The 120,944-nt window shown below is 46.9% G+C and overlaps 1 protein-coding gene across 4 annotated transcripts; it reads left to right on the forward strand.

Annotated features, from left to right (window-relative positions):
• The first annotated feature begins 2,304 nt into the window (after positions 1-2,304).
• LOC119971748 (cytosolic 5'-nucleotidase 1A) lies at positions 2,305-74,606 on the forward strand. Of its 4 annotated transcripts, XM_038807787.1 has the most exons (8): positions 2,361-2,448; positions 8,843-8,895; positions 25,967-26,030; positions 55,081-55,251; positions 56,109-56,238; positions 58,571-58,693; positions 59,304-59,482; positions 69,176-74,606. In XM_038807787.1, the coding sequence occupies exons 3-8, from the start codon at positions 25,986-25,988 to the stop codon at positions 69,479-69,481; spliced, it is 954 nt and encodes a 317-aa protein (XP_038663715.1). In that variant the 5' UTR covers positions 2,361-2,448; positions 8,843-8,895; positions 25,967-25,985; the 3' UTR covers positions 69,482-74,606. The 4 variants fall into 4 exon arrangements, with proteins under 4 accessions (XP_038663714.1, XP_038663715.1, XP_038663716.1 ...); XM_038807786.1 differs by lacking the exon at positions 8,843-8,895 and having other exon boundaries at positions 2,305-2,448; XM_038807788.1 differs by lacking the exons at positions 2,361-2,448; positions 8,843-8,895 and adding an exon at positions 7,499-7,529.
• Positions 74,607-120,944: the final 46,338 nt, after the last annotated feature.

The raw sequence follows: 120,944 nt of genomic DNA on the forward strand, positions 1-120,944 counted from the left end.
AAATCTTACCAATGATTGAAATCAGGCTAACCGGTCTATAATAGCCCATCTTCTGCCTCTCTCCCTTTTTAACCAGCGGTGCTACATTCGCCACTTTCCAGACCTCTGGGACCATTCCTGGCTCCAGTGATTCTTGAAAGATCACCACCAATGCCTCCACAATCTCCTCAGCTATCTTTTAGGACGCTGGGGTGTCGTCCATCCAGTCCATCTGGTCCAGGCGCTTTATCCACCTTCAGACCTTTCAGTTTCCCCAGAATAATTCTCCTTCATGATGGTCACTGCACTCACCTCTGTCCCTGATTCTCCTGGAGCTCTGGCATCCCACTGGTGTCTTCCACCATGAAGATTGATGTAAATAACTATTCTGTTCCTCTGCCATTTCTTTGTTTCCTATTATTACTTCTCCAGACACATTTTCTAGTGGTCCAGTGTCCATTTTTGCCTCTCTCTTACCTTTTATATATTGAATAAAACTCTTCCTATCTTCTGTTATATTACTAGCGAGCTTGCACTAGCTTCTCCCTCCTTATGAAAATGAAAATCGCTTGTCACGAGTAGGCTTCAATGAAGTTACTGTGAAAAGCCCCAAGTCGCCACATTCCGGCGCCTGTTCGGGGAGGCTGGTACGGGAATCGAACCATGCTACTGGCCTGCTTGGTCTGCTTTAAAAGACAGCGATTTAGCTGAGTGAGCTAAACCAGCCCCTTTTGCTTTTTTTAAGTTGTCCTCTACTTGTTTTATAGGCTTCCAAATCCTCTGGCTTCCCAGTAATCCTCGCCTTTTTGTATGCTTTTTCTTTTGCTTTTATGCTGTCCTTGACATCCCTCGTCAGCCATGGATGCCTCATCCTCTCCTTAGCATGTTTCCTCCTCCTTGGGATGAATTTCTGTTGTGCCTCCCGAATAACCCCCAAAACTCCTGTCATTGTTGTTCCACTGTCTTCCCTGATAGGCTCCCCTCCGAATCCTCTCTGGCCAGCTTCTCCCTCGTGCCTTATTTAATTGTAATACCTCCTCTCTGCCCCTCCCCCTCTATGCCCCTGCCCCTACCCGCCCCCTCCCTTTCCCTCCCCCTCTCTGCCACACCCCCTCTTTTCCCCGCCCCTATCCTCCCCTGTCACCGAGCCCCTCCCCCTGCCGCCGTGCCCCGCCCCCTCCCCTGCTGCGGTGCCCCTCCCCTCACCCTGCCGCCGTGCCCTCCCCCTGCTGCGGTGCCCCTCCCCCTCCCCTGCTGCGGTGCCCCTCTCCTCACCGCCGTGCCCCGCCCCCTCCCACGGCCGCCGTGCCCCTCCCACGGCCGCCGTGCCCCTCCCACGGCCGCCGTGCCCCTCCCACGGCCGCCGTGCCCCTCCCCCTGCCGCCGTGCCCCTCCTCCTGTCGCCGTGCCCCTCCCCGCCTCCTGTTGCCGTGCATCTCCCCCGCCTCCTGTCGCCGTGCCCCTCCCCCTCCTCCTGTCACCGTGCCCCTCCCCCTCCTCCTGTCGCCGTGCCCCTCCCCCTCCTCCTGTCGCCGTGCCCCTCCCCCTCCTCCTGTCGCCGTGCCCCTCCCCCTCCTCCTGTCGCCGTGCCCCTCCCCCTCCTCCTGTCGCCGTGCCCCTCCCATCCTCCTGTCACCGTGCCCCTCCCCCTCCTCCTGTCGCCGTGCCCCTCCCCCTCCTCCTGTCGCCATGCCCCTCCCCCTCCTCGTGTCGCCGTGCCCCTCCTCCTCCTTGTGTCGCCGTGCCCCTCCCCTCCTCCTGTTGCCGTGCCCCTCCCCCCCCCCCCCGGTCGCCGTGCCCCTCCCCCCCCCCCCCCCCGGTCGCCGTGCCCCTCCCCCCGGTCGCCGTGCCCCTCCCCCTCCCCCCGGTCGCCGTGCCCCTCCCCCTCCCCCCGGTCGCCGTGCCCCTCCCCCCGGTCGCCGTGCCCCTCCCCCTCCCCCCGGTCGCCGTGCCCCTCCCCCCGTGCCCCTCCCCCTCCCCCCGGTCGCCGTGCCCCTCCCCCCGGTCGCCGTGCCCCTCCCCCTCCCCCCCGGTCGCCGTGCCCCTCCCCCTCCCCCCGGTCGCCGTGCCCCTCCCCCTCCCCCCGGTCGCCGTGCCCCTCCCCCCCCCCCCGGTCGCCGTGCCCCTCCCCCTCCCCCCGGTCGCCGTGCCCCTCCCCCTCCCCCCGGCCGCCGTGCCCCTCCCCCTCCCCCCGGCCGCCGTGCCCCTCCCCCCGGCCGCCGTGCCCCTCCCCCCGGCCGCCGTGCCCCTCCCCCCCCGGCCGCCGTGCCCCTCCCCCCCCGGCCGCCGTGCCCCTCCCCCCCCGGCCGCCGTGCCCCTCCCCCCCCGGCCGCCGTGCCCCTCTTTCCCCTTTCGCGGTGCCTGCCGGATGTTGTAGTTTGTTTTGGTCCGCCGTTCTGTGATTGGGGACATTGGTGTTCCGGCCTGTTGCTGAGGTGATGAGATGGAGCTGCGGGAGTCGGGCACTGAGTGAGTGTGAGGCACTGGTGGTAACAGTGACGGGATGGTTCACTCAGGGTGGCCTCTCTGTGGCAGGCTGTCTGGGGCAACTGCAGCATCTCAGGGTTCACTTACGCAAGTTGGTTAAAAAAAGAAACACTTCTTTGCCGTCCTGTGGACTTCTTTTCTGTGTTGAAAATCACTTCAAATCTGAATTAAAAGGCCGTGAACTCCCTAGTGTTGGACTGGAGCGATACCCTAAAGAGGTTCCCGGCAGTGCAAATCTCCGCGAGATAGTTGTCCTGCACTGGGAAGCATTCGTAAATCCAAACTTGTGATGCTTAAACCAATATTTACTGGAAACATTTGAATAATTAAATCCACTTTTAACTTTTGGGTAACTATTGCAAAGATACAGATAGTATACCCACATGAGCCCCCCCCCCCCCCTTCTGCCTCTTGACCACCCCCCCCCCCCGTTTCCAAATCTACACCCCCTCCCGTCCCAGGTTTACACCCACCCCCCAGATCTACGTCAAACCCCCCCTCCGCCGCTCTACTCCAATCTCCTCTCCCTCCCCCCATTTCTACAACCCCCCCCCATCCCCATACCTAACACAACCCCCCCCCCATCCCCATCCCTAACACCAACCCCCCCCATCCCCATCCCTAACACCAACCCCCCCCCATCCCCATCCCTAACACCAACCCCATCCCCAACACCAAACCCCCCCATCCCCAACACCAACCCCCCCATCCCCATCCCTAACACCAACCCCCCCATCCCCATCCCTAACACCAACCCCCCCCCACATCCCCATTCTCCCCCCCCCCACATCCCCATTCTCCCCCCCCCCACATCCCCATTCTCCCCCCCCACATCCCCATTCTCCCACATCCCCATTCTCCCCCCCCCACATCCCCATTCTCTCCCCCCCCCCACATCCCCATTCCCCCCCCCCACACATCCCCATTCTCCCCCCCCGCCACATCCCCATTCTCCCCCCCCACATCCCCATTCCTCCCCCCCACACATCCCCGTCCCCAGGTCTAACACCAACCCCCCCCCCCCATCCCCAGGTCGAACACCAACCCCCCCCCCCCCCATCCCCAGGTCGAACACCAACCCCCCCCCCCCCATCCCCAGGTCTAACACCAACCCCCCCCCCCCCCCATCCCCAGGTCGAACACCAACCCCCCCCCCCCCCAATCCCCAGGTCTAACACAACCCCCCCTTCCCTTTTTTTTGGCCCCAGGTCCAAGAGCAACCCCCCTCCTCCCCAGGTCTAACCCCAAATTCCTCCCCCCCCCCCCCCCCCCCCCCAGGTCTACTTCAACCCCCTCTCCGCCGTTCTACTCCAATCTTCTCTCCCTCGCTCCAGGTCTACACCAACCCCCCCCCCCCCCCTCCACCTGCTTCCCAGGTCTACCCCACCCCAGATCTAACAACAAACCCCCCCATCCCCAGGTCTAACACAACCCCCCCTTCCGCCCCAGGTCCAAGAGCAACCCCCCCCCCTCCCCCTGGTCTAACACCAATTTGTTCTGTGTGAGGTGTTATTGCCTGAATTTAAACAAAATCCTGGTAGAATCCTAGTACATAGATAGAACAGTACAGGCCCTTCGGCCCTCGATGTTGTGTCGAGCAATGATCACCCTACTCAAACCCACGTATCCACCCTATACCCGTAACCCAACAACCCCCCCCCCCCTTAACCTTACTTTTAAGGACACTACAGGCAATTTAGCATGGCCAATCCACCTAACCCTCACATCTGTGGACTGTGGGAGGAAACCGGAGCACCCGGAGGAAACCCACGCACACACGGGGAGGACGTGCAGACTCCACACAGACAGTGACCCAGCCGGGAATCGAACCTGGGACCCTGGAGCTGTGAAGCATTTATGCTAACCACCATGCTACCGTGCTACCAAGCTATCCAAGGGATGCCCCCCCCCCCCCCCCCCCCCCCCCCCCCCGGGCCCAGTTGCCCACCCAGTAATCCTCTCTCTCCATGATCCTTGTGGTCTATTGCTACGTCTAGGTTTGTCCCCAGGATCAGAAGTGGAGACAGCCTGCTGCTTTCTACGCCCTGTGGCCTTTGATACCCTTCGGCTGACATCCTCTGGAGGGCCAAAAACTGGGCTCAGTGTCACTGGCATTGCTGTGCCACCCTGTTCTGTCCACTGCTCTTGAGATGCACCGGTGTGAGGTTCCTGTAGGACCCTGGGGATCTCTATGGATGGAGGGGCAGCTGTAGTCAGCTCCAGAGGCCTCTGCATCATCTGGCTCTCCCAGCCCTGGCAGCTCCCCATTGTCTATGTCACTGTGTTGATGCACTTAGCGGTTGTGCTCAGTGACTGGGCCATGTTTTGCAGTGCCTCCGCAAAGTCCAGCTGTGTTTGGGGCCTGTCCCTCATCGACTGGGACATGATGTCGATACTCTCAGTCATGGTCATCACGGACTGAGCCATGCCTTGGGCACCACCGCACAAAATGCTGATGTTGTGCGCAAGGCTTTCTACTGTGGTCACCACCCTAACAGTGCTGGTCTCAGTGTGCCATTTTGTCAGCATAATCTCCTGTGCCCTCAGCCTTTGGGACCCCTCCAATTGGCTTTGCATTTGCTGGACCATGACTGTTGTCCCCTCAAAAATCTCACGGCTGCGTCCTCCCCTCAAGAATCTCACGGCTGTACCTTCCCCTCATGAATGTCACGGCTGAGTCCTGTCATCTACATAAGCTCTGTGAGAACCTTATCCAGAGGATCAGTATCTAACTGGGACTCAACTGAGTCCTGGGATCCAGCTGACCTCCGACTGCTGACTCCCTTGGATGTTCCTGTCTCCACCTGATGTCCATCAGCAACTGTGTGGTGCTCACCAGATTGTGTCCCAGAAGCCTGTCCACTAATATCGGCCACTGAGGCGTGTGTCTCTGCACTGGTGGAGGATGGGAGTGATAGCTGTGACGCGTCAAGGGTGGTCTCCTTGGAGCTCTCCTCCGAGTTGTTCACTTGGGTGGTGGGGGAAAACGACTCCAGATGGCCCAGCCCCATTAATTATAATAATAATAATCTCCTCCCCAGGTCTAACCCCAAATTCCTCCTCCCCCCCCCCCCCCCCCCGGTCTACTTCAACCCCCTCTCCGCCGTTCTACTCCAATCTTCTCTCCCTCGCTCCAAGTCTACACCAACCCCCTCCTCCTACCTGCTTCCCAGGTCTACCCCCCCCCCCCCAGATCTAACAACAAACAACATCCCCAGGTCTAACACAACCCCCCCTTCCGCCCCAGGTCCAAGAGCACCCCCCCCCCCCCTCCCCCTGGTCTAACACCAATTTGTTCTGTGTGAGGTGTTATTGCCTGAATTTAAACAAAATCCTGGTAGAATCCTAGTACATAGATAGAACAGTACAGGCCCTTCGGCCCTCGATGTTGTGTCGAGCAATGATCACCCTACTCAAACCCACGTATCCACCCTATACCCGTAACCCAACAACTCCCCCTCCCCCTCCCCCTCCCCCTCCCCCCCCTCCCCTCCCCCCTCCCCCCCCTCCCCTCCCCCTCCCCCCCCCCCTCCCCCCCCCTCCCCCTCCCTCCCCCCCTCCCCCCCCCTCCCCCTCCCCCCCCCTCCCCCTCCCCCCCCCCCCCCCCCCCCCTCCCCCCCCCCCCCCCCCCCCCCCCCTTCCTGGGACCCCGGAGCTGTGAAGCATTTATGCTAACCACCATGCTACCGTGCTCCTGTTCTGTGGTGCACTCTCCATGGCAATCTCTGCACCAGTCAAAGTCCATCTGGCAACCAAGCAGCACCCTAATGCAGAATAAATTGTTACCTTTCAGATTTGACATTCTTGTCAATGTGTCCTGGTGAGTGCAAGGGCAAAGATTTCAACAGCTGGTCTTAATGTTTTGGCAATAATCACGCAAAGTATCTGTCGTAATAATATCTGGTGTTAATATTCTTGTTTTCCTCCCCCTGTCCCCCCCCCCCCATAAAATATAATGCCCTGATATGAATTGCATGATAGTTTTATCTGATTGTGATGCCGTTCCAAACTCTATTCCACCTTCAGTCTAAATCAATTTCTTCCAAACATTTTTTTCTCGGGACCCACTTTTGTAGGCTGAGCAACCTCCGCGACCCACGCCACGTTCGATTATCTTTAATGCAAAAGGGGAGCTTGCTTTATCCTCACTATCTCACTTGAATCAGGTTCAAAAGTGGAGATGAAATGCACAGGTGGAGACTTCAGCCAGTTCCTTTGTGCTGTCTTCATTTTTATGAAAACAGAAAATTCCAATCTTGTACATGTATGTTGTAAAGGGCAATAGCTTGTTTTACTCAGCACCGATACCCCTGCGATATGTTAGTCCAGAATGCTAACAGCCTCATGGGCTTTTGCCATGTTTTTAACCTGGTATCAGGTCAGGTAGAGAGCTCAACTTTTAATTTGGAGTCAGCCGTGTAGTTGACTTTGAGGTTTCAACCTCAAGAGGAATTTTTCACCCACTACTTCACTCTACAAAATCTGAAACTTCTCTCATTTGCCAGTACTTCCCTGTATATAACACACATAGGGTTGCAACCTTATTTGCATTGGCGCCATTGACAAAAACCTCCCTCAAGAAATCATCTTCATACTGTTTTGTTCCCGAATTAAGCTTCTTCTTTGTAGGCTGTTAATCAGAGGCCCTGGAGCTCTTTACAGAGCTAACACTGTTCTGTCCTGGCCTGGACTCTCCTGCGCAGCTCTCCAGATTCAGTTGTGGGAACCTGGCCATTAGCTACACTGCCTATTTGAGTCTCTGGCCGTCTTACTTTTATGAAAACGATCCATCATCACAGTCCTCTTGCCTTGCTTGCCAGCGTCCAGAAAATGGAAGTAGCTCTGCTCCATGATTTGGCACCAAAAGCACGTACATGGAGGGTGCTTGACGTCAAGTGTATGTGCAGGGCACATGATTTGCTCACTGCTGCTGCTTCTGGCCGGAAGACTGCACACAGCTTCATTTCTTTTTCATTTTAAAGGTGTCAGCGGCCAACAGCGGCTCTCAATTTAAAAGCTGGTAGCAGCCATTGGACGCTTCTCCTGCGATTGGGACCACTGCGGTAATGGCGCGACCAATTGCTCAGCAACCCTCCCGACAACCACCACGGATCATGACCCACACTTTGAAAAACCCTGGTCTACAATAAAACATATTTTTGTATTTTACCTTTTGCGGAACCCCTCGTCCAGCCATGATAATATATATAAGCAGTAGGCATGGGTGGGGTGAATAAAGAAAAAGCTATAATTTAGTATTGGAGCCGAGACGACAAACTGAGTTTATTTCTTGTGGTTCATCATGTTCTGTGCCCTATCGCTCCTAGTCATTTGACACACTATATTTATTTTAATTTACCTTCAGATTCTGGCTCGATGAATGATTGGAATTTCTTTTGCAAATAGAAGGATTCAGGAATTGTATATTTTTATCCCATCCCATAGAACATTTCCTGTCAAACTAAACTTGTGTTTATTAGGACTTAAAATAAAGTAAAAATAAACTTCAAACTTTGATTCGTCCAAGCCAGAGTTTAGTCTGAGACTGCCAAATGGGCCAGGAGGCTGTTGCAAAATAGCATTTTTCACTTTCACTATATTTTTAAAATGCTATTTTTTTAAACCTCTTGAGTACTTTATTTTCATGTGTTCGCCTTTACCCAGTTTTCTTTTCTTATAAAGATACTTGCTGACTTCTGGTTTGAGGTACTGACATCAGATGTCTTCTCGAATCTCACCCAATGTATCGTCCTTTACATGCAAGACTAGATTGTCAGCAGCTCAACAACACAACTCAATTGTAATGCCCCAGAAACCTGGCTGGGATTATTTGACTCAACACCGACTGGCAATTGAACATGGAGTCTTTCTGGTCCGTGCACTACTTGCAGTGCCAGTATCTTTACATACTGGAAAGCTGGTGTAGGGGAGGTAGCTGGCAGGGTATGGGGTGGGTTGCACAGTGGCAGACGAGAGAGAGCATTTTGATATGAAAGGGTGAGCAGTGAAAAGTCTGGAATCTCTGAATATGAACTATTCAAGAAAAATACGAACCAGCCACTTATAACTATTTGATCTCTTGCTAATTTAAAGCTTATTTTTTAAAGTTCCTGTTGAGCATTTATTTTAAGTTCACATGCCTGGAAGCTGTTAGCAATTTTGTTGGTTTGAGTTTAAATACTTCTATTTTAAACTAAGCAAGCAGTGAACCTGTGTGTTTATGTGGTTTCAGTCTTGTAATTTAGAATAGTGAAGAGTCTTGTTCTTAATGTTGGTTGTTCCAGTTCCTTTGGAGCAAGTATTATATATAAACCTCACTTGTTGCATTAATCGGGCGATCCTGCAGTTTCTGAACATTAGATTGATTTGGTTACAGATTGAAAAGCTGCACTGTGGAACTCTCCAGCTCTATACCCTGTTTGAGACTCTGTAAGTAGCTTTAGGATAGATTTGGCATTTTTATTCTGTTGTCCATCAATTCCTTTGAGGGCAAGATTTGATTGTGGAGTGCATCATTGTCTAATGTCGTTTATGTACATCACATTATTAATTAAGTACTTGTTTCAGGCAAATTTTTTTGGTCCCCTTATGACATCGACTGAGGGCTGAGTTTGAATCAATAAGCAACTGAGTTTCACTTTGAGTTTGAATTAGTGAGTGCATTGTCAGGGCTGGAATCCTTTGGGGCTTGAACTAAGGAGTGTATTATCAGAGTCAGATGCTCTCCAAAATTTGATGAAATAAATGTTCAGTACCCTAAGTTTTGAAATAGCAGGGGCAGCACGGTGGCCTAGTGGTTAGCACAACCGCCTCATGGCGCTGAGGTCCCAGGTTCGATCCCGGCTCTGGGCCACTGTCCGTGTGGAGTTTGCATATTCTCCCCGTGTCTGCGTGGGTTTCGCCCCCACAACCCAAAAATGTGCAGAGTAGGTGGATTGGCCACGCTAAATTGCCCCTTAATTGGAAAAAATAATTGGGTAATCTAAATTTTCAAAAAAAAAAAAAAAAAGTTTTGAAATAGCTTAGTTTTTAGTTCTGGGACCCAATGGAATTTGAATTGGCAAGTAGATTGTTGGCTCCAGAATGCAATAAAGTTTTGCATTAGTGAGTACACAGTTGGGTCTGGAACCCTTGTCACTTAAGTGTATTATTGGAAACTGGCACACTCTAGGAATGCGTATAAGAATGTGTTGCTGAAGTCCAAGATCTGGTGGAACGTGAATCGAGGATTGTGTTGTTTGGCGTGAGATTTGAACTGATAAGAGTACATGTGACTTATGGATGTCTTGACCTTGAAGTACTGTATCTTTTATTGTAATCTATGACTACCTGGATTTCATCTGGTAAGTATGTTCTGGGAGTCAGACACTCCACGGAATCTGATCAAATGAGTGTTCTTGTTTGTTTTGCAACCCTTACAACCTATCTACCAGAACAAGAAGGGCAAGAATAGCAATCTTATTCCCTTCCAAATCACGCACCATCCTGATTTGGACACACATCACCTTTCCTTCAATATCACTAGATTCCCGACACTATTTTGGGACTACCACATATCACTAAAATTAAATGGAAATATGGTTAAAGTGAATTGGAACTTGGTATTTTGGTGCAATGAGGTAAATCGGTGCAGAGTGGGAGAAGGTACTTTTTCCCGACCGTTTTGTTCTCTTTCTTCTGGCCTGTAACTTTTAATCTGCAGGGAGAGAACCAGAGAGCATCCTGGGAAGGTTAGTGATTTTTATTTTCATTTTTATTACCTTTTCAAAATTGTGGGTGGGGGGGGAACTGAAGTGACATCACAGTAAAGCTGTGACCCGATAGGCTGGTTGGGAATCTACACTAAATTTAAAACTGAAACATTGTTAAACTAATTAAACATAATTACTTAATTATAATTTAGAAAGGTATCTAAGCCAGAGATCGGAAAGTACTGTATTTAGCTTTCACATTTATAGTGGAAATCTAGTGCTAGGAAACATATAGTTAACAGTAAAGTTTAAAAAATGTTTTTAAAAATTTAATTGACTAAATAATTAGCGCAATGTCAATTAGAGGGGTGCAGTGCTCTGTCTGTGAGATGCGGCAGGTCCGGGAGGCTTCCAGCGTCCCGGATGGTTTCATCTACAGAATGTGCACCCAACTAGAGCTCCTCACATACCGCATGGTTCAATTGGAACAGCAGTTGGATGCACTTAGGAGCATGCAGGTGGCGGAAAGCGCCATAGATAGCAGTTATATAAATGTGGTCATACCCAAGGTGCAGGCAGAGAAATGGGTGACCACCAGAAGGGGAAGGCAGTCAGTGCTGGAATCCCCTGTGGTTGTCCCCCTCTCGAACAGGGTATACCCCTTTGCATACTGTTGGGGGTGATAGCCTATCAGGGGAAAACAGCAGCAGCCAGAGCAGTGGCACCACGGCTGGCTCTGATGTTCAGCAGGGAGGGGCAAAGCGCAGAAGAGCAATAGTCATAGAGGACTCTGTAGTCAGGGGCACAGATAGGCGCTTCTGTGGATGTGAAAGAGACTCCAGGATGATATGTTGCCTCCCTGGTGCCAGGGCCCAGGATGTCTCAGAACGGGTAGCGGGCATCCTGAAGGGGGAGGGCAAAGAGGCAGAGGTTGTTGTACATATTGATACTAACGACATTGACAGGAAGGGGCATGAGGTCCTGCAGCAGGAGTTCAGGGAGCTAGGCAAAAAGTTAAAAGACAGGACCTCTAGGGTTGTAATCTCAGGATTACTCCCTGTGCCACGTGCCAGTGAGGCTAGAAATAGGAAGATAGAGCAGCTAAACATGTGGCTAAACAGCTGGTGTAGGAGGGAAGGTTTCCATTATCTGGGCCACTGGGAGCTCTTCCGGGGCAGGTGTGACCTGTATAAGAAGGACGGATTGCATCTAAACTGGAGAGGCATAAATATCCTGGCCGCGAGGTTTGCTAGTGTCGCACGGGAGGGTTTAAACTAGTATGGCAGGGGGATGGGTACCGGAGCAATAGGTCAGAAGGTGAAAGCATTGATGGAGAACTAGGGAATAGGGCCAGTATGGCTCTGAGGAAGAGCAGACAGGGAGTTGCTGAAAACAGCGGGTGTAGTGGATTGATGTTTTAATGCAAGAAATATTACGGGGAAGGCAGATGAACTTAGAGCTGGGATTAGTACTTGGAACTATGATGTTGTTGCCATTACAGAGATCTGGTTGAGGGAAGGACAGGATTGGCAGCTAAACGTTCCAGGATTTGGATGTTTCAGGTGGGATAGAGGAGGACGTAAAAGGGGTGGCGGGGTTACGCTACTGGTTAGGGAAAATATCACAGCTGTACTACGGGAGGACACCTCAGAGGGCAGCGAGGCTATATGGGTAGAGATCAGGAATAAGAAGGGTACAGTCACAATGTTGGAGGTTTACTACAGCTAGTGGGAGATAGAGGAGCAGATAGGTAGACAGATTTTGGAAATGAGTAAAAACAACAGGGTTGTTGTGATGGGAGACTTCAACTTCCCCAATATTGACTGGGACTCACTTAGTGCTAGGGGCTTAGACGGGGCAGAGTTTGTAAGGAGCATCCAGGAGGACTTCTTAAAACAATATGTAGATAGTCCAACTAGGGAAGGGGCTGTACTGGACCTGGTATTGGGGAATGAGCCTGGCCAGGTGGTAGACGTTTCAGTAGGAGAGCATTTCGGGAACAGTGACCACAATTCAGTAAGTTTTAAAGTGCTGGTGGACAAGGATAAGAGTGGTCCTAGGGTGAATGTGCAAAATTGGTGGAAGCTAATTATAAGAATATTAGGCTGGAAATGAAGAACCTAGATTGGGGGCGGATATTTGAGGGTAAATCAACATCTGACATGTGGGAGGCTTTCAAATGTCAGTTGAAAGGAATTCAGGACCGGCATGTTACTGTGCGGAAGAAGGATAAATACGGCACATTTTGGGAACCATGGATAATGATATTGTAGGCCTCGTCAAAAAGAAAAAGGAGGCATTTGTCAGAGCTAGAAGGCTGGGAACAGACCAAGCCTGTGTGGAATATAAGGAAAGTAGGAAGGAACTTAAGCAAGGAGTCAGGAGGACTAGAGGGGGCCAAGAAAAGTCATTGGCAAATAGGGTTAAGAAAAATCCCAAGGCTTTCTACACATACATAAAAAGCAAGAGGGTAGCCAGTGAAAGGGTTGGCCCACTGAAGGATAGGCAAGGGAATCTATGTGTGGAGCCAGAGGAAATGCATCAGTATTCACCAAAGAGAAGGAATTGATGGATGTTGAGTCTGGAGAAGGGTGTGCAGATAGCCTGGGTCACATTGAGATCCAAAAAGATGAGGTGTTGGGCGTCTTGAAAAATATTAAGGTAGATAAGTCCCCAGGGCCTGATGGGATCTACCCAGAATACTGAAGGAGACCAGAGAGGAAATTACTGTGGCCATGACAGAAATCATGACAGAAATCTTTGGATCCTCACTGTCCTCAGGTGATGTCCCGGAAGACTGGAGAATAGCCAATGTTCCTTTGTTTAAGAAGGGTAGCAAGGATAATCCAGGGAACTACAGACCAGTGAGCCTTACATCAGTGGTAGGGAAATTACTGGAGAGAATATTTCGAGACAGGATCTACGGCCATTTGGAAGCAAATGGACGTATTAGCGAGAGTCAGCATGGTTTTGTGAAGGGGAGGTTGTGACTCATTAACTTGATAGAGTTTTTCAAAGAGATCACAAAGATGATTGCAGGTAGGGCAGTGGATGTTGTCTATATGGACTTCAGTAAGGCCTTTGACAAGGTCCCTCATGGTAGACTGGTACAAAAGGTGAAATCACACGTATCAGGGGTGAGCTGGCAAGATGGATATAGAGCTGGCTAGGTCATAGAAGGCAGAGAGTACCAATGGAAGGGTGCTTTTCTAATTGTAGGGCTGTGACTAGTGGTGTTCCACAGGGATCAGTGCTGGGACCTTTGCTATTCGTAGTATATATAAATGATTTGGAGGAAAATGTAACTGGTCTGATTAGTAAGTTTGCAGATGACACACAGGTTGGTGGAATTGCAGATAGCGATGAGACTGTCAGAGGATACAGCAGGATTTAGATCGTTTGGAGACTTGGACGGAGGGATGGCAGATGGAGTTTAATCTGGACAAATGTGAGGCAATGCATTTTGGAAGGTCTAATGCAGGTAGTGAATATACAGTGAATGGTGGAACCCTCAAGAGTATTGACAGTCAGAGAGATCTAGGTGTACAGGTCCACAGGTCACTGAAAGGCGTGACACAGGTGGAGAAGGTAGTCAAGAAGGCATACGGCATGCTTGCCTTCATTGGCCGGGGCACTGAGTATAAGAATTGGCAAGTCATGTTGCAGCTGTACAGAACCTTAATTAGGCCACACTTGGAGTATATTGTTCAATTCTGGTCGCCACACTACCAGAAGGATGTGGAGGCATTGGCGAGGGCGCAGAAGAGATTTACCAGGATGTTGGCTGGTATGGAGGGCTTTAGCTATGAGGAGCCGTTGAATAAACTCGGTGTGTTCTCATTGGAACGACTGAGGTTGAGGGGTGACCTGATAAGAGGTCTACAAAATTATGAGGGGCATAGACAGAGTGGATAGTCAGAGGCTTTTTCCCAGGGTAGAGGGGTCAATTACTACGGGGCATAGGTTTAAGGTGCGAGGGGCAAGTTTTAGAGGAGATGTACGAGGCAAGTTTTTTACACAAAGGGTAGTTAGTGCCTGGAACTCGCTGCCGGAGGAGGTGGTGGAAGCAGGGACGATAGTGACATTTAAGGGGCATCTTGACAAATATGTGAATAGGATGGGAATAGAGGGATACGGACCCAGGAAGTGTAGAACATTTTAGTTTAGATGGGCAGCATGGTTGGCACAGGCTTGGAGGGCCGAAGGGCCTGTTCCTGTGCTGTACTTTTCTTTGTTCTTTGGAAGATAAGGTGAAATTCTGTACTAATTGTGCCTGATCCAAAATACAATCCTCACCTAGCTCTTTTTAATCAACAAGTAACACATTTTTAAAGAATTGTATCTTCAATGCTTATGAAGTGTGAACTATTGCTTTAAAGGCCCAGATGGTTTTTCATCTGTGAACACTTATTAATTACTCGTATCAGGGTTACAACACAGAGGAGGCCATTTGGCTTATCAATTCTCACTAACTCTGTACAAGAACAATCTAACCAGTACCCTCTCCCCACCCTTGCTCTGTAACCATGCAATGTTGTAATCTTCAGCTGTTTATCCAATTCCATTTTGAAAGCCAGAATTGAATCTGCCATCACCATATTCTCAATCCTAACCACTCAGTGCATAGAAAAAACGATCCTTGTCATCTTTAGTTCTTTTGTCAATAAATCATCTTAAATCGGTGTACTCTGGTTCTCGACACCTCCACAAAAGGATCAGTTTCCATCTCAACCTCTCTTGATTTTGAACACCTCGATTAGATTACCTCTCAACCTTCTTTAAGAGCCCCAGCTTCTCCAATCTAACCTTTTATCTGAATTTCCTTCATCCCTGGAACCATTCTTGTAAATCTTTTCTGCACCTACACTAAAGCCCTGACATAATCCCTTAAATACAATGCCCAGAAGTGGGCACAATACTCCAGTTACAAATAGCATGGGTTCTAAGTGACCACAATGTGTCTGTTTTCACAGTAGTAACACTCCATATGTTAATATTTAATGAGCTAAAGGCTTCTGGCCAATTGCTCTGAACTTGATGAGGAATTTGTTTATGTAGACAATCACTTTAAAACCAAACCCAGGCAGCATGCTCAGCCCTGCCCAGACCCTCGTGTCAAGATGGACAGAAAACCACGGTAGCATCCATTTTAAGCATCCCAGTGCCCAGACCGAGCTACCATTCTCCTGATCATTAACTGAGGCTCTGAATGCAAAATGGATGCCTCTCAACAGGTTGGGTGCAAGAGTCATCTATGTGGGTCTTGATAAGCCTCAATAGCAGTTTTAGAAAAATATTGGGATCTGCCCATCCTTGATTCCTTTTTTAAAATTAATTGTCAAGAGTGAAAAGAACAAGGGGCCATGGTGCAGGGCATCACCCAAGAGTGAAAAATTGTAGAAGTTGCAATCAGTTGAGAACCACTGAAAGCATGGCGGGAATCTTGGATTTCAGAATGCAAGAAAATTCTTGGATTTCCAAGGAATTCTTGAATTTCAGAAATTAAAGGAACACTGGGAATATTATTTTTTTTACAGTTTAAAGTTCTGGAATATATGAGCCAAAATGGTAAATTATCCTGAGTCTTGGGGCAGCATTGTCAGGACCCGGCTGTCAAATAGGAATCAGAAACCTTCACTGCAAGCAAAACAGTCATTCAATTTTGATTTTTCCTAAATTGGCCTAACTGTAGATAGAGTACAGGATTCATAGAATTCATGGAATTTACAATGCAGAAGGAGGCCATTTGGCCCATTGAGTCTGCACCGGCTCTTGGAAAGAGCACCCCACTTAAGCCCACTCCTCTACCCTATCCCTGTAACCCACTAACCCCACCTAAGCTTTTTGGACACTAAGGGCAATTTGTCATGGCCAATCCACCTAACCTGCACATCTTTGGACTGTGGGAGGAAACCGGAGCACCCGGCGGGAACCCATGCAGACATGGGGAGCAAGTGCAGACTCTGCACAGACAGTCACCCAAGCCGCATATCGAACCTGGGACCCTGGAGCTGTGAAGCAACTGTGCTAACCACTGTGCTACCGTGCTTGTCCATCTTACCTCCATCTTTTAAAGGTTGGTGGATGGCCTCTCAACACTGGTAGCCTTCCAGTCTGAAAACAGCATCAGGATGCCATGTTATTTAAGTGAAAACGTGTCCCAAAATGGAGGCACCCTTTCGACAACTGTTTCAAATCTGAAGTAAAAAAAATAGATTTAGCAGTGGGCCTTCTGTTGTGGAGAGGTGGGTTGTTCCACAGCACAGCCTGCAGTTTCTGCTTAGCCTCCAGCAGCTAAACTGTCCCACACTGCCTGCAGGAACCTGAAGATCAACCCCCTTAAATTAAATTAAATTAAATTAAAGAACCTTAAATTAATGATCTGAAAATGATCCTGGACAGAATGAAACTGGGGAAGCAGCAGACAAGTCCGTGGTGTGGAATTCTGTGCCTACTTGCCTTCATCTGTGCCCTTGGTGGGGGCTAAAAATTCAATTCCAACTATGTTAAATAACTCAAAATGACTGATGCTAATCAAGCTTACCGTTGTTTACGGGGAAATGTTACAGGAACCTCAGGCAACGGACAAAAATGCGACTAAATGAAATGAAAATCGCTTATTGTCACAATTGGGCTTCAAATGAAGTTACTGTGAAAAGCCCCTAGTCGCCACATTCCGGCGCCTGTTCGGGGCGGCTGATACGGGAATGTGGATGTCCAAATGTTGGTGTCCAAGTTGCATGGCTCTTCCATTAGCTTTGTGAGATTGGCATCTCACTATCTGCCTCACCATTGAAATGTATTGAATGGAATGAAGTTGCTGTACTTGTACAGTAGGTATGACCAAACCTTAACATGGAAAGTTGTTCATTCCATTCTAACTACACTTTTAATGACCCAATAAGTGTTAATTACTAGTGGTGATTCTGAAAATTAGCTGTTGCAAGTAGCAATTCACATTCATTCAACTTTTAACTGTTGTAAAGTGTAAACCTTTTTTGTTTTTCCTTCATTTCTCTTTCTCATAATTTAATCTTTCTTTTCTTCTCTGTATTTCTCTTTCTGGATCTAATTTATCACGAGTTCACCCATTCAAGTTTACATTTCTTTTTCAGTCCTTGTGCTGTTAATTTCAAAAATTTTTCAATTTGATTAGTTGGGGACATGCATAGTTACTTGCCTTGTTCACTTAGGTCCTCAAAATGCCTTATTGTCATCTCACGCTTTCAACGATTTAAATCAAAATATTAAATATGCGGGGCAAGTCTAACTAATGGCAGGTGCCATTCAGTGAAATGTTAGTGCAAATTATAGTAAATATATGTTAAAATCTCAAAAATGAATTGGGCACTAAACACTTCATTTCTCAAATTTAAATAATGAGCCACTTTATAGTACAGCTAAGAAAACACAGTGACAAAACAGGTAGTGCCATTGAACTGTTGGCCCTCAAAAGGGACAGACACACCATTAGCAGTATATGCTATGAGTCCATAGTGCATGCAGCCACACATCAACAGAACTTTGTAGAAGTATCACAAATCCATATATATGCATATAAAAATATTTTGGTATGTACACACCCAATCCCCTGTGACATATGTTCTTAGTAAATGTGCAGTGGTTTACTTTGAGAATACTTGGCTGGAAAAGCAAATCTCAAAGCAATTCAGACGTCAATTTGAATTCTGCATTTTCTCATGAGGGACTGCAACATAGGAGCAGGGTAATATATTTCAGAATTCAAATTTAATCATCTACCATGGTGAGATTCAAACCTGGGACCCCAGAACATTGCTCCTAGATGTGTTTACTAGTTCAGTGACCTATACCATTAGGCCACAAGAGGAAATCAGTGTCTAATATAATGCACAGACACATTAGGAATAGGAGTAGGTCATTCAACCTCTCATAGTTTGCTCCTCCTTTCAGTTAGATCAGGGGTGGGCAAACTACGGCCCGCGGGCCGCATACGGCCCGCCAAAGGTATTTCTGCGGCCCACCAAGTCATTAAAAAAAAAAATTTTAAAAATTTTTTTTTTTTTTTTAAATTAAAAATTTTTTTTTTTTTAAGGTTAATTGGGGGGGGGGGGCTGTTGGGTTACTTACTGGTATAGGGTGGATACGTTGACTTGAGTAGGGTGATCATTGCTCGGCACAACGTCGAGGGCCGAAGGGCCTGTTGTGTGCTGTACTGTTCTATGTTCTATATGAGGCGCCCAGAATCATAACCGGGTGAAGTAATTATTTTACTTAATATACTATGCGGCCCTTTGTGAATTGTGAATTTCTGAATGTGGCCCTTGCACGGAAAAGTTTGCCCACCCCTGAGTTAGATCATGGTTGATTTGAACCTTAACCCCATTTAGCTGCCTTTGCTCTCTATCCTTTGACACCCTTGCCTATCAAGAAGTAATTAATCATCTCAGCTTGAAAACTCCAGTTGTCTCAGCAACCAGGCTTTTTTTTGGGGGGCGGGCAGGGAGGAGAGGAATGGGAAGTTCAGCATTTCTAATACCCTATGTGTTTTTTAAAAAGTGCTCCCTGATTCCACTCCTGAATGGCCTAGCTATAGTTTAAATATTCTGTTCATTGTTCTTGATCTTCCCAGCAGTAGAAATAGTTTCTCTGCATCTGCACCATCCAATCCTTTTAACATGTTAAACACTTTGATCAAATCATCTCTCAGCCTTCTGTATCATTTTCATTACTACAGTATGCAGATTAAACAAAAAGAACAACCGGTACATGGCCTTTATCATGGGAAAATGTCCCAAGATGCTTCACAGAAGCTTGGTCAAAGAAATAGGCGTTGAGGAGGGTTCAAAGCATGACAAGGCTGCAGACCATGGTGGAGCCCAGTGAAATTCCCAAAAGAATTCCCAAAATGGCTAAATTTGCAGCCATCAATGCTGGAACAAAGAGAGGAAGCAGAGTACACAGGGCAGTGGAACAGAGAATTCTAGGGAGTTCTTTGACTGCAAGAGGTTTCAGAGCTTTGGTGCAGACAAGTAATTAGGGGATTCAGAAAGAGGATAGTCATTTCAAATTTGAGATATTGTGGGCGTTTGTGCCATTGTAGAACAATAAAGAAAGAGCTGATGGGTGGACATTGGTACAGGATCAAACAGGGGCCGCAGAGATTTGATCTGTCCGAAATTCCATAAAGTGGCGATTGGGAAGCTGACCACGTGGACATTAGAGTAGTCCTCAGTGTTACCATGACAGCTCTGTGAAATGTGGGGTTAATGTTACCAAAGCCGAAACTGGGTCAGGGAAGGATGAAGTGAGAGATTGTGGCTTGCACTCTGACATTTGTTTTGCTGCAATGAACATTCTTTGAAAATTTACTAACTCATATCTCCATGATACTGTATATGGTATCACAAGTAAAGAGGAAAATTTAATATTTGAGAGAATTACTCTGCTATTTATCAGGAAATCATGGAGAACATGAATGACTTTGCATCAGGTTATAATCAGGAATGTTTACCCTTGTTACTCAGTTTAAATATCCACCCTAAACATGATGTACATTATGCCTACATAGGATTATATTAATTGAAAGGTAATTTTTTTTTTTTTTTTAAATAATTTTTATTGAGAAATTTTGATTTTATACAACAATAACGCACCTTAGTAAAATACCGAAAATAACAATAATATTAACAATCATATACATTCGCCCCATCCCCATGAACAACCCAGCATTTTAACAACAACGCAAATTAACACACTATAAAGTTACAGAATAAACACTACAATAATGCACCCCCCCCCCGGGTTGCTGCTGCTATTGACCCAGTTACCTATCTCTGAGCCAGGAAGTCCAGAAAAGGCTGCCACCGTTTATAGAACCCTTGTGTTGATCCTCTCAGGGCAAATTTGACCTTTTCCAATTTTATAAATCCCGCCATGTCAATGATCCAGGTCTCCACGCTTGGGGGCCTCGCATCCTTCCACTGTAGACTGTAGCAGAATCCTTCGACGGGCTACTAGGGACGCAAAGGCCAGGACCCCGGCCTCTTTCGCCTCCTGCACTCCCGGCTCCACCCCAACCCCAAAAATCGCGAGTCCCCACCCTGGCTTGACCCTGGATCCAACCACCCTCGACACCGTCCCCGCCACCCCCTTCCAGAATTCTTCCAGTGCTGGGCATGCCCAGAACATATGGGCGTGGTTCGCAGGACTCCCCGAACATCTGGTGCACCTGTCCTCACCCCCGAAGAACCTACTCATCCTAGTCCCGGACATGTGGGCCCGGTGCAGCACCTTAAATTGGATGAGACTAAGCCTCGCACATGAGGAGGAAGAGTGGACTCTCTCCAAGGCCTCCGCCCAAGTCCCGTCCTCTATCTGCTCCCCGAGTTCCTCCTCCCATTTAGCCTTCAGCTCCTCCACTGATGACTCCTCCACCTCCTGCATTACCTTATAGATGTCAGACACCTTCCCCTCTCCTACCCACACCCCCAAAAGCACTCTGTCCATCGTCCCCTGCGAGGGCAGCAAAGGGAATCCCTCTACCTGTCGCCTAGCAAACGCCTTTACCTGCAGGTATCTGAACATGTTCCCCTGGGGAAGGCCAAATTTATCTTCCAGTTCCCCCAGGCCCGCAAACCTCCCGCCAATAAACAGGTCCCTCAATTTGCTGATGCCCGCCCTTTGCCATCCCCTGAATCCCCCATCCGTGTTCCCCGGGATGAACCGATGGTTGCCACCCAGTGGAGCCTCCATCGAGCCCCCTGTTTCCCCCCGATGCCGTCTCCACTGTCCCCAGATTCTTAGGGTCGCCGCCACCACCGGGCTCGTGGTAACCCTCTTGGGGGAGAGCGGCAACGGTGCCGTTACCATGGCACCCAGGCTTGTACCTCTACATGACGCCATCTCCATTCTTTTCCACGCCGCCCCTCCCCCCTCCATCACCATTTACGCACCATTGACACATTGGCTGCCCAATAGTACCCCAGAAGGTTGGGCAGCGCCAGCCCGCCTCTATCCCTTCCTCGCTCCAGGAACACCCTCCTCACTCTCTGAGTCCCATGTGCCCACACAAAGCTCAGAATACTGCCGGTCACTCTCCTAAAGAAGGCCCTGGGGATAAATATGGGCAGGCACTGAAAAAGGAACAAGAACCTCGGAAGCACTGTCATTTTGACGGACTGCACCCTCCCCGCCAACGACAATGGCAGCATGTCCCACCTCCTGAACTCCTCCTCCATCTGATCTACCAGTCTGGTAAAGTTATGCTTGTGGAGAGTCCCCCAGTCCCTGGCCACTTGCACCCCCAGGTACCTAAAGCTCTCCCCTGCCCTCCTAAGCGGGAGCCTACCAATTCCTTCCTCCTGGTCTCCAGGGTGCACCACAAACACCTCGCTCTTGCCTAAGTTTAATTTATAACCTGAGAAGGTCCCAAACTCGGCTAGTAACTCCATCACTCCCGGCATCCCTCCCACCGGGTCCGCCACATACAGGTCGTCGGCATACAACGACACCCTATGTTCCTCTCCACCTCGCACCAAGCCTCTCCACCTCTCTTAATCTCTCAATGCCATCGCCAGCGGCTCGATTGCCAGTACAAACAACAAGGGGGACAAGGGGCAACCCTGCCTGGTCCCTCGGTAAAGCCGGAAGTACTCCGACCTCCTCCTATTTGTGGCCACGCACGCCATCGGGGCCTCATATAGCAGCCTTACCCATCTAATGAACCCTTCACCAAATCCAAACCTCCCCAACACCTCCCATAGGTACCCCCACTCCACTCTATCGAAGGCCTTCTCCACATCCAGTGCCACCACTATCTCTGCCTCCCCCTCAATCGCCGGCATCATAATGACATTCAGCAATCTCCGCACATTCGTGTTCAGCTGCCTTCCCTTCACAAAACCTGTCTGGTCCTCATGCACAACCCCTGGCACACAGTCCTCTATCCTGGCCAGGATTTTTGCCAGCACCTTAGCATCCACGTTGAGGAGAGATATGGGCCTGTATGAACCACACTGCTGGGTGTCCTTGTCCTTCTTTAAAATTAACGAGATCAGTGCCCGTGACATCGTCGGGGGCAAAGTCCACCCTTCCCACGCTTCGTTGAGTGTCCGCACCAGCAAGGGGCCCACTAGGTCCACGAACTTTTTATAAAATTCCACCGGGAACCCATCCGGCCCCGGTGCCTTCCCTGACTGCATCTGCCCGATCCCCTTCACTAGCTCCTCCAGCTCAATCGGCGCACCCAGCCCCTCCACCTTCTCCTCCTGCACCTTCGGGAAAGAAAGCCCGTCGAGGAACCTCTTCATTCCCCTCCTCTCCCCCGTTGGCTCCGACCGGTACAGTTCCCCGTAAAAGTCCTTGAAGACCTCATTCACCTCTACCCCCTTCCGCACCACATTCCCACTCTTGTCTCTCACTCCAGCAATCTCCTTAGCCGCATCCCGCTTACGGAGCTGATGAGCCAGCATCCTACTCGCCTTTTCACCATGTTCGTACACTGCCCCTTGTGCCTTCCTCCACTGTGCCTCCGCCTTTCTAGTGGTCAGCAAATCAAATTTAGCCTGCAGGCTGCGCCTCTCCCCCAACAGTCCCTCCTCTGGTGCCTCTGCATACCTCCTGTCCACCTCCAGCATCTTTCCCACCAGTCTATCCCTCTCACTCCTCTCGCTCCTCTCCCTGTGTGCCCGAATGGATATCAGCTCCCCACGAATCACTGCCTTCAGGGCTTCCCAGACCACCCCCACCTGAACCTCCCCCGTATCATTCACCTCAAGGTACCCCTCAATACTTGCCCAGACCCTCCTACACACCTCCTCCTCGGCCAACAACCCCACATCCAACCGCCACAATGGACGTTGGTCTCGCACCTCCCCCATCTCCAAATATATCCAATGCGGAGCGTGGTCGGAGATTGCAATGGCCGAATACTCGGCCTCCTCCACTCTCGGAATCAGTCCCCTACTCACCACGAAGAAATCTATCCGAGAGTAGACCCTATGTACGTGGGAGAAGAAAGAGTACTCACGTGCCCTCGGCCTCACAAACCTCCATGGATCCACTCCACCCATCTGATCCATAAACCCTCTCAGTACCTTGGCCGCCGCCGGCCTCCTACCCGTCCTAGAGCTGGACCGATCCAGTGAAGGATCCAACACCGTATTAAAGTCCCCCCCTATGATCAGACCTCCCGCCTCCAGATCCGGGATCCGTCCCAACATACGCCTCATAAAGCCCGCATCGTCCCAATTTGGGGCATACACACTAGCCAGTACCACCTTCTCTCCTTGCAGCCTGCCCCTAACCATCACATACCTACCCCCCTTATCCGCCACCACCTCCGATGCCTCAAACAACACATTTCTCCCCACCAGAATTGCCACTCCCCGGTTCCTCACATCCAACCCCGAGTGGAAAACCTGCCCCACCCGTCCCTTCCTCAGGCGGACCTGGTCCGCCACCCTCAGGTGGGTCTCCTGCAGCATTGCCACATCCGCCTTTAGCCCCTTCAGGTGAGCCAGTACCCTTGACCGCTTCACCGGCCCATTCAACCCTCTCACATTCCAGGTGACCAACCGGATCAGAGGGCGTCCCGCCCCCCCTCCCCCGTCGGCTAGCCATAGCCCGTCGACTGCCCGCCCCAGGCCAGCATCCCCTGCTCGACCCCGTCCCCATAGCGACAACCCCTCACCTCTGTCCCCCCAACCCCCACCAGCTCCTTCTTGCCCCTACCAGCAGCAACCCGGTATTCCCCTTTCCCCCCCTCCCTTCCCCCCCAGGCTAGGAACCCTCCCAGCCGCGAACCGTCCTCCATTGTACTTCCGTGGGTCAGCTAACTTCTGCTGACCCCGGAAACTCCCACCAATAGCCCGACCCCTCCCGAAGTGGGATCATCCCCCATCCTATCCCTCCTGGCACCGCTCCAGCGCGGGGAAGAACCAGTTAAGGCCCCACCTCCCCCGTCACCGTCTCCGCCCCCCAGCCCCGCAGTGCGGGAAACCAGAGGAAAGCCCGCGCTTTCGCCCTGCCCCACCACACCCTTCTGACGCAGCTCCCAAATATCAGCCCCCCTCCATACCCCCACTCCGACATAGAATACAACATACTCCCCCGACCCTCCCCGCAAGATACACAGCCCAAACAATGCCCCAAGCACAAAAACAAAAACATAGCAGAACAACCCCTCCGTAAATAACCATATCAAAATTGCAAAAGTACTAAAACAAGACGAAAAAAACCGAAGAAAAAGAGAACACAGCAACAGCCGAATCCAGCACTAATATCTTACAGCCGACCTCGCAACCCCCAACCCCCAACCCCTAGTTCAAGTCCAGTTTCTCCGTCCGCACGAAGGCCCACGCCTCCTCCGGGGAATCGAAATAATGGTGCCGGTCCGAATAAGTTACCCACAAGCGCGCGGGCTGCAACATTCCGAACTTTATCTTTTTTCTATAAAGCACCTCTTTCGTCTGATTAAATCCGGACCGCCGCTTAGCCACCTCCGCACTCCAGTCCTGGTAGATCCGTACTACCCTATTCTCCCAATTGCTGCTCTTCACCTTCTTGGCCCAGCGCAGCACGCAGTCCCGATCACTGCACCGGTGGAACCTCACCAGCACCGCACGCGGGGGTTCATTCTCCTTAGGCCTCCTGGCCAGTACTCTGTGTGCTCCCTCCAGCTCCAGGGGCAGATGGAGAGACCCGGCCCCCACTAGCGAATTCAGCATTACAGCCACATAGGCTGTCAGGTCCAATCCCTCTAGCCCCTCCGCAAGGCCCAAGATCCGCAGGTTTTTCCGCCTCATGCGGTGATCCAGCTCCTCGAAGCGTTCCTGCCACTTCTTGTGGAGTGCTTCGTGCCCCTCCACCTTACTCACGAGGACCACGGCCTCCTCCTCTCGTTCAATGGCCTGCGTCTGCAACTTCTTGATGGCAGCACCCTGGGTGGACTGAATCTCTGACAGCCTTCTGTTCGTTTCCTGCAGAGAGCTCAGTACTTCATCCTTGAATTCTTTAAAGCAGCGCAGGACATCAGTTTGTTGTTTCTGGGCCCAGAGTCTCCACTCCTCTGGAGCTTTGTCGGTGGCCATCTTGGATCCCTTCCCCCGTTTTTTCTGAGGAGCTGCTGCTGTTTTTTCCACCTTTCCACTCCGAGTTCGAGTCATGGACTGCAGGGAAAGTCGTTCAGCACACCTTCCCCCACCGGGAGACGTCGAAAAATTTCCGTTTTGGGCTCTCAAAAGAGCCGAAAAATCTCTTTAAAACGGGAGCGCCCACATGTGTGGCTTACTGCTGCATAACTGCCACTGGAAGTCAATTGAAAGGTAAATTAAAGTGACTGTTAGCATTATCTGAGTAACCCAAGCTTTTTGTGATAAAAGACTTGTTGGCTAGGACACTCATTAATTTACAGTTGTTTCAACTATTATTTTTCTTTGCCAGTTTTTGATTCTGTTGAAGGCATTAATTCCATGGTGCTGCATCTTCACTCATGGCTGTGAACAAAAATCACAGCTTTGTGTGATCATGACCTGATTAATACTAGAGGAAGTCACTGGAAGGCATCGGGACTGAGATTCTTGTCTAATATTTGTTTTTCCTAACCAGGGATGCTGAGGTCAGTTGTAACATGCTACTCTGGCCGAGATCAACTAACAGTACATATCATCAATCAATGCTGCAACCTCCCTCCCTGGCTTGTATAACTCACCCATTCACAAGTGTATTGTTGAACTCTTATTACAGCATAGTTTGTCTGGTGTGATGGTTGTGATGCAGAAAATGGAATAATAGAGCCTCACATTCTAATGGTGGGAATCTTGTTTCAGGTTTGCATGTGGACTGAAGATGGAGGGCAAGGTTGAAGTTATCCTAAACACTCAATTGAAACAGGTAAATATATACAAACATTAGCCTCTGAGCATAACACCGGATGGGCAGCACGGGAGCATTGTGGATAGCACAGTTGCTTCACAGCTCCAGGGTCCCAGGTTCGATTCTGGCTTGGGTCACTGTCTGTGCGGAGTCTGCACATCCTCCCCGTGTGTGCGTGGGTTTCCTCCGGGTGCTCCGGTTTCCTCCCACAGTCCAAAGATGTGCAGGTTAGGTCGATTGACCATGCTAAATTGCCCTGAGTGTCCAAAATTGCCCTTAGTGTTGGGTGGGGTTATGGGGATAGGGTGGAGGTGTGGACCTTGGGTAGGGTGCTCTTTCCAAGAGCCGGTGCAGTCTCGATGGGCTGAATGGCCTCCTTCTGCACTGTAAATTCTATGATCTATGGGACAGTGCTCATGTGCTACATGTATCATGTGGGATGAAGTCATGCTCAGTTACGTGTTTAAATAATACTGTAGCTTAATGTAGATATTTTGCAATTATGAGGTTTATACGATTCTATGTTGGGATTGTACCTTTAAATTTAGGGTAACAAAGGAAGCCATTTGACCTATTCTACTATCTACCTGATGATAAGCCTTGGTGATTTGTTTCATAGAGATCAAAGGAAGGCTTAGATTGTTTTCCTGAGAAGAAGGAGGAATGTATTTGGGTTTGGAGACAATGGCAGCAGTCTGAGGTTTCCATAACAGGACTCTTGAGTCTCTCAAAGTCTCAAAGATGTTATGGCATTGGGTTGTAAACTATTGTGCTGTGAAGTGTTCATTTACTTTTAAGATGAATGAGAGTTGGAGTCAAGAATGGCGAATTAGCATTTCTACCTGAATGTAAGTTTAATGTATTTTTCATTGCCAAGGGGAAGAGAGCTAGGGAAGCTATTTTGGTGGTCGGGTTACAGACTTATCTACAAATAACTAAATATTACAGATAGCAGTTCTGCTGTCATCAGTGTAAAGAGGCTGCTTGACTTTCTAAGTTACCACAGCTGAGTGCAGGAGGGACTCCGGTATAAGACATCCTGCAGCTGTCAAATAATTCCAGGAGATTTGTTCTGACATGGCCAGGGTGAAAAGGTGCATTGAACAAGCATGAAAGCTGGTATTGGACTTGAGAAACTCTATAAACTGAGGAAAGTGCCGGAAACTGGTCATTTGAAGGTAATACTGGGCAAAATGGAGATACAAGAACACATTGGAAATGGGGAGTAATTTTGAACTGCTTGAGAAAAGGACATGAATGTGCGATTTGTAGAAAGTATAAAAACAGGAATGAATACTCTTGTGTAGTTTAAAGTATAAGTTGCCTACCATGGTTGGTCAGTGGTGCTTTTACAGTAAAAGTTTTAAAATGTAAAAATGTAATGTGTCAGTCCTTCAGCCATTAACTGGAAAATCTAAATTATTTTTAAATGTTATTGGTCTCTTCAGACGTTGTAACACGATGCTTTGTCGCCGAGATCAGATATCTCTACCTATATGTGTCTATGCTAAAGAATGTACAATTGCAAGTCGATATAGCTGCAGCACTTAACCATGCTCCTCAGGATAAGTGATAATGGTTTATCACTGCACTTCCGAGTAGAAAATGGAAGAAAGCAGTCATTCCAAAAATGAATACTACAATATTGCCTACTCTTAAATATCTATTCAGCTGTCCTTTGCATTTTTCCACATTTTCTGCCTTCCTGAGCAATCTGATCCATGCATTCAGCACTCTCTACATACAGTAGTAAATTCAAAACTGTCAGTGCAACATTCCTCTTCGAAGCTTAGAACAGTAGAACACAGTACAGGCCCTTCTGCCCACGATGTTGCGCCGACCATTTATCCTAATCTAAGATCAACCTAACCTACGCCCCTTCAATTTACTGCTATCCATGTTCCTGTCTAAGAGTCGCTTAAATATCCCTGATGATTCTGACTCCACCACCTTCACTGGCAGTGCATTCCATGCACCCACCACTCTCTGTGTAAAGAACCGACCTCTGACATCTCCCCTATGCCTTCTTCCAATCACCTTAAAATTATGTCCGCTCGTGACAGCCATTTCCGCCCTGGGGAAATGTCTCTGGCTATCCACCCTATCCATGCGTCTCATCACCTTGTATACCTCTATCAAGTCAACTCTCGTACTTCTTCGCTCCAATGAGAAAAACCCTAGCTCCCTCAACCTTTCTTCATAAGACATGCCCTCCAGTCCAGGCAGCATCCTGGTAAATCTCCACTGCACCCTCTCCAAAGTATCCACATACTTCCTATAATGAGGCGACCAGAACTGGACACAATATTCCAAGTGTGGTCTAACCGGAGTTTTATAAAGCTGCAGCAAAAACCTCGCGGCTCTTAAACTCAATCCCCCTGTTAATGAAAGCCAACACACCATACGCCTTCTTAACAACAATATCAACCTGGGTGGCAACTTTAAGGGATCTATGTACGTGGACCCCTTTGTTCCTCCACACTTCCAAGAATCCTGCCTTCAACCCTGTATTCAGCATTCAAATTCGACCTTCCAAAATGAATCACTTCACGTTTATCTAGGTTGAACTCCATCTGCCACTTCTCAGCCCAGCTCTGCATCCTGTCAATGTCCTATTGTAACCTGCAACAGCCCTCAACACTATTTACAACTCCACCAACCTTTGTGTCATTGGCAAATTTGCTAATCCACCCTTTCACTTCCTCATCCAAGTCATTTATAAAAAATACAAAGAGCAGAGGTCCCAGAGCAGAACTGCAGGACTCCATTGGTCACCGCCCTCCAGGGGGAATACTTTCCATCCACTACCATTCGCTGTCTTCTTTCGGCCAGCCAATTCTGTATCCAGACAACTAAATTTCCCTGTATACCATGCCCCCTAACTTTCTGAATGAGTCTACCATGGGGAACCTTATAAAATGCCTTACTGAAATCCATATACACCACATCCACTGCCCGACCTTCATCAATGTGTCTTGTCACATTCTCAAAGAATTCAATGAGGCTTGTGAGGCATGACCTGCCCCTCACAAAGCCATGCTGATTATCTTTAATCAAACTATGTTTTTCTAAATAACCATAAATCCTATCTCTCAGAATCCTTTCCAATATTTTGCTCACCACAGACATAAGACTCACTGGTCTGTAATTCCCAGGGATTTCCCTATTCCCTTTCCTGAACAGGGGAATAACATTCACCTTTCTCCAATTATCCGGTACTACTCCAGTGGAGAGTGAGGACCCAAAGATCATCGCCAACGGCGCAGCAATCTCCTCCCTCGCTTCCCGTAGTAACCTTTGGGATACCCCGTCAAGCCCAGGGGACTTACCTATCCTGATGTTTTTCTAAATTCCCAGCACATCCTCCTTCTTAATATCAACCTGTTTGAGTCTATTAACCTGGTTCATGATGTTCTCATGAGCAACAAGGTCCCTCACTGGTGAATACTGAAGCAATATATTCTTTTAGGGCCTCCCCATTTCCTCAGACTCTAGGCACAATTTCCCTCCACTATCCCTGATCTTAATCTTACTCTGATCATCCTCTTATTTATCACATAATTGTAGAACGACTTGGGGTTTACCCTAATCCTTCCCGCCAAGGCTTTTTCATGCCCCCTTCTAGCTCTCCTAAGTCCATTTTTGAGTTCCTTCCTGGCTACCTTGTAACCCTCTAGAGCCATGCCAGATGCTTCCTTCCTCAACCGTACGTAAGCTTCCTTCTTCCTCTTGACTAGAAGCTCCACTTCTCTTCTCATCCAAGACTCCTTCACTTTACCATTCTTTCCTCAACTCCATGGGACAAAACTATCCAGCACTCACAGCAAGTGCTCCTTAAACAACCTCCACATTACTGCTGTGCATTTCCCCAAGAACAACTGTTCCCACTTTATTCTCTTCAGCTCCTGTCTAAAAGCAGTATAATATCCCCTCCCCCAATTAAAAACCTTCCCTTACTGTATGTTCCTGTCCCTCTCCATGACTATGGTAAAGGTCAAGGCGTTGTGGTCACTGTCACCGAAATGGTCTCCCACCAAGACATCTGACACCTGGCCCCTGGTTCATTGCCAAACACCAAATCCAACATTGCCCCCCCCCCCCCCCCAAGTCTGCCTATCTACATATTGAGTTAGGAAGCCTTCCTGCACACATGTGACAAAATATGCTCCATCCAAACCATTTGCAGTAAGGAGGTTCCAGTCAATATTAGGGAAGTTGAAGGCACCCATGACAATAACTCTGTTACTTTTGCACCTTTCCAAGATCTGCCGCCCAATCTGTTCCTCCATCTCTCTGCTGCTATTGGGGGGGTCTATAGAAAACACGCAATAAAGTGACTGCTCCTTTCTTGTTTCTGACTTCCACCCATGCTGACTCAGTAGACAAACCCACCTCTACTACCTCCTTTCCTGCAGCTGTGATGCACTCCTGAATTAACAGTGCCACTCCCCCTCCTCTTTTACCTCCCTCCCTATTCTTCTTAAAACACCCAAATCCCAGAACATCTAACAACCATTCCTGCCCCTGTGAAATCTATGTTTCCGTAATGGCCACAACATCGTAGTTTCAAGTACTCATCCATGCTCTAAGTTCATCTCCCTTATTTCTGACACCTTGCATTGGAGCAGACACACTTTAGCCCGTTCCACTGAGTGCAACTTTGCCCTATCTACTGTCTATCCTTCTTCACAGACTTGCAGTATACTATTTCTGCCTGTTCAACAGCTACCCTATCCTCTGATCCATAGCTCTGGTTCCCATCCCCCTGCCAAACTAGTTTAAACCCTCCCGAAGAGCTCTAGCAAACCTCCCACCCTGGATATTGGTGCCCCTCCAGTTTAGGTGCAATCCGTTCTTCATGTACAGGTCCCACCTTCCCCATAAGGTATCCCAATGATCAACAACTTTTCTATTCTCCCCCTTCCATTCTGAGCCACAAAGCCAGGCTCAGTGCCAGAGACATTACCGCTAGGACCTTCCCCCGGTAGGTCACACCAACCCCCCCCAACAGCATCCAAAACGGTATACTTGTTTTGAAGTGGAACAGCCACGAGGGATCCCTGCACTGCCTGCCCATTTCTTTTCATTCCCCTGACTGTAACCCAGCTACTCTTGTCTTGCACCTTGGGTGTGACCACCTCTCTGTAACTCCTCTCTATCACCCCCTCTGCCTCCCGGATGATCCGATGTTCATCCAGCTCCAGTTCCCTAACACGGTCTCTGAGGGGTTGGGTGCACTTCCTGCAGGTATAGTCAGTGGGAACACCAGCGGTGTCCCTCACCACCCACATCCTACAGGAGGAGCATGCAATTGCCCTAGCCTTCATCCTCTTCGATCTGAATTCCCAAAGAGATTTAAAAGGGAAAAAAAAGATTAAACGCCCATTAGGCCCTTAAAAAAATATATCTATACATACTGTTGCTACTTAGTGAACCCTCTAAAATTGGTGATTCTGCTAAATGATACAAAGATAGCTTACTGCCCCCAAAAAACAAAAACAAAATACAAACGACTCTTACTGTACAGAATGTAGCTGCCCTGTGAACCAACTGGAACTCCGCCCTCCAACTCTGCTCCCAGTCAGTTGCACTCTGTAAACTCCCGGCTCCCTTCACGCTCTAGAGGAAATGTCAGAAATGAAATGAAAGGAGCATCTTGCTCCCTCCTCACCAAACTCCCTCAGTCACCAAACTCTCACTATAGCACTCTAATGCACACAAATTCAGCACTCCGTGCAAAAAAAGCATTTGAGCCTAAGTAATAATAATAATCGCTATTGTCACGAGTAGGCTTCAATGAATTTACTGAAAAGCCCCTAGTCTCCACATTCCGGTGCCTGTACGTACATCTATTTATAACAATCACAAACATAATAGTTAATTTTATGCTTTTGTTTAATGATCGTAAACTCAGTACTTGAATAATATTTCCCCAATCCTTCTCTTTTCCACAGTGAGGAGTCTCAGGTTCTACAGATGCTTTTAATATACCTGTGTAATGTCTGACGTTAGCTGCATCTGCGAACCTGCAGCTTTGAAATGTGACAATTTCTCTCATTTGAGCCTTGAGAGCCAAGTGTTTGCACATTGTTGCAAGATGCACATTGTATTAAAATGCAGTCTATCTTTGGAAAGTTAGGAGACAGAGTTCAGCATACAGTTAAGTAACTGCAGCATCACTGAAAAGGGAAGCGGCGCTTTGCTCAGAAGAAAAGTTAAATCTACCAGTTAGCAGGGCACACTGGTAAATCTGCTACTATCTTCTTGAATGTACCCGGTGAAAGAAGAAGACTTACTTACGTTAACTTACCTAGAATGCCACTGGCTGGCCTCCTTTTGAGAATATGTACACGGAAAGTGTGTGTTAATGTAGATTTTAACCAAGGTAGATTTTAACCAAAGGCCTAAATATGTAACATTTCCCTGCATTAAAGCCATTGTACTTCAAAAATAATTTAGAAAGTGAGATGTTTTGTGACATTTCAGCATGTGTTGACACTGGAGAGTGGTACAGAGAAAGGAATCTGCTCCATAGGGAAGTGAGGAAAGTTTTAAGGGTGTCTTGACAGCAGCTCAGTACTGACTGCCTCCTACTGGTCAATGTCCATTGTTGTGATCGGTCCCCAGGCGAGATCCCTCAAATTTGTTATCCCAGATTAGATCCCCCCTTTATAACTGCCTCAGTGCAGCAGGGGTGACTGCCGCTGTCTTTTTGCTCGACCATCCCAGCACTAGTCCACACTGACCAAGCTTTTTGCAGCTGCCTTTTATCCCAGTCTTGTATATTTCTAGAAGGCAAAAATCCAAGCATTGGTCTGGGGAGTTCTTTACAGGATATAATTTTTGCTGAGAAGATAATTGGCTTCTATTATCTCCACATGGGGTGGCAGTTGGTTTTAGTATGGCTTTTGTGCCTTTGATCTGGAACAGGATGTGACTTCCATTGCATTATCACCCAGCAGAGTAATTCAGACGGTGGCTAAATTTATATTCCCAGAATTTACATTCTCAGGCATCTTATACATTTTTAAAAACGTGGCTTATTTAAAAGTTCAATATGTCCATATGTAGTTCGGGTTTTATTCTCCAGCATCGTGACACCATTGAGGCCTGAACGTAGGATGTCTGTTAAGTATTTCAGCTACACTGCCCATTATCACTGGTGGAATATGGGACGAGGGGAGAGGGTGAGGAGGAGGAAGTACACAAATATAATTCCCTCTGACATTTTAACTCTTTCTGCTTTCCTCTTCTTAAGATACAGGCACTTGCTGGACTACCTTTCCAGTGTGACTGGTTTCTCTCCAATGTTATCTCCACATTTGTATTTGTCGAAGTGCTAAAATTCTCCTGCAGTGCGCGGTTGAGGATTTGCACCGTGGACATGGGGATAGTGGAGTAAGGGATTGAAGTCTTTAAGCTGATTTTTGCTTGCCCTGGCTTTCTGACGGACAAACAATGGGTGATGAAGAAAACTTGCACTGCTCCATGGCTTAAGGCTCGTAGCTGCTTTCAGTTTTGATATGTAGGAAGTATGTTTTTACCACCCTGGGAATTACAATACATTATGTCCTTGGTAGCAGGTTGCATTGTGTAACTTTAAAAGTTGGAGAAAAGTACCTTCCTATGTGAACAAGAAAAATCTTTAAACCTGTCCGAACTGACCTTTCATTTGGTCAGTGTTTTTAGGGGGCATTGCACATTTCTTGTTTCTTTCTTTCGCTTATTTATTTTCATTTATTTGGTTTCAACTTTAAAGCTGGATGCTGGCATTAAAAACATGTTCTCGAGCATAGGCTGCTAAATACAAAATATAGTGGGAAATGCCTGTTTCAAAATTTGCTATAATATGAATGTCATTGCCACTTAAAGAAGTATCGATAAGTTTTTGCTACTGTTCAAGGAATCTGGACCTCCATGTTTCTGGTGCAATACCAAACTAAGAACATACCAGATGCACAGAAACAACGAAACAGTGAAAAAACTAGGAAAAATCCCCCTGTGCAGGCAACACAAAATAAGTAACCTGACTAAATGCTTGGCACTGTCGGTGCCTCAGAGGTAAAGTATCTGACCTATTGTGGACCTGGTGATGTTAGTAGTAAATTTAATCATAGCCCAGTCTGATCCTGTCTTCAGCCAGTATACACAAATGTATCCTTTTCGGCAAGAGCCATTTGTAAGAGTTTAGAAACTAAAATTCTGATTACCCTTTCTGTTCTAACCCACAGATGGTGAGGTAAATTGTTATCTCCTGGCTGCTCTGTCAGTTAATAGAAGCTAACTCAGTACAGAGAGAGTAGTGATCTGAACTGAAACTTTTTCTTCTTAGTTACACACTGTAGTTTTCAACTGAGCCATCAAGGGGTGCTCTCTGTTAAGGAAGCTTAACAGTGTATGTTAGTTGTCATATAGAAGTATCTTCCCTGCATTGATGAACATATAATCATTGAATGGTTACAGCGCAGAAGAAGGCCATTTGATCTATTATGTCTGTGCCAGCTCTCTCCAAATGCAACGTAGTTCATTGCACTCCTGCACTCTCTTCCTATAGCCCTGAAAACTTAATCTCCTCAGATAAGTATTCGATTCCTTTTCAAAGCCATGATTTAGTCTGCCTGGGTGCACCACAGTCTGAGTCAGTGCATTCCAGAATCTAACCTAACCACACTGCATAAAACCGTCTTTTCTCGGGTCACCCTTGTGTTTTTTTGCCAAACACCTTAAATCAATGTTTTTTTTAAAATTCATTCATGGGATGTGGGATTTGTTGTCCATCCCTGATATCCTTGTTCAGTCATTTCAGAGGGCATTTTAAGAGTCAACCACATTGCTGTGGGTCTGGAGTCACATGTAGGCCAGATAACAGATTTTCTCCCCAAAAGGACGTTAGTCCAAGATGGGTTTTCGCTTCAATCGACAATGGTTTGGTTTCATGGTCACCGTTGGACTTTTAATTCCAGATTAGGGGCCTCACGGTAGCATGGTGGTTAGCATCAATGCTTCACAGCTCCAGGGTCCCAGGTTCGACTCCCGGCTGGGTCACTGTCTGTGTGGAGTCTGCACGTCCTCCCTGTGTGTGCGTGGGTTTCCTCCGGGTGCTCCGGTTTCCTCCCACAGTCCAAAGATGTGCGGGTTAGGTGGATTGGCCATGCTAAATTGCCCGTAGTGTAAGGTTAATGGGGGGATTGTTGGGTTACGGGTATACGGGTTACGTGGGTTTAAAGTAGGGTGATCATTGTTCGGCACAACATTGAGGGCCGAAGGGCCTGTTCTGTGCTGTACTGTTCTATGTTCTATGTACTGTTCTATGTTCTATTAGTGTTGAAATCAAATTTCACCATCTGCTGTGGTGCGATTCGAACCCGGGTCTTGATTACTAGTCCTGTCACCTAGGACTAGTCCTAGAACAATGCCAGTATGGCACTGCCTCCCTTCTGACTCTTCCAACCTTCTGCCAATAGGAACAATTTTTTCCTGCCTTCTTTGCCTGTATCCTTCATGATTTTGAACACCTCTGTCAAATCTCCTTTCAACCCCTTCTCTATGGGGATCAACCACAGATTCCCCAGTCTAACCACATAACTGAAGTGCCTGGAACCATTCTTGTAAATCTTTTCTGCAACCTCTCTTATGCCTTCATATTCTTCCTAATGTGTGGTGCTTAGAACTGAACACCTTACCCCAATTATTCGATTCTTCTTTTTTTGTCTACTATGTACATACTGTGTACGTTCCCTTGGCCACAGAAAAATACTTTTCACTACTTTGGTACATGTGACAATAAATCAAATCAAATCAATTGAGACTGAGTCAGTGTTTTATAAAAGTTCAGCAAAATGTACTATGTGTCTATTTATAAAGCCCAAGATTTCATCTGCATTATTATCCACTTCTCAACCTGCCCTGTTCAATGATTTGTGTATGTACCCTCCAGGCCCCTATGCTTCTGCGCCATCTTTAGATTTGTATCCTTCATCCTATGTTGTTTTTCCTCGTTCTTATGACCAAAATGCACAATTTTATCAGTCTTGTGTCCACCAATTCTACCAGCCTGTCTATGTTCTCTTGAAGTTATTGACATTAAATGTAAATAGTTGAAACCCAAGCGCTCCCCTGCTGCCATCCCAAAAATATTGAAAAAGCACTTATTTTCTTCAAAAAAATAATTGTCCAAGTTTTAATTCAGCCTTGCTGTACTCCTTTCTGCTGATCTATTTGTTTGCTGTACACTTAATACTTGTGCATTTGTTCATCTGTTACTGACTGTTCTGGGGTAAAATAGCCTCTAATTGTGCAAGTTAACTTCCTCTGTACAGGCAGCCAGGACAAATTGAACTTCACTTCCACCTATCCTAGGGATCTATGTGTAAGATTTAAAATGTCCTTTTCAGCTGGAGGACATGCACCTGTAGGTAGGTATATGCTGCCATCGCTTGATAAAAATGCTGCCATTACACCTTGATATCGTTCATCGTTTGATTCAGTGCTTCATTTGTTTTAAATGGCTATATAAAGTTAAGTTGCAGGCAAAGCTAGATGAGGGTGAGCGCAGGATAAAACCAGCAAGAGAGATGTTGAATGGTACAGATGAGCCATGTACATCGCTTGGGATTGGGCTGCAAGAAAGTAAAAGCTCCCCAATTGCAAGACCAAGAGATTGAAAACAAAAGGCCCATGTGTCGAGATGTGTTAGCGTTTTGACTTTTCTGTCGTTAGGACCATAAGACAGGAGAAAGGCCATTAAGCGCAATGAGCTTTATCTGTTATTACTAGCTAATAATGGATAGGAAATTCAAATTATTTCCTGCTAAAAAGTGCCTAGTTCACTGATGCTACTGAAGTGAATGAAATGAAATGGAAATCACTTATTGTCACACGTAGGCTTCAAATGAAGTTACTGTGAAAAGCCTCTAGTCGCCACATTCCGGCGCCTGTTCGTGGAGGCTGGTACGGGAAGTGAACAACCAGTTGAAAAAGTCAGGTTTTTTTTTGTATTATCTGGTTAGTTGGTTCACTGTTTCTACTGTGGCAAAACAAACAAATATTATAAAAATTACTTTTTAAAAATAGTTGAAAAGTAGCCAATGTTGAACCAGTTAACTCATGCATGAGGCTACTAACAACTAAGAAATTAAGAAAAGTCACCAGAGCCATCGCCAAATCTTTATATTTTAATCACTTTGAGAAATCCAATAATATCTCTGGAACAGTTCCTACAGATTAGAGAGTACTAATGTAACCCTATTATTTAAAAAGGGAGGTAGAAAGAAAACGGAATTACAGGCCAGCCAGCCTGATGTCGATAATAGGGAAAATTCTAGAGTTAGTTATAAAAGATGTAATAACAGAGCACTTGGAAAACAGTAGCAGAATCGGACAGAGGCAGCATGGATTTGTGAAAGGGAAATCACACTCGACAAATCTACAGGAATTCTTCAAGGATGCAAATAGTAATTGTGGGGGAGGGGTTTATTTTTACTTTGAAGGCTTTTGCCAAACTCTGGCAAGAGAGATTAGAGTGTAAAATTAAAGCACATGGGATTGGGAGTAGTGCATTGAGATGGATAGAAAACTGATTGGTGGACAGGAAACAAAGATTAGGAATAATGGCGGGAAGTGACTAGTGGGGCACCGCAGGGTTCAGTGCTGGGACCCCAGCATTTCACTATATATATTAATTATTTAGATCAGGGAATTAAATGTAATATCTCCAAATTTCCAAATTACACACAGCTGGGTGGGAGGGTGAGCTGTGAGGAGGATGCAGAGATGCTTCAACGTGAGTTGGACAAGCTGAGTAAATGGACAACTGCATGGCAAATGGAGTATAATGTGGATAAATGTGAGGTTATCCACTTTGGTAGCAAAAACAGGAAGGCAGATTATTATAAATTGAGAGAGGAAATATGCAATGAGACCTAGGTGTCATACACCATTCACTGAAGGTAAGCACTCAGGTGGTAAAGGAGGCGGATGTTTAGGTTACTTTCATAATGAGAGGATTCAAATACAGGAGCAGGAATGTCCTGGTGCAATTATACAGGGCCTTGGTGAGATCACAGCTGGAGTATTGTTTGTATGTCTGAGTGCTCCTGCTGGCTTGGCAGTGCCATCCAACACATTGACTATGCCAAGGTGCCAGCTGGACAGTTTCAAGGTGCCTGCGTTCCAGGAGGAGGACCAGGGAGCCATGCTACACTTACCCTGACCACCCAGGGGCCTCCGATGGCCCAGGAGACGTTCCACCTGGTCCACGTTTGTGTGGACCAGCACTGATTGGTGCCTGGCTGGAGCCTCCCTGGGGAGGCTGAAGAATCGAGGGAGGGCGTTGGATCCCGGGCAGGTAGGTTTATCCAAGTTTACAACCTACCTTCCCACACATTTGGGGTGGAGTTCCGACTCTGATATCTCGCAGGACTTTGGTGAGGCACAGAGGCTCTCGGGAGGCTTGCGGCAGGCATCTCTTGAGATTCTCTGGCCACGTTGTGCTCTCGCTTGTGCGCAACACGGTGGAGAATCGCACCCTATGTTTCTAAAATAAATTTTATTAAGTTACATTTCTTGATTTAGTTTCTGGAGATTTTAAGTGACATAACATGGGCTCCCCTCCCCCCACCCCTCAGCAATTTGATTCAAGAGTGTTGAAAGTTCAACTGCAGTCATTATTGAACATTAGTTCTATCTGAATCTTATAAAAACAAGCATGATGTGTGCCAACCATGTGGCTGCTCATCCTCATTGTTATTTGTGTTTGTTATTGGACTGGTCTGGCAATTCTGGGTATAAGAGGGAAGAGGAAGGCTTTGTGATATCATCCCAAAAATCATCTTTAACAAGATGTTACAAATAAATGCACACTCTGAAATTCAGAGTGCTGGCTGGAAATCTGCAGAATGTGGAGCAAGCCAGCAATCTTTGCCGAATCTGGTGGCTGAAATACAGCAATATTTGAAGGAAGTTATGGAGAAGGCCACTGCCCTTGCTGTGTTCTTCCCTCTTCTCACCTCGCACGCTAATTTTGTCCCTCTTTCCACACTCTTAGTTTCTTGCTCTTACTTTCTTTTGTGTGCTTTATTTTTTCTTTCTATTTTCTCTCTTGCTTCTCTTTCTCTCCTATTTCTCACTCCCACATTTCCTGCTCCGGTGGACTGTCTAACTGAAATCTTCACAGTTTGAACCAAATCTTTCACATCCTTTTTTTAAGATCACGTGTCTCTGATTTGCCCCAATTGTTCTTGAGCATGTGAGTGCTGTCAGCTGTATGGCGTGACAATAATAATCACAGTCAGCATTTTGTCAGTCATCTGAAAACTAACATTGTCGTAAGACCATTAGTGATTTGCAAACAGTATGGGGAAACTGCTGCTCATCTGTTGATCAAGTCTGTATCATGGGGCTGTTGACAAATGCATGTTCACACCAGCAGCTCCTCTTGTGTCTAAACCCAGAAGTGTATTGAGAGCATTCTAGAACTGTTTCCTCATTCACATGGAATGTGGCTTTGACTACTAAGGTTGTCTATCAATTTTGTTGGCTCCAAGAGTAAAGTTTCCAATTTTGTGCATTCTTGCAAGAATCTTCTTGCTATTACAGTATAACCTCCTTGGTTTACACTGAATTAGCAATATTTTAAAGAATCCAGCTAAGATCTTAATTTTTTTCAATACCACAACAGAGCGTGAATGAATCAACTTGAAGTCCAGTTGATTATAGGAAGTCATTGTTTACAGAACTTTGGCCACAGGAGCTCTCTTTAGCATTGCATTCTGTTTTGCTTCATCCTCCATCTTTATGGTTGGTGCTGTCTGAGCCAACACAAGCTATGACTAACCCAGCCCCCACCCGCACATATACGCAGCTACTTCTGACAGGACAAAGAACTTGTATCACTCACAGATGTGCATGTGAGGAAATTCGGTCCCTTTTTTCGCAGTCACCCTAAATGTGATCCAAACACGTGTGACATAGAACATACAGTGCAGAAGGAGGCCATTCGCCCCTTTTCTTCAGCTCAGCTTCCTACCTCTCTCGGGTCACACAAGCAAATCAATTCAAAGGCTGCCTGCCAAGGTGACAGGCCCCAATAACTGCTGCCGAATCTCTTACCTTAATAGCCACCATCACCCACAAGCACTCAGCCCCCCCTAACTAAGAATGGCCATGATCATTCACAGAACATCTACTGTAAAGTGATGCAATCTATGTTACAGCATGTACATATAAGAATCCATGCCCTGAGAGTGTATGTAAACTTTTTAGAAATTACAAAATTAAACTCCACCCCACCCCCAAAAAGAATGCCTCTTCAGAAATTCAACAACCTACAAAAATCTAAATATCCACCTTCTTTCTATCCCTTCCCTACGTCTTCAGTGAGCTTTGCACACTCACAGTGAGACAGAACAAACATCCGGCGTGAGACCTATCGAAGAGTGAATCTGGGAGCCGGGCATTTGAAACTTGGTGGGAATTCAGGCTGGGTGGGAAGAGGTGCTTTTTATCCCTAGATTTGTTACACTCAAATGTCCAGTGAGTAGCCTTGCCTTGCTGCAGGTGACTACAAGGGAGAGAGCTGATTGGTAAGTAGCAGGTAAAGCAGGTAAATTCTACACATCGGGAGTGAGGAGAAGTCTGGAGTGCAGTCTGGGAAGGTAAGTGGCATTCGTGTCTGTGCCTCTGTTTTCAAATTCTGGGCGGGAGGGAAACAGTAAAGCTGTGAGCTGATTGGCTGGTAGGAAATCTGTTAAATTTGAGGGGAAAAAATTAATTAATTTTTTTAATTAATTAATTAACTAGGTAGAAAAGTAACTAAACCTGAGGGCAGAGATTAGCATTTAGCATTTAATTTTACAGTAGAAATCTAGCACCAGGGGCCATATAGTTAATTGTAACTTAATCTAAAACAATTTAATAAGCATTTATTTTAAATTAATTAACTAGTGCTTAAATATCACTCGGCGGGGTGCAGTGCTCTAATTGTGAGATGTGGGACATCCGTGTTGCCTCCAGGGTTCCGGTTGACTACGTCTGCAGGAAGTGTAACCAATGGCAGCTCCTCACAGACCACGTGGTTCGATTGAAGCAGCAGTTGGATGCATTTAGGAGCATGCAGGTAAACATCATAGATCGGAGTTATAGAGACATGGTCACGCCCAAGGTGCAGGTAGACAGATGGGTGACTGCTAGAAAGGGCAGGCAGTCAATGCAGGAATGCCATGTGGCTGTCCCCCTCTGTTACAAGTATACGGTTTTGGATACAGTTGGGAGTGGATATCCTATTAGGGGAAGACAACAGCAGTCAGAACAGTGGCACCACAACTGGCTCTGTTGCTCAGCAGTTGAGGGAAAAGTGCAGGAGAACGATAATTATAGGGAACTTTGTAGTAAACGGCACAGATAGGCGCTTCTGTGGATGTGAGGACTCCAGGATGGTATGTTGCCTACCTGGCGCCAGGGTCAAGGATGTCTCTGAATGAACACAGGACATCCTGAAGGGAGAGGGTGAACAGCCAGAGGTCGTAGTACACATAGGTTCTAATGACATAGGTAGGAAGAGCGATGAGGTCTTGCAGAACGAGTTCAGGGAGTTATGCTGTAACCAAAAAAGCAGGGTCTCTAGTGTTGTAATCTCAGGATTACTCCCTATGCCACTTACCAGTGAGGCTAGAAATAGGAGCATAGTGCAGCCAAATATGTGGCTAAACTAGTGGTGTAGGAGGGAGGGTTTCCGATTTCTGGACCACTGGTATCTCTTCCGGGGCAGGTGGGACCTGTACCCGAAGGACAGGATGCATCTAAACTGGAAGGCCACCAATATCCTGGCTAAGAAGTTTGCTCAAGTCACTCGGGAGGATTTAAGCTAGTATGGCAAGGGGGTGAGAATCAGAGCGTTAGCTTAGAAGGTGCCATAACTGAAGTGGAAATAGAGAACAAACATAAGAGAACAACAATATCACCCTGTTTTCTCAAATGCAGTGGTCTGAAGTGTATTTGTTTCAACGCCAGAAGTATAGTAGGTAAGGCAGATGAACTTAAAACACATATTAGTACTTGATGTTGTGGCTATCACAGAAACGTGGTTAAAGGAAGGGCAGGATTGGCAACTGAACTTTGGAAGATATAGATGCTTCAGGAGAGATAGAGGGGTGTGTAAAAGGGATGGTGCATACTGGTTAAGGAGAATATTATAGCCATACTTTGGGAGGACAGATAGTCAACTAGGGATGGGGCAGTACTGGACCTGGTATTGCAGAATGATCCTAGTCAGGTGGTTGAGGTTTCACTGAGGGAACATTTTGGAGTGACCACAATTCTGTATGTTTTAGGGTACTTTTTGATAGGGATAAGGGTAACCCTCGCGTTATGGTGCTAAACTTGCGAAAGGCAAATTACGATAAAGTTAGACAGGAATTGAAGAATTTGGATTGGGTGCGGCTGGTGGAGGGTAAATCAACATCTGACATATGAGAGTCTTTCAAGCGACAGTTGATTAGGATTCAGGAAAGTCACGTTCATGAGAGAACGAAGGATGAAAAAAATGAAATGAAAATCGCTTATTGTCACGAGTAGGCTTCAATGAAGTTACTGTGAAAAGCTCCTAGTCGCCACATTCCGGCGCCTGTCCGGGGAGGCTGGTACGGGAATCGAACCGTGCTGCTGGCCTGCTTGGTCTGCTTTAAAAGCCAGCGATTTAGCCTTGTGAGCTAAACCAGAAAGGATGAGTATGGGAAGTTAAGGGAACCTTGGATAATGAGGGATATTGTGAATCTCATCAAAAAGAAAAAGGAGGATTTTGTACGGTCTAGAAGGTTGGGGACAGTCGAAACCCTTCAGGAGTATAAAGAAGGTAGGAGGTACTAAACCAGGAAATTAAGAGGGGTCATGAAAAGTCATTGGCACGTAGGAATAAAGTGAATCCCAAATCTTTTTATTCATATGTAAAAAGTAAGAGGGTGACCAGGGAAAGGATTGGACCACTTAAGGACAGTGGGAGGAATCTATATGTTGAGCCAGAGGAAATGGGCAAGATACCAAATGAGTACTTTGCATTAATGTTCACCAAAGAAAAGGACTTTGTGGGAGATGATTCTTGGGAAGGGTGTGTGGATAGTCTAGGTCATGTTGATATCAAAAAGGAGGAGGTATTGGGTGTTTTAAAAGACGTTAAGGTAGATAAGTCTCCTGGGCCGGATGGGATTTACCCCAGAATACTGAGGGAAGCAAGGGAGGAAATTGCTGGAGCCTTGACTGACATCTTTGTAACCTCATTGGCTACAGGTGAGATCCCGGAGTACTGGGGAATAGCTAATGTGGAACCTCTGTTTCAGAAAGGTAGCAGGGATAATCTTGGAAACTATAGGTAGGTGGGCCTCACATCGATAGTAGGTAAATTATTGGAGAGAATTCTCAACGACAGAATTTATACCCATTTGGAAACAAATGGACACATTAGCGATAGACAGCATTGTTTTGTGAATGGCTCATGCCTCACTAATTTGATTGAGTTTTTTGAGGAGGTGACATAGATGATTGATGACGGGAGGGTGGTGGATATTGTTTACATAGACTTCAGTAAAGCCTTTGTCAAGATGCCTCATGGCAGACTGGTACAAAAGGTGAGGTCACACAGGATCAGAGGTGAGATGGCAAGATGGATATAGAACTGGCTCGGTCACAGAAGGCAGAGGGTAGCAGTGGAAAGTTGTGACTAGTGGTGTTCCACAGGGATCTGTGCTGGGGCCACTGTTGTTTGTAGCATACATAAACGATTTGGAGGAAAATGTAGCTGGTCTGATTAGTAAGTTCGCAGATGACACCAAGGTTGGTGGAGTGGCAGATAGTGTTGAGGATTGTCAGAGGATACAGCAGGAAATTAATAGGTTGGAGACTTGGGCGGAGAAATGGCAAATGGAGTTTAGTCTGGACAAATGTGACGTAATGCATTTTGATAGGTCTAACATAGAGGGGAAATATACTGTAAATGGCAAAACTCTTGGGAATATAGAAAGTCTGAGATCCGAGTTTACAGGTCCACAGATCTTTGAAAGTGGCAACGTAAGTGGACATGGTAGTCAAGAAAGCATTCGGAATGCTTGCCTTCATTGGACGGGGCATCGAGTATAGAAACTGGCATATCATGCTTCAGTTGTATAGAATCTTGGTCAGGCCGCACTTGGAATATTGCACACAATTCTGGTCGCCACACTACCAGAAAGATGTGGAGGTTTTGGAGAGGGTGCAGAGGAGGCTTACCAGGATGTTGCCTGGTCTGGAGGGTGTTAGCTAAGCGGAGAGGCTGAATAGACTCAGACTGTTTTCATTAGAAAGCCGAGGTTGAGGGGTGAACCTATAGAGATCAAAAAGATTATGAGGGACATGGATAGTGTGGGTGGGCAGGCACTCTTCCAGTGTGGAGGGGTCAGTCACTAGGGGGCATAGGTTTAAGGTACTTGGAGCAAAGTTTAGAGGAGATGTGCGAGGCAGGTTTTTTTACACAGGGGGTGGTGAGTGTCTGGAACGTGATACCAGGGGAGGTTCTGAAGCAGATATATTAACGGCGTTCAAAAGACATCTCGACAAATACATGGATAGGGTGGGTATAGAGCGATACAGTACTAGGGAGTGCTGAGGGTTTGGGCCCAAGGTATCGCGACCGGTACAGGCTTGGAGGGCCGAAGGGCCTGTTCCTGTGCTGTATTGTTCTTTATATGATGTAATTGGTGAATTCGCTACTTCATTGCTTCACTAAAGTCTGTATTGTTCACTTAAAGACATTTAACATTTATTTATCTTTGATGACATTATAACCACATCTGATTATGCCCTGGCCTGCTATTCACACGTGGGCACTTGCCAGTGAGATTCAGATTTGGGAATATACACTGATCTTTTTTGCACTTTTAAGTCCCTCCAAGCATGCAAAGGAACAATTGTAGAGCTTTGGGGAAAGAGCAGAGGATGGGACTAATTGAGTGGATCTTTCAGCAGTGAGGCTTTTATCCTGTGTGTTTCCATTGTTCTATACACCAGTGATCCCTTGCTGAATATAACAATTAAAATGTAGCAGGCCTAGTGCATTTAGATTCTGAAGTTATGCACTTGTAAAAGATCAATAGTCTGGCTGATAATTGTCAATAGTTTTACTGGGCTGTTAACAAACACAAACAGAACCTTCCCGCTCCTACCACCAAGGGGGATCCAGGACAGGGTAGTTTCCAGAGGGTGGGTGGGAGAAGGGAGTGTCTCTGACATTTACAAGGAATTTATGGGGTTAGAGGAGACGCAGACCGAGGAGCTGAAGTGCAAGTGGGAGCAGGAGCTGGGAGGAGAGATAGAGGATGGTCTATGGGCAGACAAGTTGAGTAGAGTCAACGCGTCCACAACATGTGCCAGGCTCAGCCTGATACAGTTTAAGGTCGTTCATCGGGCTCACATGACAGTGGCCCGGATGAGCAGATTCTTTGGGGTGGTAGACAGGTATGCAAAGTGTGCAGTAGGGCCAGCGAACCACGTCCACATGTTCTGGACATGTCCGAAGCTTAGGGGATTTTGGCAGGGGTTTGCAGATGTCATGTCCATGGTGATAAAAACAAGGGTGGCACCGAATACAGAGGTGGCAATTTTCGGGGTGTCGGAAGATCCGGAAATCCAGGAGGAGAAAGAGGCAGACGTTCTGGCCTTTACTTCCCTGGTGGCGCGGAGATGGATACTATTGGCTTGGAGGGACTCAAAGCCCCCGAAGTCGGAGACCTGGATATTGGACATGGCTAGCTTTCTCTGTTTGGAGAAAATCAAGTTCGCTTTGAGAGGGTCAATGTTAGGATTTGCCCGGAGGTGGCAACCGTTCGTCGACTTCTTTGCAGGAAATTAATCGTCAGCAGAAGGGGGCGGAAGGGGTTAGTTTAGTTTAGTGTAGGGTGTAAATAAAGGTGGGACCTGTAAGGGAGGGAGATGGCTTTTGCACTATGTTTATAGTTTCATGTACATTGTTTATTTTGTTGTTGTAATACCAAAAATACCTCAATAAAATGTTTATTTAAAAAAAAACAAACACAAACAGAAATGCCAGATATAAAGCTGTGGGATGTGCAGTTCTGTCAACTGATACGTTTTGTAGCTAGCTGCTCGTGCTGCAACCACTGTTCCGTCAGTTTGATAAGTAAAACCACAATCCTATCTCTGTTCATTGTCATGGACTTGCAATCTATGGCACATTTTCACCAAAAAAGTCACTGTATCTGATATTTATATTTGAAAATCCTGACCAAGATGATGCAATTAATAGGCACAAGTTCTTTAATCTTGCATACAAGGCTTCAACTTAGAGTAAAACATTAGAATTCATATGCTAAAGACTTGGCTCCTTAAAGATATAATGGAAAATGCATTTCACTCATGCTTACATTGGGTCTAATATGACACATCTGATCTGTTCTTTCAAACTCAGAAACTGAAATTTCCTCTTATCGATTGCCGTTAGTCATCATTGCAGCATATGTGAAACCTATATGAAAGGTTGTTTCCTCTCCATTCCCTGCATATTCATACAAAAGTATTAGTGTTATCTGTAAATCAACAACAATTTCCATTTATATAGCACCTTTAATATCATGAAATGACCCAAAGCACTTTACAGGAGTATTCTGAAACTAAGTATGATACCAAGCCATATCTTAGATCAGATAGCTAAAATGTTGATCAAAGAGGTAAGTTTTAAAGAGTGTCTTAAAGGAGGAAAGTGAGGTAGAGAACCTGTGTAGCGAGGGTATTCCAGAGGTTGGGACCTAGGTGATGGACATCAGTGCTGGAGCAATTCAAATTGAGGGTGCACAAGAATGAGACATAGAGGAGCACAGATATCTCAGAGTTAGAACATAGAACGATACAGCGCAGTACAGGCCCTTCGGCCCTCAATGTTGCACCGACATGGAAAAAACTAAAGGCCATCTAACCTACACTATGCCCTTATCATCCATATGCTTATCCAATAAACTTTTAAATGCCCTCAATGTTGGCGAGTTCACTACTGTTGCAGGTAGGGCATTCCACGGCCTCACCACTCTTTGCGTAAAAAACCCACCTCTGACCTCTGTCCTATATCTATTACCCCTCAATTTAAGGCTATGTCCCCTCGTGCTAGCCACCTCCATCCGCGGGAGAAGGCTCTCGCTGTCCACCCTATCTAACCCTCTGATCATTTTGTATGCCTCTATTAGGTCACCTCTTAACCTTCTTCTCTCTAACGAAAACAACCTCAAGTCCATCAGCCTTTCCTCATAAGATTTTCCCTCCATACCAGGCAACATCCTGGTAAATCTCCTCTGCACCCGTTCCAAAGCTTCCACGTCCTTCCTATAATGAGGCGACCAGAACTGTACGCAATACTCCAAATGCGGCCGTACTAGAGTTTTGTACAACTGCAACATGACCTCATGGCTCCGGAACTCAATCCCTCTACCAATAAAGGCCATCACACCATAGGCCTTCTTCACAACCCTATCAACCTGGGTGGCAACTTTCAGGGATCTATGTACATGGACACCGAGATCCCTCTGCTCATCCACACTACCAAGAATTTTACCATTAGCCAAATATTCCTTATTCCTGTTATTCTTTCCAAAGTGAATCACCTCACACTTCTCCACATTAAACTCCATTTGCCATCTCTCAGCCCAGCTCTGCAGCTTATCTATGTCCCTCTGTAACCTGCAACATCCTTCCGCACTGTCTACAACTCCACCGACTTTAGTGTCGTCTGCAAATTTACTTACCCATCCTTCTGCGCCCTCCTCTAGGTCATTTATAAAAATGACAAACAGCAACGGCCCCAGAACAGATCCTTGTGGTACGCCACTCGTAACTGAACTCCATTCTGAACATTTCCCATCAACCACCACTCTCTGTCTTCTTTCAACTAGCCAATTTCTGATCCACATCTCTAAATCACCCTCAATCCCCAGCCTCCGTATTTTCTGCAATAGCCGACCGTGGGGAACCTTATCAAACGCTTTACTGAAATCCATATACACCACATCAACTGCTTTACCCTCGTCCACCTGTTCAGTTGTGGGACTGGAGGAAATTACAGAGATAGGGAGGTTCGGCCATGGAGGAATTTGATGACAACGATGATAATTTTGAAATGAAGTTGCTTGACTGGGAGCCAATGTAGATGAGTGACTAAGGCGGTTATTGAGGAATGATCCTAAGAGTTGGCAGGATAAGCAATAATTGGGAGAGTTGGAGAACGGGAGCAGCAGCTCCAAACTGTCTCCAGCCAGGTCATGTGGCACTGTGTATAGAGGTATACTATTTAACAACAGTATATCTTTATATAGTGCCTTTAACAGAATAAAAAAATCCACACTTCACAGGAGCGTTTTAAAACAAAATTTGACGTTGAACCATATAAAGGAGTTGAGGGAAGATAACCAAAAGAGTTTTATCAAAGAAGGAGTTTTTAAGGAGCAGTTTGAAAGAGGAAAATGAGATGGAGAGGCAGGCACATTTAGGTGGGGAATGCCTGAGATTTGGGCTTTCACAGCTAAAAGCATGGCAAGCATGCTGGAGTGATTACAATTGGGGTTGGTCAAAAGAAGCCAGAGTTAGAGGAGCACTGTTAACCTTGTAGAAGTGGAAATATAAATCATTAATGGAATATTCTGATAGAGAAAAATGGAATCAGGTGGAGGCAGTCCCTCCCAGCTCAACAGTTGTGGAGGGGCATTTGAGGATGGTGTGATTAACCATGTCGAAGGCTGCAGACAGGTCAAGAAGGACAAGGAGGGATAGTTTACCTGAGGATGGCATTTGTGACTTTGCTGAAAGCAATTTCGCTCCCATTGTTAGATCAAGTAATATTCAGAATACAATCTTGTAACCACTTTCAGCCCTTCCTTCCTCTTTTCATGAATCTCATGCTGTAATCTATTCCCCAGAGCCTACTAATCTATGGTTCACACAGCTGTGGGGTGGGATTAGAACTGGGATTCAGTGGTATTCCCTTTCATCTCTTTTGTCCATTGAGGTAAAGCAAGGAACTGCCATTAGGAATAAGGCTGTCTTAGAATCCATGGGGTCATGTAGGGTTGTATACAGCAATGCTATTGTATATCACAATCAAAATCTATTGTATAAGAGTATCCCAATTCCATGTACCAAACATCCCAATCTCTGTGTAGTATTCCTTGCTACGGAATTAGGATTTCATAGTTTTCAATCTGAATCTTTTCCAGTGCAGTCAACTCCTGCCATTCACAGTTTTTTGGGGGAAATATGTTTGTACTTTGTACACCTGATCGAGGTACAGTAACTCCTGACAAGTACCGCACTTCACTAAAAATGAAAGTCACAACCAGCAGAAAATATCTCAGAAAATTGATGACATTTGAAAAAGTTACAATCTTCGACTGAAAGATTGTGCAAGTGCTTTGTTGGCCAGGGAATACTATGTGAATGAAACTGCAATCAGCTATATTACAAAGTCTAAAGCAGTGATTTTCAAACATTTCTTTGCGGGACCCACTTTTACCAGTTGGCTGGCCTCTGCCAATGCCGGCCTCCGCCACACACCATTTTCACTTGCCTTTAATGTGACCGGTGAGCCTGCTTGGTCCTCACAATCTAACTTGCTTTTCATTCAGTGCTACATTTCTGCTAAGGACCTCAGCTGACGATGATTTAAATTCTCGATGATTTAAATTCTCGCTGCATCCTTCTGTTAAAAGGATCAAGAGGTTTGTCCTTGAACTCGCCATGCTTAGTCTTCAAATGCCTTTGAAATTTTGATGGTTGTAAACTCTGATTTGCCAGTAGTTCCCTGCATATGACCCACATCGGCTTTGCATCCTGAATTGCATTGGCATAATTAACAAAGCCATAGCTCAAGAAATCATCTTTATATTGCTTTGTTCCCGATTTCAGTTTTTTCTTTGTCTAAAACAATCTATCTTCAGTTCTTCACCGTCCTGTTGTCTTGCTTGCTCAGAACTAATCACTCCACCATGATTTTGTGGCAACGCACAGACGTACAGGGCACGTGATCTGCTCTCTGCCGCCGCTTCTGACAAGATGACTGCATTGCTTCATTTTAAAGCTGGTCGTGGCCGGCATTCTCAGTTTAAAAGCCGTTGCGGCCATCGGGCACTTCTCCCGCGATTGGGACCGCTGCAACCGATCGCTCCACGACCCTCCTGACACCCGCCTGCGGCCCACCCATGGGTCGCGAGCTGCAGTTTGAAAAACCTTGGTTTAAAGAAAAAATAAGAGTCAGTGTTAAGTGTTTCTGGGAGTTGTACTGCCAAGTTTACTATTGTGAGCAGGAGCGGTACACTTCAGAGGAAATTAAGCAGTTATTCAACGTGTGGGACGAACACCAACATTAAAGGAGGATCCCAGTTAATGGTTCAATCATTCAAAATCAGGCACTTGAATTGTGTGAGCTCATCGGGTAGGTATTGTGCTGGTGTCACCGGTGACGATGAAGGTGGAGCAGAAGGTGCTCTCCTTCAACTTCGAAAGGATTGTCGGCTAGCACAGGATGTTTTTTTGGTTTAAAAAGCATTATGGGCTGCATAATGAGAAGTTTTTGGTAGTGGGGGGGGGATGAGACGCTGCTTTGGCTAACCATGCAGCTGCAGAAATGTTTCCCAAGGTGCTGCAGGAATGCATTGAGGAGAAAAAACTACCAGGCAGAGCAAATCTTCAGCGCAGACAAAACTGACCTACATAGAACATACAGTGCAGAAGGAGGCTATTCGGCCTCGAGTCTGCACTGACCCACTTTAAGCCCTCACTTCCACCCTACCCCCGTAACCTAATAACCCCTCCTATCCTTTTTTGGACACAAAGGGCAATTTAGCATGTCCAATCCACCTAACCTGCATGTCTTTGGACTGTGGGAAGAAACTGGAGCATCTGGAGGAAACCCATGCAGACGGGGAGAACGTGTAGACTCCGCACAGACAGTTGCCCAGCGGGGAATCAAACCTAGGATCCTGGCCCTATGAAACCACTGTGCTAACCAATGTGCTACCGTGCTGCCCATACCTGTTCTGGACGAGGATGCCAAATAGGACCTACATATGAACAGAAGAAAAGATAGCTCATGGTTTTAATGTAGCAACAGATTGGCTGAAACATCTGCTATGTGACAACTTAGCTGGCTGTAAATGTAAACCAATACTGGTTTATGGTTCAGAAAAGACTTGAGCCTTCAAAAGGAAAAATAAATATCATCTGCCAGTCTTTTGGAAGGCTAACAGCAATGCCTGGTTTACAGCAATTATATTTAAAGGCAGGTTTACCGATTGCCATCTGGTAGGGAACTCGGCTGGGCTAAACAGGGCGTTCAGGAACTTTTACGCAGACTCTATCGCTCGGAACCCCCCATGGGGCCCGAGGGGATGAGGTACTTTTTGGATGGACTGACCTTCCCAAGATGGGCTGGGGACCCCGATCAGGGCCGAAGAAATAACTCCGGGCTTGAAGGCAATGCAGTCGGGTAAGGCCCCGGGGCCGGACGGGTATCCGGCGGAATTCTACAAGAAATTCTCGGGGATATTAGGGTCGTTGTTGGTCAAGATTTTCAATGAGGCGAGGGATAGAGGGGTGCTGCCCACGACTATGTCAAAGGCCACTATTTCGTTAATATTGAAGCAGGACTAGAACCCGGAGCTATGTGAGTCTTACAGGCCGATCTCGCTGCTTAATGTGGACGCCAAGCTGCTGGCCAAAGTTTTGGCCTCCAGGATTGAAGATTGTGCGCCGGATGTGATTATGGAGGATCAAACTGGGTTTGTCAAGGGCAGGCAGTTGGTGGCCAATATAAGGAGGCTGCTCAACGTGATTATGATGCCCCCGGAGAGTAGGGAGGTTGAGGTTGTGGTGGCCATGGATGCGGAGAAGGCGTTCGACTGGGTGGAGTGGGACTATCTGTGGGAGGTGTTGGGACGATTTGGATTCGGTAGGGGCTTTATCGACTGGGTTAGGGTGTTGTACCAGGCCCCGGAGGCTAGTGTTAGGATGACCACGGACTATTTTAGACCGCACCGGGGGACAAGACAGGGATGCCCCCTCTCCCCACTGCTGTTTATGTTAGCTATAGAGCCGCTGGCAATTGCTCTGAGAGCTTCAAGGGGTTGGAAGGGGCTGGTTCGGGGGGGTGGAACATCGGGTCTCGCTGTACGTGGACGACCTGCTCTAATATGCAGCATATCCAGGGGCAGGGATGGGCGAGATCATGGCGACTTTGGGGAAATTTGGCCGGTTTTCGAGATATAAACTGAACATGACAAAGGGCAGGATGTTTGTAGTCCAGGCGAGGGGGCAAGAGGGTCGGCTGGGGGAGCTACCGTTTAGATTAGTGGGGGACAGTTTTAGGTACCTAGGGATACAAGTGGCACGCGACTGGGGCCGGTTAGACAAGTTGAACTTGCCCCGGTTGGTCGAGCAGATGAGGGGTGAGTTTCGGAGATGGGATGCGCTACCGCTGTCGCTGGCAGGGAGGGTGCAGATGGTTAAGATGACGGTGTTACCGAGATTTTTATTTGTACTCCAATGCCTCCCAATTTTCATTCCGCGGTCCTTTTTTAAGGGGATTAACAAAATCATTTTGGGCTTTGTCTGGGTGGGTAAGTCTCCGCGGGTGAAGAAGGTGATGTTCGAGAGGAATCGGGGGGAGAGGGGCTTGCCCTGCCAAACCTCAGTAATTACGACTGGGCGGCCAATATTGCTATGATAAGGAAGTGGGTGGTGTCGGTTTGGGAGCGGATGGAGGCAGCTTCATGTAGGCGCATAAACTTTGGGGCGCTGATAACGGCACCTCTGCCATTCCTGCCGGTGAGATATTTCACCAGCCCCATGGTGGTGGCGGCCTTGAGGATCTGGGGTCAGTGCAGGAGGTACGTTGGAGCAGGGGGAGCATCGGTTTGATTCCTAATATGCGACAACCACCAGTTTGCCCCAGGGAGCCTGGATGGGGGGTTTCGAGTATGGCGAAGGGCAGGAATTGAGAGGATGGGGGACCTGTTCCTGGAAGGAAGCTTCCCTAGCTTGAGGGCGCTGGATGAGAAGTTTGGGTTGGCAAGAGGGAACGACTTCAGATATTTACAGGTGCCGGACTTCCTGCGCAGGCAGGTATCATCCTTCCCACTCCTGCCACTAAGGGGGATCTAGGATAGGGTAGTGTCTAGGGGATGGTTGGGGGAGGGGAGTGTCTCGGACATCTACAAAGAACTAATTGGGGCGGAGGAGACGCAGACCGAGGAGCTGAAGCGTAATTGGGAGAAGGAGCTTGGGTGAGAGATGGAGGACGGCTTGTGGGGGGACGCGTTGAGCAGAGTCAGACCCAATTCAAGGTGGTACACTGGGCCTATATGACAGAGGCCCAGATGAGTAGATTCTTTGTGGTGGCGTACAGGTGTGTAAAATGTGCGGGAGGACCAGCGAACCATGTCCACATGTTCTGGGCATGTCCAAAACTTTGGGGATATTGGCAGGTGTTTGCAGACGTCATGTCCAGAGTATTGAAAACAAGGGTGGCAATGAGTCCAGAAGTGGTGATTTTTGGGGTGAATTTACGGAAGATCCGGGAGTCCAGGAGGAGAAAGAGGCAGATGTTCTGGCCTTTGCCTCCCTGATAGCCCGGAGACGGATATAATTAGCTTGGAGGGACTCAAATCCCCTGAAGTCGGAGACCTGGTTAACCGACATGGCCAGCTTTCTCGGCCTGTAGAAGATTAAGTTCACCTACAGAGGGTCAGTGTCAGGGTTCGCCCGGAGGTGGCAACCATTCATCGACTTCTTTGCGGAGAATTAATCGTCGGGGGGGGGGGGGGGGGGGGGGGGGGGCTCGGGTAGCGTAGAATAGGGGATTAAATAGGCGCGTCTTGGAGGGATGGGTGTCGGTGTTTGGTATATTTAACATAGAATTTACGGTGCAGAAGGAGGCCATTCGGCCCATCGAGTCTGCACCAGCTCTTGGAAAGAGCACCCGACCCAGGTTCCACATCTCCACCCTATCCCCATAACCCAGTAACCCCACCCAACACTAAGGGCAATTTAGCATGGCCAATCCACCTAACGTGCACATCTTTGGACTGTGGGAGGAAACCGGAGCACCCGGAGGAAACCCACGCACACACAGGGAGGATGTGCAGACTCCGCACAGACAGTGACCCAAGCCGGAATCGAACCTGGGACCCTGGAGCTGTGAAGCAATTGTGCTATCCACAATGCTATCGTGCTGCCCCTATGGTTACTGTTCTTTGTACACTGGTTTTATACTGTTGTTTGTAATGCCACAAAATACCTCATTAAAATTGTTTGTTTAAAAAAAATGGTTTACTGATTGCCTCCTGCTAGAGGGTGGGACTAATCCTTGATAATGCACCTGGGTATCCACACACTCTTGCAGAGACCCAGCCAGATATTGACTGTTTATTTTTACCCTACCTCCACTCAAAAAAGTACAGTAAATCTTTTCTGTACTGTAATGTACTGCAATTTGTACTATTCTATATTGCAAGTTTTACATTGTTGTTATCTTCTTGCATTGCAAAACAATTTCTGCAGTAAAATCATCTTGAATTTACTCAAAAACACAGTTTTATGGTCTCTTTTCCTTTAAAAATGTCAAATTTTGGAATGGTTGGAACCTAATACACTCGCCCGGTTCAGGATTTCACCCTTCTCAAAACATCATGGAAACAGGCCCCCACGAACAGCTCAGGGGCCAATTTAGCTCAGCTGGCTGGATAGCTGGTTTGTGATGCAGAGCAAGGTCAACAGCATGGGTTCAATTCCCATACTAGCTGAGATTATTCATGAAGGCCCTGCCTTCTCAACCTTGCCCCTTGGTTGGGGTGTGGTGATCCTCGGGTTAAATCACCACCGGTCAGCTTTCTCCGTCAAAGAGGAAAACAGCCTATGGTCATCTGGGACTCTGGCAACTTTACTTTTACTTCTTACTCTGTTATGGAGTATGCCTAAGGTAGAGTGAGCTGTGCATTTTTGTGTTATGCTGTGTTTTAACAGCCATTTTCTCTTCCTCCCAACCTTTTTGCAGCAGAAAGACCCAAAAGAGGCCATAACAATTGCCATCTCGGCCCGCGCTCTCTTTGATATGGAAGAAGAACATGAGTTGTTCTTGTCAGAAGGACTGGAGACGTTTGAAAACTTCCAGCTCACCAATGAAGACGTACCTTTGAAGGAAGGCATTGTTTACCCATTCATCAAGGTAAGTTCCCATATATGTCTTGGGCTAAACTCCAGCCATTCTAAGAACGTTCTGCCCATCACAGTAATTCAAAATGGAATGTTGGCAACATTTAACTACTAAGTTTAAGATGTGAAATTCCTTTAAAGTTCTTTGCAATCCTTGATATATGTCATTGTCTATCTCAGAACAAGGCAGCAGCACGGTTCAATTCCCGTGCCGGCCTCTCCAACAGGCGCCGGAATGTGGCGACTAGGGGCTTTTCACAGTAACTTCATTGAAGCCTACTTGTGACAATAAGTGATTATTATAGGGGCTGTTTAGTACAGGGCTAAATTGCTGACTTTGAAAGCAGACCAATGCAGGCCAGCAGCACGGTTCAATTCCCGTAACAGCCTCCCCGAACAGCCGCCGGAATGTGGCGACTAGGGGCTTTTCACAGTAACTTCATTTGAAGCCTACTTGTGACAATAAGCGATTTTCATTTCATTTCATCTCATAGAATTTACAGTGCAGAAGGAGGCCATTCGGCCCATCGAGTCTGCCCCGGCTCTTGGAAAGAGCACCCTACCCAAGGTCAACATACCCACCCTATCCCCATAACCTAGTAACCCAATTTCATTTCATTTCAATTCAGCAAATACATCTCTTGCCGATTATTCAGATTTTTATTTTGTGAAATAATTTGATGTGATGAGCCATTTATAGATACCCATAATAGCTTTTGTTTTTATTTTCATGCCTAAAAACTGAGTATTTGGTAAATGGCAACAGCAATTTATAGATGAATGATCACTTCCACCCCCCATCCCCTCTTTGCCTCTCCACCCAGCCCTCCGATTGTAGCCCTATTTCCTTTCCTATATTGTCTCTTTCAGGCTATTCAGATGGTAAATGCTAGGTTACTGGCTAGAAATCCTGAAGAAAAGCAACTCTTTGAAATTATCCTTCTGTCAACTCACAGCGCTGAAGGTGGGGTGCGGATCATTAATAGTGTAAATTATTATGGTGAGTTGGCACACAATAATGAGTGGTTCACAACAGCTCATATCTGCAATCGTTCTTGCATACTTTAAAAGAGTTATCCTACACTCCCCTCTACTGTTGCACATTGTAAAGAAAGTAAGTCATATTTATGAGAATAATAACAATCTTTATTATTGTCACAAGTAGGCTTACATTAACATTGCAATGAAGTTACTGTGAAAATCCCCCAGTCACCACATTCCGGCGCTTATTCGGGTACACTGATGGAGAATTCAGAATGTTCAATTTACCTAATAAGCACGTCTTTTGGGAGGAAACCAGAGCACCCAGAGGAAACCCACGCAGACATGGGGAGAACATGCACACTCTGCACAGACAGTTAACCAAGCCAGGATCGAACCTGGGACCCTAGCGCTGTGAAACATCAGTGCCAACCACTGTGCTACCGTGCCATATTCTCATTAATTATTAATTCACCATGCAATTTCTTTTAAGTATTTTTACTTACTGGACTCCCCTTTTATCAATTTTGTTTTCAAAAGCCTGGAGCAGATTATCTTGTCAAGGCATTCCCCCCACCCCACTTGCCATTTTCAATATCTACTCTCTTCAGAGGCAATAATCATGCATGGGGACCTTCCAATATCATTCTGCGTGTGCAAGCATAGACAGTTAGGGTTGAAAAATATTCAAACCTGGAGTGTATCCTATTCAAGCTTGAATCTTTTCAAAAGTGTGTAGTTTCCAGCCAGGATCATTGTACCAGGATCGAGAGCAAAAAGGCTGCCAATCCTTTTCCCCTTTCGAGCCCAGGGATGCTGAAGTCAATAGCAGTTGCCCAACTACATGCAGCCTTGCCTGAAATCAATGATATCACTGGTGGTGTTATAATATCACCATCTTGCAAAATACTTCTCATTGTATGAATCCAGAGACATTGTACATTCCACATCAACATTGAGAGGTATCTTGCCAGGTGAGGGTGACAGTCATACATTAAAAAAATTCTTATTTTGTTTCAATCACTTTGGGGCATTGGGTTTCCCCGATCAGCTCTACAAATGTTCTCTTCTACAAATGCAGCACAGAATCATATAATCCCCACAGTGTAGAAGGAGGCCATTCGGCCCATTGAGTCTGCACCAACCATTCGAAAGACCACCCTACACAGACCCAATCCCTGCCCTATCCCTGCCCTATCCCTCTAACCCGACCCAACCTTTGGATACTTAGGGTAAATTTAGCATGACCAATTGCCTAACCTGCACATAATTGGAGTGTGGGAGGAAACCGGAGCACCCGGGGGAAACCCACGCAGACACTGGGAGAACGTGCAAACTCCACACAGACAGTCACCCGAGATCGGAATTGAACCTGGGTGCCTGGTGCTGTGAGGCAACAATGCTAACTACTGTCCCACCATGCCACCCAAGTGGTAAATGCAAATGTTTGAAATAATGTCATGCAAGAAGCATCACTGCAATATGTAAATACTGCAGCTGCGGAATCTCCCATATTAATGCCCTGAAATGTTATGCTGATGAGTTAGTCGTAAACATTTGCAGTTATTACAGTAATTATTTGAATGCTCTGAATATTTGTAATCCTTGGCAATAGGATGGCTTCGTCATGGCATGAAACAGCCTGATGCATGAAACCTTGGAGCTAGCATGGATTTTCTTTCACCATCTATATGTAGCCTAGTGAAGCCCTGAACCAGAGAAACGAGATTTCAACAACTAATCTCGACTGATATTGGAGTACAGGCATCTGTGCAAGCTGCGTTTCCATATTTCCTGGCTGTGTCACTAAGTTGAATGGCGTGATTAATAAGAGTTTCTATCTTTTTTTGGAGGTTAAGGAAACAGCATTTACAGCCAACAAAGTACTTTTGAAGTGTAGTCACTGTTGTGATGTGGGAAATGCGCAGCCAGGTTGCACACAGCACGATTCCACAGCAGCAATGAAATAAATGGCCTGGTTTATTAATGCGTGTCGAAGGATAAATGTTGACCAGGACAGTGGGAAGGGTTTCCAGCTCTTCAAATCTTTTACTTCAACCTGATGGCGAAGACAGGGCCTTAGTTTAACGTCTCACTTGGAACAGCACCTCTAACAGTGCAAAACCCCGTCAGTGCAGTGGAAGATGCCAGCCTAAATTTTGTGCTCAAGACTCAGTAGTGGGACTTAAACCCACAGTCTCCTGATGTAGGCGATAGCACTACTGACTGAGCCACGGCTGACGCCAATTTAGGAACGGGTAGAAAAGTTAACATGGCAACAGGGTCCGATCTGGAAGTGCACCTGCTGTTGATCCAAATTGCTGATAAGAGTCTGCATCTTTTATTCCTAGGTTTGGAGATTAGCAAATTTTGTTTTCTAAATGGAAGCGATCCTTCAAAGTATTTACATTCAAACAATGTGAAGCTGTTCCTTTCAGCATGTGAATCTGCAGTTTGCAATGCACTGAAAAAAGGTAAGTGTCTGGATTTGTGAAGTTTGTGCGTTACACAGAGAAAGAAGGGCTCCTTGAGGTCTTTGCACCAGAAATTCCACCAAATAGCTGGTGGGGTGAATGGGAGTAGGATGAGATTTTTTGAATAAGAGATATCTGGAGGAGGAAAATTGTGATTGAAAGACACCCAGAGAAGGGAATGAGACTCTTTACAAGGAATTGAGAGATACTCTCAGATAATTGTGCAAGGTACAATGTGCACCCAGAATAGCTGTTGCAGCAGGAACGAAGTGTACCTTGTGGAAACGTGAGTACCCTCATTCCTCACATTCCTGGGATACATGTTATCCCCCTGAGCAACCCTTTCTGAGGAATAAGGAATGCCTGGCTAATTTTTATTTCTTCATCCAAGTTCTGGAGCATGGAGCTCAACTGTGATCTTGAAGCTGAGATTTGCTAGCCTCATAAATATAGTCATAAAGACTTACATTTATTTTCATGATCACTGGACATTTAAAGCTTTTATAGTCTATTAAGTACTTTTGAAGTGTAGTCATATTTGGAATGTAGAAAACAAATGCATAAATCCCATTCATATATGAATTAAAATGTTAGTTTTTTTTTCCTAAAGACATTCCTGCAGCTCTAATGCTGCATCAACAGCATCATACAACACAGGAACATCTGAAGGTGGCATTTGATGGGGACTCAGTGTTGTTCTCAGATGAGACTGATGTTGTATTCAAAGAGAAGGGTCTGGATGAGGTCATCAAGTATGAGAAGGACAGGGAGCATGTTCCTATTGGAGAGGTGAGGTTTATATTGTTCGATCAGAAATTGTTGCATGATATTCAAAATTTTGCTTCATTGCTTGACCATGTTCTCTGGACTCCGCATTTATGCCTCACAGATGACCCTGAAGCACCTTAGCTGCATCCCAGCACCTGTTAACACATTGACCTAGCAATGGCAATTCTTCAGGCAGGGTAATGGAGATGTGCAATTGGTAGATGTGCCTATTAGATCTGTAGTAGCTGGCACCGATCATAACCTTTTCACATGTGATTTATCTTGGAGATCTTTAATGTTAGGGTGGCATGGTTGCACAGTGGTTAGCTTGGTTGCTTCACAGCGCTAGGGACCCAGGTTCATTTGCTGGCTTGGGTCATTGTCAGTGCGGAGTCTGCACGCTCTCCCCGTGTCTGCGTGGGTTTCCTCTGGGTGTTCAGGTCTCCTCCCACAAGTCCCAAAAGATGTGCTGGATAAGTGAATTGGACATTCTGAATTCTCCCTCAGTGTACCGGACAGGCGCCGGAGTGTGGTGACTCGGGGATTTTCACAGTAACTTCATTGCAGTGTTAATGTAAGCCTACTTGTGACACTAATAAAAATTATTATTATGATTGTGCTGGTGTCTAATTTCGGACACGTGCCATCTGGGTAGTTTTTGAGTAGAGGGCGTACACTTGCCATTTGAAGGAGGGTAAAATAGGGCAGATCATTCTATTTAAAATTACAAATCGACTCTTTTCACATGCTCTATGCCCTTTAGGAATAGACCCATGTCCAAAAAGGAATTTTGTTTCACTAATGAGGAGGAGAACAAGCAGTGATCTAAACCAAATTTTATCAATATCCCACAGTCAAGTAGGCAATGAATAGAGCAGCAAATCCGCCAAAGGTCACATGAAGGTAAACTGTTTCCTGTATAAGGACAGTTGTACTACTTCAGTGTGTACTCCATGAGAGTCTTTATTGAACTTATTAGAAATGGCACCCAAGAGCCAGCCCGCCTCATTGCAGAGTCACATGATTATATGGACTACATGTCCATATTTTTGCTGGACCCAGCCTACCTCACTCAAGAAAGTGCAGGTTGAGCATTAGTAGCAGGAAAGAATGTCTAGTGAAATTGGGGGAGAAATTAGGCTCTGTGGTGTGTTGTTCCTCGTGTCTTAATAAAGCTCGCAGTCTCAAGTGTGGAGAAGATGCTTTATTGTGGGTTCGTTCAGTTTCCAGAGCTCGACCTAGAACTACCTTCCAGTGCTAACTACCAGCTTTGCTTGCTGTGTGTGTCCTGCTTACTAGCCCCCCTGCTGTGAAGAGTGTGTCCTCACTTCCTGTCCTGATCTATTTATCTGGCTCTCCCATGCTCCCTCTAGTGGTCGCTCAGTTGTGTTGCATCTGGTTAACTTGTGATCACCACATCCCCCTTTTTCTCTTAACATATTTTCTGAACATCGTTAAAGAAAATTGTACATCCTGTCCCAGTGTATTTATAGCTCTCCCGCTCGTGTTTGCTCTGTTGTTTTTTTTTTGATCTGGTCAATCTACGATCACCACATCCCCCTTTTTCTCATTACATAGTTTCTGTACATCATTAAAGAAATTTTATACAAAACAGTAACTTATGATATGCGTATCTATACAAGTGATGATGCTATTGCCTTAGTTAACAAAGCCAATGTATTTATATGTCCAATCTTAATAAAAACATTTATGAGTCCAAACTTGATGAATTTGTTCAGAGCTTTTTTTTTCTTTTTGTTGTTGATGACGTGGTGATATTGATATTGCAAGTCCGCTGTGAATGTTGTTGGTGTTCCTTGTTATCTTAAGTACCCAATGCGTCATCCCGAGGTGTCTGCATGGTCACATCACTGATGTTGACTGGCATGGACTTTTTTCTGTGCTTGTGGTGTTGATTTATTGTCTCATCCGCCTTGGATGCTGGTGTGCTTTGCCATTGTGTACAAGTCGTTGTTTCATTGCTGTTGTTTCTGTCGTTCCTGTTTTTTGTTGTTTCCGTTGCCGTACTTGTCGCTGTTTTTGTCGTTTCCGTCTTTGTTGTTGTCGCTATCTTTGCTCCTGACTTTGTTGTGTTTGTTGCCATTCTTGTTGTTTCTGTCTCTGTCGTTGTCGCTATCTTTGTTCCTGACTTTGTTGTGTTTGTTGCCATTCTTGTTGTTTCTGCCTCTGTCGTTGTCGCTATCTTTGTGCCTGACGTTGTTGTTTGTCTTGTTGCGCTTCATGTTGCTTTTATTCTTGCTGTTGTCGTTCTCGTTTCTGCTGTGCTTCTTGCTATTGTTGTTTGTCTTGTCGCGCTTCATGTTGCTTTTCTTCTTGCTGTTGTCGTTCTCGTTTCTGCTGTGCTTCTTGCTATTGTTGTTGGTCTTGTCGCGCTTCATGTTGTTTTTGTTCTTGCTGTGTTTCTTTTGACTTTTGTTTTTTCTTGTTATACTCTATGAGTGTCCCGAGTGGATAATTTGAGTCATTGAGCATTCCGTCTCGCGAGTGGTGCGAATGATCTGATGTTGCATCGGTGCAGGTGACATCAATCAGTTGTGGAGAATTGGATTCCGCATCTTTGCTTTCTTGGTGCTCGTCTTCCAGAGTCAAAGTCTTCTCGATTACATTGGACGCGGTGTCTGTGGACTCTCGGCGCTCCTCTTCTGGAGTCCAAATCTGCATGATTTCAGTTGACGTGGTCTCTCTAGACTCTTGGTGCTCCGCTTCTGGAGTTAAAATCTTCATGATTTCTGTTGATGTTATCTCACTGGACTCCAGGTGCTCCTGTTCTGGGGTCAAAATCTGCATGGTTTCTTTTTGTTTGATGTCTCTGGACTCCAGGTGCTCCTCTTCTGGAGTCAGAATCTGCATGGTTTCTTTTTGTTTGATGTCTCTGGACTCCAGGTGCTCCTCTTCTGGAGTCAGAATCTGCATGGTTTCTTTCGGCATTGTCTCTGTGGACTCCAGGTGCTCCTCTTCTGGAGTCAAAATCTTCATGTTTTCTTTCGGCATCGTCTCTCTGGACTGTTGGGTGGCCCGACTCTGTGCTTCTGTACAGACAAGCTGAGAACTGTCAGTCTCACTGTGATCCTGTACGTCAAGTGCGAGCACCTTGTCACTGTTTTCGCTCTGTGCTTCGGTACAGACAAGCTGAGAACTGTCAGTCTCACTGTGATCCTGTACGTTGAGTGTGATCACCTTGTCACTGTCTTCGCATGCAGTGGGCAGAGGTGCATTGTCTTCTTCTTGTTCCTGTGAGCGTGTTGGACTTTCATAGTCCGCTCTTTCTTCTTGTTCCTGTGAGCGTGTTGGACTTTCATAGTCTGCTCTTTCTTCTTGTTCCTGTGAGCGTGTTGGACTTTCATAGTCTGCTTTTTCTTCTTGTTCCTGTGAGCGTGTTGGACTTTCATAGTCCGCTCTTTCTTCTTGTTCCTGTGAGCTTGGTAGACTTTCATAGTCTGCTTGCGGTTGCTCAGGTACAGCGGGTTTACCTTCATGGTCTTGTTCATGCTTGGTGTCCGCCCGGGAGTGTTTGCTTGCATCCCTGTTGGCGTCTTTTATCACACGCACTGTGGAGCCTGTCATCGCTTGCTCCGTGGAGTCTTCCTGTGCTCTCTGTGTGGCGTCGTCTTCGTCTTGGGTATTGCTGTCATCCAATGTATCGACGAGCTGCCATGGCACCATGGTGTTGGATTCATCCACCATGAGTAGAGTCGTGTTGAGCTTTGCAACGGTGTCGCTGATGCTGTGATCAGCATGTCCAAATAACTCCTCCATGTCTGAGTAGTATTCTTTGAAACCCATTTCATCTTCGTTGGCTTCTTCTACCACGAGTTGATTCGTGTTGAACTTTGCGACCGTGTCGCTGATGCTGTGATAAGCATATCCGACTGACTCAGCTATGTCTGAGTAGTATTCTTCGAAAACCAAAGCATTTTGGTTGGATTCATCTACCACGAGTTGGTTCGTGTTGTACTTTGCGACCGTGTCGCTGATGCTGTGATAAGCATATCCGACTGACCCAGTCAGGTCTGAGAGGTAATCGTCGAAAAACAAATCATCTTTTGTTGTTTCGGAATTCTTTTTGTTCGCTTCACTGTGTGTGGTGAAGGCAGCTTTTTCCAAGGTTTTGTGCAAGTTGTTTTTCACTGTTGGTTTAAGTTCAGGCGTTTTTCTGTGTTCTGAGGCAAGAAATTTTGGTTTTACCACTTTAAGTGTCTTGTTTTCAATTTTCGGGCATTTCCCTTTTAAGTGGGCGTGGTCAGGATTCTCAGACGTCATGACGTCACGCGTAGGAACGACTTGCACATGCGCAAATCGGCTTTCTTTCCTTGTGCGGTTCGGTGTCCATTGCGCATGCGCGGCTTGCGCATGCGCATGACGGTCCGCGACGAAGACTTTTTTTGACTGCGCATGCGCGGCTTGCGCATGCGCATAACGATCGGCGCCGCGATCTTTTGTAAACTGCGCATGCGCGACTTCCGGTTCCGGCGCATGCGCGACTTCCGGTTCCGGCGCATGCGCAACTTCCGGTTCCGGCGCATGCGCAGACGCGATTTGTAGTTCTTTGCTTACCAGAGACTGCAAAATGTGCTCCGACGCCATTTTATCGCGGATTTCAGCGTTTTTTCTTTCTAAAAGTTGTAAGTTACCTTTTCTTTCCGATCTGGACTGGATTTCAGCGTTTTGGCTTTGTGAAAAATTCATGTTATTTCTTCTTTTTGATCTGTACTGTGCATTCGCGATTTCCTGATCTTTTTGTGATTTTTTAAGTCTTGCATCACTCAGTCTCTGTGCAGGTTGGACTGTGAGCATGCCTTGCTGTTCAAATTTCTCACAGTACTCTTCAAATTTGTTTAGTAACGTTTGTAAGCTGTTCCTGTCTTCACCTTTTGAGTGTTTAAATCCATTATACACTTTCTTATTGACAGGCCCTTCGATGAGAATTGCTATTTTAATTTTGTCTGAGGCGTCTGCAACATCATTAGCTATGAGATAAAAATCGAACATTTGTTTAAACCTTTTCCAGACATTTCTTACATTACCAGTCGTGTCCAGCTGAGGTGGGTATCCATGCCACATCCTCGAATTAGCGATGTCTTCCCCAGTCGAATGTCCAGCAGGAGATCTCCATGCCATTCTTGGTTGAGATTTCCATGCCATTTTGTGCTTTCTGTATCTGCAGCTGAGTTGTCCTGTCGTAAGCGTCTGAAATCACTCCTAGGTACCATGTGTTGTTCCTCGTGTCTTAATAAAGCTCGCAGTCTCAAGTGTGGAGAAGATGCTTTATTGTGGGTTCGTTCAGTTTCCAGAGCTCGACCTAGAACTACCTTCCAGTGCTAACTACCAGCTTTGCTTGCTGTGTGTGTCCTGCTTACTAGCCCCCCTGCTGTGAAGAGTGTGTCCTCACTTCCTGTCCTGATCTATTTATCTGGCTCTCCCATGCTCCCTCTAGTGGTCGCTCAGTTGTGTTGCATCTGGTTAACTTGTGATCACCACATGTGGCACATGTTTTTTTGGGTGTTATTAGGCCTCCTTCAGCTCAAAAATGGCTTCCATGATGATGGTCTCAATTTTGAGGGGAAGTGCACCAATGCGCCACACTTGTAAAGAAGGTGACCGACCTTCCTGGATTATTTGGAATTGTCCCGGATTCCTCTGGATAGCAACTAGGGAGAATGCTCAAAGCCTCTTCTTGCTGCTGCCCAACTACTTTGGAGTCTGCACCTGCACACTGTGTTGCTGAGCATGCGCAGCCCACTTCATTCAGCCACGAGGAACAGGAGGACCAACCAGCACTCTGCACTCTTGAGAGTTGGTTGGCTAAGGCACAATCAACAGCTTTGTTGGGGCAGCACGGCAGCATAGTGGTAATGACTGTGGCTTCACAGTGCCAAGGTCCCAGGTTCGATTTCCTGCTGGAACACTGTCTATGCAGAGTCTGCACGTTCTCCCCGTGTCTGCGTGGGTTTCTTCCGGGTGCTCCGGTTTCCTCCCACAGTCCAAAGACGTGCAGGTTAGGTGGACTGGCCATGCTAAATTGCCCTTGGTGTCCAAAAAAAGATTAGATGGGGTTATTGAGTTAAGTGGGTCGGCGCAGACTCGATGGGCCGAATGGCCTCCTTCTTCACTGTATATTCTATGTCTATGTTGGTTGGGCTGGGACAGAATCTGGGTGCAGATCTGACAGGCGAAGATCTGACAGGTGAGTCAGCAAGGGGGTGAGTTTGTCAGTGGCATCACCCTCGGCTGGGGGGAATCAGGTCCAAGCGCAAGTTAAAAGGGCAGAAGATATGGGTAGGTTCAAAGGGGGTGGTCTGATAGACCTGACAGGTCTGGGGAGAAGAGAGAGAGTCAGCAGAGTGCATGTGGGGAAAAAGGAGGTTGCCAAGAGGGGCTTCAAGTGAGTGAGGAAAAAGGGGAGGTGTGGTGTTGGGAGAGGGAATTTGGAATATGTTTGTCCTGGGAGGGGAGTTGAGCAGAAGTATGAGTGTTTTTATATTGTGGAGTAATGTGAAGCAGCGCAGAGATTTGAGTGAATAGTGAGAAGAGCGCCAACAGGCCTGAAGAGATCGACTTCACGTGATCTAACCTTTATGTTGAATTTGGTTAAGATGAGCACAGAGCCTTCCCTTCAGGTGTGATTCAACATTCTCCCTAGACACTTTATTCAAAACAAGCTTTATTCTAAGAATTTAGTTAACATTTATGTAAACACACAGCAAGAATTTTTATCAATTACAAACATGAAGACATCACCCAGCTACAGTAATAAATGCATAACACTAATGAATTCCCCCTTAACTGTTCCAATTCAAAAACAAAATCCCCAAACCCCTTTTCAAGGGCATGGCCCAGCACTCTGCATTCTTACTTGAATAAGACTGGCTTTCCCTGAGATTCTGACCCCGTCTCACCAGCAGGTTTAAACCCTTCTGGAAAGCAAACTACACATTTTAAGTTACCAAAACAGGTAGCTGTAATCAATGTTTTTCTTTACTGGAACAGCTCTTTAAAATGAAAATAGATAGAGAGATAGGCCAAAACATCTGTAGTCCACAGCAGTCAAAAGGAAAGTGAAGTTAAAACAAACCTCAGGGCCACAGCTCCACCCACAAAATGACATCACTGAAGCCATGTGAAAAGACAAAAACCTTTTTTAAAGCGACACTCCCATGACACATCCCCATACTGTTTGGTTACATGTATCCAAATACATTCTTCATACATTCACCCACACTAACATTGCGCACTTGCTCAGCATCCTAGCCACACATACGTTTCCCCAACAAGGGAGTCAGCTATGAGGAGGACAACCAACGAACACATGAGATCATTAAAGAATGCAAATAACCTTTAGTTTGGGGATGAGTACAAGGTTCCAAATACTAGGCGGCATGGTGGCATAGTGGTTAGCACTGCTGCCTCATGGCACTGAGGATCCGGGTTCAATCCCAGCCCTGGGTCACTGTCCATGTGGTGGTTGCATATTCTCCTTGTATCGGCGTGGGTCTCACCCCAAGAACTGAAAGATGCGCTGGGTAGGTGGATTGGCCAAGCTAAATTGCCCCTGAATTGAAAAAGAATAATTGGTACTCTAAATTTATAAAAAGAAAATTCCAAATAGTCCAAACAGTGCCTTCCTGCGAGTTTTAGCAAGGGAAAGGGAAGACATAAACAATATGGCCTGTTCAAAAAGCAGTATCAAGGCAGTTAATTTGTGCACACAAACGTCCCATATTCATCAATGCAATAATGGTGGCTGTTACCAATTCTATTTCACTTGATGCTGGTTGAGGGATAGATATTTAGCAGGACATCAGGAAGGACATCCACATATGAGGACAGAGAAGGGGGGCGATTCTCCAAAATGAAGCCCAAGTGTTCGCGCCATCGTGAACACCGTTGCGTTTCACAACGGCGCGAAACGGGCATGGGCACGACCGATTCTGTCCCCCACAGGGGGCCAGCACGGCATTGGAGCGGTTCACGCCGCTCCAGCCTTCCCAGCGCTAAATGGGCGCTGCGCCAAACCACGCATGCGCAGTTGGGCCGTGCCAACCTGCGCATTCGCGGGGTTCTTCTTCAGCGCACAGGCCCCGACTCAACATGGCATCGATGTTCAGGGGCCGGCCGAGCAGTAAAGTAGGCCCAGAGGGGTGGAGAGGCCGGCCCGGCGATTGGTGAGCCCCAATCGTGGGCCAGACCCCATCGGAGCCCCCCCCCCCCCCCCCCCCCCCCCGGGACAGGGCCACCCTCCCCCCACAGGTCCCAACCGTTCACGCTGAGTTCCTGCCGGCAGCGGCCAGGGGTGAATGGTGCCAGCGGGACTCTGTCGTATCCGCGCGGCCGCTCAGCCCACCCGGGCCGGAGAATCGGCGGTCCCGCCGATTCCAGCGTCCGGCGCCGCGCCAATCGCGCCGGCGCAAATGACACCGATTCTCCACTCCTCGGAGAATCGCACGCCGACACGGGGCTCGGAGAATCACCCCCAAGTTCTTTGACTTAATGTCTAATATCATATCTCCAACACTGTGTAGTGCAACAGCAGGGATATAAATCATCTGACTTAGTTCTGTATGCTGGGTTCACTTCCGTTGTTCTCTTCCTCTATTGATGTCGTAATGTGAACTTGCTGATGGACTTGCACAAGTCCATCTTTTTTTACCCGTGCTAAAATAATTCATCATTCTTTCAAGAAAGGAAGGAGAAATTGCGGAAAAAGCATGAGGTCACAGTCTGCACCATTTTAAAAAAAAGTTTTAGAGTATCCAATTATTTTTTTGCCAATTAAGGGGCAATTTAGCGTGGCCAATCCATCTAACCTGCACACCTTTGGGTTGCGGGGGTGAAACCCATGCAGACACTGCGAGAATGTGCAAATTCCACACGGACAGTGACCCAGGGCCGGGATTCGAACCCGGGTCCTCAGTGGCGCAGTCCCAGTGCTAACCACTGCGCCACATGCCGCTCCACAATCTACACCATTTTGCTGATTAACAATGGTTTATGCTTCTTTTAATATATTACATGGAATTTACTGGAAATCTGTGCAAGCAGAAGAACAATAACTTCTGCTTAATCAATTAACACCCCTGATGGTGTTCATCAATCAGCATGCTGTGGCAGTGACATAGCTGATCTCACCTGTGTTGGTAATAAAAGTACCACAATTGCCTCAATACCCCTATGTTCGGGAGTCGGGGGAGCATCAATCCAAATTTCTGCTCCTGATCGCTATCCACTCTTCCTGGAAAATAATTATATGTTGACTTTGATTCATGAGATTATCAGAGTTGACTGTGACGTGTCCACTCATTTCATCATTGCACTGTGGGTGCAGCAGCTCAAGGAGGTGGCTCACCACCATCTTCTCCAGGGCAATTCTCGACGGCAATTGTCAGGAATACCTATATCCCTGGAACAAAAACATATGAAATTCTGATGACATTCGCTGTAGAATCTCTGAATTATTGTCCAAGCTATCAGCATGAGTCCGTGAGCTGTTTCCAAGGGTGAGTAAGCAGCTTCAAAGTAGGAACGAAACAAAATAAATAAAATAGCCATTTAAGTGTGGGCTTGTCACTTACCATATGCAGTTGGTGTAATTCATTAAATTTTACATTAAACCCGCAACACATTTCTTTAATATATTTGTTAACTTCTTGAAAGCTCATTGTTATCCTATTAATAATTTAACTGTTCTGTTGATAGGGCCCTTTGAAGGAGTTTGCCATGATTCTTGGAGAGATGAAAAAGAAGTTTAGCCCAGAGAATGACCCGATCAGCACATACCTGGTGACTGCAAGAAGTGGCAATGACATGGGTATACGAGCGATTAAAACACTGCGTAACTGGGGACTCAGGATAGATGAAGCTTTCTTTATGGCAGGGTCTCCAAAAGGCCCACTTTTGTCCCACATCCAACCTCACATTTTTTTTGACGATAATGCACGTAATATCAAAGGGGCACGTGAATATGGAATTCCATCTGCGTTTGTGCCAAGTGGCTGCGAATAGTTTTGAAGTGGCACTTTCCCCCACATGGGCAGTGCCAGTGATATGGGCTAGCAGTGTTAATTTTCTAATTGTTCACTCTTGGAGCAGAGATTCGCTAACTGGTTTCACACACAGGCTGAGTTTCTATCCATTGAAACCATGGGCTACCTACATATGCACAGTTTGCTAAAACATACTTCCAAATTTGTGAGGTTCCACAGAAGAAGTGCACATATTGAAATGTTCCCCTTGTATATTGAAGTCTTCCATCCCAATATAGACCATATAAATTAATTTCATTTGCTGAAGACTGCTTGTAAAAATATGATGGGCTTTTCTTTACTCTTAGTGCCATTCCAGGACTTGCATCTTTTACCATGTGATCACAAAATTCGCAGAAATATTTATATTTTAAAAGATCAAAACACTGCCATCAATCAGAAAGTCAGTTCTAAAATTAAAAGCAGAAGTTTTAACAAGCTAAAGGTACTAATTTCAACATGTTTTATGAACTTTAAAAAAAAAAAATTGTCAGTGGTAGAGGGTTTCTTGGCTTTGATTCCCACCTTTTATGGCTCCTGAAATTTTATTAATTTGTCTCCATCTCTCCTGAATTTAGGCAGCACTGGAGAGTTGTACCAATGTCAACAGAAAAAGGCTTTAACTCTCTTGACTGGAGCTTGGTATCAAATTCTTGATTGCCTGGCTAAAACTAAAGTGATTTGTTTGTAAACTTGAAAATTTTGGGAAAATGTTAAATGGCAAGTCATTAAAGAAAATTCACTAATTGAAGGCATTTTAACTCCCTCCGCCCAGGCAGAACAGAATTAGAATTGAGCAGCTATGTTTCCTGCTTTGATTCCACCTCTCAAGCTGTTGAAATGTTGGGTGGTTGAGGCAGCTGCCTGATTCAGGAAAATGCTTCATTATAATGTGTGAATCAGGGTCCAATCACTAAGATTGGACTATGAGGTGATTTTAGTAACTTCCTGGCCAGAGCAAACATCATGGTCACACTGATCAGTGGGATCTTTATGACACCCAATGAAGGCCCCAGTAGGTAAGTGAAGTATTTTTCTTTATGGCACCAAGGCAACCCACCCAGACCCATATGACTTATCTGTCCAGTTGCCTCTGTAAACTAGCCAATGTTAAAGTAATCCGGGCCTCCTACAGATACACCTGAACAAAATGTTTAGCAGCCACACAGTAGCACTGGTTAGCACTGCTGCTTCACAACGCCTGGGGCCCAAATATGATTCCGGCCTTGAATGACTGTGTGGAGTTTGCACGTTTTCGTTGTGTCTGCATGAGTTTCTGAGTGCTCTGGTTTCCTCCTACATCCAAAGATTTGCAGATTAAATGGATTGGGCATGATCAGTACGCAGGTTTACGGGGGTGGGGCAGGGGAGTAGGCCTAGATAGAGTGCTCTTTCAGAGGGTTGGTGCTGACTCAATGAGCTGAATGGCCTCCTTCTGCACTGGAGATTCTATGGAGAGACACACTTTGCTCTTCAATTCTGGTTTTCTACTGGGGAGTCCAAAGCTATTCAGCGATATCAGTAAGCCAGCGCAAAAGGAAGATATTCCATGCTGGAAGTGTGCTCCTCTGTGGATTAAAAAAAAAATACAATGATCGTTTCTTATACATAGAATAGTTCCTCTGTGGATCCCTGTATATTCTCCAATTTGCCAATAAACATTAAAGCTGGAGAATCTGGTGAGCAATACTACATGTGGAAATCTATCATTTTGCAGCTACGCCATTACAAACATTAGTAGGTGGACAGGTTCCAGGAAGGAATTCGGGCTTTGTTTTACATTATTCTATAGTGTGTGACTCACTGCTGGAATAGAAAGTGTACAGAGGTCCCGCAACAGGAAATCCTTTCAAAGGTTAACTTTGGAAAATCAAGAACTGTGCTTGGTCCCTCCATACCTGCTTTAATTATTAAAGAAAGAATAAAGAATACATGGACCAGCTACTATTGCTGCTTTAGGTGCTTTTGTTGGCCTCTGTTATAATGTGTTAGTATAGTTCAGTATGTTATCGTTTTGGAGCTCTGAGGAGTTATTTTGGTTGTGAGCTTTAAATATTGCGTATTTTCTTTTAGCTGTATTCCCTTTAAATTTGTGATACTGATAAACTATATATATGGAATTCAGTGAGGGGAATTGGAGGTATTTGACAATAATATAGACGTCTTCGGGGTCTTTAAGGTTTGTGGTGCAACGTGCATTAAGTTGGCAATGGAACCTATAGCTTAAACTATTACATCTAGTAAATTAGTCAAGAGACCAAGCACATCAGTGTGCTCAACCCGCAGGCTACCTGCATTCCACTGAGTGACGAGCAGCATAGAGGGACCACATGGCTTATTTTTCCTATTTTTTATGTTCTATACTGGCTTCATAAAAGTCTGTATCTGAATATAAAATGAGCCTTGTTCCTTAGCTTAGATTTGTTTTTCTCGATAGATGATGTCCTTTTAAAGATATTTTTACTGATTATTGCCCCCCACTTAGTGGTTCATGAGCTTGTGCACTGCATGGGTGAGACGTAGAGACAAGAAAAACCTACGTTTCATCTCTGGGAAGGAGTTGGGGTTGCTGCAGCTTGCAATAACACACCTGGATAAGGGAGAGGGTTTTGTCTTGAGTTTCCTCCAACACTATCAGGTGACTCTTCCAATGAGTGCTTATGTATGGATGCCAAGCGAAGATAGCCTGAGTCCTGGTTATTATTGCTCTCCCAATGGGCAAACAACTTGGCATTTACTGCCTAGGTTTGCACATGGAGAATGGTTTGGTTGAGGCATCAGAGGGCTAATGATACCTATGGAACCATACTCCAGAAAGAAAGCAACACATTCAGACCAGAGAATGGAGCAATGATTACCAATTGACTATCACAAATGACAACGTTTCACTATTGCAGAAATCGTGTGATTAGTGTGAAACTGAACTATCCAAGCTCATCCAAAAGCACAGTTGAGCATTCCAAATTTCAAAGTCACATTCTTCCAGCTTGAGAGCAAATTCCTAACAATGTAGTTGCTGACATTGTCCCTGCTGAATGATCACAATCATTTTGTTTAAAGAGAAAGCTATTGATAAATTATAAAACCAAAGAGATTTTGTTTTTGTTTTTTAGCTGCCACGGTTCTTAATTGTCTATGGAGAATTTAAAGCTCCTCACAGTCGACTCCTGTTTGCATGTTACCTTAACAAGCTTTTGGCATGCGAGACTTTGTTCTTGCCTATGCAATGACCATCGCTAATGGTATTAGAATCCCCTACTCTTGTGGGAGAAAGGAGTAGAAACCAACTAATCCGCCACTTCAGAAAAGCAACTTCTGTTCAAGAATTGAGAAAGGTTATATCCACAGGCCACACCGTACCATCCCATCTTTGAAATTAAAGGTGGTGATGATTGTAAAAAGTAAAATACAAAAATGCCTTTTTAAAATGTTGATACATTTCCAACTTTCTCTCTGCAGGCAAGGCATTGACCTTGGGAGTTCTGTTCCCTATAGCTAGTTATCACACTGCAATTTTAAAACTATAGCTTGCTTAAACATGTCACTAATGGCATTTTTAGGTTGTGATCAAAATGGTATAAAAGTGCAGTCTGTAATACAGCTTGAATTAGGTGAATTAAAGGTTTTATGAACCTTACAGTATCTGAAACAATGTGATATGGAAATACCATATTAGATCAATTGTACGATCTAAGCCAAAGTGCCAACTAATTTAGATAATCTATATTTGGACTCACATTAGCAGAAGAAAATTGAGCACTTGGTTCCACAGTCTCAAGGGCTGAATATGTAATAAGGCTGTGGTTATACTGTAACTATCAATCTTCATAAGTATACATCTTGTAGGAAAATAACATTAACTGTGGGGAATGGAGATCTTTTAGGATAATAACATGCCCTGTTTCTATGGTAAAAAGAGATCTTGTAGGAAAATAACACACTCTAGTATCTAACAGAGGAATAGCACATCCTCTATACATACAAATTGATAATATTTCACAGTGCAGAAATTCCACTAGTTCATGGGATGGAATAGGATGCTTAGCTGGAAAATGGTGTGCACCTTGTGTTTCTGCCCCATTACAGCTGTGATTCTGAACTCCACTTAAGGAACTGGGCAGTTCTCTATGAACTCAATGCTGGTGTTATCTTGGATAGGTACTTTTTCTGAGCCCCAGTGATCCTGCCAGATAACTCCAATGCCTCTGCCTGCAAGAAACTGCATTCTCGCTAAACAAATTTGAGAACAATTGATTCTAGAAGGATGGTTATAGTTTGAATCCAGTGCCTAATGTAAAGGATGTACTAAGAAAGTATTTCTAATCCTTGTATTTGTTGGCCAGAGCAGTCTGTTGTCACTTTCAAAGGAAAGTGATAGGCTGCACCACGTGCTAATAGAGGCATGAACAACTAAACTAATGAATCTACCTGCAGTATTTGGAATAGGGTAGTGGGGTAAAGCAGCGGATTATGTTCTGCCCAATCCAATGATGCACCAGCGGAATTTGTACTGCTGTGTATTTATAATAGTGGAAGAGTAGCACATTTTTAATGCACATTATAGGAACACAATGCAGCCTATATTTTATTTCACAGAAAAAAGATGAGTGAGGTGGGAATTATTTGTTCAGTATCCAAATGGGTGTTCTTAGTTTTAAATATTGTCACCCGAGTCATGTTTTCCTTGCCAATGTTACTGGGAATTAGGTTTCAATTGTTGCCAATTAAACTGCTCGAGGATGGAGGATTGAGTTCCATGTAAAATGTAATTTAGATTAAGCTGTATTCAATCAAATTATGCAACTATTTAATACTGAGATGTCATGAATTATGTAAGCAGTATAATTCCTAATTCAGAAAATATTGTTCTTACACTTATACAAAGGCAAGAAAAGACCAAATTATTTCATCAAGTTGCTTCTCCTAGATTTGGGAACAATTCTGTTGTATTCCAATTTATAATACATTAGTTTTTTTGATGGTATTATGTATAATAGTTGGGAAATGCCTAAGATCCTGGGTTACTATTTACTCTGTACTATACAAAAAAGAATGAGTTGATTCATGCTGTCAATATCCACAATAAACCTACAGGTCTTACAAAATGCTGTTGTTTCTGTGCTCTTTGAAGCCTATAATTGCCTTCACTGTGTGTTCCTATGTACAGTGGAAATGTAGAGGCTTTGAATATATAGATTTATCACAAACAGATGTCAGAATATTGTTCAGCAAGTTGGTAGTGCACTGCTTGTCAGGAATAAACAGACACTGTCCAGGTGAAGTGAAATAAGTGTAAAGTGACTGTACTGCCAATACAATATTCACCACATCTCAAGCACTGCTGCCTTTAACATAATCCGGCTCTACCACCGACTGCTGAAACCCTTATTTTCTCAGTTTCAGAATCAACTATTCAAATGTTCTCCATCATCCAGTCTTGATCTGTAAACCAGTTCATTCAAATACTGCTGTTTGTATACTATACCTCACCAAGTTCTGCTCACCTATCATTTGTCTTCATTGACTCACTGTCTTGTTATCTGTAAATTATCAGGCACTTCGACCAGTTTATTACTAATCGTTTTACCCAGGTAAATTCTCTCACTCATACAAAATATGACTCGGACGCACAGCTGAGCTCCAGCTATTACCTTCCCTTAATGAAAGCGGCTGGTCGGGCTACGATCAGACACGATCACTCAATGTGGATATCTTCTCTTAGCTGGAAATCCAGGGTCCCTTCTTCTTGCGATGATTGTGCCTGTCCACGTGTGCTCACAAATTGTGAACCTGGCATGTTGGCAGCTGAGAGGTCATACGGACAGTGTCCAACACTGTCATACTTCGCCTATAGCCATGCCGCTGGCCGGGGGGCTTCTGCCAGGACCAGGAGGAGTAGTGGGGGGTGGTCAGGAGGAGGGCTGTAGAGTCGAGATGGACGGGTACACACCATTACTATTCTTCAGATATAGGTTGAGAAACCCATTCCGGGATTTTCTCATAGTAAGGAAAATAGAGTTAAGCAAGCCCATTGCCATGGCTCACAACTGCAATGTAGAGGGCAAATATCTGTTTTTATAAATATTTTTATTGAAGTTTACATTTTTACACTGTACAGGAGAAGACTTAAACAGTTATTATTTACAGTTTACATGTTCCTTTATGGCCCTTCCTCTTCTCCTCCCGCTCCCCTTTTCTGCAGCTCCCCTTTTCTGCTATTTTCGGGCCCTGTCTTAGGCCCTTTCCTCTGCCATAGATGGTTTACTTGTCGCTCGTTTTAGTCTTGCAGCTTTTTGAGCGCAGCCTTCTGGCCCCCGTTTGGTTTCGCGCTGGGATCCCTCCTGTTGTTTCCTTGGGTCTCTTCCCCCCTTCCTTCCCCCCCCCCCCCCCCCTCTCATGCTTCCTCCCTTTTGTCTCTGTCTGCTTTCTGTGGTCCTCGTGGTTCATGCGAACCCCTGTCACCCCCTCCCTCCTTTCTATCCTTTGTTGGCTCAAATAGGTCCTGGAACAGACTGATCTCCTTGTGTTTGAATGAGCTTTAGTTTGCTGTTGAAAAGATGATTGCGGTTGGGGCAAAAAAGAGCAATGAAACTATTGGTACGAGAAGGCTGGGGACACATGGGCAGTGTTGTTCCCTTTAATGACAGGCGATGTTTCTGTTGCAAGAGGTGCCCCAAGGATGGTGGTCCTTCTGTCGGAGGATATCCTCATACAGAAGCCAGTTGGACGGTTGCTAACCGAGTCACACCGGTCCTTTGAGGTTAGCAATGAAGAACTTCACTAGCATTAGGAAAAAGATGAAGTTTATTGTAACTGACATTTTCATATACCTTTTCATGGGGAACAAATGGTAATTGACAACTCTGCAGGAGATACCAGTTCAACTTTTACCTATTTGCACCCATTATTTAATCATGTCAAAAGTGGACACCGGGGCCGAATTCTCTGCTTCTGAGTCTTGCGTGTTGGCATCAAAAGAGAATCCATGGACCTTCACATCAGAAAAATTGGCGCCACACCTGCATCGATTCTGCTACCAGTGAGGAGCTAGCATCAGCGCTGTGTGGAACACCATCGAACCCCACGGTGTGGCAATCGACAGGTTCATGATGGACACTCGCAGGGCTGACAAGCTGCAGGACCGCTTAAACTAATCCCCCCTCACACACACACACACTGATTGGGACCAAAAGGATGGGAGAGGTTTGAAGTGTTGGCTAGTGTAGACTTGAGAGATGAACAGACACTTCCAACACTGATGACGGTTCAACTCAATTTTATTAACAACTAACTAACACATGATGACTGTGGGTCTAAATGATGCTAACTTAAACTAGAGACCTAAGCCTTGTCCGAATCAGTTGATTCTCTAACCCTAATGTCGTCGGCATATACCCGGACGCCGTCGATCTCCTCCATCAACTGCTCCATGATCCGATGGAAAACTTTGGACGCAGAAATGATGCCGAATGGCATCCGGTTGTAGCAGAACCTGCCAACGGGTGTGTCGAACGTACACAGCTTCCTGCTTGACTCATCTAGTTGGATCTGCCAGAAATCCTTCGAGGCATCCAGTATTTAGAATAGCTTGGCGTGGGCCATCTCGGACGTGAGCTCATCACGTTTCGGAATCGGGTAGTGCTCCCGCATGATATTCTGATTCAGATCTTTAGGATCAATACAGATCCGCAGCTCGCCGGACGGTTTCTTGACGCAGACCATGGAGCTTACCCAGTCTGTGGGTTCCATGACCCTAGAGATGACTCCTTGTTCCTGGAGGTCCTGGAGCTGTTGCTTGAGGCGTTCCTTGAGGGGCGCTGGGACGCTGTGAGGTGAGTGAACCACAGGCGCGGCGTTGGGCTTGAGTAAGATTTTGTACGTGTATGGGAGCGTGCCCCAGCCTTCGAAGACATCATGGTATGGCTGGATAATGGAGTCGAGTTGCGCCCTGAAGTCTGTGTCAGAGGATTGCTTGAAGAGAGTGAGTGTACTCTGCACTAAGTGGAGCAGCTTGCATGCCTGCGCACCAAGCAGGGAGGCTTTTGAGGCAGCAACAATCTCAAATGGGAGAATGGCTGTGTGAGCACAATGTGTCACCTCAAGGCGGCAGGAGCTGCTGGCGGCAATGGCATTGCCATTGTAGTCCAGCAATTTACATGCAGATGGAAGGATAGCAGGCTGTACGCAGAGCTTGCGAAAATCAGAGGATGAGATGAGATTGGCAGAAGCACCAGTGTCCAGGCGGAACCTGACAGGGGACCGGTTGACCATAAGGGTGGCACACCACTCATCACCCTGGCCAACGCTGTGGACGTGGATGGATTCTGTACCACGCTTGGGGGACATCCTGTTCGTGGTAATGACGCCGATTTGGAACGGGACTTGTGGATCATCACAGGCACAGTCGGAAGCAAGGTCTGGAGTAGGTTCATTGATGGCAGGCTGGATAGCCTTGATGTCTCTGTGGGGCTGGGTGGACCTCCTAAATACAGCAGGCAGGGAAGATCTGCACATTGTAGCATAATGGCCTCGTTTGCCACACTGCAGGCAGCGTCGGGACTTCGCGGGATATCATAGATATCATAGAATTTGCAGTGCAGAAGAAGGCCATTCGGCCCATCGAGTCTGCACCGGCTATTCGAAAGAGCACCCTACCCAAGGTCAACACCTCCACCTTATCCCCATAACTAAGTAACCTCACCCAACACTAAGGGCAATTTTGGACACTAAGGGCAATTTATCATGGCCAATCCACCTAACCTGCACATCTTTGGACTGTGGGGGGGGAACCGGAGCACCTGGAGGAAACCCACACACACACGGGGAGGATGTGCAGACTCCACACAGACAGTGACCCAAGGACCTGGGACCCTGGAGCTGTGAAGCAATTGTGCTATCCACAAGGCTACCGTGCTGCCCATATTGCCGCTTTAAGTCGGCGGAGCCGCAGTTGCCGCACGCCAGAGCGTCGGGATGTTTGTTGCGCTACCACGCATGCGCTGGGTGATCCAGCGTAGCGCGCACCTGCACGAAGCGGTCCGTGACGTCTGCACGCTCGCTGCGTGTAAGCGCGGGACTCCGCGAAATGCGCGAGAAATGGCCGCCATCGTTCAGATCCAGAGGCTGAAAAGATTTAATAATTTGGACCCGTTCTGCCTTGTAAGGGGCTTGCCGCACCGTTTCAGCGGCCTGGGTGCAGGAGTAGCGTGTGGAGACATGTTCATGAAGTACATAGGTCTCAATGGCCGTAGAGAGAGTGAGCTGCTAAAGCAATCTGGTCACGGAGCATGGAATCAGAGGTGGACCCGTAGTTGCAGGACTGCGCAAGGACGCGTAGGTGGGTAATAAAGGACTGGAAAGGCTCGTCCTTACCCTGAATTCGCTGCTGAAACATGTATCTCTCGAAGCTCTCGTTGACCTCGACAGCGCAGTGGCTGTCGAACTTTAGAATTACGGTCTTGAACTTCGATTTGTCCTCCCCCTCATCGAAGGTGAGCGAGTTGAAAATGTGCAAAGCGTGATCCCCGGCTGTGAAGAGGAAGAGAGCAATCTTCCGTGCGTCCGAGGCAGCTTCCAAGTCCCTAGCCTCGAGGTACAGCTGGAAGCGCTGTTTGAAACGTTTCCAGTTCGAGCCCAGATTCCCGGCAATGCGGAGAGGCAGCAGCGGGCGAACGGAGTCCATTCTATAGGATGGCGCGAGACTGGTGGAAGGCAGATCACTGAAAGGTAGGTCTCAGAAGTGCGAGCATCCCTCAACATCTGGTACCATGAAGTGTTGGCTAGTGTAGACTTGAGAGATGAACACACTTCCAACACTGATGACGGTTCAACTCAATTTTATTAACTACTTCTAACTAACTAACACACGATGACTGTGGTTCTAAATGATGCTAACTTAAACTAGAGACCTAAGCCTTGTCCGAACCAGTTGTTTCTCTCAGCACGTGGTGTGAGTCTGTGCTGGGCTGGATGAGTTCTTGCCACACTGAGAGGCAGCACCCAGAATGAGCGGGAACCGTGGTGCCTTCTGCCTTTATAGTGTGTGTATTCTAACTGGTGATTGGCTGCAGTGTTTGTACATGTTGATTGGTCCCTGTGTGTGTCCATCAGTGTGTGTCTGCACCAGGATATACTGGTGTATATTATGACAAGGTTGTGCTGGAGCGCCCATAAAGCTGATGGGTCGGCTAGGGCCAGAGGGCACGGGTGGGAGGGGGGTCTCCCAGGGCACCAGGTTTAAAGCGGGCTGTCAGTGGCATGCGCAGCCGTATGTCTGCCTTGCCGGCTGCAGTAATAGTCTGATCTATCCATCTCGACCCGACAGCCCTCCTCCTGGCCAGCCCTTATTCTTCACTTCCATGCCCCCCCCCCCCTCCCCCCCCCCCCCCCCCCCCCCACACCCTGCTGACGGTCAGTTTTCCTTAAAGAAGCCGATGAACGGCTGCCAGCTCCGAGCGAACCCGTGTAATGAACCCCTTAAGGTGAACTTAATCTTCTCTAGCCTAAGAAACTCTGCCATGTCACTGACCCACACCCCAACTTTGGAGGCTCCGAGTTCCTCCATGCCATTAACATCCATCTCCGGTTTCTTCCCCCCCCCCCCCCCCCCCCAGGTGGCCCGGAACTTGCGACACTCCAAAGTCACCCTGCCTTGCAGGACCTCTGACATGACATCTGCGAATCCCTGCCAAAATCCCCTCAGCCTCGGACACGCCCAAAACATATGTACATGATTCGCCGGACTTCCCTGCACCGCCCGCATCTGTCCTCCACCTCTGCAAAAAAAACCTACTAATCCAGGCCACAGTCATATGAGCCCTGTGGACCACCTTGGACTGGATCAGGCTGAGCCTGGCACATGACGAAGATGCATTGACTCTCCTCAGAGCCTTCTCCCATAGCCCGACTTCCAATTTCACTCCTAACTCTTCCTCCCACTTCCTCTTCACCTCCCCGATTGGGACCCCTTCTCATTCCATCAGTTCCTTATATATTTTCGAGACCCCCCCCCCCCCCCTCCCCAACCCCTGTTCTAGACATCACCTTATCCTGTAGTCCTCTTAGAGGGAGGCGAGGGAAGCTTGGAACTTGCCTCCGGACGAAATCCTGTACCTGCAGGTACCAGAATCCATTCCCACTCGGTAACTCGAACTCCTCCTCCAGCTCCTCCAGGCTCGGGAAACCCTCCTAAACGATGAGATCCCCAAATCTCTCAATCCCCGCTCGCTGCCATCTCCTAAAGCCCCCGTCGACCCCCCCCCCCCCCGGAGTAAACCTGTGATTATCACAGATCGGTGACCATACTGACACCCACTCCAGGCTCATGTGTTGCTTCCATTGTGAGTGCTCCCACACTCTCAGGGCTACCACTACAACTGGACTTGTGGAGTAACGAGCCAGCGAGAACGGCAGAGGTGCCATTAACAGAACCTTCAGACTCGTGCCGTTACAAGATGCCACTTCCACTCAATCCCCCACCAACCCCTCCCCCACTACCCATTTCCTAATCATCAAAATATTGGCCGCCCAGTAATAGTTAATAAAGTTCGGAAAGGCCAAACCCCCTCACCGTGCCCCCGCTCAAGAAGGACCTTCTTCACCCTCGGGGCTTACCCGGCCCTTATAAAATCCGAAATCGTCGCGTTCATCTTCCTAAAACATGCCTTGGGGAATAAGATGAGGAGACACTGAAACACAAACAGCAATCTCAGGAGAACTGTCATTTTCACAGATTGTACACTCCCCACCAATGAAAGTGGGAGCACGTCCCACCTGCAAAGTCCGCTTTCATTTGCTCAATCACCCTGTCCAAATTTAGTTTATGAAACTGACCCCAGTCCCGTGCCACTTGAATCCCCAGATACCTAAATCTCCTTCCTACCACTTTGAACGGCATCTCCCTCAGTCTCCTCTCCTTGCCTGGATCGAAAAAACCTCATTCTTGCCCATATTTAGTTTGTAACCTGAGAACCAGCCAAGTTCCTCCAGTATTGCCAAAGGCTGTATAGCCAGGGCAAACAGTAATGGGGAGAGTGGACACCCCTTTCTTGTCCCCCTGCACAGACTAAAATACTCTGATCAAACCCGGTTGGTCCTTACATTCGCCACTGGTGCCTGATATAGCAACTGGAACCAATCAATAAATCCCTGGACCGCCCCTATTCGCCCTGGAATACAACCCTCTATGCGCATGGCCAAGATCTTTGCCAACAATTTTGCATCCACATTTAGAACATAGAACAGTACAGCACAGAACAGGCCCTTCGGCCCTCGATGTTGTGCCGAGCAATGATCACCCTACTCAAACCCACGTATCCACCCTATACCCGTAACCCAACAACCCCCCCTTAACCTTACTTATTTAGGACACTACGGGCAATTTAGCGTGCCCAATCCACCTAACCCGCACATCTTTGGACTGTGGGGGGAAACCGGAGCACCCGGAGGAAACCCACACACACACAGGGAGGACGTGCAGACTCCACACAGACAGTGACCCAGCCGGGAATCGAACCCGGGACCCTGGAGCTGTGAAGCATTTATGCTAACCACCATGCTACCCTGCTGCCCCAGGCCCCAGGGAGATTGGCCTATTCGACCTACAACTCTTTGGATCCTTAACCTGCTTCAAAATAAGGGAAATCAATGCCTGCAATAATTTTGGGGGGAGCACTCCCAGCTCCTTGGACTCATTAAAAGCCTTGACCAGAAGCAGCCCCAACAGCCTGGAAACCTTTTTATAAAACTCAGCTGGGTATCCGTCAGATCCCGGGGCCTTACCCAATTGCATCGCCCCCAATCTGTCTATAACCTCTCCCAGCCCATAGAACATAGAACATAGAACAGTACAGCACAGAACAGGCCCTTCGGCCCTCGATGTTGTGCCGAGCCATAATCACCCTACTCAATTGGGGTTCCCAAGCCCTCCACCAACTCATCTATCCTCGGAAACTCCAGCCACCCCCCAAAAATCGCTTCATACCCTCTTCCCCAGCTGGGGGGTTCCGATTTATACAATCCACTATAAAATTCCCGAAACACATCATTTCCCCCACCGGATCCAAAACCACCCCCCCCCCCCCCCCCCCCCAACCCCGTATCTCTTACTTTCCCAATCTCTCTCGCCACCTCCTGTTTCCTCAGCTGATGCGCCAGCATCCTGCTGCCTTTTTCCCCATACTCATCGGCTGCCCTCTTTTCCCTCCTCAGCTGTCCCTCTGCCTTACCTGTGGACAGGGGCCCAAATTCCAGCTGTAGTCTCTCCAGAAGCCCGTCATCTGGAGACTTACTGTCCACCTGTAAAATTTTACCTACCAGCTTGTCTAACTCCACCCACTCAGCCTTCTCCTTATGGGCCCGAATTGACATGAGTTCCCCCTAATAACCGCCTTCAGTGCCTCCCACACCACCCCAGCCGAAACCTCACCTGTGAAATTGATCTTTATATATCCCCGATTGGCCTCCCTCACCCGCTCGCACACCTCCTCCTCCGCTAACAGCCCCACATCTAACCTCCACTGCAGGCGCTGGGCCTTTCCTTTGTTAATTTGCAGGTTTATCCAGTGTGGGGCGTGGTCTGACACCACAATTGCTGAATATTCAGCATCTGCTGCCTCAGCCAGCAGCGTTTTGTCTAACACAAAGAAGTCTATCCGGGAATACATCTTGTGCACATCGGAGTAGAATGAAAACTTCTTGCTACTTGGCCTTCCAAATCTCCATGGATCAACCCGCCTCATGCACTCCATAAACCCCGCAGCTCCTTTGCCATAGCTAATACCTTCACAGACCTGGCACTCGACAGATCCAGCCTTGGATCCAGGACTGTGTTGAAATCTCCCCCCATAATCTATCGATGTGAGCCCAGTCTAACAAACTCAACGTCATCCCAGTTTGGGGCATATATATTTCCCAGTACCACGGCCATTCCCTCCAATTTCCCACTAACCATAATATATCTACCCCCCTGGGTCCGCCTATTGTGATGATATGATCTGCATACTCGTCTGCCATTGGGCCAGAACGTCGGCTTACCATTGGCCCTGGTCGGTCATGTGCCTCTCGACCGATTGGCCGAGAGGCTGAGTTAACCACGCCTCTATCAACGAGGTATAAATGCTCAGAAGCCTGACGATCGTCCCTTTCCACTGTAGACGATCGCCAGGCTGTGTTCTAGTTAATTAAAGCCTGACATTGGTAAATCACTCGCCTCGCGTGCAATCGATGGTGCATCAATTTAATTAACTACAACTTTGAAGATGGAGTTCCGCATCAAGCCCGAATGCCTCCGCATCAGCCCGCAAACTCCGAACTCTACAGAACTTTTCAAACTCTGGCTGACTTGCCTCGAAGGGTTCCTGGCATCTACAACCACCCCCCCCCACCGGGGCACAGAAGCTGCACGTCCTCCACTCCAGCGTGGGTATTGCTGCTTACTCAATAATCGAAGACGAAACAGATTATGATGACGCTATACGGAAGCTAAAAGGACAATTCCTCAAACCGATCAACAGGGTATTCGCTCGACATCTGCTGGCCACCAGAAAGCAGGTCCCCGGTGAGTCTCTAGACCAATACGCCTGGGCCCTCTGTGCCCTGGGGAGAGGTTGCGCCTGTGAAGCGGTGTCCGCTACAGAGCACATGGAGCTACTCGTCAGAGACGCTTACGTGGCTGGGATGCTGTCTCCCGTGATCCGCCAGCGGATGCTGGAAAGAGACGAACTCAGTTTAACGGAGACACTGACTCTCTCCGCCTCCCTGGAGGTCGCAGATCTAAGCGCTCGCACCTATGACCCTGGCCAGGCCGCCTCCTGGCACGCTTCCCACCAGCTACCCACCGCTCCCGGCCTCCCTCAGGCTTGTGCCGCGGGGCGCCCCGATAAATCCGCGGGGCCCCGCTGCTACTTTTGTGGGTACGCTAAGCACCCTCGCTCGCGCTGCCCAGCCCGCTCCGCCCTCTGTAAGAGCTGCGGGAAGAAGGGCCACTACTCCACGGTCTGCCAGGCCAAATCGCTGGCTGCAGCGCTTCTGGAAGCTGCACAGCACTCTCCCCCCCTCCCCCAGGCCTCTGCAAACAGCCTGTGTGCCTCTCTCTCTCCCCCAGGGCCCCTCCAGCCGCTCCCGACTCGCGCCCCGCCGGCCGACATGCGCACCTCCCCGGCCCCTCCAGGCCTCTGCCTGCCCGCCGCGCACGTTTCTCCCCCCCGCCCCCGGGCCCCGGCGCCCGACCGGCTCGCCTCTCCGGGCCCCCCTGGTCCCTGCCTGCCCGCAGCGGCCCTGCTTCCCTCGCTCCCGGACCCCGGCTCCCCCCACCCCCGGGCCCCGGCGCCCGACCGGCTCGCCTCTCCGGGCCCCCCGGTCCCTGCCTGCCCGCAGCGCGACTCGGCTCCCCCCCGCCCCCGGCCCCCCGCACCCGGCCCGCGCGCCTTACCTCCGCCCACAGCTGATGCACCTAGCCGGCGTCCTGGAGCCGGCTTCCGCATCCCCACAGCTGATGCACCTAGCCGGCGTCCTGGAGCCGGCTTCCGCATCCCCACAGCTGATGCACCTAGCCGGCGTCCTGGAGCCGGCTTCCGCATCCCCACAGCTGATGCACCTAGCCGGCGTCCTGGAGCCGGCTTCCGCATCCCCACAGCTGATGCCGGTCACTCACCTCTTGGAGCCGGCCTGCGCGCCTCTCCGCTCACAGCGCCGGCAACGCTAGCTCCGCCTCCAGCGGCCACGAGGGCTTCCTGGGCGCCGCCATCTTGGGGTGCCGACCCCACGTGCGGGTCCTGGGCGCCGCCATCTTGGGGCCCCGACCCCACGTGCGGGTCCTGGGCGCCGCCATCTTGGGGAACAGACCTCACCTGGGGATCCTGGCCACCGGCTTCCACATCTGCCACGCAAGGTCCCTCCAGCATGGAATCGGACAGCGACGACGGATTTTCTCCACGGCTCGCGGCCGTTCACCCCACATATGGATCCTGGCCACCGACTTCCACATCTGCCACGCAAGGTCCCTCCAGCATGGAATCGGACAGCGACGACGGATTTTCTCCACGGCTCAGGGCCGTTCAACTCGACCAGTCTCATCCACGCACGCTCGCCAAAACGACTACGCTGATCCACCTCAACGGCCACAAGACGGACTGCCTGCTGGACTCCGGGAGCACGGAAAGCTTCGTTCACCCTGACACGGTAAGACGCTGGGCGCTCCCTGTCCATCCCGTAACACGCAAAATCGGTTTAGCCTCAGGTTCGCACTCCGTCCACATCAGCGGGTGCTGCATCGCGGACCTCACGGTCCAAGGGAAGGTTTTTAAAAATTATAAATTCCTTGTCCTCCCTGACCTTTGCGCACCGGCACTCCTAGGACTGGACTTCCAGTGCAACCTGCAGAGCTTGACCTTCCAATTCGGCGGCCCTATACCCCCCTCACGGTCTGCAGCCTCGCGTCCCTCAAAGTAGACCCTCCCTCCCTGTTTGCTAACCTCACCCCCGATTGCAAACCCGTCGCCACACGGAGCAGACGGTACAGCGCCCAGGACCGATCCTTCATCAGGTCCGAGGTCCAGAGGTTGCTGACGGAAGGGGTCATCGAGGCCAGCAACAGTCCCTGGCGAGCCCAAGTGCTGGTGGTCCGGACGGGGGAGAAAAACCGGATGGTCATCGATTATAGCCAAACCATCAATCGGTTTACGCAACTGGACGCGTATCCTCTCCCCCGTATCTCTACCATGGTAAACGAGATCGCGAGATACAAGGTCTTCTCAACTGTGGACCTTAAGTCCGCTTACCACCAGCTCCCCATCCGCGCGAGTGACCGACTGTACACCGCGTTCGAGGCTGACGGGCGCCTCTACCACTTCCTTAGGGTTCCGTTTGGCGTCACGAATGGGGTCTCGGTCTTCCAAAGGGAGATGAACCGAATGGTCGACAAGTACGGATTACAGGCTACCTTCCCGTACCTTGATAATGTCACCATCTGCGGCCACGACCAGCAGGACCATGACGCCAACCTCCAGAAATTCCTCCAAACCGCAAAACTCCTTAACCTCACGTACAATAAGGATAAATGCGTGTTTAGCACCGACTGCCTAGCCATCCTCGGCTACGTAGTGCGTAACGGAGTGATAGGCCCCGATCCCGAACGCATGCGCCCCCTGATGGAACTCCCTCTCCCCAATACCCCCAAATCTCTCAAACGCTGCCTGGGGTTTTTCGCATACTACGCCCAATGGGTTCCCAACTACGCGGACAAGGCCCGTCCCCTCATGCAAACCACGACCTTCCCACCGTCGACGGAGGCCCGTCAGGCCTTTAGCCGCATCAAAGCGGACATCGCAAAGGCCACGATGCGCGCCATCGGCGAGGCCCTCCCCTTCCAGGTCGAGAGCGACGCATCTGAAGTGGCTCTGGCGGCCACCCTGAACCAAGCGGGCAGACCCGTGGCCTTCTTCTCCAGAACCCTCCAGGCTTCCGAACTCCGCCACCCCGCTGTGGAAAAGGAAGCCCAGGCCATAGTCGAAGCCGTGCGATTGGAGGCACTATTTGGCTGGCAGGAGGTTTACCCTCCTCACAGACCAACGGTCAGTAGCCTTCATGTTTGATAATGCACAAAGGGGCAAGATCAAAAATGACAAGATTTTACGGTGGCGGATTGAGTTGTCCACGTACAACTATGATATTTTGTATCGTCCTGGGAAGCTCAATGAGCCTCCTGATGCCCTGTCCCGCGGTACCTGCGCCAGCGCGCAGATAGACCGCCTCCGCTCCCTCCACGCGGACCTCTGCCATCCAGGGGTGACCCGCCTATACCACTTCATTAAGGCCCGCAACCTGCCCTACTCTATCGAGGAAGTCAGGACAGTAACCCGTGACTGCCACATCTGCGCCGAGTGCAAACCGCACTTCTACCGCCCCGAGCGCGCACACCTGATCAAAGCATCCCGCCCCTTTGAACGTCTCAGCATTGACTTCAAGGGGCCCCTTCCCTCTAACAACCGCAGCATTTACTTCCTGGCGGTTGTCGACGAACACTCCCGCTTCCCCTTTGCCATTCCCTGTCCCGACATGACCACATCAACCGTCATTAAGGCCCTACTCTCCATCTTCTCGCTGTTTGGCTACCCCGAGTACATTCACAGCGACCGGGGGTCCTCATTTATGAGCGACGAGCTGCGTCAATTCCTGCTCGACAGGGGCATCGCCTCTAGCAGGACGACCAGCTATAACCCTCGGGGTAACGGACAGGTCGAGCGGGAGAATGGTACCATCTGGAAGACCATACTGCTGGCCCTCCGGTCTAGAAATCTCCCTATTTCCCGATGGCAAGAGGTGCTCCCCGATGCGCTGCACTCTATCCGCTCACTGCTCTGTACTGCTACTAATCAGACACCTCATGAACGTCTTCTTGTTTTCCCCAGGAAGTTGTCCTCCGGATCCCCTCTCCCGACGTGGCTGGTCACCCCCGGGCCCATCTTGCTCCGGAAGCATGTGCGGGTGCACAAGTCCGACCCGTTGGTGGAGAATGTCCAGTTATTCCACGCTAACCCGCAGTACGCGTATGTGGAGTACCCCGACGGTCGGCAGGACACGGTCTCCCTCCGGGACCTGGCACCCGCCGGTGTGCAGCCCCCCCCCCCACCACAGACTCCCCCTCCCCTTTTTCACCCCAGCACCCCACTCAGCTTCCCCATCCCTCATCCATGGCGTCTCCGCGGCCAGCTCAGGTGACGGAGACTACTCGAGGTCTATCGCTCCCGGAATCCAGGACATCAGCAGGTCCATCAGCCGATCCGACGACACCTCCTCCACTACGGCGCTCGGCCAGGACGTCAATGACCACCAAACGACTGATCGAATCCGTCTAGAGTTCTACGGTCCCATGGACTTCCTTTTGTAAATATTGTTATGTCTGGGCCAGTGGCAAGCCCCCAAATTCGACAAGGGTACGGAGAGAAAATTATTCTCCCGACGGCTACTCATATCATCAGTTCTTCCCCCCCCCCCCCCCCCACCCCGGGTCTCGTTCACAACCCCCCCCCCCCCCCCCCGCCTTCCTTCTCCGTAAGGGGTGAATGTGATGATATGATCTGCATACTCGTCTGCCATTGGGCCAGAACGTCGGCTTACCATTGGCCCTGGTCGGTCATGTGCCTCTCGACCGATTGGCCGAGAGGCTGAGTTAACCACGCCTCTATCAACGAGGTATAAATGCTCAGAAGCCTGACGATCGTCCCTTTCCACTGTAGACGATCGCCAGGCTGTGTTCTAGTTAATTAAAGCCTGACATTGGTAAATCACTCGCCTCGCGTGCAATCGATGGTGCATCACCTATATATACCCCACCTCGAATGCCACCCGCTTATTGACCAGGATTGCCATCCCCATCGTTTTAAAGTCTAATCCCGAATGGAACACCTGTCTGACCCATCCCTTCCTTAACCTAATGTGATCTCCCACCTTCAGATGTATGTCCTGAAACATAGCCACGTCTGCCTTCAGTTGCCTCAAGTGCGCGAACACATGGGCCCTTTTGACTGGCCCATTCGGTCCCTGAACATTCCACGTGACAAGCCTGGTCGGGGGGCACTCCGCCCTCCCTCCTCTATCGATCAACCATACCTCTCCTAGGCCAGTCTGCGGCCCATGCCCTGCACCTCTCCTGGCCCGCCCTCTGGCAACTAACATCATCAACCCTCCTCCTCCTCCACCTTGAAAGTCTCCTCCCCATCAGCAGTGTAATCCCCTCCCCCACCCAACTCCCTCACTCTCCCTCCCATTCCCCCCCCCCCCCCCCCCCCACATCGGTCTTCAGCTTACCTCCCACTAGCCCGTCCAGCTAGCATGGCAGCCCCCGCCCATGGTGCTAAACATCCTACCCCCCACTGGTTCCCCTCCCCCCCCCCTGCTCTTGCTGCAAACATTAAAAACAATCGAAACAAAGGCAAGAAGTAAAAAGAAACAAACCACCCACCCCTCCTCCCGTAACAAAGAACTATATATCAGCCTAACCGCAAACAGGACCGAAAAAATATAAAGAAACAAGCAAACCCCCTGAAATAAATCCGAACAACGCAAACACAAAGTATTTACAGAACATATTTCAGACCTCCCCAGTCAAAATTCTAATCCTTCTTCTCCTGCCAAACTATTCTCCTTCATGAAGTCTGCTGCCTCCTCCGCCAGGCCAAAGTACCACTCCTGGCCCTCACAGGTCACCCATAGGCGAGCTGGGTACAGTAGACCAAACTTTATGCCCTTTTTGTATAGGGCCGACTTGACCTTATTAAAGCTCGCCCTCCTCTTCGCACGTTCTGCTCCCAGGTCCTGGTACACCCAGAGCTCGACATCTTCCCAAGTACATTGCCTCGTCTGCCTGACCCACCTCATAATGCATTCCTTGTCTAGGAACCGATGCAACCGTACCACCGTCGCCCTCGTGGCTCACCCCCCTGGGGCTTGCGCATCAGTGCCCTGTGGGCCTGATTCACCTCCAACGGTCGGTCAAATGCACCTTCCCCAAGCAGCTTCTCCAGCATCTTCCCCACATACACACCAGCATCCGATCCTTCGATTCTCTCCGGCAGACCCACGATCCGGATGTTCTGCCTCTGGAACGATTTTCCAGGTCCTCCACTTTCTCCAGCAGCCTCTTTTGCTGGTCACGCAGCATCCCAATCTCTGCTGCCATCGAGGTGGACTGTTCCTCCTTTTCCCCCGCCTGCTCCTCTAAACCTCTGGATCCCCTGTCCCTGGGCTGCCAGTCTCTTCTCCACGCGGTCAACCACCGCCTTGATCGAGTCCACTGCCCGGGCCAGGTCCTCCACACTCTCCTGGGTGAATTTCTCATTAAAGAAGCTCACCAACTGGTCCATCGACCACTGAGATGATGGGGTCCGACCCTGATCATCCGCCATCTCCATGCGCGTTGTCCACTCCTCACTCGCCACCACCACCAGGTTTGCTCTTTTCCGCTTTTAATGGTCCGCAGCTCCATAAACTAGGGGTCCCTTTCTTCTGTTCTTTCTTCTACACCTTTCCTCTACAAACTTCCTGCAACAATCCGACGTAAAGGCCACAAAAAGACCACCATGAGCGGGAGCAGACAAATGTGCGACCCCTCACTCGAAAGGTCGCCACCGGAAGTCCCCCATCGGGAACAATTCTACATCGATCGCATGCCCCGATTTCGGCATCGGCTAACGGAGAATCCCGCCCCATCTATCTAGAATTGCTGGCCTTGCTAGGCTTAGCGCCTGGAAGCTGCAACACTTAGAAATCTTTCTGGAGAACTGCGCCCATAGATGCAATTAATTGTCGAGGAGTTCTTAATGCAGTGATTCATTGAAATAAAAATGGAAAGATTTTATGTGCTGAAAGCCAAGGAACAGGAAAAATGCAAGGATGTCAAAAGTGTTAATATCAGAAGATAATTTTGCATTGTATTGATTGGCTGCATGGCAATGCTGTACAACTTGAATCAACAGACACCTGAAATGTACTTGTCTATTTGTTATGTGTGGAATATAAAAGAAGAAATTTGTTTACAAAGAGCTCAAGCCAACAACAAAGTCAGATGGTATTTTGGAGTTGTTGGAATTTACTTTGGGGTCTGCACTGATGAGGCTGCAGTAATGACTGCAAAGAAATTTGGTGTTTTGAAAAAAAAGCATTATTGGAAACATTTATATTGAGAAGTGAAGTCCTTTTTGCGAAAGATCTGCCTGATGTTCCCAGCATAGCAATAGCATTCACCACTTATATTAAACCCAGAGCAACAACATTCACTATCTGAGGAAGTAGGTGCAAAGCCCAATAAAATCATAAACTGAATCGTATAATGGTTACAGCACAGAAGAAGGCCATTCAGTGTGTCAAGTCCGTGCCAGCTCTCTGGCAGGGCAATTCAGCTCGTACTAGTCCCCACAGTTTCCTTGTAACCATGCAATATTTTTCCCTTCAACTGCTTTATCGAATTATAAACTGCAATTTAATCCATTTCCAACACTCTTCCAGGCAGTGTATTCCCACATTCTCACATGATGAGAAAGCAGTCTCAATTGTGTAGGAGTCAAGGCAGGGAAAAGAATAGCACAGGTGCCAAATTTCTATATGGTATCGCACACTATCCCTGCTGCAGAGTACTCAGATGAGGATATTGTTGGACCAGGCTAGGGGAAAGCTGACGGCTGTGCACTTCCAAATTCTTGGTTGGGAAGCCAGTGCTCAATATGAAGGAGTACAGGGGCATCCAGTGTCAACTTAGTATTGTTCTTTGTGCAGATCTTAGAGCCCATCATTTCCAACCTGCGATAAATTGTCACCTCCATCATCACACCATTGGAAACAATCACAGCGCATCTTCTAATGTTTCCATTTTTAGGCACACTGAGGCCACCCAATTAATATCGGATTGCAGCAGTGGAAGTTCAGACTGCTGTCATCATGGTTCTCGACACCACTGTTCAAAGGGGCTTCAAGGGTGTCATAGCACTGTGGCAATATGTTCTCCAGCAGACTAGTAAGGATGCTGAGGCACCACTCAGGGAGTGGCAATGTTTCCTTGGAAGTACAAACCTGCTCAACCTCATGATGACAGCAGTCATGTTTTCATCCCTGCCACCCAACCAGTGCTTTTGCTGTTGTCAGCCCACCAGCCTAAACGTCAGCAGTCCAGGCAGAGATGGTGCAGGAAGAGATCAGCCATGATCTGATTGAATAGCTTCAAGGACTGAATTGCCAACTTCTGCTCCTAATTCCTATGTTCCTAGTCTGAAGTCAGAGCAAAACCCAGAGCAAATTGAAATCACCTTTGTTGCAAGTTTTTTAAAAAATGTATTCATGTGATATGGACATCATTGGCTGGTTCCTTGAACTGAGGCTTTTGCTAGGCCATTTCGGAATCAACCGCATTGCTGTGGATCTGGAGTCAGATTTGTGACATTGGTGGACCGATTGGGTTTTTCTGACAAAGGTTTCACAGTCATCACCGCCATCGGCCATAGTGGAATTCGAACCCAGGTTCTGCGAGCACTACTCCGGGTCTCTGAACTACTCGTCCAGTGACAATACCACTACACCACCACAACATTCTATAACTACTGGGGAGGACTTTGTGAAAACACTACGAGCAGCCAAAACAGGTGAAAAACAAGGCACCTAAGGCATGCACAAGGATGATTAGTTTATTTGTGGAAGCATTATGGCGTAATTTAAATTTGGATCGGAATGTGTATTTTATGCCGGCTTTTGTTTTTGCACATCTTCACTCATGCATACAGCGATGAAATGACGAACATGAGGAGAACACTTACCCGTTTATTTCATCTCAGGGAAGAGGTAAATACCTTGCTAGCTGATATGAAACCGTAGGTTGTTGAGATGTCGAATTATGGTGTGTGGCTGGCTACACTGGATTATCTTGTGGACACGTTCAGTGAATTGAATAGATGAATGAAACAATGCAAGGTGGGAGAACTCATTTTTTGGTCCAGCATGAAATAATTGACTAATTCAGCAGAAAAACACAAGACTAGAAAGTTCATACGGGGATCAGTGAATATATATTTGAGCACTTCTTCCATCCAAGGAAAAAGAGCATTGATTCTGATGTTATCAAATGGCAAGTGACAGTGCATTCCTTCTTCTCAATGCAACAATTTAATACTGATTTTCCAGAAAGCCCAACAGAGCACCTTCTGACAGGCCTGCGGGCTACAAACCTCTTTGGTCAGTATAGTGAAGCTAAGCTGCCACCCTAAGTTCCATCAAACCCAGTGGACAAGCTCACTGGCATTTCATCAGACTGCTTCCTTCCTCAGCACTAAGTTCAGTGAAATGCTGCACCGATCAACTCAACACTGCTTCTTCTGCAGAACTGAAAGTGTGTATGTAGTCCCATTTAGAAACATCCTACTTTGGCGAATTTTCAGCAATGTCATCACTGAAGTCAACGTACTGAGCCAGGCTGAACACTGAGCATGAAATTCTCGTGAATTTGGAAAAGATACCTCCTTACCTTGACAGAATATTTGCCAGCAATAAGCTTTCTATTAAGTAAAACAAAAATAATAATCTCAATATGCATTTGTTAAATTGTACAACTGGTATTATTGCATAGGAAATACTCAATGACTCCGTGGATTTTTTTTTATAACTCTGTAAACAGCCTCAGAAGCAAAAACATTTGGAATCCCTGCACTAGGCCATTGGGAGAATGCTTGGATATTGTGGTAGTCATCACTGTTTATATATGAGAGGTAATACGGTAAGGCTCCTGTACTACAGGTAGAGGGATAGATCCCTGCCTGCTGGCTCCGCCCAGTAGGCGGAGTATAAATATGTATGCTCACCGAGCTGCAGCCATTTTGGCAGCAACTGCAGGAGGAAACACATCTCTGCGTAATAAAGCCTCGATTACTCTCTACTCTCGTCTTGTCGTAATTGATAGTGCATCAGATATTTTTCTTTTTCTTCTGTAAAGCTTAGGGTGTGTCTTAACTACTGACATAAAGGGCATGATCGACCCGAATGGGAACAGAGTCCCATAGCGCGATTAGCCGGTTGTTTTCCAGCGCTCGAAGTGTCAAAAAACATCACGCTGTCGAACAGCCATTTGGGTAGACCGGCAGGCTCAGTGGAGAACATGCAGTCGAGGCTACAGTTAGCCACCAGAACTCCTCAGCACAGTGAGCAACAAGGATGCCATTGTTAAATGGCATCCCGATCTCTCAATGTAACCCCTGAAACCTCCAACCACCTATAAGGGGGCCCTTAGACCACACCCCCCCACACACACCCCACAACCTCCCAGGCGCCCCAAGCCCGATTCCCAACACGCAGAAAATGCCAGCTTCATACCCTGGCAATGCCCCAGCCAGTTAGCAGTGCCACCAGGACACCTTGGCACTGCCACACCAGCACCTTGGTGGCACTGGCAGGCTGCCACCTGCCCAGAGGGTGTGCACTTGGGGCCTCTGATCCCCTGGAGAGTCCCATGAGTGCTGTTCCATCTGGTCCCTGTTTGTGGAGACCATCACTGAACAGCACTCACCCAAGGTCTCCAAGGCAAGGGGATTAGATCCCACACCTTTGGTAGATCTCGGGAATTCATATTAGAGTGAGACTAGCTGTCTCACTCTATTATGCAGATTTTCCAGAAAGTGATCCTGCCCACAATGGGCAGGATTCACATCGCGACGTCCTGCGAGATTGCGTTAGACCTCGCTAGAGGTGTGGCAAATGGGTATCCCGGAATATTATAGAATTATAGAATCCCTACAGAGCAGAAGGAAGCCATTTGGCGCATCAAGTCTGCACCGGCCTCGGAAAGAGCTCCCTACTTAAGCCCACGCCTCTACCCTATCCCTGAAACCCAGTAACCCCACCGAATCTTTTGGACACTAAGGGGAAATTTAGCATGAACAATCCACCTGACCTGCACATTTTTGGACTCTGGGAGGAAACTGGAGCATCCGGAGGAAACCCACGCAGACACAGGGAGAAAGTGCAAATCCCCATAGACAGTCATCCGATGCCAGAATTGAACCTGGGTCTCTGGCGCTGTGAGGCAGCAGTGCTAACCACTGTGCCACCATCTACCGGCTGCACCGTGCTGCTTTTCGGGCACAACGCGCCAGTAGATCTTGCCTATAGTCTTTTAGCAGTTAGTATGATAGCCACAGCCGAAATCTTTACACCTGTGCTGTAAATAGTAGTTTCCATGGTAAAGACAGATTTACTTTAATGCGATATTTCCAACAATAATGACTGCCCTCGGGACTGCTTTGAAGTGACCTGTGGGTCTTCCAGCTAATCTAAATCATTGGTCATTATCGTTAACTGATTATTACACAAGAAGATGTTTTCATCTTGGGCAATAACAAACTGATGTGATGAATGGGAAGATAAATTATTCATTTTTCATTTCTCTCTGTGAAACAAAGACAAGATGACAATTTGTATTTGAAATGCAAGGCCACTGAGTCGGGATTAAATGTATTTCAGGGTCCAGTAGAATGGCAGCACTGTTAAATGTGGCATATTTTTTGAGCAGATTATTGTAATTTGGCTGAACCTTGTTTATGTCATGCTTGCAGTCTCAACCAGAGCTGCTGCTGCCTAGTAAATCTAGCTAATGATACCCATTTAGAGATTTAGCATGATTGAGTTGTACAATTAAAGTATTTGAGCTGACCTTTGTTTAGTCCAGAACCCATCCTCCCCTTACCAACACGTCATAACCCAATCCATCGCGTGAGGCGTTTTGCAATTGTCCACAGGAAATCTTGTGACTTTTAACTCTTTAAATGCTTAATGATTTATTGCTACTTCACGGAGGTTTGGAAAGAATGACATGAGAGGGTGAATTTCCAGCTTCTGTCTCTGTGGTAACTGTTGCAAAGCCATCTAACAGACTTGACAACATGTTGCAGGACATTGGAACAGGCAGTACAATCCTTGTCACTCTCACCTTAATATGGGAAAGTGCAGAGTGCAAACCACTCATTTCTCAGCAACTGCCAACTTCTTGTGTCCTAAGTCTTTTGGCTAAGATCAAACATAGGATCAAGCTTGAGATCAGGCACAATGCTTCTTGTCAGCTTGGATCGCATATGTCTCTCTTTTGGGCGCCATGAATTGGATTCAATTTGATTTTGAATTGTTTATTGGAACAAGCGTTGTAATTCAGAGAAAGGAATTTTTTTTTAAGTAGGCAACTGGATCGGTTTTTTTTCAATTTGTTCTTGGGATGTGGCATCGCTGGCTAGGGCAGTGTTTATTGCCCTTGAACTAGGCCATTTCGGAGAGCACAGTAAGAAGTCTCACAACACCAGCTTAAAGTTCAACAGGTTTGTTTCAAACACTAGCTTTCAGAGCACTGCTCCTTCCTCAGGTGAACCTTCCTCACCCGAGGAAGGAGCAGTGCTCCGAAAGCTAGTGTTTGAAACAAACCTGTTGGACTTTGACCTGGTGTTGTAATACTGTGCTCACCCCAGTCCAATGCCGGCATCTCCACATCATTTCAGAGAGGGGCAGTTAAGAGTTAACTGCATCGCTGTGTGGGTTTGGAGTCACATGTAGGCCAGGCAACCTAAGGACAGCAGAAGCATTAGTAAACTAGATGGGTTTTTATGACAATTGACAATGGTTTCATGATCATCATTAGACTTTTAATTGGAGATTTTTATTGAATTCAAATTTCACCATCTGCCATGGTGGGGTTTGAACCTTTGTTCGCAGAGCATTACTCTGGGTCTCTGGATTACTAGTCCAGTGATAATACCACTACGCCACTGCCTCCTTACTGCCTGATTGTTACATTGAACTACTAGATGTAGCAGCATAGAAAGGAGGTCTTATGGGTTCCAGTCCTGCCTCTGAGTCGGAAGCTCTAGATTCCAGTCCCACACCAGAAATGATAGCCAAGGGGGCAGCACGGTGGCCTAGTGGTTAGCACAACCGCCTCACGGCGCTGAGGTCCCAGGTTCGATCCCGGCTCTGGGTCACTGTCCGTGTGGAGTTTGCACATTCTCCCCGTGTCTGCGTGGGTTTCGCCCCCACAACCCAAAAACGTGCAGAGTAGGTGGATTGGCCACGCTAAATTGCCCCTTAATTGGAAAAATGATTGGGTACACTAAATTTATTAAAAAAAAAGAAATGATAGCCAAGGAAGATGCTTTCATAATGTGGCCAAGCATGTTGGCCATCAATCTGAAAATCCTTCCAATACATGTCAATGATAGGTAGCAAGAGCAGGAGAGATTCCTGGCCGGACATGTGATAGAAAGAAAGTTAGATCCTCTACTATCACCATCACTGGCTACACCATGCATGTAAATGTGCGTATTGCCTCAACAACTGAGACTCCTTCATTGATCTGCGGCCCCACATAGATAGGTGCTTGATTGCCAGAGTGGATACGATGGGCCGAAAGGTCTCTTTCCATGCTGTAAAATCTTTATGACTCTATAAGTTATTATATCCTTTATATAATACGATGACCAGATCTGTAAACAGTTCTCTAAGTATTATCTTACAAAGGTTTGATAAAAATTTAGCACAATCTCTCGCTTTTTTAGCCCAATCTTTTGGCTCTTAAAATCCTAGCTTGATGCAGTCTTTATAAACTCATGAGATAATTCTGAATGAGGAAAAGCCATTCAGCTCATCATAATCTATCGAGCCATGAGCGGCCCTCAGGGGAACAGGATATCCTGTCTCACATCCATGGCGTCCAGCAGCCTGACCAGGTTGGTATCCCCGAAGAGTGCAGTAGGCCTACGTGGTACCATGGCCGTGTGCTGCCTGGGAGTTGGTTCGGAGGGAGTGTTTATGAGCAGCTTCCCCTTGTTAGCGGGAAGCTGTCAGGTGCAGTCCAGGTGAATTAGCTGGTGGGACAGCCAGTTCCATCATGAAGCTCTTGAGGGATCATTTCCGTCACTAAGTGCCATTAAATATGGGCCACGGTCTCGCCAGCTCAGCTGTCGGGAAGCACCCAGGAAGTCACGCCTGATACAGCATTTAGAACTTTTCCCATTAAATCGTACCCTAGGACTCTGCCTCAGCCACCTTTTGAAGAAGAGAATTCCAAAGTCTCACATTCCTCAGAACAAAAAAATGTCTCCTTATCTGTCTTAAATGGGCAACTCCTTATTTTTAAGCAGTGGCCCTTAGTTCCAGTTTCACCACAGGAGGAAACATACTCTCCATGTTGATCCTGTAATAGAATCATGGAATGATAGAATTTAAAGTGCAGAAGGAGGCAATTCTGCCCATCGAGTCTGTACCGGCCCTCGGAAAGGGCGCCCACTCCTCCACACTATCCCCGCAACATAATAACCCAATCTAACCTTTTTGGACATTAAGGGCAATTTACCATGGCCAATCCACATAACCTGCACACCTTTGGACTGTGGGACGAAACTGGAGCACTCGAAGGAAACCCACGTACACATGGGGAGAACATTCAAACTCCACACAGACAGTGACCCAAGCCAGGAATCGAACCCGGGACCCTGGAGCTGTGAAGCGACACAGTGCTAACCACTGTGCTGCCATGCTACCCTGAGGGAACTGCCATGTTCCCTCAGGATCTTATATGTTTCAGTCAAGTCACCCCTTACTCTTCTGAACAACAGCAGATACAAACTTGGGCTGTGCATCCCTTCCTCATAAGACGACACCAACATCCTAGGTATTAATCTGGTAAATATTCTCTGAACTGCTTCCAATGCATTTACATCTTTGCTTACATATGACAACCAGTACTGTACACATTACTCTAGATTTGGGCTGGAATAGTCCGACCGTTCGCTGCTGGCGGGGTTCTCTAGTCCCGCTGACAGCACACCTCGGCCCGTAGGTTTCCAGCGACGTGGAGTGGCTTCAATGGGGATTCCCATTGGCAGTGACGGGAGCAGAAAATCCTGCAGCCAGTGAATGACGCGTTGCCTGCCTGCCACTGCCGAGAAACAGATGACTGGAAGGCAGGAGAATCCCGCCCGTGGTCTCATCAATGCCTTGGAAAGCTGAAGCATGACCTCCATTCCCCTCACAATAAACAATTTATTAGCTTTGCTGATTACTTGCTGCACTGCATACTAACTTTTTGTGATACATGCACGAGGAAAACACAGACCCCTCTACATCTCAGAGCTTCCCACTAACAAGGGGAAGCTGCTCATAAACACTCCCTCCGAACCAACTCCCAGGAAGCACACGGCCATGGTACCACACAGGCCTGCTGCACTCTTCGGGGATGCCAACCTCGCCAGGCTGCTGGATTCCATGGATGTGAGACAGGATATCCTGTTCCCCTGAGGGCCGCCAATGTCACTCGGGAGGCAGTGGCAGCACCTGCCACCACTCCCCCCCCCCCCCCAACAAGTCGGACGCTGGCACCTCGTAACCCTCCCCACAGCATATTACCACGACTATGCCCCAGCATACCCTGGCACCCACCAGCGCACCTCCATGCCCAGCAGCAGTGCCTTCACATGCCACTTTTCCACTTTTTCTGCCAATTGTAAAGAGTTGAGGCCCAGCACTGGTCCCTATAGTACACCACTGTCACATTCTGCCAATGGGAAAACAACTCACTACTTCCTGTTAACTAGCCAATCTTCTATCCATGCCAATATTTTACCCCCTACATGAGCTTTTATTTTCCACACTAACCTTTGATGCGACACCTTATTAAATACCTTCAGAAAATTTAAGTACAGTACATCCACCTTCCCCACCTTCATCCACAACACCTGGTACTTCTTCAAAGAACTCCAAAGATTGGTTAAACATGATTACCCTTGCAAAAAGTCATATTGGCTCTGCCTCCAAAAGAGAAAATGCTGGAAAATCTCAGCAGGTCTGGCAGCATCTGGTAGGGAGAGAAACAAGCTAACCTTTCGAGTCCAGGTGACCCTTTGTCAAAGCTGGCTCTGCCTAATTACTTTGAATTTATCTAAGTGTCCTGTTATGACATCTTTAATAATAGCTTCAAGAATTTTCCCAATGGCAGATGCTAAGGTAACAAATCTATAATCTCCTGATTTCTGTCTCTTCCCTGTTTTGAACAAAGGAGATATGTTAGCTATTTTCCAAACTAAAGCAACCTTCCCTGAATCCCATGAAGTTTGCCATTTAATATGAAGGATTCTAGGATGGGAATAAATCAACCCTACTTAACCAAGGAAGTGAAGGATAGCATTAAATTGAAAGAGAAAACATTTAATGTGACATGGATTAGTGGTAAACCAGAGGATTGTGAAAGATTTAAAAACCAACAGAAGATGACCAAAAATAAATAATTAAAGAGGGAGAAGAAAAACTATAGGGTAAACTAGCAAATTATATAAAAAGGGGACAGCAAGATCTTCTTTAAATATATAAAAAAGAAAGAGAAAGGCCAAAGTGAACATAGGCCACTTGGAGAATGAGACTGGCAAAATAATAATGGGGAACCAGGAAGTAGCAGACGAGTTAAGTAAATACTTTGTGTCAGTCTTCATGGTGGAAAACACTATTAACCTTCAATATCAAGGAAACTAGTTGGACTAAAGGCCACTGGACCTGATGGGTTGCATCCCACAATATTAAAGTAAGTAGCTACAGAGATAGTGGGTGCACTGGTAATAATGTTCCAAGAATTCCAGGAAAAGTCCAAGAGGATTCGAAAACTGCCAATGTTTATTCGAAATAGGAGGGAGACAAAAAGCAAGTAACTTTAGGCCAGTTAGCTTAACTTCTGTCATTTGGAAATATTAGAGCCCATTATAAAGGATGTAATAGCAGAGCATTTACAAATGCTTAATATAATCAAGCAGAGTCAGCATGGCTTCATGAAAGGGAAATCTTGCCTAACAAATGTATTCGAATTATTTGAGGGGGTAACGAGCGGGATAGATGAAGGGGAACCAGTAGATGTAATGTACTTGGATTTCCAAAGGTGTTTGATAAGGTACCACACAAAAGGTTACTTAATAAGAGCACCTGGTGTTGGGGGCAGTATATTAGCATGAATAAAGGATTGACTATGTACTATTGCCAAGTTTGCTGATGACACAAGAATAGATGGAAAGGCAGTGGTGAGGATGATACTCTACAGAGCCATGATGTGGAGATGCCGGCGTTGGACTGTGGTGAGCACAGTAAGAAGTCTTACAACACCAGGTTAAAGTCCAACAGGTTTGTTTCAAACACGAGCTTTCGGAGCACGGCTCCTTCTTCAGGTGAATGGAAAGGCCATGATGTGGAGATGCCGGCGTTGGACTGGGGTGAGCACAGTAAGAAGTCTTACAACACCAGGTTAAAGTCCAACAGGTCTTTCCATTCACCTGAAGAAGGAGCCGTGCTCCGAAAGCTCGTGTTTGAAACAAACCTGTTGGACTTTAACCTGGTGTTGTAAGACTTCTTACTGTACTCTACAGAGCAATATAGATAGGTTAGGTGAGTGGGCAAAAACTTGGCAGATGGAATATAAAGTAGGAAAATGTGAAGTTATGCACTTTGGTAGCAAGAATAAAAGAGCTGAGTATTATTTAAATGGAAAAAGACTGCAGAAAGCTAAAGCACAGAGGGATTTGGGGTCCTCATGCATAAATCACAAAAAGCAGCATGCAAGTTCAGCAGGTAATTGGAAATGTAAATAGAATGTTGCCCTTTATTTCAAAGAGAATGGAGTATAAAAATAGGGAAGACCTGCTAAAACTATACAAGGCACTAGTTAGACCACACCTGGAATACTGTGAACAGCTTTGGTCCCCTTATCTAAGGAAAGATATACTGGCATTGGAGGCAATCCAGAGAAGGTTCATCAGGTTGGTCCCAGGTGTGGAGAGATTTTCTTATGAGGGGAGGTTGAGCAGATTGGGATTGTACTCATTGGAGTTTAGAAGAATGAGAGGTGACTTTATTGACACCTATAGGATTCTCAAGGGGCTTGACAAGGTAGATGCAGAGAGGATGTTTCGTCTTGTAGGAAAGTCTTCGACCAGAGGGAATAATCTCAGAGGAAGGGGTCGCCCATTTAAGACAGAAATGAAGAAGAATTTCTTCTATCAGAGGGTAGTGAATCTGCAAAATTCTTAACCTCAGAGAACTGTAGAGGATGGGTTATTAAGTATGTTCAAGATTGAGGTAGATTTTTAATCAGTAAGGGAATCATGAGTTATGGGGATAAGTCAGGAAAATGGAGTTGAGGATTATATTAGATCAGCCATGATCTCATTGAATGGCGTGGAGCAGACTGGGGCTGAGTGGCTTACTTCTGCTCCTCGTCTTGTAGTTATGGTTATGTCTTATGATCTACCTCAATTTTCTTCCCACCCTGCCATATCGATTGATTCTGAGAGAGGCCAATAATCTATTGATCTCAGTTGTAAGTACACTCAAGATGGAACATCTTATGGGGTACCTTTTGGAGTAGACAATTCTAAAAATTCAGAACCCTTTGCGTGATGAAATCTCACCTCATCTCAGTCATAAATGGTGGACCCCTTTTCCTGAGGCTGTGCCCTTATGTCTGAAATTCCAGAGCAAGGAGAAACAACCTGTCAGTGTTTATCCTGTCAACTCCCTTCGGAATCTTGTATGTTTCAATTAGATCACCTCTTGTTCTTCTAAATCTTCGAGAGTATAGGCCAAATTTATTCAGTCTTTAAACACAGGCCAATCTTCTCTGTACTGCTTCCAAGGCAAGTATATCGAGGCATTAGGTATATAGATTAAAACTGTGCACAGTGTTCCAGGTGAGGTTTCACAAAAAATCTATACAATTGTAGCAAAGCATTCTCATTCTTGTGCTCTACTCCCTTTGCAATAAAGGCCAACATGCAATTTGCCTTCTTAATTGCTTGCTTTACTTGCATGCTAACTTTCAGTTTTCTTTGTACAAGTACACCCAAGTTTCTCTGAACATCAACATTTAAACATTTCAGAGGGCAGCACGGTGGCGCCATCGTTAGTACTGCCATCTCACGGCACAGAGGTCCCAGGTTCGATCCCAGCTCTGGGTCACTGTCCGTGCGGAGTTTGCACATTTTCCCCGTGTTTACATGGGTTTCACCCCCACAACCCAGAGATATGCAGGGTGGGTAGATTGGCCATGCTAAATTGCCCCTTAATTGGAAAAAATGAATTGGGTAGTCAAATTTAAAAAAATATATATTCTGTTTTTCTATTCTTACGATCCAACTGAATAACCTCACAGTTCTCCACATTATTTCCAACTGGCACCTTGTTGCCCATTCACTTAACCTCTTTGCATCTCCTTGTGTGTCTTTGTGTTCTCCTCAGAGCTTACACTTCCACCTAACTTTATATCATTAGCAAACTTAGATACAATACTCTTGATTTCTTTGCCTAAGTCATTAGTATAATTGTAAATAGCTAAGACCTCAGCATTCATCTGGCAGCACTCCACTAGTCACAACTTGTTAACTTCAAAATGCCCATTTATCCCTACTCTTCGCTCTTGACAATTAACCAATCCTTCATCTGTGCTAATATATTACCCCAACTCCATGAGCCCTTACTTTGCACACTAACTTTTTGTGTGGCAACTTATTGAACTCTTTCAGGCCATCCAGGTATATTTCAACTACTGGTTCCCCTTTGCCCTATTAGTTATATCTTCAAAAGTCTGTAATAAATTTGTCCAACACAATTGCCCTTTTGTGAAACCATGTTGACTCTCTCTTCTCATATTATGATTAGCTAAATACATTCTTAATAATAGATTTCAGCATTTTCCAAAACCTGATGTCATCTTAATTGGTATGTAGTTCCATTTTCTCTCTCCCTCTTTACTTGAATAATCGTGTTTCAGTTCAGTCATACCACCATTAAATAAACTTACATTCAGCTTAGTTCACTTCAAAACCTTTGATAGATCGGGAAAGAGTGTGGTGCCATTTTAGGGAAACCAAAAAGCGACAGCTAACTTAAAACCAGACAAGAGACAACAGCAGCATTTAGCCTCCTTAAAATGTTCCTCTTTTTTAACTCATTGTGCTACCTAAATTTGGTTCCTTGTTCATGTGTTTCCACGTCTTGGAGGAATGTGTTATTAAAGATCATTAAAGGATAAAGCTCCGATTAATCATGAAGCAGCTTCTAAAAGGATTTGGATTCTTTCTGAATTACAGAGGTAAGGGCTTTGTTTTAAAGCTCCCAAGGCTATAACCTATGTGTCAGGGAAGCCAGAAGAAATTAAAAAATGTATGTCACAAGGCTTGTCTCACACGTACACCTTGTATGGAGGTAAAATCACTCTCTTGCCTCTGGCTAAGAATGAAGACAAAAAGAACTGTTACATATTAGGATCTGGTCTGAGACATTCTGTCATATACAGTAATATTGCTCACACCCTATAAGTTGTCCTAACACAAATTTAGCAGTAAGCTTGTACTACACAATGTTTAATTATGTAACAGTAGAACCTTGTTTGGAGTTGGGGAAGTTTGTGCCAGATTCAATAATATGATCAGAATATGATGAGATGCCAATATTCATGTCTTTTACAAATGGGCTTTTTCAATCCCTTGTGAAGACATTTGGTGAGAACAGACCAACTATGAATCATGAATCTGCCCTTTTCCTCACTGAATAAACATGACTAACAAGTTTGATCAAATTTACTTCTTCAAAAAGTGCAGATTGTCTTTGCTTAAAATGGCAAAATAATGAACACACTGCAATTCTCCATATCAGTGCAATGCTTTACTTCATTTAAAATCACTTCTAACTAACATTGTGCATTCTTGAGCCTGGCCCAAGGTAGATTTGTAACCTTCTGCTTAATATTTGACCGATTGTAATGCCCCGCCCAGGGTACATTTTGTGCCTCGCCACTCTCAGTACCACATCCAAGTGATGTTTAACATTGGGAGTATTGGTTCATCAGCTTAGGGCGGGCTGTAGGTGGTGACCAGCAGGAGGTTTTCATGTCATGTTTGAAATCAATGTTGAGGATTCTCATGGTTACATCCTCCTTGCTGCCCCACCTCTGCCGGTCCAGTTCTGTGATGGGACAGGAGGTGCCCAGGAATGGTGATGGAAGAATCTGGGATATTGGCTAAACATTTTGATTCTGGGAGTACAACTATGTCAGATTGTTGCTTAGTCTGTGGATGGCACTCCAAGCTTCATCCTCAAATGTAACCGAGGTGGTTGACTGGACTGGATATGCCCAGGTCGATGCAGTGATCTGTCTGGTTTTATTAGTATTCAGCTTTATTGTCACATTTTTTATGTTACTGATTGGCAGGCAGCACAGTGGCACAGTGGTTAGCATTGCTGCCTCATGGGGCCGAGGTCCCAGGTTCAATCCCGGCTCTGGGTCACTTTCCGTGTGGAGTTTGCACATTCTTCCTGTGTTTGCGTGGGTTTCGCCCCCTCAACCCAAAAATGTGCAGGGTGGGTGAAGTGGCCACACTAAATTGCCCCTTAATTGGAGGGAAAAAAATGAATTGGGTATTCTAAAATTATAAAGAAAAAATGTTACTGATTGGCAAGCTAAGCCATTTGAAATGAAGTGAAATGAAAATTGCTTATTGTCGCAAGTAGGCTTCAAATGAAGTTACTGCGAAATGCCCCTAGACGCCACATTCTGGCGCCTGTTCGGGGAGGCTGGTACGGGAATTGAACCGTGCTGCTGGCCTGACTTGGTCTGCTTTCAAAGCCAGCGATTTAGCCCCGTGCTAAACCAGCCCCTCCCGAAGGCAGTTAAGTGGTCAGACCAGGTCAGGCGGCAGATTTCCTCCCCTAAAGGACATTAGTGATTGAGATAGGTTTTTGTCACAATGCAGTAGTTTCAAGGGTAACCATTTTTAATTCCACATTTGTTTAATTCATTCAATTTAAATTGCTTGGCAGCTGTGGTGTAATTTGATCTCATGTTTCTTGAGTTTTGGTCCAGATTTCTAAATAACCAGCACAATAACATAACCGCTGTGCAATCTATCCTTCTTGTTTGCTGTTTTATGTTTAAAGTCCATGGAGAAACTTTGGGCAGAACGTAGTGTTCCTGACACCGGCCCCGCCCACCAGTTCGAGAACATGTCTCTTGCAACTGTATTAAGGGTCTCTTGAGTACATAACTGGTCAACGTTGGGCTTTGCCTGTGATTTAAGACCCTGGTGGTGGAAATCTTGCTTCCCAATGAGAAAACGCAATAGTTGCTGCTGGTAATGCTCCAGAGACCACCATGGATTTGTGCTGGATTCCTGGACTCAGGAGAGTAAGCGTGGGATGGATTTCATGGGTAGGGGTGTTGCGAGAGAGAGGTGAGCAGGGGAGGGCCAGAGGCAAGGACATGGGTTTGCTTTTCAGTGGACCCCTGCTTCCTGATGCCAAATCCCTCAATCGGGCACAGAATTCCTGACAAGGAGGGACAATTGGTAACCCGCTGGCAAATTCAACCGGAAAGCTGTGCCATTCGCATTTAATCCCTACATTCTGGTAGGCTCAGCAATAATTGGTGTCTATTGGCTCAAATATGAACCTAAGGTTTCCCATGTGGGTCCCTTCCTGCCTCCAACTTAAATGTAGTAGGTTTTCCTGAAGTCTGGAGACTGGCACATGGCCTCTCCATGATTAAGCGGGCCTAGCCGCCATATTTTCTGCTGCGCCATGCTGCATTAAATTCCACCCTTCACCCACACGTAACCTATTAGCATCTTAATTCCTTACTAAGGTGGATTTTGCCTTTTAAAGCAGGTGATGTTGTGTGGGCAAGCTGTTTTACGTCTCTCTAGATTTTTATTTCCAATGATGTCATGATCCATTGTCTTAGTGTCCTATTAATCACTTGTGTGAAACCACCAAGCTTTAAAACATAATGGTCTGGGAGACCTATGATGCGGCCGTGGTCACACAATGATCGTTCACACACAAGGTGGCTCCTGCTTGGAGATGTTGGTTTTGGTCTTTTCTACCCATTTAATGGGTGACCTTTGTGGATAACGTGTGAAGTGAGAGGGGTCTGGTGGTTTCTCCCCCAGAATGGAAGGCGGTGAGAGCCCTAGCTCAGCAGTTGGAGGATGCTCATGGTGTACCACCATTGCAGAAAATGACAGAGGGGGAAGGGTCGTCATCATCTGCCACACTGTCTGTGGAGCAGCCGAGGAATTTGGACAGCAGCGAAAAGAGATGTAGGGAGACTGGTTGAGTGTGATTGAGGGAGCAGTGGTCCCCCTTCACAGACCATGTGGAGAAGTGGTTGGAAGCACAAGGTGCGACGATCCAAGAGGTGGAAAGAGTGATGTCGGACCATAGAAATTGCAGGAGCAGTTTGATCGGCTGAAGGTGGTGGGTCAGCTCCACCGGTTAAAGGGGGTTCAGTATGTGTATGGGAAGAAGGGGAGTTACTTGCTGGCCCACCAGCTATGATGGCAGGCAGTGGCATGGGAAATTGTGCAGGTGAATGTGGGCGACACCGGAGAAAATCAATGAAGCATTTGCGGTCTTTTGCCAGGGCATGTATAGATGTGAGCCTAGGGGGAAGATGCAGATATGGGCATATTTTGAATGGGTTGGCATTCCTGGATGTGGAAGAGAAGAAGAGACAGATGTTGGAGGCAGCATTGGGGCTGCAGTACATAATGGAGTATGTGGTTGGTGCAATAAGGGACAGCGGCAGACGACTTTCCGGTTGAATTTTCTCAGCAGTATTTGGCAAAGTTGGCACCTTCTCTTTTGAGTATGTTTAATGAATCATTGGTGAAGGGGCAGTTGCCAGCCATGCTGGTACAGCTTCAATCTCTTTCATCCCATAAAAGGATAAGGATCTGACACAGTTTGAGTCCTATAGGCCCATCTCGCTATTGAATACGGACGTGAAGGTACTGGCCAAGTTGACGGTGAGGCATGTGTGAGGACGAATACGATGAATTTAGGGTATTTTAGGTTGCATAGGATGACAAGGCAGAAATGCCTATTGTCTCCATCGTTGTTCGCGTTAGCTCTTGAGCCTTTGGCGAGTGTGCTCCGAGCTTCAAATGAGTGGCAGGGGATTGTAAGGGGGCGAAAGAGCATAGGGTTTCATTGTGAATCCACTGGAGTGTATGGGGAGAATTATGGACCTGTTGGGGAAATTCGGGCATTTATTGGGTATTAATTGCATGTGGGAGAAAGCGGTATCCTTCCGGTGAATGTCGAGGGAAGAAGTGCGAGCCTTGGTACCTTGCCATTCAGGGTGGCCAGGGTAAGGTTGCGGTATTTGGGGGTTCAGGTGGCTCATGACTGGGCAATTATGCATTTATGGAATCTGACCAGTCTGGTAGAGGAGATCAAAGGGGATTTGAAGAGTTGGAATGCCCTGCCGCTATTGTTAGCGGGGAGTGTACAGACTGTGAAAATGATTGTTTCCAAGATTTTTACTATCTTCATTCTCTTCCAATATTCCTGCCCAAGACATTTTTCCAGAGGATATATAAATTGATTTCTGAATTTGTTTGGGCAGACAAGACGCCGAGGATTAGTAGGGCCTTTTTTGCAGAGGGGAAGGCAGGTGGCGGTTTGGCACTCCCAAACTTGTTGCATTTTATGAGCAGCAAATGCCAAGAAGATGCAACGATGGTGGGGTGAAGTGGGGGGGGGGGGTCAGAATGGTTGCAGGTGGAGGTGGCCCCTTGCAGGGGGACATTTTTTAGGGCCCTGGTGATGGCCCTGCTCCCGTTTTCTCCGGGAAGGTATACTAGTAGTCCTGTTGTGGTGTCATCAATCAGAATTTGGAACTAGTTGAGGAGGGATTTTAAGGTAGGAATATGTTAGTATTGACCCCTATATAGGGGAACCTTCAGGGATGGATGCGATGTATGGGAGATGGTATGGTGAAGGGATGGGGCGGGTAAGGGACCTGTTTGTAGAGGGTAAGTTTGCAGGGTGGAAGGAATTGTGGGAGAATTTTGAGTTGCCGAGGGGGACTGAGTTTAGATATTTGCAGTTGCAGGACTTTGCACAGAAGGAGGCACCTTTGTTTCTTAAGTTTTTTTAAAATAAATTTAGCGTACCCAATTCATTTTTTCCAATTAAGGGGCAATTTAGCATGGCCAATTCACCTACCCTGCACATCTTTGTGTTGTGGGGCGAAACCCACGCAAACATGGGGAGAATGGGCAAACTCCACACGGACAGTGACCCAGGGCCGGGATCAAACCTGGGACCTCGGCACTGTGAGGCAGCAGTGCTAACCACTGTGCCACTGTGCTGCCCTTTTGTTTCCTACGTCACCGAAACATACATCGTTAGAAAAGTTGTTGGTTTCAGATGAGTGGGAGGAAGGGGAATCGTAGATATTTATGGATGGTTGGGAGGGGAAGGAGAAGGCGCTCGTGGAAGGAATTAAGTGGAAGTGGGAGGAATAACTTGAGATCGAGTTGGGGTGGGGGGCCTGGAGCCAAATGATGCGTCGGATCAACTCGATCTCCTCTTGTGCAAGGATGATCCTTATAAAATTCAAGGTAGTACACAGCGTCCATATGACTTTAACCCGGTTGAGTGGGTTTTTCCCGAGAGTGGAGGATGTATGCGAGAGGTATGAGAGGGGACCGGCGAACCACACTCATATGTACTGGGGTGTGTAAAGCTGGACAATTTCTGGGAGGTGGTGTTTGAGACTCTGTGGTGGACAGTGGGGGTTAAGAAGACGCTGTGCCCTTTTGTGGCAATTTTTGGGTGTCAGGCTTACCGGTGCTGCTGGAGTGGAAGGAGGTCGAGATTGTGGTCTTTCCCTCTCTGATTGCCCGCCGATGGATGGTACTGAGTTGGAGATTGGCAGCGCGTCTGGAGGTTACAGCGTTTCATGGTTATTTTGAGGTGTTATGTGCTGTTTGTATCTGAATGTGTTTGGAACAAAATATATATTTTTTAAAAGACCAGTGGGCTGGATTTTCCAGTTCTCCAGTGCGCCTGTTCGCTGGCGGCTGGATTCTATCTTCCCGCTTGTCAATGAGGTTTCCCATTGAAGACACCCTACGCCATCGGAAAACCCATGGATGGGGATGTGCTGCCAGCAGGAAAAGAGAATCCCAATGACAGGAGAAATCTGGCCAATATTTAAACAAAACTCCTTTTTCAGCACCTTTTTGAGGAAATAAGTTCAAATGATCTTAAAACCTGACAGGAATGAGCTCATTTATGTTCTCCTGCTTGCCCCATCCAATGGTTTACCAAACCTAAGGGCCTTTCTCATGTGAATGACATTTAGCTGATGATGAATAGTTTATGCAATAGATTAGACAAATCCCTTAGTCATGGGTCATCTGATTTGTTCAAAAGTACAGCTCAAAGGCTGAATCATGTGTTTAACTGGGTGAAATTAACTCTTTTGTCTGCTCAGACTTTGCTGTTTCTATGCTAAAGTTTGTATTTTGGTTCTGGAACGATTATTTATTTTCCTTTCTGATGTTCTCCCCCTTCACTCATAAAAATACTAATTCCTTTGAACGTTATTATGATGCCGGCGGTGGAAGGGGAGGCGGTGATAGTGGTGGCGCTAGATGCGGAGAAGGCCTTTGATACGGTCGAGTGGGGGTGCTTGTGGGAGGTGCTGGAAAGGTTCGGGTTTGGGGAGGGGTTTGTCAGTTGGGTGAGGCTGTTGTATGAGGCCCCGATGGCGAGTGTGGCCATGAATAAGAGGAGGTCGGAGCATTTTCGACTATACCGAGGGATGAGGCAGGAGTGTCTCCTGTCCCCCCTACTTTTTGCGCTGGCATTTGAACCCCTGGCTATGACGTTGAGGGAGTCGGGGGATTGGAGGGGGCTGGTCCGGGGTGGGGAGGAGCACCGAGTGTTGCTCTATGTGGATGACCTATTGTATGTGGCGGACCCGGTGGGGGAATGCCGGTGGTGATGGGGACTCTCCGGGAATTTGGGGATTTCTCAGGGTATAAGCTTAACTTTGGGAAAAGCGAGCTGTTTGTGGTACACCCGGGGGACCAGGAGGGGGGGATTGAGAGGCTCCCACTGAAAAGGGCGGAGAGGAGCTTCAGGTACTTGGGCATTCAGGTGGCCAGCAGCTGGGGGGCCTTGCATAAGCTAAACCTCACAAGGCTGGTGGAGCAAATGGAGGAGGAGTTTGAGAGGTGGGACATGCTGCCGCTGTCTTTGGCGGGTAGGGTGCAGTCAGTCAAGATGACGGTGCTCCAGAGGTTTCTGTTCCTGTTCCAGTGCCTCCCCATCCTTATCCCGAAGGCCTTTTTCAGGCAGGTTAACAGGAGCATTACGGTTTGTGTGGGCACACGGGACTCCAAGGGTGAGATGGGTGTTCTTGGAGCGGGGCAGGGATGGGGGGGCTGGCGTTGGCAAACCTCTGTGGGTATTATTGGGCTGCCAATGCAGCGATAGTGCGTAAGTGGGTAATGGACGGGGAGGGGGCAGCATGGAAGAGGATGGAGATGGCATCCTGTGTGGGCATGAGCCTAGAAGCGCTGGTAACGGCGCCGCTGCCGTTCCCTCCAACGAGGTATAACACAAGCCCGGTGGTGGCAGCTACCCTCAAGATTTGGGGGAAATGGAGGCGGCACAGGGGGGAGGTGGGGGCCTCGATGGGGTCCCCGATACGGGGGAACCACCGGTTTGTTCTGGCGAGAATTGATGGCAGGTTCCTGAGTTGGCACAGGGCAGGTGTCAGGAGGCTGGGGGACCTGTTCATAGACAGGAAGTTTGCGAGCCTGGGTGAGCTGGAAGGGAAGTTCAGGCTCCCCCCGGGGAACACCTTTAGGTACATGCAAGTAAGGGCGTTTGTCAAGTGGCAGGTGGCGGGGTTCCCTCAGCTGCCGCCGCATGGGGTTCAGGACAGGGTGCTCTCGGGGGTATGGGTTGGAGAGGGGAGGATCTCGGAAGTGTACCAGGTGATGCAGGAGGTAGACGAGGCCTCGGTGGAGGAGCTGAAAGATAAATGGGAGGAGGAGCTGGGTGAGGAGATTGAGGCGGGGACGTGGGCGGATGCCCTAGAAAGGGTGAACTCCTCCTCTTCGTGTGCGAGGCTTAGCCTCATACAGTTTAAGGTGCTGCATAGGGCTCATATGACCGGGACAAGGATGAGCCGGTTTTTTGGGACCGAGGACAGGTGTATTAGGTGCTCAGGGAGCCCAGCAAACCATGTCCACAATTTCTGGGCATGCCCAGCGCTGAGGGAATTTTGGAAGGGTGTAACAAGGACGGTATCGAGGGTGGTAGGATCCAGGGTCAATCCAGGCTGGGGATTCGCAATATTTGGGGTTGCAATGGAGCTGGGAGTGCAGGAGGCGAAAGAGGCTGGTGTTCTGGCCTTTGCGTCCCTAGTAGCCCGGCGGAGGATTCTTCTTCAGTGGAAGGATGCGAGGCCCCCAAGCGTGGAGGCCTGGGTCAACGACATGGCGGGGTTTATTAAATTGGAGAGGGTGAAATTGGCCCTAAGGGGGTCAGTGCAGGAGTTTTTCAGGAGATGGCAACCATTCCTAGATCTCCTGGAGAGAACGGTAAAGACAAAAGGTCAGCAGCAGCAGCAACCCGGGGGGCGGGGGGGGGGGGGGGGTTGTCTCTTTGTTTTTGTTTTGGGTTGAATATCTGTTTTTTGCCAACGACGGGCTTTAATTTATTGTTTCTCTTTTGTATTTACGGGGGGGGGGGGGGGGCTGTTCATTTTGTTCTTAGAATTTTCTGTTATTGTTTTCTTTTTTGTGAAAATGTGAAAATTTGAATAAAAATTATTTTTAAAAAAAATACTAATTCCTTGTTGAAGCAGGGTGGCAGTGTTTCCATTGCCCATTGATCTCCCATTCAGATAGTCACATATGAGGATAGATAAATAATTTTAGAAGGCTAGATGACATGGTAGGCATCACAGACAAGACTGATCATGTTCTCAGCTGATGTCCGTACATGTCAACGTTCCAACCAGTCATTGGTTGTAAGTCAGAGTTTAGCTTTTTTCTTGTTCTTGCTGATCTAGGGGCCCAGTAGTGAACCGACTGCTGCCCAGATAGATTGAGATTAGTTAACTCAACATAAATTGGGAAATGATAACCTGATTTGCATAGATTATTACCTCCCTGGCTGGTGCCATTACTCATGATACCACAATATTCAGTGCAGCTTCTTTCACAGCATCGCAATAAATTAGTGCTCCATTAGGTCATGCCATGAAACAGTTAGACCCATGTCATTATTTCCAATCATCGACAAAGTTTCCAATCTCAGCCTTGGCTTCAAAATAAAAGCCAAATACTTGTCGACATAGAGGGAAACCGATGGACAAAGAATTCATATAATAATAATAATTACTACAGTGCAGGAGGAGGCTATTCAGTCCATCAGGTCTGCACCAACCCTCTGAAAGAGCACTTTACCTGGGCTGACACACCCACCCTTTCCCTGTAACTCCATAATCCAACTTAACCTACACATCTTTGGACACTAAGGGGTAATTTGACATGGCCAATCCAACTAACATGCACACCGTTGGACTGTGGGAAGAAAGCGGAGCACCCGGAGGAAACCCACACAGACACGGGGAGAAAGTGCAAACTCCACAAAGACAGTCACCCAAGGCCGGCATTGAACCCGGGTTTCTGGTGCTAACTACTGTGCCACTGTGCTGCCCACTTTGCCACTGTGCTGCCCTCTCAGGTAACTAGAATTATCAATTTTGTCAAGTTCATATCAGGACAGAGCACAGCAGAGAGGTAGGGTTGGGACCGCAGGTGGATATATTCCTGCTGATCTAAGTTCTTTATTTAAATAGGTTAACAAAAAGGTGATTATGCATTTTTAGTTATTTTTTCACAGATACTGATGCTCAAGCACCTGTTAGAATAGGCCATCTCTATAGTTTTGATGGTTTGCTTTGAGCCAGGGGGGCCATCAGAGCCAACCTGCCAGCATTTTTATAGAAAACTATTGGGGGTGTTTCTTCAGGTAAGTGGGAGGCAGGTGTAGGTGCTTCTGGGGAGTTAAATCAACTAAAAGTGTCAGGATCCAACATCAACCTGCCCATTTGCAGGTGGCACCTGAGGTGGTTTGAAGGCAAGCAATGAACCCTATGCAACTGTCAGATAAGGCTAAAATATTGAAATAGATAATTGAGTTCTGTTTTAACCAAGGCTTCTGGGTTTAACAAGCAGCAGGTCTGTTTCCTGGCTGTCAGCAATACACCTGAGTTATCAAGCCAAGTGCATAGGGAGATTGCTACTTCAGTGAAACTAACAAGTTGGGAAGGCTTTGGGGTCCAGTTAATATTTTAGGCACTTTCACAGAGCATGTTGAAATCTTGGAGTGTTTAGTTCAATGACAGGTAGGTGGCAATGCCACATGTATCTCCCCTGTGGACAAACGGCTACCTAAGATGGCATCCTGCAAAGGATGTTGGAAGAATTGGCCAAGTATAAGGACAAGCAGGTTGAAGTTTAAATAAACATTGATGAGTAAGCTGCAGCCTAGACATCGCAATATACAGGAAAAAGGCCATCTTCCGGCCATCCCAGGGACAATAGTACTACACTGTCAATCAAACTTTTTTACCAGACACAGCAGCACCTAATCTCTTTATTTGGAAAGACTACATGCCCCCAACACCTGCAGGCATGACCATTGAGGGCCCACCACAAAATCTATGTGGCAGCCCCTGATTGGACGTAATCGATCAGGGTAACCGAACCCTGATCAATTGATTGGCAATGACCCAGAGACCGCCCAAAAGGGGGTGAAATCCAGGAAGGTTAAAAGGTGCAACACCACCTCAGAATCTCTTTGCAGCAGCAAGAAACAACGGTGATCTTCACCGGCCACCACAAGGAGGACCATCACACCACCAACAGAAGGAAGATCAGATCCAGAGCATCAGACCAAACCGAGGACCAAGCATCGAGGACTGCAGGAGTCAGCACACAGATAAAGGACAATATATGTCTGGGTACTTGCTAGTCACTCAAAAGTTAAGTTAAGGTCTAGTATAAACTCTGTAGAATAACTTGTGTTGAAGGAGTGATTGATTAACTGTAACATTGTGTGACTGCAAATAAAGACTCGTAGTTATTTGTCCACCGCATACGGTTTAAAGACACGCCTGATCATGTTGCGGGATAACATTGGCAGAGCCCAAATGCAGGCTGCTTGGAGAAGGATGGTTGTAGACAGGTCTGAATTAGAATTGAACATGTCACTGAAGGCAGAGGATTGCAACCTCTCCAGTTTCATTGTGTGGTGAATCACAATCCTAGTAATTCACACTGTGTTATATTGTATGTGTTGTGTCTCTGTAAGCTCGGTTTACGAGCAGTTGCACGGCTCTGCCCATAGGGGGAGATGAGGAGTTTGTACTGGGCTCCACCCTTGGCTCCGCCCATGTTTCCGCCCATGGCTCCTCCCACTAACTGAAGTATAAAGATCTGCAGTTGTGAGCCTGCTGCCAGTTCATCTCGTCGCAGGCAGGCTCAGTTGTAAGACTATTAAAACCACTGTTCACTTCCAACCATGTGTCTTGTGAATTGATGGTCACATCACATTGAAATGGCAATATTTTGAGAGAAGGGGACTTTGAAACAAATAAATAGCAGAGAGAGGCAAAACAGCTTGCAAACCTCCGGAATATTTTGGCATTTACAGAGATAGTTAGAGATTACAGTCAGTCACATGATGCCACCGATCAGCTCTGGGGCTGAGCATTTAATACAGAAATAATAAAGCTCATTGTGCTTCTTTTGAGTGCTAGAACCTGCTGTTCCTCAAAGCACAGAGGAGATGGAGGGCATTTTAAAGATCTGTGTTGGGTGGGTTTGAAGACCTAAACAACCACATGAGGGGCCTGGAATCGTAACTTTGAAAATCTTCTGCAACTTCAAACCAAACATCATATTGTACATAATGGCACAGATCTTGTTGTCAGAGGGTATCTAACAGTGTTTGCTGTTAGTTAAACAGGCCCTTTCAAATTTAGGTTTTCAAAACTTTTTTGCGTTGTGATTTGCTGTATGTTGCAGCTAACAATGGCATGGTGAGGGAAACCAGGCACCTGAGATTTGAGTGAACAGCACAAGTAGTTGTATATCTCCTTAACCATTAAGCTGGAAGGATTGATAAATAAACAGAGGAATAATAAAGAAGGAAGTGCAATGCACGGTAGGTGAATTCAATGTTAAGTAAAGTATAGAACAAGAAAACACAGCTGAAAGGAAATATTTAATTAAGGGGCACACGGTGGCACTGTGGTTAGCACTGCTGCCTCACAGCGCCAGGGACCCGGGTTCAATTCCGGCCTTGGGTTATTCTCTGTGTGGAGTGTGCATATTCTTCCCGTGTCTGAATGGGTTTCCTCCGGGTTTTCCGGTTACCTCCCACAGTCCAAAGATGTAGTGGGTAGGTGGATTGGCCATGCTAAATTGCCCCTTAGTGTCCACGGATGTACAGGTTAAGTTATGGGGTTGCAGTGATAGGGTGGGGGTGTGGCAGGTGACATGAGTGGAATGCCTATTTGAAGGGTCAGTGCAGACCCGATGGAACAAATGGCCTCATTCTGTACTGTAGGGATTCTGAGAGGAAAAATAAGAAGAGAGGAAAACTAAAAAAAAAGCTTTTTAATGTTTAATTTTACGTTTTTTATATTGTCAAAAACATTTATAATCTGAAGGATGAATTTGATTCCGCGCTTTTTAAAAATAAGTTTAGAGTATCCAATTCATTTATTCCAATTAAGGGGCAATTTAGCATGGCCAATCCACCTATCTTGCACATCTTTGGGTTGTGGGGGCGAAACCCACGCAAACACGGGGAAGAATGTGCAAACTCAACACCGACAGTGACCCAGAGCCAGGATCGAACCTGGGACCTCGGCACCGTGAGGCAGCAATGCTAACCACTGTGCCACCGTGCTGCCCGATTCCACGCTTTTAATATTCACTGCCAGAGAGGTTGATTGACAGGACTTAATAACTGTCGTGTTGATGAATGTATACTTACACATGTAATGACAAAACTTTGCAAATGCAGTAACTTCACACCATTAAATGCATTTCAATGGTGAGGCAGCCTGCAAGATGCTGTTTTGGTGAAGCTAATGGTAGACATACATCAACTCAATCTGTGTTACTTGATTTTAGCTAGAACAACAATTGGAATGCTAAATTATAAATTAGCTCCAATGCGCTGGGAAAACACCACCTATCTAAACTGATAACTAGTAACCACTGTCTGAAAGTGCACAAGCAATCATGTATGTTGAGCTTTGGATACAAGTCTGGTCTCCTCCTCTTTTCATCAACAGGACTGTCAATATTCTCTAAGATTCTGACTGAAATAGCATTTCAAGCATTTCCAATGATTAAATCCAGACAATAAGACAAGGAATGAGACATTTGATTCTCCATGTTGAAGAAGCAGGAGCCACCCATTATGTGGGATAGATTTTTACAGGCATTGTTGGTACTTGGTGCAGATTTTAGATTCATCCAGAAGGTTGCAGTGCAGATTCTGTAGTGTTTCTGTACATAGCATTTGGATTTAATCATTGGAAATGCTTGTGATGCTATTCATTCAGAATCTTAGAGGATATTGACAGTCTGGCCATATCTCTTTGATGGTGAAGATGATAGACACTGTCATGGAGAAGGCCATTCTTGTCCACTCCACTGGTCTGCAAGGCTGTAAACTTTGAATTTGGGATCATTTATTCTATTTCTTGCCTGACAAACACGAATTACCTCATGATTTTGATTTCCCCCTTCAAGAATTCATCCAATTTCCGATTGAAAGTTATTATTGAATCTGCTTCCACCATCCTTTTGGATTATAACAACTTGCTGTGTAAAAAAAATGTTTCCTAGCCTCACCCCCGTTTTTTTGCCATCTACCTTAAATTTGTGTTATCTGGTTACCAAACCTTCTGCACTGGAAACTATTGTCTCCTTATTCCTCTATCAAAATCATTAATTATTTTGAATATATCTATTAAACTTTCCCTTAATATTTTCAATTCAAACAAATAGCCCCACTCTTTATTGAATTACAGCGAAGGTACAGCATAGAAAATACTGGGCAGCTCAATCAGTTTTTAAAAATAAATTTAGAGTACTCAATTATTTTTTTCCAATTAAGGGGCAATTTAGCATGGCCTATCCTGCCCTGCACATCTTTGGTTTATGGGGGCAAAACCCACGCAAACATGGAGAGAATGTGCATAGGCAGCTCAATCAGTATATGCTTATATTCATACATTTCATACAAGTTTCCTCTTGTCCCATGTACCCACCCCAGCCTGTCAGAGTGGCTTTCTATTTCCTTTTCTCGCCTGTATCCATTCAAATTATCTGCCGGAGCCACTTCCTGTGGTAGCAAGTTTCACATTTTTTTTTGTTGCAAGTTTCACATTTTAACGACTCTTTGAGTAAATAAATTTCTTAGTTTCCTATTTTGGATTTATTAGTAATTATCTTGTATCCCTAGCCCCTATCCTGGATATTGATTTTTTTTCTCTGCTCACTTTTTAGTCTTCTCTTTTCAAAAGAGAAGAATTCAAGCTTTCCCTATATCTGTAAACTTTCACCTCCGACACTATTCTGTAATTTTTTTTTGTATTTTCTCCAGTAGCACAATATCCTTTTTATGGAATGGAGATGAGCAATGGACTAACTCTATTTGTGGCCCTCCCAGGGTCCAATAAAAGTTTAATATCACAGCTCTAGTTTCTCCAAGTAACTGAGGTCCAGCATCCATTGTATCATTCCAGGAAACCTGCTTTGCCCCTTTCTGGGGCCTTGGTATTCAGCCTAAAGTATTAAATTTGGATATGAGACTCTAGGCAAGACCGAAATAATGATTTATGAAGGTTTAGCAAAACTTCCTTGTTGTTCTGTTCCATGGGGGAGTTCTAATCCACTCAAAAATGGGTGGGTTTGGATTGGTTGAGATGTAAATTTTTAAAAAAAATCTCAATCTTGACCCCGTAGCCGCCTCCAACTGGCCCACTATTGGTTCAATGGAGGTAAGTTGGGGGTGGGTTTGGGTGTTGGCCAGGCAATCAGTTCACTCGCCGAAGTGGATCAGCCGTTTAGTTATTATTATGCAACTATATGCCTCAGGTTTAATATATTTTCCAGGTTTAATTCTCTTTCTGCCAGGTTTCCTACACCACAGGAAACCCGGCAGAGAGTTGAGGATTGCTTTGTGTAAGAGCCCTGATAGCACAGCTTGTGGGCCATAGAGGGGCAGCAGTGCTTCTACCTAGCTCACCAACCTTTGTTCTACCCACTATTGTTGGAGACCACTGGGATTTAAAGCCCCAACCTACGATTGTTGACTGTGTCATCAGAAACACCCTGGGATCACTGAAAGGCTTTCCCAGGATTGGGGTCCCTGAGATATAGGCTATACACCCCTTCCCCACACTATAATTAAACAAGCTGCAAGCACCATACCTGCTCCTAGGGCGTGACCTACATCAGATCATTCACCATCCAACTGGAACCTATTAATCAGGCTGGCTTCCAGATCGGAAACTCATAAGAAAAAAAAGGCACATGTTGTGATATTAAAACTGTAGAGTGTGGGGGAAACGCAGACTTCCGGGTTTCCATTCCAAAAGTCTTCTTCTTTCACCACCCAGACACAGAACCTACCCTAATCATGAATGCGGCCTCGGCCTTGTATATTAAGCCAAGTGTGATGGCTGGAAGATTTTAGGAAAATTGGTTAGAAATGTATTGGGCAATTTAAGGGTTAAAAGCCTGGGGTTAGAATGTGTTTGACTGCAATGATCATGCTTTTGGAAAAAAAAACTGTTTTGAAGGGCCTTGGTGGCTTTAGCAGCCAGCAGGTGAAATTGACAAAGGAATGTGTTTTTCAGTATGGACTAATGCATAGTGGTTTGCCTGCGCAGTCCCTGGGGAGTTAATGTGCTTTCAGTCCCTGAAACGTCAATTTGCTTTTTAGCTTGGGGGATTAGGTCATTGCTGGGTGGGCCAGAGGAATGCAGAGAGACATTTTTAGAAGCTGTGGAAAGAGGCAATTTTTTTAGCGAAAGCTGTAGAGTTTTGTGGAAAGTCTTTTGGAAGTGACGTCTGATCTGGTAATCCTTATTATTTAGACAGGTAAAAACAGTTTTCTTTCACAGTAGGAAAGTTTAAAAAAGAAGAGTAATCTCATATTTAAAAAGTCTGAGGACAAGAAAGAGGCTGAAACAACACGGTTGAAACAGCTATTTGAAGATGTTCAAGAGTTTGTAGGGGTTCTAGCAAGAGCCAAAATCTGTTCTGCAAAGCAAGTATTGCTATATGCCCTGCTGCTATTTAAGATAGATTGAGAGCTGTATGTTTCTTTTCTTGTTGATTAATGAGAAATTAAGTAGTAGTGTTAAGGGGTAATTGTAAAATGTTCTTTTTCGGGTGTGTAGATAAAAAGTTAAATCTTGTATTTATAATAAAGTTTTGTTTTAGAAATACCGAAGCCCTATTGTGTTATGCAAGCACTCCTGGATTGAATCATTTTTTCCCCCCAGTCTTACAAAATAATCTAAAATATTGGAGTTTCGGTCCAGTATCCTAGTCACTGTTGGGGTCTTACCTGGGATCGTAATACAAGGATCTCCTTAACTTTATTGACAGCCTTCTCAACTGACCCTAACACCTTCAAAGATTGGTGTTCACACACCCCCAGATTACTTTGTTTCTGCACTGTCATTAAAGATGTACCACTTAGTTTATTTTGACTCTTGTCATTACTTCTTCAAAAATAAATCACTTCACACATCTTTGCGGGATGTATGAATCTGCCAGGTGTTCGGCCCACTTAAACAGTTGGTCCACTTCCTCCTGAAACATGTTAATATCCTGCCACTGTTCACAACATTTCTGCATTCTAAAATTCTAACCTAAGTCCAGTTCAATGATGCACGGTTTATGGAAAAGAGCAATTTGGCCAAAAAACAGACACTAGTGGACAACATAAAATTTTCCCTCTGATGTGAAAAACAACCATTCACTGCTAAT

The sequence above is a fragment of the Scyliorhinus canicula genome, chromosome 9, assembly GCF_902713615.1.
Source record: "Scyliorhinus canicula chromosome 9, sScyCan1.1, whole genome shotgun sequence".
NCBI lineage: Eukaryota > Metazoa > Chordata > Chondrichthyes > Carcharhiniformes > Scyliorhinidae > Scyliorhinus > Scyliorhinus canicula.

Excerpts from the sequence above, each read along its gene's own strand:
- LOC119971748 (XM_038807786.1), top strand. The coding sequence starts at position 2,423 with ATGGAGCTGCGGGAGTCGGGCACTGA. Across the intron at positions 55,252-56,108 it reads TTGTTTACCCATTCATCAAG|GCTATTCAGATGGTAAATGC; the intron begins GTAAGTTCCCAT and ends TGTCTCTTTCAG. Across the intron at positions 59,483-69,175 it reads AGCATGTTCCTATTGGAGAG|GGCCCTTTGAAGGAGTTTGC; the intron begins GTGAGGTTTATA and ends TTCTGTTGATAG.